This window comes from Lepisma saccharinum, chromosome 9 (assembly GCF_977018435.1).
Source record: "Lepisma saccharinum chromosome 9, izLepSacc3.1, whole genome shotgun sequence".
NCBI lineage: Eukaryota > Metazoa > Arthropoda > Insecta > Zygentoma > Lepismatidae > Lepisma > Lepisma saccharinum.
This window is the reverse complement of record NC_139237.1, coordinates 40,618,336-40,762,514: the sequence shown is the minus strand read 5'-3', so window position 1 is coordinate 40,762,514 and position 144,179 is coordinate 40,618,336. Positions and strand designations below refer to the sequence as shown.

At 37.9% G+C, this 144,179-nt stretch overlaps 3 protein-coding genes across 4 annotated transcripts; 2 read left to right on the top strand and 1 right to left on the bottom strand.

The window, feature by feature from the left end:
• Positions 1-36,337: 36,337 nt before the first annotated feature.
• LOC145992641 (uncharacterized) lies at positions 36,338-42,053 on the top strand. The gene is made up of 2 exons (XM_083129013.1): positions 36,338-36,461; positions 41,562-42,053. The coding sequence occupies exons 1-2, from the start codon at positions 36,426-36,428 to the stop codon at positions 42,006-42,008; spliced, it is 483 nt and encodes a 160-aa protein (XP_082985139.1). The 5' UTR covers positions 36,338-36,425; the 3' UTR covers positions 42,009-42,053.
• Positions 42,054-62,412: 20,359 nt separating this feature from the next.
• LOC145992639 (retinoid-inducible serine carboxypeptidase-like) lies at positions 62,413-125,323 on the bottom strand. Its single transcript, XM_083129010.1, has 9 exons — positions 125,194-125,323; positions 91,585-91,814; positions 87,752-87,982; positions 85,913-86,023; positions 81,516-81,723; positions 80,499-80,672; positions 66,090-66,167; positions 63,247-63,401; positions 62,413-62,545 (listed from the first exon to the last, which is right to left on the bottom strand). Exons 1-9 carry the CDS (start codon positions 125,249-125,251, stop codon positions 62,483-62,485), a joined length of 1,308 nt encoding a protein of 435 aa, XP_082985136.1. The 5' UTR covers positions 125,252-125,323; the 3' UTR covers positions 62,413-62,482.
• Positions 121,122-128,536, top strand: LOC145992640 (SOSS complex subunit B homolog). 2 transcript variants are annotated; one of them, XM_083129011.1, is made up of 2 exons: positions 121,122-121,187; positions 127,873-128,536. In XM_083129011.1, coding segments are annotated over exons 1-2 (549 nt in total). In that variant the 5' UTR covers positions 121,122-121,185; the 3' UTR covers positions 128,420-128,536. The 2 variants fall into 2 exon arrangements, with proteins under 2 accessions (XP_082985137.1, XP_082985138.1); XM_083129012.1 differs by having other exon boundaries at positions 121,153-121,278.
• The last annotated feature ends 15,643 nt before the right edge of the window (positions 128,537-144,179 follow it).

Here is a 144,179-nt window from a genome sequence, read left to right as displayed (position 1 = left end):
CGAAGCATATCTAATGATCCACGTACAAGTAAAAACCAATCCAGCCAGTATCTAAAAGGCTCATTAGCAAGACCAATGAACAAACCAAAAGATGTAAATAAAGAATAAGGAAAGGATGATGAAGAAATTTAAGTAGCATCAAGAATTTGTAAATAAGGAAGTAAATATACAGTATGTAATTATAAGAAGAAGAAGCCTTAGTAATTATAAGAAGATGCTTTAGTAATTACAAGAAGAAGAAGCCTTAGTAATTACAAGAAGAAGAAGCCTTAGTAATTATAAGAAGAAGATGCTTTAGAAATTACAAGAAGAAGAGGCCTTAGTAATTATAAGAAGATGCTTTAGTAATTATAAGAAGAAGAAGCCTTAGTATTTACAAGAAGAAGAAGCTCAAAGAAGAAGATTGGCTGCAATTAATAAGAAATAAAAATAGAAGAAAAAATATTGTATGAAAAGATTTTCAAAGTTATCTAGTATTTGTACATGTTATTCAAGAATATATTACGAATTGTACCCTCTGTAGTGGGTTAAATCTATTGTTTCTTTCCATATATTTGTAGTGTTAGTCACCCTAATCTGTACCCAGAGGTATCTCATTGTTTCTACCCTGTGCTAAGCTGGCAGATGCTCATGTGAGAGGACGTGGCACTTGCATCAGTGGTTGCAACTAATACATAAAGAGATAGTATCAATTCAGATACAACACAGTGGAGCTACTTACATAATATGAATGAGTAACATCACAGATGCCTTTTTGGCATACAATATGTCTTAAGAATTTTCTCTCAATGTACGAGGGTCACTATTTATATTTTGAGCCTTGGCAACACTGATTGAAGTTAGGCGCGATTTGACGTTTGCACGGAATCGTCTGGCATTATTGACCATAACGTACTTCAAATGTTTTGTCAATAGCTTCATTTGTGTTGTTTATGTTGTCTTGGAGATTGCGCGACAACAATAAAATGGAATTAACTTGTGACCATTTTCGTGCGATGATTTTTTTACGATTTTCGACGTGGATTATCAAGACAAGAGTGCATAGATCAACTTACTTCCACATTTGGCGATAAAGCCCCATCCTTTGCCACTGTGAAACGCTGGTATATAACAAATTTAATCGTGGCCGCCATTCGCTCACCGACGAGATTCGCGAAGGTCGTCCAAAATCAGTTGTTGTTCAAGAAAACATTGATGCTGTGCAAAACCTAATACTGCAAGATCGTCATGTGACATACTGTGAGATTGAGGCAACCATAGGCATTAGTTCCACCAGCATATATAAAATATTACATGATCATTTAGCTGTGAGAAAGGTATGTTCTTGTTGGATCCCACACAATTTGAAAAAAACTGAAAAAGACGCTCGCGTCAATTGGTGCAAACAAATGCTCAATAAATACAATCGTGGTGCTTCAAAAGACGTATATAAGATTGTAACAGGTGACGAATCATGGATATATGAATATGAGCCGGAACGTAAACAGCAGTCGACTGTATGGGTGTTTCAAGATGATCCCAATCCAACAAAAGTTGTTTGCGCTCGAAGCACATCAAAACAAATGGTCGCCTGTCATGTGGCAACTGTGCCTTTAGAGGAACGTAGAACGGTTAACTCTGAATGGTACACAACAATTTGTTTTCAAGAGGTCTTCGGTAAAATACGGAAAACAAACAAACGCTGTCAGATCATTCTTCATGAAGACAATGCCAGCTGTCACACATCTCGTCTAACAACCGATTTTATGAACAGTCAAAAAATCGAATTGATGGGTCATCTGCTGTACAGTCCTGATTTGGAAAAAACTAAATGCTGACCAAGGCAGTAATTTTATTTTATTAAAAACATAAACTAACGTAACGTTTCAACCTTCTAGCAAGGTCTTCTTCAGACTCTGTATCAAGTACAAAAGTAACCTGATACAACAAAAGGGCAATATATATACACAAACATTACTCCCTCCAGACTATTTAGAAAGTTGTTTGGAACTTTCTAGCAGATGACTTTCACTTTGCCAACTTTACTTTCACCTAAAAGGCTAAACACAATTACTCCCATATAGAATGTGGTTGGACTTTTTAATCTCATGCTCTTTTCCCTTCATTTTTCTTCCTTCTCCTCTCCTCTTTTTCTCTTGTCCTTTCCACTCTTTCCAACATCTTCTTCCATTCTTTGTTTAACTTCAGTCCCCCATTCCAGTTCATTGTGTCTTCTTCACCTTTCTTTTCTATTTCCTTGGCTTCCTTCCATTTTCTCACTAGCATTCTCTTCTCCCTTCCTATCTGCTTAGCCTCATCCCACTCTATGTCATGTCCTGTTTCTCTCGTGGGTTTAAATATTGCATTTCTCTCTCTCTTAAGTCGTACATCATCCCTATGTTGTTTCAACCTGTCTTTCAGCCTTTTTTTTCGTTTCTCCTATGTACACACTCTGACATTCTTTACATTTTACTTCGTAGATAATCCCTTCCTCTTCCTCTTCTCTGTTTTCCTTTTTCTTGTTAGCATTCCTCGCTATTCCTAAGATGCTTCTTCCTCCCTTTCTGTAAGTTTTAATTCCCGCTTTTCTAAGCACTTTGCATATCTTTTCTGTGGTCGTCCCCATACTCCTTATTCCAAACCTTCTCTCCTCTTTTTCTTTCTCTTCCAATTCTCCCCTGCCCGTTTTCTTACTTCTTCTGTTTATGTCCAGTCTATCCTGCTTCTCATAGCCATTCTTTTCCAGCTGTTTCCATAGGCTATTTATTTTGCCTTCTTTTTCACATTCTTTCATGCATATTTTCTTGATTCTGTCCTCCATATTCTTTATAAAATTTATTTTTGTCACCTCACTTACATCACTTCTTTTGTGGCAGAATACCCCTGCTGCACACTTCTTCTGATGCCAAGAGGTTTCAATTTCTTGTCCTCTTTTCCTTTTCATCAATATATCTAGATAGCTTAACTTGTCTTCTTCTTCTATTTCAAGTTCCAATAATATCCCTCTTTCTTCATCTTGAATTTCTTTGGCAAAAATGTCAAGCTGCCTCTTCGTTCCCTTCCATATGCCAAAACAGTCGTCCACATATCTGCAAAACAGAATCATTTTGTCACCTCCCTTTTCTATCACTTTCTTTTCCCATTCATTCATAACCAATTCAGCCAATGCTGGGCTTAGACTGGAACCTATATTTAGTCCTTCACTCATTAACATTATTTTATCTCCCATTATATTGTAACCGTTATTCCAAATGGTTTCCAGCGCCTTCACTACCCTTTGACTATCCCATTCTCCTATAATTTCTTGTCCCATTCTCTTTTTAATAATGTCCAAAAAGTGTCCCCTCTTGATGCTCGGGAACATACTTTTCACGTCTAAGCTAAACATTGTCGTCTTCATCTCATTTAACTTAAGTCCTTTTATGAGGTCTACTACTTGTTCACTGTTCTTTACTGCTCTGCTTTCTTGCTGTGTTACTAACAAGTCAATAACTTTCTTTAATTTATTTTCTAAGGGTTCCAAAATATTGTTTCTGCAGTTCATTACTGGTCTTAACTTTATCTCCTCTTTGTGTATCTTTGGAAAGCCTTTCAAACTTGGTAGTCTTCCTGTCTTCTTTATGCATTTCTTGAATCCACTCCTCCTACAGTCTTTTATGATTCTTTCTTTTATAGTTTGTTCTTCACCTGTTCCACAAATCTCCTCATATCCATTTTCTTTTAGGTCTTCAAACTTCCTCTCGTACCATTCTCTTTCCATCACCACAATTGCTCCTCCTTTATCTGCCTGCTCTATCACCACATCATTTCTTGTTTTGAATTTCTTCATCCCTTCCCTTTCTTTTTGACTCAAATTATCTACTTTTCCTTATATGCAAAGTGCTTAGGAAAGCGGGAATTAAAACTTACAGGAAGGGAGGGAGAAGCATCTTAGGAATAGCGAGGAATGCTAACAAGAAAAAGGAAAACAGAGAAGAGGAAGAGGAAGGGATTATCTACGAAGTAAAATGTAAAGAATGTCAGAGTGTGTACATAGGAGAAACGAAAAAAAGGCTGAAAGACAGGTTGAAACAACATAGGGATGATGTACGACTTAAGAGAGAGAGAAATGCAATATTTGAACACACGAGAGAAACAGGACATGACATAGAGTGGGATGAGGCTAAGCAGATAGGAAGGGAGAAGAGAATGCTAGTGAGAAAATGGAAGGAAGCCAAGGAAATAGAAAAGAAAGGTGAAGAAGACACAATGAACTGGAATGGGGGACTGAAGTTAAACAAAGAATGGAAGAAGATGTTGGAAAGAGTGGAAAGGACAAGAGAAAAAGAGGAGAGGAGAAGAGAAGAAAAATGAAGGGAAAAGAGCGTGAGATTAAAAAGTCCAACCACATTCTATATGGGAGTAATTGTGTTTAGCCTTTTAGGTGAAAGTAAAGTTGGCAAAGTGAAAGTCATCTGCTAGAAAGTTCCAAACAACTTTCTAAATAGTCTGGAGGGAGTAATGTTTGTGTATATATATTGCCCTTTTGTTGTATCAGGTTACTTTTGTACTTGATACAGAGTCTGAAGAAGACCTTGCTAGAAGGTTGAAACGTTACGTTAGTTTATGTTTTTAATAAAATAAAATTACTGCCTTGGTCAGCATTTAGTTTTTTCATAATCATGGAAACAAGGCTTAATGATGTTATAATTGGACATTTTCCAAGGCTGGTGAGGAAAATTAACAACTGGAAAGACTTGAAGAGGAAAGAAATACACAAAGACGAACAAGAGAAGTTTCTGAGAAAATATTTGGAGAGAGGCACAGCGCCTAAAGGATTAAAAATAAGTAAGAAGGGAGTGGTTTGCAACACCAGGAGATGGAGGATATTGGTTCAGAAAATGGAAAAAGAACTGATATGGAATGAAAGAAGGGCAAGAAGAAAGGAGATAAAGATAATAAAGGAGAACCTGACAAGAATTGAAAAAGCTATTGGAGATAGTCTCACCATTTTTACGAGAGAATATACATTTCATGAAATGAAAATCTGTGTTACGACCTTACTTATTTTGTAACTTTGCAATGCCGTGTTAAAAAGAAAAATTGATATAGTGTTACCTCAAGTCATTGTTAATGTCCGTGATACTACATGTTGTGACGCAAATATGAACGCGCCAATCAAGGCGTTGTTGAACTAATGTATTCACCTTTCTGTAACTATCTAATGAAGACAGCTCGCTTAAGACAACGGGCATTTATTATGATGTAAATATAGATTTGCAAATCAAAGATTATCCATGTTTGATGAACTAACCTAATTGTAATTAAATAATGGCGGAACATTTAAATTTGTATATTTCCAAAATGTAAGATTTTACCAACGTTAAAGAAATAATTGTTAACTCAAATGAATATGTAAACTTTCTTTGTAAATTATTAATTGCCAAACTATGTATTTTTCAAATATCTTTCTGTTGTAACTTGGAATATTGTAATAAGAAATTACCTGAAGGCAGGTGTTCGAGGCTGGAACTTCGGGTATAAATACGAAGCAGTTTGGTCCGTAAGGAGGTCTGTTCTGGTGTCAGTCTAGGTAGAAGTGAATAGGTGCAAGCCGCTCTTCTTTAAAGACCTAGCTAGACTGGCCAAATAGGAACGGTCTAATCTAGGAAGAAGTGAATAGGTGTATGCCGCTCTTCTGTAAAACCTAGGTTAGCCGAATGGGATATAAGTTCCAATTTAGGAAGAAGTGAATAGGTGCAAGCCGCTCTTCTGTAAAAACCTAAATTGGCAATCTCGGGTGATAACTCCAAGTCTAGGAAGAAGTGAATAGGTGTATGCCGCTCTTCTGTAAAACCTAGGTTTGGGCCACCCTAGTTTGACCTTTCTAGTAAGTTCGAAATTATCTATTAACAATTGACCTCCAAGTTCCAGTTACGAGTTACCTAACCACTGGCTGTAAATACTCAAGCAGTAAATAAACTTTTCATTAAAACTTCACGACGTTTGTTGGATTTGTTCTGCACCTACCCTGAAGATAGGTTTCAGTGTAGACCCTTAGAGACTCCATGCTCCCGACTATAGGAGTAAAGGGTGAGGAAAGTTGCTAGGAACGTAACAGATCCTTTTTGGCGCCCATCGTGATGGCCACGACAGTTTAGAACTTCAACCACCAACGTTGGATAGAGGCTCGACAATTGAAGAATCCAGCCAGACGACTATTACGGAAGAGGTCCTCGTTAGAAGCGAAGTTGCAGTAGCGCCGTAGAAGCTGAAGAATCCTGACCGCTGCAGTTGAAGAAGATGACCAACGACGAGTAGAAGATTACTATAAGAAGCAATAACTTAAAGACTTCATTAGTTTGGAAAATATTCTTCAAGAAAAAGGACTTACATTTTAAAAGTGTGAAAACTCAAATATCAGTATTTAGTCATGTCTAAAAGGTATTTAAGGGGGGAACAAAGAAAATTAAACATGGCGACCTTTAAGTGCTGCACTGATGACTCCAAGTCCGAAGAAGGAACTGTCAAATGTCAAGAATGCGAGTGTTTGTTCCACTTGAGTTGTTTGAATATGGATGCCACGAATGAAGATGTTGATAGAACTAGTTTTAAATGCCAAGGTTGTCAAAACAAATCTGAATCTGCGAACCAAATGATAGATGTATTGAAAACGTGGAGACAAGAAGATGAAGAAAAGAGACAGAAAGAAAGACAAGAAGATGAAGAGAAAAGACAGAAAGATGAAGAGAAGAGACAGAAAGAAAGACAAGAAGATGAAGAGAAGAGACAAAACGAAAGAGAAGAAGATAGTAAAAAGATGAGAGAATTAATAGAGGAAGTAAGATTAGAGTGTAAGATCAATAAGAATGAGTTACAAAAAACTGTAGAAGAATGCCAAATGGGAATGAGGGCGAAAATGGAAGAATTTAAACAAGTAATGAGTCAAGAAGTGAAAGATCAGATGGAAGCAACTCAGAAAGCCTTATTGGAAGAAATAGATGTAGAAAAAGTCAGAGGAAAACAAAAGAAACGGAATTAACAAGCTTATTTGAAAGTTTAAGGCTTGAAACTACCAAGAGCTTGATGGAAGAAAAACTGCAAAGAAGAAAGGAAATGGAAGACGAAATAAAGGAAGTACAATGGCAATTTCACAAAACTTCTAGTGAAATAGATTCTTTGGCCATGAAATTAGAACGTCTACCTTTGAGTGCTAAATCAGTAGACCAAAGTCAGAGGATTCACTCTACCAATTTGGCCACTCCTATCGCTAGTGTATCTAAGAGGAGGTATACTGAAAGAAGTAACCTCTCATCCTCGAGTGCTACGTCCGACGAAGGTTCGGAGTTGAATAGAAGCCGACGCTCAAAGAAAGTGAAGAAGTCACAAGAATTCTTCAATCACCTTTCGGAAGAAGAGACTAACAACAGAGTTAGGAAATCCAAGTGTCAGAATTTTAGACTGGCAGATATAAAAGCCTTAGAGAAGTTTTCTGGAGAAATAAATTCAGTCTCGGCCGAACGATACATCGAAAGTTTAAAGACCTATCTAGATATAATGCAAGTTTCAGAATTTTACAGGTTGAAAATTTTACCTTCCTTAATGACAGGAAAGGCCAAATCCTGGTTTATAGCAAATGAAAGGAAGTGGAAGAGTTTTGATCAGTTCTGTTATGCATTTCGAAAGCAGTATGCTTCTTTAGAGGCTAAACAACGAGAAATGCAGCTGTTAAGGAATAAGAAATTTCAAAGGTCCCTTGGATTAACGTTAGAAGAATACTGCTGGGAAGTCTATGGAAACTACTGCAATCTGGTGGAAGTAGTAAATCAGGGTGAAGTCTTGCATTTGATAATCAGCCAACTTCCGGTGAAAGTTCGACAACTAGTATTGACTCGAGATCCAAAAACCATGGAACAACTAGCAAATTATCTTAGTCGATATGAAGCTTCCGAACAACTGGAGATAAGTAGGGGAGATAACCCCAAGGTGGAAGACAGAAGGCCGTTTCAACCCAGAGTTAGGCAGACTAATATAGTCTCGCCTAGATTTTAGATTTAACAACGAAAGTGAAGGAGCGACCAGAACACCTCAGAATCCTAATAGGAACAATAATAGAAACCAGAGGGGTTACCAAGGGCGGAATTTCTATAGCAACGGCAATAGAAGTCAACCTTATAGACGACCATGGAACCAATCCCGTTTCCCCAACAACCACTTCAATAGAAATTCTAATACAAAGGAAATCTCCTGCCAAACTGAAGAAGTTCCGACTGAGTTAAATCCTGTCGCTCCAGCTTGGGAAGGTTCAATGCTCCCAAATCAAAATTTAAACCAACCCTCGTTGTAAATGAAGCTCTCTCATTTACAACGGAAGGGAAAACTGCATCGGAGAAAAATGAGAGTACCGACAATTTCCTCACCGAAGATATTTTAGAAGTATTGCATTTAGAATTAGAAGTCGAAAATGAAGAATGGAAAAAGATAGAAGAACCTGAACATAGGAGAATATTGTCGTCCAAGAAACCAGAAATTATCGCCCAAATTTTAGGATTAAAAATTAAGTGCACTATAGATACAGGGAGTGAATGCACTATAATGAAATATAAAATTTGGCTTAAGTTACGGGACAGGTTACCCGGACGTAAACTTCAGAAATGTCCCGGAGTGAAACTACGAGATTTTACTGGAAAGGAAAGTTCTAGAATAGTAGGATGTAGAAGAATTCACTTTGAAATTGGGGGATGTGTATTTGAAGATTTGGTCTATGTAAGTCGGAATTTAGATGCTGACTTATTAATGGGCTACCCATTTTTGGAGAAATATGAAGCAAATTTAGATACAAAAAACCAAAGACTGTATTTAATGAAAGAAGGACTGCTGGTGGAAGAAGAATTATGAGGAAGAAATACCTTGACGGGAAAAAATACGTCGGACTTTGAAAACAGTATTAGTCAAGTAATCATTGATGCCTGGATGGCCAATGAAGAAGAAATAAGACAGAGAGCCTATTCTCCTGAGATACTCAGCTTTGAAAGGAGAGAAGAATTGATGCAGTTATTATTGGAATACCAGGAGATTTTTTCCTGCAAACCGGGACTAGCAAAAAATGCTAAATGTACAATACCTCTGACGTCCCAGGAACCAGTATATTCTAGTCCGTATCCCATTCCGATGGCAAAAAGAGAGAAGTTGGAAGAAGAATTGGAACTATGGAAGGAGTGGGGTGTAATTCGGCAATGTCAGTCTCCATATCTAAACCCTCTGCTGGTGGTCAATAAACCTGATGGTTCGGTGAGACCGTGTATTGATTTCCGAAAGTTGAACAAGTTGATAATAACTCCAAGAAACACGGTACCAGTTTTACAGGAAGCCTTACAAAAATTCAGAGGAAAAAAGTATTTTAGTTGCCTAGACTTAGCTTCCGGATATCTTCAAATCCCTATAGACGATAGACATCAAGAATATACAGCCTTCTCATATAAAGGACGTTCCTGGTGTTTTACGAGAATGCCTTTTGGTTTATCGAACGCTGTGGCTGTATTTATGCATGCCATGCAATCTTTGTTTGAACCTCACACTGAAGAGTTCCTAACCACCTACATAGATGACCTGCTGATCTTTGATGACACTCTGGAAAATCATTTCCAGCACATAAAGTGGGTTTTATCCAAGCTAAAGGCCGAAGGATTTACAGTAAAACTGAAAAAATGCCAATGGGTGAAATCAGAGATTAAGTATCTTGGCCATATTATATCTGAAAGTTGGGTTCGAGTCGACCCTAAAAAGGATGAAGCTATCTTAAAATTTCCTAGACCTCGAAGTAAAAAGGATCTTCAACAGTTCTTAGGGTTATTAAACTGGAGAAGAAGGTTCGTAAAGGATCTGTCTCGAAAGACAGCAAACTGGGAGAAATTATTAGTAAAAAATGTCAAATGGGAATGGACTAACGAAAATGAAGCTAGTTTTCGAATTCTGAAGAAGGAGTTAGTCCAATTACCTGCCCTAGCGCAGCCTGATTTCACCAAGCCTTTCTGCCTGCTATGTGACGCGTCCCTGACTGGATTAGGAGCGGTGTTGTTCCAAGGGAAAGTAGAACAAACTCGGGACTTAGAAAACATCGCCATTATACAGTATGCCAGTCGGAAACTAAAGGGATATGAACGAAACTATACCGTACAAGAATTAGAATGTTTAGCAGTACTTTTCGGAGTAGATCATTTCAAAGTCTACTTGTATGGCACCAAGTTCTACGTTTATACGGACCATAAAAATTTGATATGGCTAGAGAATAGCCGTGACTGGAGTGCTAGGTTAACCCGTTGGGCCTTAAAACTTCAACAATTTAACTTCTCCATTTTTCATATTAGTGGAAAGCAAAATGGGATAGCCGACGTCCTAAGTAGATATCCTCAAGAAGAAAATTTCCTGGATAACGATCCTGAAAATGAAGTCACTTACTCAGTGGGATTGACGAGAACACCCAGTTTAGCAGGAGAAGAACTGCAAGAGTGGCGGAACGCCCAACTTCAAGATGAATGGTGCCGTAACATCTCTGGAGACGTTCTATTGCAACCTGATTCCGGTTACCTGCTACATGAAGGCTTGTTGTTTTACAAGGATCAGAAGGGACGAGGAACTTACCGATTACTAGTTCCAGACATTTTAGTTCCTAAGGTAATGGTCGCCGAGCACGACGAAGCGGGACATTTCGGGTTCACCAAAACGTATAAAAGACTAAGACTTGATTTCATCTGGCCGAAAATGAAAGAGAAGATTGCGCAATATGTGCGGGAATGTTTGGTATGCTCCCGAAACAAACCGGACAGGAAAGGAATCTGTAGGCAACAATTTAGCATTATGAATAAACTTCCCCATGAAGTATTGTCTATTGACATAGTGTGAAAGTTACCTAGATCCGGGACTTTTAACTTTATCCTCACCATGGTGGATGTAGGCAGTCGATACGCTATAGCTTACCCTTTAAGGACTGCTAAAACTGAAGAAGTAAAAAATAAACTTGAACAAGGATATATGGCTCATTATCCTAAACCCAAATATGTTTTATCAGACAGAGGGACTCAATTAACTTCCCATAAGTGGGCTAATTTCTTAAAGAAACATGGGATAATTCCGTGGTTCACCACTCCCTATCATCCTGCAAGTAATCCCGTAGAAAGGGTAAACCAAGAAATCGTAAGGTTGCTGAGGACTTTCTGCTCAAAACAACATGATTCTTGGCACAAATACGTAAATAAAGTATGCTGGCTGATTAATTATTCGGTATCCGAAGCTACAGGATACGCCCCAGCTGAACTATTTTATTACAAGCCAGTACCTTCTAATTTATTGAAGCATTTAGAATGGCCCGAAGGAGACGAAGGAAAGATCAAATGGGAAACCAAATTGTTCCTGGCCTCATATAAACCAAGAACTCAGAAAAAGAAAGGCGAGCAAAGCGGATATATTTTGAACACCGGAGATTTAGTGTTAAAAAGAAATCGTAAACTGAGTTCGGCACCAAACAAAGAAATCGCCAAATTTTTCGAATATTTCCTAGGTCCCTATGAAATAATAGAAATAGGGAATAATGTGGCTTTGCTAAGGGATCCCTGGACGAAGGAAGTTTTAGGAAAGGAGAATTTCCACAACCTTAAAAAAATTAATTGTTCAGCCGAACGTAGAAAGGAATTGCTGGAGAAGTGGAGCTCGAGCCGAGGAGGACTGGAACCTAGAAAAACAGAAATTTAATAATAGTGCAGAACCTGAATGAAAAGAAAGACCTTATAAACTGATCACAGGGAACCGAGGATGTTTCCATAGGCCGAGTAAGCGTTATTGCTTGGTAAGCCAAGGAAGGGCTACCAGGGGAAAAGGTTGATTCGCTTACTCTTCGAGGATAGAAGAGAAATTGCTGTAACAATTTAAAGGAAGAAATTGTTATTTTAAGAGGCTGAGTCCTCATAGCGTTAGCAAAGATGGCTTGAATTGTAAACGTTTATAAGAGAGGTCAAATAATAAGGAAGAGTGAGAAACTCTTGAATTAAAAAGGTTCTACTGAGAAAAAGAGAGATCAATAATTATTACATAAAGGTTTAGGTCTGGCTCGAAATTCTTTAAAAAGCGAGATTATGATAAACGGTCAAGCATTACGTATTAAGATTGTTAGAGAACTAACATGGCTGAACGACAGAGCTCTGCTATTCAGATACCCAAAGAGTTAAGCTTAGCCGAACTACAAATTGTGGAGGAGTTCGACAAGTCCTACAAACAGTGGTTTCAACACTCCAACGCTTGGACTTCTGACAATGAAAGATTAGAGGGATATTTAGAGGATCTTACCAAAAGTTTTACCTCAATATTGATCCAAACTAGGCGAAAGGAAAACGAACGACTACAGGATACCTTTAGGTAGATCGAAGCTGAGCAGAGGCAGCATAGGGCTGAACTAAGAGACATACTAAACAAATTTTCCTCTAGTATTGAGGCAGTCTGTAAGGAAGTTGGGAACGACAAAAACGTTAACAAACTAACCTGTGATGAGCTAGTGGACGACCTTCCTGTTGAAGCTTTGATAACCCTAGTGCGCAAGGAGTTAGTAAACGTCCCTGAACTAATTAATGACCATTTTTATGACGATCAACCTGCCCCGCTAGTTACTAGTCCCCTGAAGGAAGACAAGGTTACTAAAAAGGATGTCCCTGATTGGCAAGGATGGTTCCTGGAGCTAAGCCCGGAAGTGAAAATGAACAAGAAGATTTTCCTCCAACTCTTGACAAAGAAACTAAAGTTAAGTCGGAATGGTGCCAAGCGAGAAATGAAGAAATGGTTTAGTTGGAACGGGATGCGGTTTATTTTAAAGAAAACCTAATTAAAGAAAAAATGGTGATTACTGAAATAGCTTATAACTGAACATCACCTTTACAGGAAATAATTAATCAAGCAACAAATTCTTGTTTAACTAAATGTGTGTAACCTTGATATGTTGTATTTGTTTGTTAATTCTTTAAAAACTGTTGTGTTGAATTGAAAAAAAATATATATATATAATAAAAAAAGAAAGCCGTTTAAAAAGTTGTGATCAAATATTATCGTTTGAGAATTGTATGATATGTTGATTTAACAGTTTAAAATTTGAATATAAAATTGTATTTAAGACATGTACTTAATTGAAATCTAACCATATAATTTCTAGTGTTGTGTTATAAATGTTGATAAAGCATTAATATTTGGGAAACAATATGATTATTAGTTGTACTGAACTAATCATTTAATTTGAAATAATAAACGCAATTGGTGAATATATATATATAAAAAAATGTATAAGAAAGGCAAAGAGTTTAGAGAAAGAAAAATTTGTTTCACTTTCGTTTCTCAAATTTTCCTTTAAACTACAGAGGGGGGAACCTGTTACGACCTTACTTATTTTGTAACTTTGCAATGCCGTGTTAAAAAGAAAATTAATATAGTGTTACCTCAAGTCATTGTTAATGTCCGTGATACTACATGTTGTGACGCAAATATGAACGCGCCAATCAAGGCGTTGTTGAACTAATGTATTCACCTTTCTGTAACTATCTAATGAAGACAGCTCGCTTAAGACAACGGGCATTTATTATGATGTAAATATAGATTTGCCAATCAAAGATTATCCATGTTTGATGAACTAACCTAATTGTAATTAAATAATGGCGGAACATTTAAATTTGTATATTTCCAAAATGTAAGATTTTATCAACGTTAAAGAAATAATTGTTAACTCAAATGAATATGTAAACTTTCTTTGTAAATTATTAATTGCCAAACTATGTATTTTTCAAATATCTTTCTGTTGTAACTTGGAATATTGTAATAAGAAATTACCTGAAGGCAGGTGTTCGAGGCTGGAACTTCGGGTATAAATACGAAGCAGTTTGGTCCGTAAGGAGGTCTGTTCTGGTGTCAGTCTAGGTAGAAGTGAATAGGTGCAAGCCGCTCTTCTTTAAAGACCTAGCTAGACTGGCCAAATAGGAACGGTCTAATCTAGGAAGAAGTGAATAGGTGTATGCCGCTCTTCTGTAAAACCTAGGTTAGCCGAATGGGATATAAGTTCCAATTTAGGAAGAAGTGAATAGGTGCAAGCCGCTCTTCTGTAAAAACCTAAATTGGCAATCTCGGGTGATAACTCCAAGTCTAGGAAGAAGTGAATAGGTGTATGCCGCTCTTCTGTAAAACCTAGGTTTGGGCCACCCTAGTTTGACCTTTCTAGTAAGTTCGAAATTATCTATTAACAATTGACCTCCAAGTTCCAGTTACGAGTTACCTAACCACTGGCTGTAAATACTCAAGCAGTAAATAAACTTTTCATTAAAACTTCACGACGTTTGTTGGATTTGTTCTGCACCTACCCTGAAGATAGGTTTCAGTGTAGACCCTTAGAGACTCCACGCTCCCGACTATAGGAGTAAAGGGTGAGGAAAGTTGCTAGGAACGTAACAGATCCTTTTTGGCGCCCATCGTGATGGCCACGACAGTTTAGAACTTCAACCACCGACGTTGGATAGAGGCTCGACAATTGAAGAATCCAGCCAGACGACTATTACGGAAGAGGTCCTCGTTAGAAGCGAAGTTGCAGTAGCGCCGTAGAAGCTGAAGAATCCTGACCGCTGCAGTTGAAGAAGATGACCAACGACGAGTAGAAGATTACTATAAGAAGCAATAACTTAAAGACTTCATTAGTTTGGAAAATATTCTTCAAGAAAAAGGACTTACATTTTAAAAGTGTGAAAACTCAAATATCAGTATTTAGTCATGTCTAAAAGGTATTTAAGGGGGGAACAAAGAAAATTAAACATGGCGACCTTTAAGTGCTGCACTGATGACTCCAAGTCCGAAGAAGGAACTGTCAAATGTCAAGAATGCGAGTGTTTGTTCCACTTGAGTTGTTTGAATATGGATGCCACGAATGAAGATGTTGATAGAACTAGTTTTAAATGCCAAGGTTGTCAAAACAAATCTGAATCTGCGAACCAAATGATAGATGTATTGAAAACGTGGAGACAAGAAGATGAAGAAAAGAGACAGAAAGAAAGACAAGAAGATGAAGAGAAAAGACAGAAAGATGAAGAGAAGAGACAGAAAGAAAGACAAGAAGATGAAGAGAAGAGACAAAACGAAAGAGAAGAAGATAGTAAAAAGATGAGAGAATTAATAGAGGAAGTAAGATTAGAGTGTAAGATCAATAAGAATGAGTTACAAAAAACTGTAGAAGAATGCCAAATGGGAATGAGGGCGAAAATGGAAGAATTTAAACAAGTAATGAGTCAAGAAGTGAAAGATCAGATGGAAGCAACTCAGAAAGCCTTATTGGAAGAAATAGATGTAGAAAAAGTCAGAGGAAAACAAAAGAAACGGAATTAACAAGCTTATTTGAAAGTTTAAGGCTTGAAACTACCAAGAGCTTGATGGAAGAAAAACTGCAAAGAAGAAAGGAAATGGAAGACGAAATAAAGGAAGTACAATGGCAATTTCACAAAACTTCTAGTGAAATAGATTCTTTGGCCATGAAATTAGAACGTCTACCTTTGAGTGCTAAATCAGTAGACCAAAGTCAGAGGATTCACTCTACCAATTTGGCCACTCCTATCGCTAGTGTATCTAAGAGGAGGTATACTGAAAGAAGTAACCTCTCATCCTCGAGTGCTAGGTCCGACGAAGGTTCGGAGTTGAATAGAAGCCGACGCTCAAAGAAAGTGAAGAAGTCACAAGAATTCTTCAATCACCTTTCGGAAGAAGAGACTAACAACAGAGTTAGGAAATCCAAGTGTCAGAATTTTAGACTGGCAGATATAAAAGCCTTAGAGAAGTTTTCTGGAGAAATAAATTCAGTCTCGGCCGAACGATACATCGAAAGTTTAAAGACCTATCTAGATATAATGCAAGTTTCAGAATTTTACAGGTTGAAAATTTTACCTTCCTTAATGACAGGAAAGGCCAAATCCTGGTTTATAGCAAATGAAAGGAAGTGGAAGAGTTTTGATCAGTTCTGTTATGCATTTCGAAAGCAGTATGCTTCTTTAGAGGCTAAACAACGAGAAATGCAGCTGTTAAGGAATAAGAAATTTCAAAGGTCCCTTGGATTAACGTTAGAAGAATACTGCTGGGAAGTCTATGGAAACTACTGCAATCTGGTGGAAGTAGTAAATCAGGGTGAAGTCTTGCATTTGATAATCAGCCAACTTCCGGTGAAAGTTCGACAACTAGTATTGACTCGAGATCCAAAAACCATGGAACAACTAGCAAATTATCTTAGTCGATATGAAGCTTCCGAACAACTGGAGATAAGTAGGGGAGATAACCCCAAGGTGGAAGACAGAAGGCCGTTTCAACCCAGAGTTAGGCAGACTAATATAGTCTCGCCTAGATTTTAGATTTAACAACGAAAGTGAAGGAGCGACCAGAACACCTCAGAATCCTAATAGGAACAATAATAGAAACCAGAGGGGTTACCAAGGGCGGAATTTCTATAGCAACGGCAATAGAAGTCAACCTTATAGACGACCATGGAACCAATCCCGTTTCCCCAACAACCACTTCAATAGAAATTCTAATACAAAGGAAATCTCCTGCCAAACTGAAGAAGTTCCGACTGAGTTAAATCCTGTCGCTCCAGCTTGGGAAGGTTCAATGCTCCCAAATCAAAATTTAAACCAACCCTCGTTGTAAATGAAGCTCTCTCATTTACAACGGAAGGGAAAACTGCATCGGAGAAAAATGAGAGTACCGACAATTTCCTCACCGAAGATATTTTAGAAGTATTGCATTTAGAATTAGAAGTCGAAAATGAAGAATGGAAAAAGATAGAAGAACCTGAACATAGGGGAATATTGTCGTCCAAGAAACCAGAAATTATCGCCCAAATTTTAGGATTAAAAATTAAGTGCACTATAGATACAGGGAGTGAATGCACTATAATGAAATATAAAATTTGGCTTAAGTTACGGGACAGGTTACCCGGACGTAAACTTCAGAAATGTCCCGGAGTGAAACTACGAGATTTTACTGGAAAGGAAAGTTCTAGAATAGTAGGATGTAGAAGAATTCACTTTGAAATTGGGGGATGTGTATTTGAAGATTTGGTCTATGTAAGTCGGAATTTAGATGCTGACTTATTAATGGGCTACCCATTTTTGGAGAAATATGAAGCAAATTTAGATACAAAAAACCAAAGACTGTATTTAATGAAAGAAGGACTGCTGGTGGAAGAAGAATTATGAGGAAGAAATACCTTGACGGGAAAAAATACGTCGGACTTTGAAAACAGTATTAGTCAAGTAATCATTGATGCCTGGATGGCCAATGAAGAAGAAATAAGACAGAGAGCCTATTCTCCTGAGATACTCAGCTTTGAAAGGAGAGAAGAATTGATGCAGTTATTATTGGAATACCAGGAGATTTTTTCCTGCAAACCGGGACTAGCAAAAAATGCTAAATGTACAATACCTCTGACGTCCCAGGAACCAGTATATTCTAGTCCGTATCCCATTCCGATGGCAAAAAGAGAGAAGTTGGAAGAAGAATTGGAACTATGGAAGGAGTGGGGTGTAATTCGGCAATGTCAGTCTCCATATCTAAACCCTCTGCTGGTGGTCAATAAACCTGATGGTTCGGTGAGACCGTGTACTGATTTCCGAAAGTTGAACAAGTTGATAATAACTCCAAGAAACACGGTACCAGTTTTACAGGAAGCCTTACAAAAATTCAGAGGAAAAAAGTATTTTAGTTGCCTAGACTTAGCTTCCGGATATCTTCAAATCCCTATAGACAATAGACATCAAGAATATACAGCCTTCTCATATAAAGGACGTTCCTGGTGTTTTACGAGAATGCCTTTTGGTTTATCGAACGCTGTGGCTGTATTTATGCATGCCATGCAATCTTTGTTTGAACCTCACACTGAAGAGTTCCTAACCACCTACATAGATGACCTGCTGATCTTTGATGACACTCTGGAAAATCATTTCCAGCACATAAAGTGGGTTTTATCCAAGCTAAAGGCCGAAGGATTTACAGTAAAACTGAAAAATGCCAATGGGTGAAATCAGAGATTAAGTATCTTGGCAATATTATATCTGGAAGTTGGGTTCGAGTCGACCCTAAAAAGGATGAAGCTATCTTAAAATTTCCTAGACCTCGAAGTAAAAAGGATCTTCAACAGTTCTTAGGGTTATTAAACTGGAGAAGAAGGTTCGTAAAGGATCTGTCTCGAAAGACAGCAAACTGGGAGAAATTATTAGTAAAAAATGTCAAATGGGAATGGACTAACGAAAATGAAGCTAGTTTTCGAATTCTGAAGAAGGAGTTAGTCCAATTACCTGCCCTAGCGCAGCCTGATTTCACCAAGCCTTTCTGCCTGCTATGTGACGCGTCCCTGACTGGATTAGGAGCGGTGTTGTTCCAAGGGAAAGTAGAACAAACTCCGAACTTAGAAAACATCGCCATTATACAGTATGCCAGTCGGAAACTAAAGGGATATGAACGAAACTATACCGTACAAGAATTAGAATGTTTAGCAGTACTTTTCGGAGTAGATCATTTCAAAGTCTACTTGTATGGCACCAAGTTCTACGTTTATACGGACCATAAAAATTTGATATGGCTAGAGAATAGCCGTGACTGGAGTGCTAGGTTAACCCGTTGGGCCTTAAAACTTCAACAATTTAACTTCTCCATTTTTCATATTAGTGGAAAGCAAAATGGGATAGCCGACGTCCTAAGTAGATATCCTCAAGAAGAAAATTTCCTGGATAACGATCCTGAAAATGAAGTCACTTACTCAGTGGGATTGACGAGAACACCCAGTTTAGCAGGAGAAGAACTGCAAGAGTGGCGGAACGCCCAACTTCAAGATGAATGGTGCCGTAACATCTCTGGAGACGTTCTATTGCAACCTGATTCCGGTTACCTGCTACATGAAGGCTTGTTGTTTTACAAGGATCAGAAGGGACGAGGAACTTACCGATTACTAGTTCCAGACATTTTAGTTCCTAAGGTAATGGTCGCCGAGCACGACGAAGCGGGACATTTCGGGTTCACCAAAACGTATAAAAGACTAAGACTTGATTTCATCTGGCCGAAAATGAAAGAGAAGATTGCGCAATATGTGCGGGAATGTTTGGTATGCTCCCGAAACAAACCGGACAGGAAAGGAATCTGTAGGCAACAATTTAGCATTATGAATAAACTTCCCCATGAAGTATTGTCTATTGACATAGTGTGAAAGTTACCTAGATCCGGGACTTTTAACTTTATCCTCACCATGGTGGATGTAGGCAGTCGATACGCTATAGCTTACCCTTTAAGGACTGCTAAAACTGAAGAAGTAAAAAATAAACTTGAACAAGGATATATGGCTCATTATCCTAAACCCAAATATGTTTTATCAGACAGAGGGACTCAATTAACTTCCCATAAGTGGGCTAATTTCTTAAAGAAACATGGGATAATTCCGTGGTTCACCACTCCCTATCATCCTGCAAGTAATCCCGTAGAAAGGGTAAACCAAGAAATCGTAAGGTTGCTGAGGACTTTCTGCTCAAAACAACATGATTCTTGGCACAAATACGTAAATAAAGTATGCTGGCTGATTAATTATTCGGTATCCGAAGCTACAGGATACGCCCCAGCTGAACTATTTTATTACAAGCCAGTACCTTCTAATTTATTGAAGCATTTAGAATGGCCCGAAGGAGACGAAGGAAAGATCAAATGGGAAACCAAATTGTTCCTGGCCTCATATAAACCAAGAACTCAGAAAAAGAAAGGCGAGCAAAGCGGATATATTTTGAACACCGGAGATTTAGTGTTAAAAAGAAATCGTAAACTGAGTTCGGCACCAAACAAAGAAATCGCCAAATTTTTCGAATATTTCCTAGGTCCCTATGAAATAATAGAAATAGGGAATAATGTGGCTTTGCTAAGGGATCCCTGGACGAAGGAAGTTTTAGGAAAGGAGAATTTCCACAACCTTAAAAAAATTAATTGTTCAGCCGAACGTAGAAAGGAATTGCTGGAGAAGTGGAGCTCGAGCCGAGGAGGACTGGAACCTAGAAAAACAGAAATTTAATAATAGTGCAGAACCTGAATGAAAAGAAAGACCTTATAAACTGATCACAGGGAACCGAGGATGTTTCCATAGGCCGAGTAAGCGTTATTGCTTGGTAAGCCAAGGAAGGGCTACCAGGGGAAAAGGTTGATTCGCTTACTCTTCGAGGATAGAAGAGAAATTGCTGTAACAATTTAAAGGAAGAAATTGTTATTTTAAGAGGCTGAGTCCTCATAGCGTTAGCAAAGATGGCTTGAATTGTAAACGTTTATAAGAGAGGTCAAATAATAAGGAAGAGTGAGAAACTCTTGAATTAAAAAGGTTCTACTGAGAAAAAGAGAGATCAATAATTATTACATAAAGGTTTAGGTCTGGCTCGAAATTCTTTAAAAAGCGAGATTATGATAAACGGTCAAGCATTACGTATTAAGATTGTTAGAGAACTAACATGGCTGAACGACAGAGCTCTGCTATTCAGATACCCAAAGAGTTAAGCTTAGCCGAACTACAAATTGTGGAGGAGTTCGACAAGTCCTACAAACAGTGGTTTCAACACTCCAACGCTTGGACTTCTGACAATGAAAGATTAGAGGGATATTTAGAGGATCTTACCAAAAGTTTTACCTCAATATTGATCCAAACTAGGCGAAAGGAAAACGAACGACTACAGGATACCTTTAGGTAGATCGAAGCTGAGCAGAGGCAGCATAGGGCTGAACTAAGAGACATACTAAACAAATTTTCCTCTAGTATTGAGGCAGTCTGTAAGGAAGTTGGGAACGACAAAAACGTTAACAAACTAACCTGTGATGAGCTAGTGGACGACCTTCCTGTTGAAGCTTTGATAACCCTAGTGCGCAAGGAGTTAGTAAACGTCCCTGAACTAATTAATGACCATTTTTATGACGATCAACCTGCCCCGCTAGTTACTAGTCCCCTGAAGGAAGACAAGGTTACTAAAAAGGATGTCCCTGATTGGCAAGGATGGTTCCTGGAGCTAAGCCCGGAAGTGAAAATGAACAAGAAGATTTTCCTCCAACTCTTGACAAAGAAACTAAAGTTAAGTCGGAATGGTGCCAAGCGAGAAATGAAGAAATGGTTTAGTTGGAACGGGATGCGGTTTATTTTAAAGAAAACCTAATTAAAGAAAAAATGGTGATTACTGAAATAGCTTATAACTGAACATCACCTTTACAGGAAATAATTAATCAAGCAACAAATTCTTGTTTAACTAAATGTGTGTAACCTTGATATGTTGTATTTGTTTGTTAATTCTTTAAAAACTGTTGTGTTGAATTGAAAAAAAATATATATATATAATAAAAAAAGAAAGCCGTTTAAAAAGTTGTGATCAAATATTATCGTTTGAGAATTGTATGATATGTTGATTTAACAGTTTAAAATTTGAATATAAAATTGTATTTAAGACATGTACTTAATTGAAATCTAACCATATAATTTCTAGTGTTGTGTTATAAATGTTGATAAAGCATTAATATTTGGGAAACAATATGATTATTAGTTGTACTGAACTAATCATTTAATTTGAAATAATAAACGCAATTGGTGAATATATATATATAAAAAAATGTATAAGAAAGGCAAAGAGTTTAGAGAAAGAAAAATTTGTTTCACTTTCGTTTCTCAAATTTTCCTTTAAACTACAGAGGGGGGAACCTGTTACGACCTTACTTATTTTGTAACTTTGCAATGCCGTGTTAAAAAGAAAATTAATATAGTGTTACCTCAAGTCATTGTTAATGTCCGTGATACTACATGTTGTGACGCAAATATGAACGCGCCAATCAAGGCGTTGTTGAACTAATGTATTCACCTTTCTGTAACTATCTAATGAAGACAGCTCGCTTAAGACAACGGGCATTTATTATGATGTAAATATAGATTTGCCAATCAAAGATTATCCATGTTTGATGAACTAACCTAATTGTAATTAAATAATGGCGGAACATTTAAATTTGTATATTTCCAAAATGTAAGATTTTATCAACGTTAAAGAAATAATTGTTAACTCAAATGAATATGTAAACTTTCTTTGTAAATTATTAATTGCCAAACTATGTATTTTTCAAATATCTTTCTGTTGTAACTTGGAATATTGTAATAAGAAATTACCTGAAGGCAGGTGTTCGAGGCTGGAACTTCGGGTATAAATACGAAGCAGTTTGGTCCGTAAGGAGGTCTGTTCTGGTGTCAGTCTAGGTAGAAGTGAATAGGTGCAAGCCGCTCTTCTTTAAAGACCTAGCTAGACTGGCCAAATAGGAACGGTCTAATCTAGGAAGAAGTGAATAGGTGTATGCCGCTCTTCTGTAAAACCTAGGTTAGCCGAATGGGATATAAGTTCCAATTTAGGAAGAAGTGAATAGGTGCAAGCCGCTCTTCTGTAAAAACCTAAATTGGCAATCTCGGGTGATAACTCCAAGTCTAGGAAGAAGTGAATAGGTGTATGCCGCTCTTCTGTAAAACCTAGGTTTGGGCCACCCTAGTTTGACCTTTCTAGTAAGTTCGAAATTATCTATTAACAATTGACCTCCAAGTTCCAGTTACGAGTTACCTAACCACTGGCTGTAAATACTCAAGCAGTAAATAAACTTTTCATTAAAACTTCACGACGTTTGTTGGATTTGTTCTGCACCTACCCTGAAGATAGGTTTCAGTGTAGACCCTTAGAGACTCCACGCTCCCGACTATAGGAGTAAAGGGTGAGGAAAGTTGCTAGGAACGTAACAGATCCTTTTTGGCGCCCATCGTGATGGCCACGACAGTTTAGAACTTCAACCACCGACGTTGGATAGAGGCTCGACAATTGAAGAATCCAGCCAGACGACTATTACGGAAGAGGTCCTCGTTAGAAGCGAAGTTGCAGTAGCGCCGTAGAAGCTGAAGAATCCTGACCGCTGCAGTTGAAGAAGATGACCAACGACGAGTAGAAGATTACTATAAGAAGCAATAACTTAAAGACTTCATTAGTTTGGAAAATATTCTTCAAGAAAAAGGACTTACATTTTAAAAGTGTGAAAACTCAAATATCAGTATTTAGTCATGTCTAAAAGGTATTTAAGGGGGGAACAAAGAAAATTAAACATGGCGACCTTTAAGTGCTGCACTGATGACTCCAAGTCCGAAGAAGGAACTGTCAAATGTCAAGAATGCGAGTGTTTGTTCCACTTGAGTTGTTTGAATATGGATGCCACGAATGAAGATGTTGATAGAACTAGTTTTAAATGCCAAGGTTGTCAAAACAAATCTGAATCTGCGAACCAAATGATAGATGTATTGAAAACGTGGAGACAAGAAGATGAAGAAAAGAGACAGAAAGAAAGACAAGAAGATGAAGAGAAAAGACAGAAAGATGAAGAGAAGAGACAGAAAGAAAGACAAGAAGATGAAGAGAAGAGACAAAACGAAAGAGAAGAAGATAGTAAAAAGATGAGAGAATTAATAGAGGAAGTAAGATTAGAGTGTAAGATCAATAAGAATGAGTTACAAAAAACTGTAGAAGAATGCCAAATGGGAATGAGGGCGAAAATGGAAGAATTTAAACAAGTAATGAGTCAAGAAGTGAAAGATCAGATGGAAGCAACTCAGAAAGCCTTATTGGAAGAAATAGATGTAGAAAAAGTCAGAGGAAAACAAAAGAAACGGAATTAACAAGCTTATTTGAAAGTTTAAGGCTTGAAACTACCAAGAGCTTGATGGAAGAAAAACTGCAAAGAAGAAAGGAAATGGAAGACGAAATAAAGGAAGTACAATGGCAATTTCACAAAACTTCTAGTGAAATAGATTCTTTGGCCATGAAATTAGAACGTCTACCTTTGAGTGCTAAATCAGTAGACCAAAGTCAGAGGATTCACTCTACCAATTTGGCCACTCCTATCGCTAGTGTATCTAAGAGGAGGTATACTGAAAGAAGTAACCTCTCATCCTCGAGTGCTAGGTCCGACGAAGGTTCGGAGTTGAATAGAAGCCGACGCTCAAAGAAAGTGAAGAAGTCACAAGAATTCTTCAATCACCTTTCGGAAGAAGAGACTAACAACAGAGTTAGGAAATCCAAGTGTCAGAATTTTAGACTGGCAGATATAAAAGCCTTAGAGAAGTTTTCTGGAGAAATAAATTCAGTCTCGGCCGAACGATACATCGAAAGTTTAAAGACCTATCTAGATATAATGCAAGTTTCAGAATTTTACAGGTTGAAAATTTTACCTTCCTTAATGACAGGAAAGGCCAAATCCTGGTTTATAGCAAATGAAAGGAAGTGGAAGAGTTTTGATCAGTTCTGTTATGCATTTCGAAAGCAGTATGCTTCTTTAGAGGCTAAACAACGAGAAATGCAGCTGTTAAGGAATAAGAAATTTCAAAGGTCCCTTGGATTAACGTTAGAAGAATACTGCTGGGAAGTCTATGGAAACTACTGCAATCTGGTGGAAGTAGTAAATCAGGGTGAAGTCTTGCATTTGATAATCAGCCAACTTCCGGTGAAAGTTCGACAACTAGTATTGACTCGAGATCCAAAAACCATGGAACAACTAGCAAATTATCTTAGTCGATATGAAGCTTCCGAACAACTGGAGATAAGTAGGGGAGATAACCCCAAGGTGGAAGACAGAAGGCCGTTTCAACCCAGAGTTAGGCAGACTAATATAGTCTCGCCTAGATTTTAGATTTAACAACGAAAGTGAAGGAGCGACCAGAACACCTCAGAATCCTAATAGGAACAATAATAGAAACCAGAGGGGTTACCAAGGGCGGAATTTCTATAGCAACGGCAATAGAAGTCAACCTTATAGACGACCATGGAACCAATCCCGTTTCCCCAACAACCACTTCAATAGAAATTCTAATACAAAGGAAATCTCCTGCCAAACTGAAGAAGTTCCGACTGAGTTAAATCCTGTCGCTCCAGCTTGGGAAGGTTCAATGCTCCCAAATCAAAATTTAAACCAACCCTCGTTGTAAATGAAGCTCTCTCATTTACAACGGAAGGGAAAACTGCATCGGAGAAAAATGAGAGTACCGACAATTTCCTCACCGAAGATATTTTAGAAGTATTGCATTTAGAATTAGAAGTCGAAAATGAAGAATGGAAAAAGATAGAAGAACCTGAACATAGGGGAATATTGTCGTCCAAGAAACCAGAAATTATCGCCCAAATTTTAGGATTAAAAATTAAGTGCACTATAGATACAGGGAGTGAATGCACTATAATGAAATATAAAATTTGGCTTAAGTTACGGGACAGGTTACCCGGACGTAAACTTCAGAAATGTCCCGGAGTGAAACTACGAGATTTTACTGGAAAGGAAAGTTCTAGAATAGTAGGATGTAGAAGAATTCACTTTGAAATTGGGGGATGTGTATTTGAAGATTTGGTCTATGTAAGTCGGAATTTAGATGCTGACTTATTAATGGGCTACCCATTTTTGGAGAAATATGAAGCAAATTTAGATACAAAAAACCAAAGACTGTATTTAATGAAAGAAGGACTGCTGGTGGAAGAAGAATTATGAGGAAGAAATACCTTGACGGGAAAAAATACGTCGGACTTTGAAAACAGTATTAGTCAAGTAATCATTGATGCCTGGATGGCCAATGAAGAAGAAATAAGACAGAGAGCCTATTCTCCTGAGATACTCAGCTTTGAAAGGAGAGAAGAATTGATGCAGTTATTATTGGAATACCAGGAGATTTTTTCCTGCAAACCGGGACTAGCAAAAAATGCTAAATGTACAATACCTCTGACGTCCCAGGAACCAGTATATTCTAGTCCGTATCCCATTCCGATGGCAAAAAGAGAGAAGTTGGAAGAAGAATTGGAACTATGGAAGGAGTGGGGTGTAATTCGGCAATGTCAGTCTCCATATCTAAACCCTCTGCTGGTGGTCAATAAACCTGATGGTTCGGTGAGACCGTGTACTGATTTCCGAAAGTTGAACAAGTTGATAATAACTCCAAGAAACACGGTACCAGTTTTACAGGAAGCCTTACAAAAATTCAGAGGAAAAAAGTATTTTAGTTGCCTAGACTTAGCTTCCGGATATCTTCAAATCCCTATAGACAATAGACATCAAGAATATACAGCCTTCTCATATAAAGGACGTTCCTGGTGTTTTACGAGAATGCCTTTTGGTTTATCGAACGCTGTGGCTGTATTTATGCATGCCATGCAATCTTTGTTTGAACCTCACACTGAAGAGTTCCTAACCACCTACATAGATGACCTGCTGATCTTTGATGACACTCTGGAAAATCATTTCCAGCACATAAAGTGGGTTTTATCCAAGCTAAAGGCCGAAGGATTTACAGTAAAACTGAAAAATGCCAATGGGTGAAATCAGAGATTAAGTATCTTGGCAATATTATATCTGGAAGTTGGGTTCGAGTCGACCCTAAAAAGGATGAAGCTATCTTAAAATTTCCTAGACCTCGAAGTAAAAAGGATCTTCAACAGTTCTTAGGGTTATTAAACTGGAGAAGAAGGTTCGTAAAGGATCTGTCTCGAAAGACAGCAAACTGGGAGAAATTATTAGTAAAAAATGTCAAATGGGAATGGACTAACGAAAATGAAGCTAGTTTTCGAATTCTGAAGAAGGAGTTAGTCCAATTACCTGCCCTAGCGCAGCCTGATTTCACCAAGCCTTTCTGCCTGCTATGTGACGCGTCCCTGACTGGATTAGGAGCGGTGTTGTTCCAAGGGAAAGTAGAACAAACTCCGAACTTAGAAAACATCGCCATTATACAGTATGCCAGTCGGAAACTAAAGGGATATGAACGAAACTATACCGTACAAGAATTAGAATGTTTAGCAGTACTTTTCGGAGTAGATCATTTCAAAGTCTACTTGTATGGCACCAAGTTCTACGTTTATACGGACCATAAAAATTTGATATGGCTAGAGAATAGCCGTGACTGGAGTGCTAGGTTAACCCGTTGGGCCTTAAAACTTCAACAATTTAACTTCTCCATTTTTCATATTAGTGGAAAGCAAAATGGGATAGCCGACGTCCTAAGTAGATATCCTCAAGAAGAAAATTTCCTGGATAACGATCCTGAAAATGAAGTCACTTACTCAGTGGGATTGACGAGAACACCCAGTTTAGCAGGAGAAGAACTGCAAGAGTGGCGGAACGCCCAACTTCAAGATGAATGGTGCCGTAACATCTCTGGAGACGTTCTATTGCAACCTGATTCCGGTTACCTGCTACATGAAGGCTTGTTGTTTTACAAGGATCAGAAGGGACGAGGAACTTACCGATTACTAGTTCCAGACATTTTAGTTCCTAAGGTAATGGTCGCCGAGCACGACGAAGCGGGACATTTCGGGTTCACCAAAACGTATAAAAGACTAAGACTTGATTTCATCTGGCCGAAAATGAAAGAGAAGATTGCGCAATATGTGCGGGAATGTTTGGTATGCTCCCGAAACAAACCGGACAGGAAAGGAATCTGTAGGCAACAATTTAGCATTATGAATAAACTTCCCCATGAAGTATTGTCTATTGACATAGTGTGAAAGTTACCTAGATCCGGGACTTTTAACTTTATCCTCACCATGGTGGATGTAGGCAGTCGATACGCTATAGCTTACCCTTTAAGGACTGCTAAAACTGAAGAAGTAAAAAATAAACTTGAACAAGGATATATGGCTCATTATCCTAAACCCAAATATGTTTTATCAGACAGAGGGACTCAATTAACTTCCCATAAGTGGGCTAATTTCTTAAAGAAACATGGGATAATTCCGTGGTTCACCACTCCCTATCATCCTGCAAGTAATCCCGTAGAAAGGGTAAACCAAGAAATCGTAAGGTTGCTGAGGACTTTCTGCTCAAAACAACATGATTCTTGGCACAAATACGTAAATAAAGTATGCTGGCTGATTAATTATTCGGTATCCGAAGCTACAGGATACGCCCCAGCTGAACTATTTTATTACAAGCCAGTACCTTCTAATTTATTGAAGCATTTAGAATGGCCCGAAGGAGACGAAGGAAAGATCAAATGGGAAACCAAATTGTTCCTGGCCTCATATAAACCAAGAACTCAGAAAAAGAAAGGCGAGCAAAGCGGATATATTTTGAACACCGGAGATTTAGTGTTAAAAAGAAATCGTAAACTGAGTTCGGCACCAAACAAAGAAATCGCCAAATTTTTCGAATATTTCCTAGGTCCCTATGAAATAATAGAAATAGGGAATAATGTGGCTTTGCTAAGGGATCCCTGGACGAAGGAAGTTTTAGGAAAGGAGAATTTCCACAACCTTAAAAAAATTAATTGTTCAGCCGAACGTAGAAAGGAATTGCTGGAGAAGTGGAGCTCGAGCCGAGGAGGACTGGAACCTAGAAAAACAGAAATTTAATAATAGTGCAGAACCTGAATGAAAAGAAAGACCTTATAAACTGATCACAGGGAACCGAGGATGTTTCCATAGGCCGAGTAAGCGTTATTGCTTGGTAAGCCAAGGAAGGGCTACCAGGGGAAAAGGTTGATTCGCTTACTCTTCGAGGATAGAAGAGAAATTGCTGTAACAATTTAAAGGAAGAAATTGTTATTTTAAGAGGCTGAGTCCTCATAGCGTTAGCAAAGATGGCTTGAATTGTAAACGTTTATAAGAGAGGTCAAATAATAAGGAAGAGTGAGAAACTCTTGAATTAAAAAGGTTCTACTGAGAAAAAGAGAGATCAATAATTATTACATAAAGGTTTAGGTCTGGCTCGAAATTCTTTAAAAAGCGAGATTATGATAAACGGTCAAGCATTACGTATTAAGATTGTTAGAGAACTAACATGGCTGAACGACAGAGCTCTGCTATTCAGATACCCAAAGAGTTAAGCTTAGCCGAACTACAAATTGTGGAGGAGTTCGACAAGTCCTACAAACAGTGGTTTCAACACTCCAACGCTTGGACTTCTGACAATGAAAGATTAGAGGGATATTTAGAGGATCTTACCAAAAGTTTTACCTCAATATTGATCCAAACTAGGCGAAAGGAAAACGAACGACTACAGGATACCTTTAGGTAGATCGAAGCTGAGCAGAGGCAGCATAGGGCTGAACTAAGAGACATACTAAACAAATTTTCCTCTAGTATTGAGGCAGTCTGTAAGGAAGTTGGGAACGACAAAAACGTTAACAAACTAACCTGTGATGAGCTAGTGGACGACCTTCCTGTTGAAGCTTTGATAACCCTAGTGCGCAAGGAGTTAGTAAACGTCCCTGAACTAATTAATGACCATTTTTATGACGATCAACCTGCCCCGCTAGTTACTAGTCCCCTGAAGGAAGACAAGGTTACTAAAAAGGATGTCCCTGATTGGCAAGGATGGTTCCTGGAGCTAAGCCCGGAAGTGAAAATGAACAAGAAGATTTTCCTCCAACTCTTGACAAAGAAACTAAAGTTAAGTCGGAATGGTGCCAAGCGAGAAATGAAGAAATGGTTTAGTTGGAACGGGATGCGGTTTATTTTAAAGAAAACCTAATTAAAGAAAAAATGGTGATTACTGAAATAGCTTATAACTGAACATCACCTTTACAGGAAATAATTAATCAAGCAACAAATTCTTGTTTAACTAAATGTGTGTAACCTTGATATGTTGTATTTGTTTGTTAATTCTTTAAAAACTGTTGTGTTGAATTGAAAAAAAATATATATATATAATAAAAAAAGAAAGCCGTTTAAAAAGTTGTGATCAAATATTATCGTTTGAGAATTGTATGATATGTTGATTTAACAGTTTAAAATTTGAATATAAAATTGTATTTAAGACATGTACTTAATTGAAATCTAACCATATAATTTCTAGTGTTGTGTTATAAATGTTGATAAAGCATTAATATTTGGGAAACAATATGATTATTAGTTGTACTGAACTAATCATTTAATTTGAAATAATAAACGCAATTGGTGAATATATATATATAAAAAAATGTATAAGAAAGGCAAAGAGTTTAGAGAAAGAAAAATTTGTTTCACTTTCGTTTCTCAAATTTTCCTTTAAACTACAGAGGGGGGAACCTGTTACGACCTTACTTATTTTGTAACTTTGCAATGCCGTGTTAAAAAGAAAATTAATATAGTGTTACCTCAAGTCATTGTTAATGTCCGTGATACTACATGTTGTGACGCAAATATGAACGCGCCAATCAAGGCGTTGTTGAACTAATGTATTCACCTTTCTGTAACTATCTAATGAAGACAGCTCGCTTAAGACAACGGGCATTTATTATGATGTAAATATAGATTTGCCAATCAAAGATTATCCATGTTTGATGAACTAACCTAATTGTAATTAAATAATGGCGGAACATTTAAATTTGTATATTTCCAAAATGTAAGATTTTATCAACGTTAAAGAAATAATTGTTAACTCAAATGAATATGTAAACTTTCTTTGTAAATTATTAATTGCCAAACTATGTATTTTTCAAATATCTTTCTGTTGTAACTTGGAATATTGTAATAAGAAATTACCTGAAGGCAGGTGTTCGAGGCTGGAACTTCGGGTATAAATACGAAGCAGTTTGGTCCGTAAGGAGGTCTGTTCTGGTGTCAGTCTAGGTAGAAGTGAATAGGTGCAAGCCGCTCTTCTTTAAAGACCTAGACTGGCCAAATAGGAACGGTCTAATCTAGGAAGAAGTGAATAGGTGTATGCCGCTCTTCTGTAAAACCTAGGTTAGCCGAATGGGATATAAGTTCCAATTTAGGAAGAAGTGAATAGGTGCAAGCCGCTCTTCTGTAAAAACCTAAATTGGCAATCTCGGGTGATAACTCCAAGTCTAGGAAGAAGTGAATAGGTTTATGCCGCTCTTCTGTAAAACCTAGGTTTGGGCCACCCTAGTTTGACCTTTCTAGTAAGTTCGAAATTATCTATTAACAATTGACCTCCAAGTTCCAGTTACGAGTTACCTAACCACTGGCTGTAAATACTCAAGCAGTAAATAAACTTTTCATTAAAACTTCACGACGTTGGTTGGATTTGTTCTGCACCTACCCTGAAGATAGGTTTCAGTGTAGACCCTTAGAGACTCCATGCTCCCGACTATAGGAGTAAAGGGTGAGGAAAGTTGCTAGGAACGTAACATCTGGCAGGAGAAATTTAGAGAGAAAATGAAAATAAAATTGAAGAAGAATGGAGAGGGACTAGGATGGAAAGAAGAAAGAAGAGAAGAGGAAGAAGAAGAGGATACCAGAAGAAGGGTTGTGGTAATAGGGAATGTAGACCTAACAAAAGAAGAGGAAGCTTTTTTAAAACTAGGCAGAGGTTTCAAAGTTAAAGAAAGAAATGTAGATTATGAGGAAGTTATATATGACATTGAAGAAGCAGTGCTCCATATAAAAGAAGAACCAGAAAGAGACAAGATTAGAAGAAGAACAGCAGCCATACTGAAGAAAGAAATGGGAAAACAAGGAAAAGTAGTTAATTTGAGTCAAAAAGAAAGGGAAGGGATGAAGAAAATCAAAACAAGAAATGATGTGGTGAGAGAGCAGGCAGATAAAGGAGGAGCAATTGTGGTGATGGAAAGAGAATGGTACGAGAGGAAGTTTGAAGACCTAAAAGAAAATGGATATGAGGAGATTTGTGGAACAGGTGAAGAACAAACTATAAAAGAAAGAATCATAAAAGACTGTAGGAGGAGTGGATTCAAGAAATGCATAAAGGAGACAGGAAGACTACCAAGTTTGAAATTCTTTCCAAAGATACACAAAGAGGAGATAAAGTTAAGACCAGTAATGAACTGCAGAAACAATATTTTGGAACCCTTAGAAAATAAATTAAAGAAAGTTATTGACGTGTTAGTAACACAGCAAGAAAGCAGAGCAGTTAAGAACAGTGAACAAGTAGTAGACCTCATAAAAGGACTTAAGTTAAATGAGATGAAGACGACAGTGTTTAGCTTAGACGTGAAAAGTATGTTCCCGAGCATCAAGAGGGGACACTTTTTGGACATTATTAAAAAGAGAATGGGACAAGAAATTATAGGAGAATGGGATAGTCAAAGGGTAGTGAAGGCGCTGAAAACCATTTGGAATAACGGTTACAATATAATGGGAGATAAAATAATGTTAATGAGTGAAGGACTAAATATAGGTTCCAGTCTAAGCCCAGCATTGGCTGAATTGGTTATGAATGAATGGGAAAAGAAAGTGATAGAAAAGGGAGGTGACAAAATGATTCTGTTTTGCAGATATGTGGACGACTGTTTTGGCATATGGAAGGGAACGAAGAGGCAGCTTGACATTTTTGCCAAAGAAATTCAAGATGAAGAAAGAGGGATATTATTGGAACTTGAAATAGAAGAAGAAGATAAGTTAAGCTATCTAGGGGTATTCTGCCACAAAAGAAGTGATGTAAGTGAGGTGACAAAAATAAATTTTATAAAGAATATGGAGGACAGAATCAAGAAAATATGCATGAAAGAATGTGAAAAAGAAGGCAAAGTAAATAGCCTATGGAAACAGCTGGAAAAGAATGGCTATGAGAAGCAGGATAGACTGGACATAAACAGAAGAAGTAAGAAAACGGGCAGGGGAGAATTGGAAGAGAAAGAAAAAGAGGAGAGAAGGTTTGGAATAAGGAGTATGGGGACGACCACAGAAAAGATATGCAAAGTGCTTAGAAAAGCGGGAATTAAAACTTACAGGAAGGGAGGAAGAAGCATCTTAGGAATAGCGAGGAATGCTAACAAGAAAAAGGAAAACAGAGAAGAGGAAGAGGAAGGGATTATCTACGAAGTAAAATGTAAAGAATGTCAGAGTGTGTACATAGGAGAAACGAAAAAAAAGGCTGAAAGACAGGTTGAAACAACATAGGGATGATGTACGACTTAAGAGAGAGAGAAATGCAATATTTAAACCCACGAGAGAAACAGGACATGACATAGAGTGGGATGAGGCTAAGCAGATAGGAAGGGAGAAGAGAATGCTAGTGAGAAAATGGAAGGAAGCCAAGGAAATAGAAAAGAAAGGTGAAGAAGACACAATGAACTGGAATGGGGGACTGAAGTTAAACAAAGAATGGAAGAAGATGTTGGAAAGAGTGGAAAGGACAAGAGAAAAAGAGGAGAGGAGAAGGAAGAAAAATGAAGGGAAAAGAGCATGAGATTAAAAAGTCCAACCACATTCTATTTGGGAGTAATTGTGTTTAGCCTTTTAGGTGAAAGTAAAGTTGGCAAAGTGAAAGTCATCTGCTAGAAAGTTCCAAACAACTTTCTAAATAGTCTGGAGGGAGTAATGTTTGCGTATATATATATTGCCCTTTTGTTGTATCAGGTTACTTTTGTACTTGATACAGAGTCTGAAGAAGACCTTGCTAGAAGGTTGAAACGTTACGTTAGTTTATGTTTTTAATAAAATAAAATTACTGCCTTGGTCAGCATTTAGTTTTTTCATAATCATGGAAACAAGGCTTAATGGTGTTATAATCCTGATTTGGCACCCAATGACTTCTTCTTGTTCCCGAATGTCAAGAATAAATTGCATGGACAATGATTTTCGTCGGCAGAAGACGCCGTTGATGTGTTCAAAAACCATATTATGGAGGTGTCTCAAGAAGATTGGAGAAACTGCTTTGACAAATGGTTCGAACGAATGCAAAAGTGTATTGACCATAAAGGAGAATACTTCGAAAAACAATAAAGCAGTTTTCAATGCCAAATTCCTGTTTTTCATTGTTAGGCTCAAAATATAAATAGTGACCCTCGTATTCTCCAGTATTTGCAGTGTAAGTGTTTGGATTTGTAGCAACTATTCTGCTGTTAGCATTCTCTGAAAAGGAACCTTTTCCATTCTGATTTATGTAATAACTCTCTTGTGATAATGCACTTTGTTTTGAAAACAAAACCCAACAAATTATGCACATGGGATGGCAGTATGTTACCTTTTTATATTCTCTGAGTAATTTTATTATATTGCTTTCTGTTTAAAAATTACAGGATGGAAACTCCAACAATAATTTTGAACAAACTTGTACATTAAATACAAAGGAAGGATTCTGGCTTTTAAAAAATGTGGAATGTTTACATGCGCACACTAGCAAAAAATATCATCAGTCATGTGTCAAAAATAATGAAATGAAAATTCCTCCCCTTCGTGGCACAATAACTTCTGAGAGGGATAAAGTCTTCTATGTGATTTTTGTTGGATGGGTGTTTCAGTCGTCAAGTTCCATCATCATTAATATCTACGTAGATTGGAATTTGGTTATATTTGTTGTCAAATAGCTCCCAAGTTCTCCTCAAATGCCAGTCTAACATCAGAAATTGTCTTTACCTGACATTGAATCCAGAACTACTTGCATGAAAAATTATTAATATGGATACAATGACCTTTGAAAAATAGTCAAATCTTAATGATTTTTGTAGCCTACTTTTCATTTTCTCGAAATAAAGAGCAGATTTGAAATCAAAGCAGATGAAGATATGTTTGTAAAACTGGCTGTGGTTTGAATGCAATAAGTGTAATAGAATTTACTCCATGGTGCATCAGGGGTGTAAGAGGTGACCATTTTTCAATATACCCAATTGTCAACCTTAATTCCCAGACTGCATTTTGCAGACAAGGGAGCTCAGGCTGCAGTATAATCGTCCATGGGACTCATGTTGTTTTGTCCCTGTATGTTTGTGATGGTCCCTTCATCCATCTCGTCCTCATCTTTGCAATTATCCAAAACTAGCAGAAAAGCCACGTAAACTAAATAAATAATTGAATTCATGGTGCAACAACCCTTCAAGGGCCACATGGCTTTTCAATGGGTAAGGTGGTCAGCACATAGAGCCTAGAGTGTGCTGCTATTCCAGTTTCAAGTAGCTTCCCAAGTATCTCCACAATGCTGGGTAAACACAAATGTCTTTCCAACCTCTTGAGATTCTTATTAGTTCTTCAAGCTAAAATGAATACAGCATAGCATAGCATAAAATAAAAACATTTGTTTTGGTCATTCACATTTTTTACTCTTTTATTTTATGGAACTCGCAGATCAAATTGACTAGTGACGCATGTCACTTGGATATGAGCCTTCATAAAGAAATGCAACCTTTCATACCAAACTGACACAACAAGCTGCACATGTTTGTTTTCTCAATAGTGTGCATTATGTCATCTCGGTCTGTTGGTCATGCATACTACCAAAGTTGGATCCGAACCACTATGTGCCTCACTGAATATTGTTTTTGCCATTCTTGGTTACAAACATTGAGGTCAGCACAATGGACAAAGTTCTAATAGAGTCTGTAAAAAGAGTATATTTTGACTAAACCTGGAATTTGGAAAAATTGTCCCCTGGTGACAAGTCGGACTAAGAAGTGTATTGTTTAATGTTAATTACAAGTTTATTTTGAGAATTTTCTATTTAAGAAATCATTAAAAATTGTTATTTCTTTGACTGAAAATGTGCCGATTTTACATTATTGGCTAACATGTTCTATTAATGTGTATTACTTAGCGCAATGATTTGCGTCCTACATTTTGGGAAGACATGTCCTACTTTTCCCTTATAGTGATCTGGCAACCTTGGTCACGTCAGACAGAACAGTTAGTAGTTTAATTTTTCATGTATTGCGGGCGTATTCAAAAGTGAAGTTCAATTTTTTTTTTCAGTATTGTGCAGTACGTTGCAATGGAATACATAAAAATATAGCACTCACGTGTGGACTTAAAACACCGTCTCAATCAATCAACCATTCATTTTTTATGCCGGCACCCTTTGTGGAGTGCTATGATGCCAGGGGTCCCGGGTTTGAATCCCAGCCTGGGCATGGATGTTTCCATGTGTTAATTGATCATATCATCAGTCATCCCCATCTTTGCAAATTAGCCAAAAGTGGCACAAAAGCGAAGTAAAATAAAACAAATCAATCAATCATTCATTTTTTATCTTTCCCACAGTGGCTCTGCCTGTATGTCTTTGGTGTAATGCCAGGTATCACCATCAGTTAGAGGTTGGGTGAGCCTTACAGTCACTTATGCAGACACTTTCTGAAAGATTCCTCTCTCAGATCATCCACCCTGGAATCAAACTTGGATCTTTCGCAAGGCAATTGGAAGGCCAATTTGACCTTCACAGATCGTGCAATGGAAAATAACATTTTGAAACTCTATGAGCAACTTTTTTCAAAAGTTGTGATGAGTATCTGTTGGCTCATTCATTATAATGCATGACCTTTTTTTTACACCACATACAGTGAATGAATTTGTTAAAAGTGACATTAACTAGCTTTGCTGCTTATTGTCCAAAGATAAAAACATGCTTTTCTTGTTCCTTAGTACTGATTGCAGAAGATGACTTTCTATGACTTATATGGACAAATTGGAGAATTTCCAGGGCTACCAATTGATCTTCAATGAGCCTCGGTACTTTCTCACAGTTTCTCAGAAATGGAAGAAAGTATACAGAAGAAGCAGGAATGTAAAGTAAGCACAATTTTTCTGGTTTCGCATGTGATGGAAAAGATTGAAATAAGTTCACATTGTAAACTAACATTGCAACATTTGCGCACACATTAATCTGTACCATGCACAAAATTCGAACAATCTGGAAGAAATTTGCTATCGTTTTACTTGTAACTACTTTTGTCATTTGAAAAAAATATCTTTTTATTTATTTATTAAACACTACAGGCAAATGCCCAGTTACAGTGCTTTGAGGTATTGCTAAACAAGCTATATAATTTCCAAGTTTATTACCTTATGTAGATATTGCAAAAGCCTAAATTACATGATGTAATTATGTAAAACCATATATACATGTAGGCCTAAGTATTGACCAAATTGCCTTGCTATTTTGTCAAAACTTCTCTGTGAAAATAGGGACCAACCTACTTTATCTGGTTGTTGTAAAGCTGGAATTGCAGGTTAACCCTCCGTAACCAGTGCAATGGCACTGAGTGCTGCCTTTTTAAAAATTTTGAATTATATTTTTTACCAGCGCAGCAGTGGTCGGGATGGCACTAGGTAACGTATCTACACTATTCCCACGAAAACATAGTGGTGTTCGCATCTTTTCTCTGCCGTTGTTTCAGTTGTTTACACACCTCTGAAGTGACCGGTCTCCCTTAGGTGGCACTCAGTACCGTATCCGTGAATTCTTCCTACCTTAAATCATAGCACGCAGCCATAAATTTTTGCGGAAATATGAAGAATAAAAGGATGTTAGACGGTATGTTGTTCGGAAAGCAAGTCTTTCTAAGCCCATATAAGTTGTACGATTTCAATTCGTTTTGAATTATAAGTGTATTTGGCTGCATAATTTTGTTATACACCAGGAGTGGGCACAGGGATTTTTTCCTGGAAACGGTGAAAAGTTGAGACCCTATACTTCAGAGATCATTAAGGGAATAAAGGTCTTTTGATTTCAATTCATATTGTGATTAGTGTGATAGAAATATGGGAGTGTTTGTCTACACCATTTCATCACATTCTAGGAGTGACTAAGGAAATTGTATCTGGCAACAGTGGAAGATTCCCCAGAACTGTGTCCACTCCTGGAGGAGATTCTAGACTGAAGGATGCTATATTTTTAGGTACATTTAAAACTACCTTGCAAATTTTCAAGTTTAAAATGTTCACCTACTGCATTTACTGCAATTAATTTTTTATTTATACAAAATCAGAGCTCATAAGTTATTCAAATTTGTATGAGTGTTGAGAATGTTTTCATGCATTTGTTTCTTTTCCCAGTCATATCATTATTTTATTTCTAGGCATGGAGAGGAGGTTCACGCTGGCAGTGGCGTAGCAACATATCACGAGGCCCTGGGCGAGATTAGAATGCAAAGCCCCATCCATCCTTTAAATTTGAAATGTCAGTGTGAATCAATAGAATATCTTCAAGAATACATCAGCAAATTATCATTTTTTTTTCAGATTTAAGATCTAAACACATTCCTGACAAGGATGTATTTAGTGGAGTGCCCATTGGGTCTGGACCCCCCCCCTCCCCCGAAAGACTTTCAAAGTGCATTAAATTAAATAATGAAAATGTACTTGTTTAGTACTTGTACGAGTATCTATAATCGATACTTATTTATATCCTCTGAACTTACTGGAAGGTAAGGATTATAGTGGGATTATACAGCTTTGAAGGACAGTTGCATACTACTATTTATTAATTACTATTAATACTAATACTTATTAATACTAATAATACTTATTATTGCTACTACCTTATATGCATAAAATATTAACCAGGAACTTTGCTTTTCGTCAACTGGGTCTAACATCCTTTGTTATTCAATATATATTCAATTCTGTTTATCTATTTGACATTAATTTCCTAGCCAGGACAGTTGTCTTTATGCACATTTTGGCAATCTTGTATTCACGCAATCTAGATCATGAATAAATTCTGTTATATATCTGTTCTTAAACAGTCTTCTGATGCAATTGCAACAATGTAATTAATTTACATACTTTATTAATATTTTAATTTAATAAAGAGTAGAGTCTCGTTTATCCGACCTTTGCTTATCCGACATACCACCTGAAAAAAAATCATCTATCCGCAACAAGAACTGCAAGTTGCGAGTGTGAGCGTAGTCTATTTTTAGTTTCTCCCGACTCCACCGCGTGGATTTTAATTTTAATTTTAAAAGTTATTTTTTTCTGTATTGTTGTAAAACATGATTACTGTATTAGGTTCGTAATGTGTAAAATTATAACATTAGTTTGACGTTTAATAGCCTTTTTCTTAAGACTCCCAATTATCCGACATTTTCGCTTATCCGACGTTCTGCCGGCCCGTTTATGTCGAATAAGCGAGACTCGACTGTAATTGTAATTTAATTATGTTAATTTAAACATTATTATTATTATTATTATTATTTCTGAGACATTGGTTTGGACCCCCTCCGAAATATATTTCTAGATATGTGCCTGATTCATGAAACTTTGATCAGGAAATCCATAGGGTAAATCATCTTCGTACTCGTTACAGAGGGCAATCGCTTCATCTGAAGTTGAAGGAAGTAAAAATGAACTGCTAAAATTATCCATGCCCTTGAGTTGAAATCACAAAATGCCCACACCTTGCTCCATGGAAGTTGGAGGTGTTTTAGTGTTAACATATTTAAAATGTGGAGTGCAAGGTCAAGAGAAAGATGAATAAACAAGACTAGGCACTTTTTATACAAGAAAAGAATAAATGGAATATCAAGTTATCGTGAATTCTTGCGTAAATGTTTCACATGAGAAATACAACAATAATTTTTATTTTTATTCGGGCCCCCTTACGCTTAGGGCACCACCCTCCTGTATGATATGCCTCCTGATTTGACGTATTTATTAAAATTATAATAAACTAGAATTTAAAGCCAGATAAGAACAGAATGTTTTATTTTTCATGCCCATAAAAATTCTCCTTTTCCATCTATTTTTTCTCACTTTTATTTATTACATTTTTCATATCAAGCCCAATGGAACGCAAATCCCCTTCCTGCACGAGGCCCTGGATGGTTTCCCACTTCACCCACCGCTTGCTACGCCACTACATGCTGTCAATCTATCGTTTCCCTCAAAACTGGTGTAATTAATTTTATTATAAACAAAAGCAAAAATCACATGCTTATGCTGTTAAATAAAAGATACTGATTTCAGTTAATTAATGTTCCAGAATCATCAAAGTGAAAAGTATTGTGTAAAATGTATAAGGTTGGAACTTGTTTTTTGCATTTTACCATTTGATAACAAAAAATTACTGTTTCCATGAGAGAGTATTTCAAATTATTAAAAATAAAAGTAAGCTATCTCCTGTGCATTGCATCATGCTTTGATAGCACATAGTAAGTGTGGAAGCAGTGTTGCATTCAATCTCGATTCATGTGTGGCTTGAACTCAATAATCCTCTCTAAGGTTTGGTATTCTGTCTGCACAAGTTTGTGATTCTGTCTGTTTTTTTTAGTGAGAATTCACACTGAAGCGACAAGCAGCAGGTGACATGTTGCTTGGGATCTTGCCAATCAGCAGCAAAGTTTCACACTGTAGGGACATGACAGGCCACGCAAGCCTCCGTCGCATCACTTGTCACTTCAGTGTGAATCACCATTGAATTTTTAACCAAAAAATTGATTCATTGATTACAGTGATGAACAGACAAGTTTTAATGCATCTATCAGGGAAACAGCTGGCTTATCTACCGATGTGACCAGTGGATCAAGTTTTTAAGCCTTTTTACAGGAAATACAGTGTGTCCAGCTTAAAAGTATAATAAAAGAAGAATTAATAACATGTAATATTTAACCAACAGCACAATAAGCCATATGTAGTTTGAAAGATAATCTCAATTTTTTTCTTTTTTACCATGCTCGCAAAACATCAGCACTCGATAGTTTGCACATGCGCGAATTGAACAATCTCCAGAAGCAAGAAATCATAGTGTCAGCATAGGGTTATAAGCCCAGTCTTGTTCACAAAATGAACTGTCAGTGCAAGAACATACCTGGACATGTTGCAGTTGTATGCTGTACCTTAGCTTCCACCTGATGTAATATTCCAGCAAGATGGAGTACCTTGCCAATATGCGCAAATTGGTGCTTATTTATTGCAGCTGATTGCACAAGTAGCTACGCAATGGCCAACAATGAACTTGTTCATTTCACTCTTTCTTTTTTGTACGTTTCACTTCTGTCTTACAGAATTCTGCACTCTTCTCCCACCCTTTCGTCCACGGCCGAGTGCTCGTTGTCCATCATACGGTATGGAAAATGCAGCAAGCGTCAAGAATGTTCTAAATTGAAGCAAATAGAGGAATAACGTACTCAATCACAAAGACATAGAATTAAACAGTAACATGTTAAGAATTTGTATATAATGTTGGTAAGAAAGGACGACCTTTTACAGATTTACCACATGACATAACTTGCAATAAATTAAATTTTGTGGCTGATTTTTATGGTTTTAGGAACTTCTGCATCAGTGAGTGGTTTAATGTCTAATACATTATTAGTTACTACAGTACATGCATGGCACAAATAAGAGAGGGGCGCAAATGTGTGGTGATAAAAGAGAGTGACAATCGATGTATTTAAGACATCACAAGAAAAAGATTCTATCAAAATGCCTGTACCGTGAGTTTCCTGGATGCTGGATTGGGAGAGGTGTTCCTATCACTAGCCCCTCTAGATTCCCTGACATTACTTGATTTGATTTTTTATTGTGGGGTTTTGCAAAGTCTCAAGTGTACCACAAACGAGTTTGTAACCTATGCCATCACATTTGTGCAGCAATCCAGAATGTAATGCTGCACATATCGAGGTGTATTAGGTACGTAAAAAAAAACTTTGCGAGTTATTCTATAGGTAGAAGAAAACTGTACGGAAATATCTTAATAAACTTACAAGTTATTAATTTTTCTTTTATTATACTTTTAAGCCAGACACACTGTACCTTTTTTATACTCTAAATACACACACACAAGTGATATTTTCAGCCCTTGATTATCAATAAATTGACCCATCCCCAGTTGTCTTCAATTTGAGTGCAGCTAGGTTATTATTCACAGGTATGCTTTCTTTGCAGGCCCCAAGTGCCTCACCTTCATCGCCACTCATTAAAGCAGAGAGTACGTGGCAGCTAGATTTTAGCAAATCGTCTTCGCTCTCTCCACAAGAGCAACCCTTTGTCTTCGTGAGTTCCTCAATCAAGACTGAACCTCAAGATGTTCCTACTTTTGAAGATAGAGTTGTAAACACTTCAGTAGCCATTAAGTCCGAACTGAAGACTGAAGAGATTGAAGTAGATTTGCTAGATACTGTTAGCGACAGTTCTTTCCAGTTGCAGTTGGGCACTGATGTTGGGACGAGTAAATTACAACAGGAGGAAAGTGCATATTTAGGGACATATAACAATAATCTGCTGAGTGCATTTGAACATATTGGCAATGACAGTGTTGAAGTAAAATCTGTAGATGTGAAAATAACTGAACTGATGATTGAAGATGAGGGTCCAACTGATAAAGACGGGTAAGTGCATGAACTTGATTTTGATTAGAATGAAGAGGAATGTGACAATACTTGCAACTATATTTTTTCAAAATTCTATTGCCTTTAATTTCGTGACAATGTTTTTTGCATGTATTTATTACGTTTTTGCTTTTTAGTCTAAACATACTACTCATGGAATAAGGACTGAGCAGCACAAATATAATAAAAAAAATCATTGAAAGATGAAAAACATTTTTGAAGACAAAAAGCAGATAAAACAACCTCCTAAAAAGAACAGTATATTTCAGGGTGGCGACAGACCTGGAAAACCGGGAAAAGTCAGGGAATTTGAGGTGTCAAAAAAAGTCAGGGAATTTCTTCTTCATTGACTTTTTTTTTTCAATTTATTTAAATATATCGTTATGGAACTCTGCATGGGAACAGGAAATCTTGTTCATAAGTTTCGGCCTCAACTTTTAGGCCCCTTTTATGTGCAACACAACCACTGCGCCAGAAATCAGTGATGGCAAGGGGGGGGGGAGAGAGAGAAAGAAATTTCTCTCACCCTGGCTTCTCGGCGGGAATTTTAAATTCGAACACTCTTTGGAGGAGAATTGTTATAACTCGGGCACTATGGGAGCAATCTACTTCAGATAACTTTTGTTTTTCAGCTAAAACATCAGCGCATGCAGTCGTGTAGAATTCAGAACGCCGAACCGAGGAAGGGGGTTTAGGGGCACAACCCCCGAATTTCAATGGAAAAAACATAAAAATCTGGAGTTTGCCCCCTTTTTCCCCGCTGTTTTATGGAGAGGGTGTGATCTTTAGTATTCTTTTCAAAGAATGGACATTTATCAAGAGAACTTAACATGTTTCATGTTCTTGGGTGCGATACAACTTGAATAATAAGCCAAAATGTGATTTTTTTTTTTTACTAAAAATAGGTAATTTGCATTTTTGGAGGAAAATTGTTATAACTCTGGTACTATGGGAGCAATCTACAACGAATAAGTTTTGTTTTGCAGCTAAAACATCAGAGCATGCAACCGTGCACAATTCAAAACGATGGACCGAGAAAGAGGGGCTTGGGGGTGCGACCCCCGAATTTCAATGAAAAAAATAAAAATCTGGAGTTTGCCCCCTCTTCTCCCGCTATTTTGGGGAGAAGGCGCAAACCTTAGTATTCTCTTCAGAAAATGGACGTTTCCAAAGAGATTGAAACATGTTTCATGTTCCTGGATGCCATACAAGTTGAATAATGAGCCAAAATTTGAAACTCTGTTCGGAAATGTGGCATGGATATGTGGGGGAGAGGGGAAGAGGTTGGTCATCAATATGAATTTCCTAGGCTTGCTCAAGACCTGTGTCAGTGTTTCCACCCAAACATAAGAGTATGAAGGTCCAAAATGCACATTCATTTCATAATGAGCACCATGATACCATACGTTAACCTTTAAATATTACGTGGAAAATGCATTGAATTATCATTTTTTCTTGTCCGTATGGGAGTAGTAAGGGAACTTGTCAACAGATGGAGGGGATAAGAGCGAGTGGTGCCATCCGATAGTTGTCAGACGTCCTAGTAAGGCATTTTGTTGGGCAAACTATAGGAACATGGAAACAAATAGGTTCCATTGATACATACGATTTTTGTCGAATAGCCACCCTATAAAGTACCTCACTACAACATGCGACAGAAATTGCATGGACTGCAACATCCAACAAAAATCGCATGCATAAACAAGAAGAGCTTTAGACTGCAAATATACTCCTCTAATTGTGTTACTCTTCTGGCTCACTTCACCTTATTTAATGAAGCAGTGCTTACGAAGGTTTTGTTTCATCATCCTGACGTATTACTGGTTTCACACAAGTTAACATACGTTTACAATGACATTGCACTATTCTTAGATATCAAGAAGAATCCAACCAAATGGGGTATATATTGAATACTATCACGAAAAAGTGAAACATAAATCTGCATTGGTGAACGTTATAAAAATTGGCAAGTGCATGCTCCCAACCTCAAATTTACTGCAACACTAGTATTGCAATCAAATTAACGCCACTCTCTGTCTTGTCTGTTTAACCCTTCAAGCCGGGAGTTAAAAAACCATCAGCCGCTGTGACAGGCGGTAATTTTTAATCACCAAAACAGCAATTTTCGCATAATGTCACAAAATTCGCACACAATTTCATGTAATTGGAAGGAAAACCAACAGATAGCAGCACATTGCAGTCTATTCTTGAGTTACATGCATTTTCGTTCATGTGGAAAAACAACAGATGGCAGAATATGCATCATTTCTTCACTATTACACGGGACGTATCGTGTACGTCGAACCGGCTTGAAGGGTTAAACTCATGAGAGATGGTCATTATCTCTCACTGAGTAAGGTTAATGTCCAATATTATGAAATAAAATACTAAAAATAAATACGTAAATATTTTAATATCATATTTAGTCAAATCATTCAATCATCAAAGCAAATCACTTTCTTCAAGAATTGACTTTTCTCTGCCAGCTCTGCTAAATTTTCACTTTCCATCTACTGATTTAGTAGTAATGCACCCGCGTTCGGGTCGATAAATCAATTGATTGGAAAAGATCGATCAAAGATCAATTGATGACGTAGCGCTATTTTTTTGTCACAAAGTGGGCGGGGCTTATTTTGTAAGGATGATTGTGATTGGTTGTGACGTCATAAATGGGCGGGGCTTATTTTGTAAGGAGCGTTTTGATTGGTTGGAGGAGGGATTTCGGGTTTTTCCCGTGACGTCGGGAGTTTCCGGCGTCTGAAAACAGATGGCGTTGATGAGTCAGAAAGTCTGGGTTGGGAGGAGGAAAAGTAGGCGACGCGGTTGGTTTTCTGGTAATTGGAGTACGTGTTTCCGGTGTCTGAAAACAGATGGCGTTGATGAGTCAGAAAGTCTGGTTTGGGAGGAGGAAAAGTAGGCGACGCAGTGACGGTTGGTTTTCTGGTAATTGAAGTGCGTGTTTCCGGTGTCTGACAACAGATGGCGTTGATGAGTCAGAAATTCTGGGAATTTTGTTGTTTCCGTTGTTTGAAGAGAGATGGCGTTCATGAGTCATTGATCTTTGATCGATCTTTGCCAATCAATTGATTTATCGGACTCAACGGGGGTACATAACCGTGGGAGTCACGTGACTTTGTGACGTCACAAAATGGAAGTCACGTGACCAGATTATGTTATTAAATCATTATTAATTGAAATATTAGGATTATTATTATTATTATTATGAAGTGTTTTAATTTCTGAGACGCCATTTTGGTTTTGTTATGTTATTTTGGTGTGTGACGTCATATATAAATTGGAGTACGTGTTTCCAGTGTTTGAAAACAGATGGCGTTGATGAGTCTGAAATTCTCGGATTATTATTATTATTATTATTATTATTATTATTAATATTACGAAGTGTTTTAATTTCTGTGACGCCATTGTGTTTTTGTTATGTTATTTTGGTGTGTGACGTCATATATAAATTGGAGTACGTTTTTCCGGTGTTTGAAAACAGATGGCGTTGATGAGTCAGAAATTCTCGGAATTGGGTACATGTATCCGGTGTTTGATTAGAGATGGCGTTGATGAATCATTCTGGGAAATTCCCCAGTTTTCGTCCTGTAGTCAAAATGTAAGAATTAAAACGCTTTTCAGCGCTTTTGGAGTTCTTATTTCGTCGAATAAAATGTAGCATAATACTGATGGAGTCCGCTGTACATGGTGTTCTTAAAATGAGAGCAAATATGGGTAGTATGTATTGTAAATTGATTAAAATGTGTAAGTTTTTTCTGAATTTTGGAACTCTTATTTTTATTGTCAGCTCGTTGTTGTAGGTAAATTTGAAAAGTTGAAAAACCTGTCCGGAAAACTTTAAAGGGCTGTCCAGCCGGCCCTAATTGAACTAGAGTGAAAGGCAATTCTGATTCGGAATCTGTACGTCAAGACCTTTCCATAGAGTATATGGACGGCGGTCTACGGTAAAAATAACAAAAACCAAGATGGCGGCCCCCATTACCATAACGAGCTGAGATGACAATTAATTGTATAATATTGCATAGTAATCGTGGGTGATGTTTATTGTCAGCTCGTTGTTGTAGGTAAATTTGAAAAGTTGAAATAAAATGTCCGGAAAACTTTAAAGGGCTGTCCAGCCGGCCCTAATTGAACTAGAGTGAAAGGCAATTGTAGATTCGGAATCTGTACGTCAAGACCTTTCCATAGAGTATATGGACTGTGGTCTACGGTAAAAATAACAAAAACCAAGATGGCGGCCAAGATGGCGGCCCCCATTGCCATAACGAGCTGAGATGACAATTAATTGTATAATATTACATAGTAATCGTGGGTGATGTTTATAGTCAGCTCGTTGTTGTAGGTAAATTTGAAAAGTTGAAAAAACCTGTCCGGAAAAATTTAAAGGGCTGTCCAGCCGGCCCTAATTGAACTAGAGTGAAAGGCAATTGTGGATTCGGAATCTGTACGTCAAGACCTTTCCATAGAGTATATGGACGGTGGTCTACGGTAAAAATAACAAAAACCAAGATGGCGGCCACGATGGCGGCTCCCATTATCATAACGAGCTGAGATGACAATTAATTGAATAATATTACATAGTAATCGTGGGTAATGTTTATTGTCAGTTCGTTGTTGTAGGTAAATTTGAAAAGTTGAAAAAACCTGTCCGGATATACACATTGCTCGCATCCATTCCAGCAAAGCGTCCAAGCCCACGTGCCTCTCATATCGTCTTCCTGCCCTGGTACTCTATGCACAGTCACCTCCTCCGTGAAACCAACTCTTTTTACTCTATTTATTTTCTTTACATCTAGACGCTCTCTGTCCTTTTTCTCTTTTTGCAGGTCTTTCTCCATTATATGCTAGCAGACTTTTATTCTCCTTTTCTTTAACAGTATGATGATGTCATAACCTCTTCTTAATCACCAGGCACATTACCATTCCACCCACCCCATCCCCAACAAACACGACACACATATCACTCACTAATTCCAAGAATTGTAGCTATACACTCACACACCATCTGCTCTCATCCATTAACACCCGGGAAAACCTATCACCACACGGATAAAGACATCACACCAAAGCCGTTCGTAACAAACACCATTTGTTCTTGTCCATTAACAGTCTGCAACCCTTGGCTCCATTCCAAGGCCAAGGGTCAAGAAGTATATATTACACACTTATATATATTTATAGAACATACTTTTTTCCGCAAATTATATAACCGATATTATAATATGCACCCTTATTAGTGGAGAGCTCAGTGCATAAAACGGATTTTCAACATCAGTTCAATCCGGCACCCGATAGATCGGACACTTTATACCATGCCCTCGTATATTTCTGAACAGATCAGCCTCGGTGCATAAAACGGATTTCGAATACCAGTTGAACCCGTCATTCGTTAAGAGTCTGGATATGAGATCATGGCGTTTTTGTGTGAGGCACAACAGTTCCTTGAAGGTGTTTGCAGGAGTTCCTTGATGATTGTCGCAGGAGTTCCTTGTTCCGTGTCGACTCAACTTCTTCAACGAAGAACGAGGGATGCATCTTAAATGAATATAACGTAAAATGTGAAATGTCCTATGGATTGAACTAGTGTTTGAAATTCGTTTCTGCACCGGGGGTAATCGGTACAGATATATACGACGGCATGGTAAAAAATGTGGAATCCTCTTAAGGGCTGATCGATTGATTGAACTGATGTTTGTAATCCGTTTTATGCACCAAGGGTGATCGAAACAGAAATATACGGGGCTTGGTATAAGTTGTCCTATGTAGTGATTGAGTGACGGATTGAACTGATGTTTGAAACCTGTTTTATGCAGCGAGGATGAACCGTTTTATGCACCGAAGCTGATCGATACAGAAATATACGAGGGTATGGTATATAAAATCGCTGTATCTCCGCTACTAATTGAGCTAGGAGAATGGTTGATAGCTTGTTGGACTCGGAGTGAACTCCTCTTTCCGGTGAACTAGGTTTCATTGTTCTAGGACCGGTGGTTTCCTACTTTCTTTATTTTCAACTGTTTGAAATCCGTTTATGCACCGAGGGTAATCGGTACAGAAATATACGACGGCATGGTAGAAAATGTGGAATCCTCTTAGGGGCTGATCGATTGATTGAACTAATGTTTGTAATTCGTTTATGCACCGAGGGTGATCGATACAGAAATATACGAGGGCTGTGTAAAATGTTTTGAATTTTCAAGCTCTTATTTCGCCGAATAAAATACAGTATAATACTTAGGGAACCCGCTATACATGGTGTTCTTAAAATGAAAACAAATATTGGTAGTATGTATTATAAATTGAGTAAAATGTGTAAGTTTTTCTGAATTTTGAAACTCTTATTTCGTCGAATAAAATACAGCTTAATACTTATGGAGCCCACTGTACATGGTGTTCTTAAAATTAGAACAAATATGGGTAGTATGTATTGTAAATTGATTAAAATGTGTAAGTTTTTTCTGAATTTTGAAGCTCTTATTTCGTCGAATAAAATACAGCAAAATACTTATGGAGCCCGCTGTACATGGTGTTCTTAAAATGAGAACAAATATGGGTAGTATGTATTGTAAATTGATTAAAATGTGTAAGTTTTTCTGAATTTTGAAGCTCTTATTTCGTCGAATAAAATACAGCAAAATACTTATGGAGCCCGCTGTACATGGTGTTCTTAAAATGAAAACAAATATTGGTAGTATGTATTGTAAATAGAGTTAAATGTGTAAGTCGTGTCCAAGTAATAAATAGGGCGGTGTTTACATACAAAAGTAATGTTATTATTATTGCGTTGCACTATACTATGAATATTGTAGGGCGTAATCGTCTAGGAATTGTGCCTGTTTGAAATATGTTTAACTGAAAACATGATGTCGGAAAATAGAAGGTACAAATAGAAGGGATAAAAGATAATAGGATCTGGGAACGTTTCTTGTGTGGGGAAATGTTTGTTTGTTTGTTGTAGGTAAGAAATGTGATGTCTGTTGAAAATAAGGAGGATAAAAAGAGGAATAGTTGAAGATGGGGTTCGATAAAAGAGGAAAATAATATATTCAAAAATATGAATTATTTTGAGGAATCTCGAATCGGTTTGGTTTGGTTTGAGTTGCTGTTTTAAGTCCACTTTGTGCACAGTAAGGCTAATTGGGACTGGACCTACAGTTTAAAGTGGGATCCGAACCACTTGTGCCTCCACCGGGTATCGAACCCGGGACCCCTTGATTACAATGCAATGACGCTACCACTGCGCCATGGGGGAGGCCCTCGAATCGGTTATGTAACACTCAGAATAAAAAGAATTGGATGAATATTTACCATTACGATTATATAAATTTTGGGATAAAAGATAAAATGAATAAATGGGGGTGCAACAAGAAAAGATTATGTGAGGGGTGTTCACAAATGGGGGAATTGCTGGCAATATTATTATATAGTAGTGGAAGTAAGTATTAAGGAACATACTACATTTTCGGAAAGGAGTTAAAGTTCAGGGTATACCAAAAATATTGGAAACGGGTAAGGGTGTTATTGGTTGGATTTAAAATAATGTGTGGCGGCGGAGAGTTTTGAAAATGTTATGTGATATTGAGAGGTGTATGGATATTAAACACCGCTAAGTTTGAATGCGATGTGTTCAAAATTCTTCTAAATGTAATCCAAATGATATTCCTGTAGTTCCATATATGTTTCTTACAAATGGAGAGTAAATTCTTGTGCACACACGATTTAGTAAGAATTATGCAATTCAGTTAAGGATACAGCTATTTGATATATAAAAGGTGTCCTAATAGGGTTATAATAAATGTTTAAAGAGTCCCTGTTATATCCACACAATGCTACGAAAATTTCCATAATATGTTCCAAACAGGAAACATCTTTTGTACATTCCAATAACACCCAGAAAATGTTAAAAAAGAACAAGTTTTATTCATATCTAAATCGTGTCCAGATAAGATTCAAATGTAGTCTAAAATGTATTTTTTGTATCCACACTATAACCAAAGTACGTACAAAAATGTCTAACGGAAGTATATTGTCTACATAACGTCCACCCACTTGGTGTACAAAATATTCCAAATATGATCTCGAATTGCCCATAACATATCCAATTCTGGATATCCCCAGGGTCCTGTCCCAATTACCCTATATGTGCATAAAACTGAAATTAAGCAGCAATCGAGCCAAAAATAGAACACCCAGAAAATGTTAAAAAGGACAAGTTTTATTCATATCTAAATCGTGTCCAGATAAGATTCAAATGTAGTCTAAAATGTATTTTTTGTATCCACACTATAACCAAAGTACGTACAAAAATGTCTAACGGAAGTATATTGTCTAGATGACGTCCACTTGGTGTACCAAATATTCCAAATATGATCTCGAATTGCCCATAACACATCCAATTCTGGATATCCCCGGGGTCCTGTCCCAATTACCCTATATGTGCATAAACATGTTAAAGTATATCGCTACCCACATCTCACCCGCAATTGCAGATATTTTCAACACATCCCTGTACACTGGCACATTCCCAAGCATTTGGAAACTCGCTCACATACGCCCCCTGGCTAAAATCACCAACCCAGTAAGAGCTGAAGATTTTCGACCGATCAGTATTCTCCCAACTTTGTCAAAAGTATTTGAAAACATCGTTCACGAGCAAATTTTTAACTATGTGCAATCGAAAAAATTGTTAAACCCCTTCCAGTCCGGTTTCCGCCCACATCACAGCACCAGCACAGCGCTCATTAAAGTGGTGGATGATGTAAGGTCGGCGATGGATAAGAGATATTTGACAATGCTAGTTCTCCTCGATTACAGCAAAGCCTTCCAAACCGTAGACCACGATATCCTTCTGGCAAAATTGTCATCTTATTTCAACTTTTCCCAACCCGCTCTTGACTGGGCTCGCTCATATTTAGCAGCCAGACAGCAACGCACATTCGTTTCTGACAATAAGTCGTCGTGGCTGCCGACGAATTGCGGTGTACCCCAAGGTAGCGTTCTGTCTCCGCTGCTGTTCTCCATGTACGTAAATGATATATCTGGAAACTTTCAATCGACTAATTACCATCTGTACGCTGATGACGTCCAATGTTATTTGTCGTTCCCTAAAACAAGCATCAATATGGCCATCAAAGCCCTAAACGATGATATTATGAACGTCTGCAAGTGGTCTCAGGCAAACGGTCTGCGAGTAAATGCTGAGAAAACGAAATGTATTTTAATTGGCTCACGTCAGCTCATTTCCACAACAGAGAAGTCCTCCATCCCTGACATTCTTGTCGAAGGAAACCCCATTTCGTTGTCGCTTTCGGTCAAAGACCTGGGAGTCGTTATGGACGAAAACCTCACTTGGAGTGACCATGTGAAGGCCATATGTAAAAAATCCTACGCAGCATTACACTCGCTGTACCGCCTTAAAAATATTTTACCACAAGAAGTAAAAAAAACACTCGTGGAGTCCTTAGTTCTGTCTCATATAGACTACTGTGACTTGACATATATTGACCTCAACGGTGAACTAGCAAGACGTCTACAGCGAATACAAAATGCATGTGTGCGCTACATTTATAATATCAAATTTTTTGACCACCTGACCCCGGCTTTCAAGGACCTAGGCTGGTTCGACCTTTCCACTCGCCGCCGCTTTCACGCTCTTACAGCTCTCTACAAAATAGTAAACTCACGAGAGCCGTCCTACCTACTTTCTCGATTTCAACCCCTAAGTTCAGCACACACCTTTGCCACCCGTTCGAGAGACAACTCTCTGCTGGCCATCCCCTCCCACAAGACAACGTTTTATGGAAATTCCTTAACGGTCACTGCTACCAGAGCGTGGAACGACCTCCCCAACGACATAAGAAACTCTTCTTCTCTTCTCCAATTCAAATCAAAATTAACAAATCATCTTCTGGAGTCAACTTACCAGAACTGAAAACAGGGAAATAAAATAAAATTAAACCTTCGTGTAAACTGGTAGGACCAACACCCACCGACTTTTTCTGTAATTTGACTATGTTCGTCGCGTGTGTGTTTATGTTTTACGTGTATTTTTTTTTTACTTAGTGTGTATGTATTTTTGTCTTTATTTTTTATGTTTTTTGCGTCTTTCTCTTTTATTTTTTCTTGTGTTTTTCTTTTTTTTTGGTATCTCAATGTTCTTAGTTTTTTTATAGATTTCATTTCTTGGTATCTTAAATATTTAGTTCTTATATATTTATCATACAGTGAGCTATAAAAATCAATTTATAAAATGTAATGTAGAGATGGTTAAGTGGAAGAAAAGGCGTGTGCCTTAACTTCGCCATCCAAAACAAGGAATAAATAAATAAATAAATAAATAAATAAATAAATAAAACTGAAATTAAGCAGCAATCGAGCCAAAAATAGACCCCGGTTCCAATTACCCTAAATATGCATGAAGTGAAGGTGGACACATTGGTCAAGATATTCAGCTTCATTATTGAAAGGAAAAGAAATGCGTCAGTAGTCGGTGATTTTGTAGAAAACATACATAGAGCGCAATATGTACCTTCGCATTTGTCGTTAAGAATTTGGTTCGTCTATCCACTTTTTATCATTTGTGGCCCCGCAGTATGCTAAAACGCACCTGCGAGGGAAAAGTAAACTGTCCCTGCCCCAGTTTTGTCACTTTGCTCCCCTAGTTTGGATTTGTTCCATAAAACGTATGGAGCGCACTGTACACGGTGTTTTTAAAATGAAAACAAATATGGGTAGTATGTATTGTAAATTAAGTAAAATGTGTAAGTGTTTGTGAATTTTGAAGTTCTTATTTCGTCGAAGAAAATACAGCAAAATATTTATGAAGCCCGCTGTACATGGTGTTCTTAAAATGAAAACAAATATGGGTAATATGTATTGTAAATTGAGCAAAATGTGTAAGTTTTTCAGAATTTTGAAGTTCTTATTTCGTCGAATAAAATACAGCAAAATACTTATGGAGTCCACTGCACATGGTGTTCTTAAAATTAAAACAAATATTGGTAGTATGTATTGTAAATAGAGTAAAATGTGCAAGTCGTGTCCAAGTAATAAATAGGGCTGTGTTTACATACAAAAGTAATGTTATTATTATAACAGGGACTCTTTAAACATTTATTATAACCCTATTAGGACACCTTTTATATATCAAATAGCTGTATCCTTAACTGAATTGCATAATTCTTACTAAATCGTGTGTGCACAAGAATTTACTCTCCATTTGTAAGAAACATATATGGAACTACAGGAATATCATTTGGATTACATTTAGAAGAATTTTGAACACATCGCATTCAAACTTAGCGGTGTTTAATATCCATACACCTCTCAATATCACATAACATTTTCAAAACTCTCCGCCGCCACACATTATTTTAAATCCAACCAATAACACCCTTACCCGTTTCCAATATTTTTGGTATACCCTGAACTTTAACTCCTTTCCGAAAATGTAGTATGTTCCTTAATACTTACTTCCACTACTATATAATAATATTGCCAGCAATTCCCCCATTTGTGAACACCCCTCACATAATCTTTTCTTGTTGCACCCCCATTTATTCATTTTATCTTTTATCCCAAAATTTATATAATCGTAATGGTAAATATTCATCCAATTCTTTTTATTCTGAGTGTTACATAACCGATTCGAGGGCCTCCCCCATGGCGCAGTGGTAGCGTCATTGCATTGTAATCAAGGGGTCCCGGGTTCGATACCCGGTGGAGGCACAAGTGGTTCGGATCCCACTTTAAACTGTAGGTCCAGTCCCAATTAGCCTTACTGTGCACAAAGTGGACTTAAAACAGCAACTCAAACCAAACCAAACCGATTCGAGATTCCTCAAAATAATTCATATTTTTGAATATATTATTTTCCTCTTTTATCGAACCCCATCTTCAACTATTCCTCTTTTTATCCTCCATATTTTCAACAGACATCACATTTCTTACCTACAACAAACAAACAAACATTTCCCCACACAAGAAACGTTCCCAGATCCTATTATCTTTTATCCCTTCTATTTGTACCTTCTATTTTCCGACATCATGTTTTCAGTTAAACATATTTCAAACAGGCACAATTCCTAGACGATTACGCCCTACAATATTCATAGTATAGTGCAACGCAATAATAATAACATTACTTTTGTATGTAAACACCGCCCTATTTATTACTTGGACACGACTTACACATTTAACTCTATTTACAATACATACTACCAATATTTGTTTTCATTTTAAGAACACCATGTACAGCGGGCTCCATAAGTATTTTGCTGTATTTTATTCGACGAAATAAGAGCTTCAAAATTCAGAAAAACTTACACATTTTAATCAATTTACAATACATACTACCCATATTTGTTCTCATTTTAAGAACACCATGTACAGCGGGCTCCATAAGTATTTTGCTGTATTTTATTCGACGAAATAAGAGCTTCAAAATTCAGAAAAAACTTACACATTTTAATCAATTTACAATACATACTACCCATATTTGTTCTAATTTTAAGAACACCATGTACAGTGGGCTCCATAAGTATTAAGCTGTATTTTATTCGACGAAATAAGAGTTTCAAAATTCAGAAAAACTTACACATTTTACTCAATTTATAATACATACTACCAATATTTGTTTTCATTTTAAGAACACCATGTATAGCGGGTTCCCTAAGTATTATACTGTATTTTATTCGGCGAAATAAGAGCTTGAAAATTCAAAACATTTTACACAGCCCTCGTATATTTCTGTATCGATCACCCTCGGTGCATAAACGAATTACAAACATTAGTTCAATCAATCGATCAGCCCCTAAGAGGATTCCACATTTTCTACCATGCCGTCGTATATTTCTGTACCGATTACCCTCGGTGCATAAACGGATTTCAAACAGTTGAAAATAAAGAAAGTAGGAAACCACCGGTCCTAGATCAATGAAACCTAGTTCACCGGAAAGAGGAGTTCACTCCGAGTCCAACAAGCTATCAACCATTCTCCTAGCTCAATTAGTAGCGGAGATACAGCGATTTTATATACCATACCCTCGTATATTTCTGTATCGATCAGCTTCGGTGCATAAAACGGTTCATCCTCGCTGCATAAAACAGGTTTCAAACATCAGTTCAATCCGTCACTCAATCACTACATAGGACAACTTATACCAAGCCCCGTATATTTCTGTTTCGATCACCCTTGGTGCATAAAACGGATTACAAACATCAGTTCAATCAATCGATCAGCCCTTAAGAGGATTCCACATTTTTTACCATGCCGTCGTATATATCTGTACCGATTACCCCCGGTGCAGAAACGAATTTCAAACACTAGTTCAATCCATAGGACATTTCACATTTTACGTTATATTCATTTAAGATGCATCCCTCGTTCTTCGTTGAAGAAGTTGAGTCGACACGGAACAAGGAACTCCTGCGACAATCATCAAGGAACTCCTGCAAACACCTTCAAGGAACTGTTGTGCCTCACACAAAAACGCCATGATCTCATATCCAGACTCTTAACGAATGACGGGTTCAACTGGTATTCGAAATCCGTTTTATGCACCGAGGCTGATCTGTTCAGAAATATACGAGGGCATGGTATAAAGTGTCCGATCTATCGGGTGCCGGATTGAACTGATGTTGAAAATCCGTTTTATGCACTGAGCTCTCCACTAATAAGGGTGCATATTATAATATCGGTTATATAATTTGCGGAAAAAAGTATGTTCTATAAATATATATAAGTGTGTAATATATACTTCTTGACCCTTGGCCTTGGAATGGAGCCAAGGGTTGCAGACTGTTAATGGACAAGAACAAATGGTGTTTGTTACGAACGGCTTTGGTGTGATGTCTTTATCCGTGTGGTGATAGGTTTTCCCGGGTGTTAATGGATGAGAGCAGATGGTGTGTGAGTGTATAGCTATAATTCTTGGAATTAGTGAGTGATATGTGTGGCGTGTTTGTTGGGGATGGGGTGGGTGGAATGGTAATGTGGCGGCTAGAATTCAATAGGTTTTCATTTTGGCTATTTTACCTTTTTTCCTACCTCGTAGGTTAATTTTTTACAAGTCGATGTGGATGGATGAATGATGGACGGATGGAAAGGTGATGGGAGCATAGACAAACAGAATGAGTCACCAATGGCTGGTGGAGGTTTGAACATGGGATCTCTGATTCCGTAGCCCTTTACGCTTACCACTCCGCCACGAACACTGGAATAAATTAAATAAGTAATGCCATTGTTTAGAATGGATGTCGGGGAGAGTGGAAGCCTAGCTAGTAACAATGTACACTAATGCATTGTTGGCATTGATAGCAGATGTTAACGGTCTACTGATACCTCACACAACGGAGAAATAATCTTTACCTATATTTGCATTGTTTTAAAATATATATATAGCACTGACGAACGAAGGAACAAAGCTAATCTTGATGGTGTAGAGCAGGAATTTCCAAACTTTTTCGTTTCGCCGCGCCATTAGTGTTTCAAGATTTTTCACGGCGTCCAAATCAGAATGTAGGCCTATCTAATACTTGCTTTGATTGATTGATTGATTGAATTGATGTTTTAAGTCCATTTCATGCACAATAAGGCTAATCGGAACTGGACCTACAGTTTAAAGTGGGATCCGAACCACTATGTGCCTGCACCGGGTAACGAACCCGTGACCCCTTTATTACAAGGTGGTGACTCTAACACTACGCCACCGGGGAGGCCCTATCTAACACTTGTAACGCTCTGTTAGTGTGTATAGGTTGCTTTCCTTAAGTTAAAAAATAAACATATATTTCAAATTCCGAAACATTTTTTATGTAAAATGTTCTAAATAAGAACATGTATTTGGAACAATCATATCAGTGACTGAATTTCAGTGAAAATATTGGAACATCTTGCGGCGGCCCCGTACGCCTACCAGGGCGCCCCAGGGCACACTTTGGGAACCACTGGTCTAGAGATTACAATTTCTGTAAAACTGAGTCCGAGGTTTGAATCCTGAAGGAGACATTATTTTCTTTCACTATTACAATAACTGATCCCATTGTCGTCGTAATCAAAAATAGTTTAAAGTCCATTTTATGCTCAAATAGATTAATTGGAACTGGATTTATAATTTAAATTTGACTCCGACCCATTGTGCAATGAGTCTCCATCGGGACTTGAACCTGGCACTCTTTGGTTACAAGGCAACGTGGTAAACCACACCGAGGAGGTCCGCCGTGGTAAACGTGACGTTATAATAAATATGCAATATAAAGCAAAAACATGAATTTATTCTTAAGAATGTTAAAAAACAACAACAACAAGGAACAGAACATTTGAGTAACAGAAAAGCGGCACAACATTTAAAAAAATATAATATACGTAGAATAAAAAAAATAGGTGTGAAACTGAAAAAGAAAGGTAATAACAAGTTGATATTTACTACCTATTTTTTGTGCTTTTTGAAGTTGTCAAATTTTGTCATTTTTGGCGCCAATTTACCTGTCTATTTACCATGCTTTGTGGCTATTATAAACCCGCTCCCTACTGATAACACGAACTCAAGACAGAAATAAACAAGTGTGAAAACACCTACTTCAGTGTCTTTGTGCATACTTGCACAAACCATCAACGTTGTTTTGGGAGAATGCAGGGTGCAAGTTAAGAGGTGCACAATTTTCGAAATTGCCGCAAAAAAAGTGGCACGCATCTATTTTTCCTACTACATCTCGAGGCACTGGTGTACACATGGGGGAGCTGATGCGGCTATAACTCTCCCGAAATTTCTGTCTTTGAGCAACTTTCAAAAGGAAGCTTAAAAGTGGTTAATTATGAAATATGTTATACTGTCTCTCCCCCTCCCCTCTGAAAAAAACCCTGCACACGTTAGTGCTTAGAGGAGAGTTACAAATCACTCGCATAATTTAAAGTGCTGTTTGCGCTGGAATACTACTAAATGTGCTAGAATTTAAATTTGACAATAATTTCAATGTTAAAAGCGTCATTATTATTATTAATGTTTTTATAACGTCCTATTATTGTTGTAATTACGCCCCTGCCTAAATTCACAGCCAGAAATAAGATTGATTGATTGATTGAGTTGTTTTAAGTCCACTTTGTGCACAGTAAGGTTAATCGGGACTGGACCTACAGTTTCAAGTGGGATCCGAACCACTATGTGCCTCCACCTGGTATCGAACCCGGGACCCCTTTATTACAAGGGAACGACGGTACCACTGCGCCATCGGGAAGGCCCAGAAATTAGAATAAAACGCTATCTTCTTTCTTCAGGAAAGCAACATCTTGACAGGCGGCCCTAAGACCAGCACAAAGCTTGAATGGAGACAATACAACAAGCTTGTTCAACAAATGTTGGCGAGATGGTTGCGGACAACCAAAGGCGGCACTGCGTCCCAAATACTCTCTGAACTGCCCGTCATAAAATGTTCCTGCGAGACCTATTTCTAATCTGTGGTCGTCACTGTATGACTAGACCCCTTTGTGTCGAACCTGACAAATTGCAGGGAGCGGTCTTTCTTGCTTTAAGGGATTAAGGGAAGGAAATGGCATTCAAATGGCAGGGAAGACTTATCCCTGGGTTGAGTTATTGTACCCCTGCTGTTTCAGTGCACCGTTTCTGTAAGGCAATACGCAAATACGGTTAAATTTTCCCTTTCCCAGTAAACCTTTGTTTTCGATTCATTTTGTTCATTCTGCTAGATTTTGCTTCTATCCAGGGTGCCAAGTACCAGAACAGTCCAATGACCTCGCTGCCTTCGAGCAAGCAATAACTTTAGTGAGGAGGTAGGAGGGCTTGGGGAGGGAGGAGGGGCAGATGCAAGAGGACGAAGAAAATGTAGCAGTTTACTTACATGATGACTCGTGAAAGTATTTGTTATTGCCTGTTTGAAAGAATGAAAGGTATGAAATTAGTAATATTTTTCTTGTTCGCTTCGCTTTCAATATAAGCGTTTCTAATAAGTAACAAGTTATAATGGTTACCCCAAAAAACTGTGTATATGTGTGCGTGTGCGTGTATGTAATATGATTTGTTAATGATGACGTACTGGATACCAAATAATGAAAAAAGTAAAGTAATGTGCTCCCCTGTGCTTTTCGCTATGCATGAAAGCGTATAGGGATGTGTAGTTAGGGCTCCACACTTTCTTGATCACGGCCGAAGGTGGAGGTGATGTGTGATCAATCAGCACCACGTCCCTGGCCTCGTTTACCTGCCAGAGTTTCCTCCATGTACCCACTTTATACGTACGACGCTGGGTGGGCACCGGAGCCGCTCGAACAGGTGAAAAAAATCCCGGTATCCTTCCGAATGAATAGGAAAGATCCTACACAGAATAATTTATCAGTTTAGCACTTCCACAGAGGATATAGTTCCGATAAAAAAGAAGAGGTTGTCATTGAAACAAGCAGAAAGTAAAATACATTAAGGAAAACTGTAAAGTAATAGTTTAATAGTAATTACATAAATTGATTTGCTTACTGAAAATTGTTGAACTCTAATTTTTATTTGACCTCCCGTATTCACATATACGTATATTATATACACTTCTTAGTAGTTTATTATACCAATGCACTATATATGTAGCAATATTATAATGTAATATTATATATATATATATATATATCTCTGTGGTGTATGTATGTGTGTGTGTGTGTACATTACACACACAGAGTTTTTTACCTTTACTGTCTGGAAATATTTACATAGGAACAAATTTCAGATTTGGCCCCCCCGAACTGATCAACCTAGCTACGTTCCTGATCTTCACCCGCTTTGATGAGTAGCGCTTCCCCTACTTGGATGATGAATTCTTCCAGAGACATATTATGCTTTTCCCTGTTTACTTTCTTATAAATTACATACGCATTCACCACTAACCTAATGAACAAATGGAATGCAGAATTTCCGCTATGCGGTCTGGATCTAACGACGCCATTCTAAACAATGCAACTTACATCAACCCGACAACAAACAGTCGCAGGTGCGAGATAAAAAATAGGACATAAGTCACCTAGCGGTAGGAATTTCAACCAAGAGGCTTGAAGGAACACGCACATGAGACGAACTACGAACACAGCCTGTAGTTCAATCGGCAAAACGATTGCATACCGCAGGATGGGCTATGCCCATCTTTCGTCCACATTGACTTTAAGTGCACTGTGGGCTATGCCCGTCGTGAGACCCCAATGTGTTAACTGTTATTTGATCTGTGATATGTTGCAGGTGAAACAACATGTTACAAATCTAGGTTCTGTCGTAAATTAATAATAAATCCTTCTCAGCCCAGGCTCTTACATATGTTACCACCTTCGGTGTATTTTGCTTTTTGTGTTAGTGAAAACCTTTATGATCCATCCTCTTTTTTTTTTTTCAGGGGTGCAGTGAGTTTGAGTTAATTTTGGCTTTATTTTATCAACTTTGTTCTGACACAAGCCTAATTTATTCTGCAAAAACATAATTTTCATCTGCCAGCATTGGAGGTGGATAACTGATGCTCTCTAAAGTCTGATTTTTATTTCTTTAGTTGTTGAAATTTAGTTTTCATTCAAATTTAGTTTTAAGTGGGCTATCCGTTCATACTGTGGGCTAGAAATAAACAATACAAACTTTCTTTATCTACTAACATACTGAAATTTTTGTGCATTTCATTTCAATTTATTTCTCTTTAAATTAATAAACATTGTATGTGCTTTGATTGATTTGTTGTTTTAAGTTCACTTTATGCACAGAAAGGCTAATTGGGACTGCACCTACAGTTTAAAGTGTGTTCCAAACCACTATGTGCCTCCACTGGGTATTGAACCTGGGACCTTTTGATTACAAGGCGACGATTCTACCACTGCGCCATTGGAGAGGCGCTACATTCTATGTACTAGTGGAATAATTAACACATAATGCTCATTATAATTTTTTACAACAGCTTTAATCCTTTCTTCAAATTTTCTGAGCATAAAAGAAATTCAAGATAAAGAAATATTTTAAAAATACAAATATTGTGATAAGAGATGTAAAAATTTCTTACATCGCTTGCAGTCTTTATTGACTTTGCTTGGATCACAAGTATAAATACCTATGTATATGTTTGTTTGTTATTGCTTGTACACTTCTCCAAAAGTTATCTGATCACCCTGAAATATTTAAAAGTCCAGAAATTGTTAATGTGGTTCTGGAGCATCAACACATAGTAGCCAACTTCACCACAATTCCCTTTACCAGACTAGAAACACAGTGGTAAAAGGTATAGGCTATGTTCTTGCCTATACCTTGAAGTCAGAAACTGTATTCCAACATATGAGTAGAGAAGAAAATGGAAAAGTGAACTTTCTTTCTTGAGGTTGGAGACACTGCACTCTGTATTGGTCCACCTGAAAGATATCACTATTTGGAATAGTTTAGGTGAAATGTATATTTAACAATAACTTGCAAAATTTTGTGCAATGTCAAAAATTGATATTTCTCACAATCTGTAGTGAAAATGTGATCATAAAATGGAAAGTGCTTGCTTGTCCAATCATTCTTAATGCCTCAAGATACTTACTTTCAGTACAGTTATAATGCAGTTGGAGAATTAGCATACTTTTTTAAAAGAATTAGACAGCGTTGCTACAAATCTAAACTACTTTAGTTTTTACCTAAGTATGCCATTGAGATTTGTTGAATATGAAATGTTGAAAAAATGGATTTTCAGGTAATTGTAATTAATTCCATGTAGAATTGAATGAATGTTTTCATCTGCTCACGCTCATTGACTTTTTACTCTCGCTGAAATTTCAAGATGTACAATTTGAAAATGACATTTATTTCACAAACTCTTGTGGTTGATGGATATAACACATGAACTTTTCCTTTCCACAATCCAGGCAAGTTTTATAAGTTGTGTAAATAATTCGAAACTAATTTATCTTGTTTATCTAATTTATCTTTATATTTATCTAATTTATCTTGAACATAATACTATTCTATATATTCACATCAAGTAGTTCTTATTTTCTTTGGAAAGCAATAGGAAATTTCATCAATTGTTTGTGCTCTTCACTTTATATCTGAAATGATTGTAAGAATCCAACAGAAAGTATTTGCCCAATACTTGGTTGGTGTATTTTAGATCAAGACGTTCCTGAGGTTGGGGCGACAAAAGACTACTCTGAGTTTGTCCCGATATCCCTGGTGTCAGCTCTCGTAGACTGGAATATTAATTAATTAAACTTTATTTCTCTTATAACTACCAGAATGCTAAGTTTCTTGCTTTTTTGATGAAGTATGAGGTGAACAATGACCATTTTCAGAGAACAGAAGGGGGTCGACTGACAGGTTTGACCTTTCAGCCTCACTTCCTTTTTAGACAACGATTTTTAAGAAACCCTTTTAATTCACCAATGTTTATTAGTCTCAATTACAATACAATTTCATTAAATTAAACTTAATGCAAAGCTATGAAGCATTGTTCTTCAATTGTTTATGCGAGGCCTGTCTCTCTCTTCAGCATCTCGATTGCAAGTTGAGGGTTGTCGGTGGGTACCTGCAAACGAGAAGGAAAGTTGTCACAAATTTTGCACATTATATTTAAAGCCATGAAGCTTGCATCGGAGGTTTTGCAGGGTAATTGATGGGAAACCTGATTGTAAGAGACCTGCAGGAAGCCAAAGAAAAATTGGGTAGCAATATTAAGATTGGCATAGAAATTTCAGGAGTTGACTGGTATTGCTCAGTTTAGGGAGCAATGTAGACCTCATGTTACTGCGGCAATAAACAGAGTTTAAGAATGCCATAGACTTAGTTTGTAACTTCTTTATAAAGGAGGAAGAAATATGATTATCGTTGCTGGTTCTGTGCGACGACATACCTACTGTGATAAATTCATAACTGGATGATACATGCTTTCTTGTGTTGTTTCGAACTTGTGTGTATATAGCACACTGGGAAAACACGCACTGCAGAGAACAGATTTGATACTTGGGAAATGGTTAAATGTTCTTATTGTATGACAAAGTAACAGTAATGATGATGCGTTCCTTTTGAAGCGAAGGAACAGTGTTAATTTTGGAAGCAAAATTACTGCAACTGTAATATGTTCTCTCTTTGGTTACTTACCCAACCCTGATCATCCATAATATAAATATTGTTACCATTAACTCTATTAATGTTGTACGCTAGTTTTCAGTATCCATTAATCAATAGATGCATAAATATTCAGTTGATATGATAGTAAAGACAACATACCATATGCCCAGAGCGGTCTACCCAGTAGACCCTGAAACGCCCAGAGCTCTTGACGTATCCCTCCAGGTAGCCATCGACGTTGATTCCATCTCTGTCGGCACTCTTCCAAGCGCTTGCTCCAGACCACTGCAAGTTCTCTATCCACTGGAGGGTGCCTGTAAAGAGAACATTCGTTCATATATTCTAAAATAAAACATCCGCTGTTCTTGCCATCAGTTATTCAGAAAATGTGCTTTGTATTTGTTGTTATTTTACGCTGTCTTTCTAATTCTATAATGACGGATGAAAATCAGAATAAGGGATGATTAGATGAGTGAATACTCACAAAGTTGCACTCATGCCCAAGTGAGGACTCGAACCGAAAACCTTCCTCTAGTTGATCTCTCAATGAGCTCGATCATCGATGTGTATGAAAGTGACATAAAATAAACAGAAGTACGAAACTACATACATACAAATGATTTTTTTTACTAAAAACAACCAAAAAGATAAAATTAGTTCGAAAGTGACTATTTAATTTGAAGCCATGTCCAATTGATCGTCTAACCACTTATCCTTTAAACAGCCAATGGGTTATATATGACCCATAGAAAGTATAGGCGAAAACAGCCAATGGGTCAATATGACCCATGGTGCCGATTACAATATTCACATGCTTTTAGGACCTTCATACTTGTTGTCAACGCTGACAGATGTTGAGATAAGACTTTGAAATGTCATGTGGAAGAAAACCCACCCCTCCCCCTTTCTCTAATATGTAAATTAGCTATTTTTAGGCAAAATGCAGGATTGTACATATTGCATCATATTTCAGCCTTTATGAGAACTAGGGACTTAACAAGTTTCAATTTGTTGCAAAAGGTCTACTCTTTGAAAACAATGCAAAAGTTTTGCGCCCTTTTTCCAAAATAACGGGAGAAGAGGGGGCGAACGCCAGATTTTTTTTAAAAATTTGGGGACTTGGCCCCTCCCAACCCCGTTTTTCTCACTTGGGCTTTCTGAATTGTACACAGTCGCGTGCTCCGATGTTTTTGATTTTACACAAAAGTTATCCGAAGTAGATGGCTCAAATAGTCTCCGAGATATACTAATTTATTCTCTAATATGCAAAATAGCCATTTTTACCAAAATGCAGGATTGTACATATTGCGTCATATTTCAGTCTGTATGAGAACTAGAGACTTGAAAGAAGATTATCTTTGTTGCAAAGGTATATTCTTTGAAAACATTGAAAAGGTTTGCGCCATTTTCCCAAAATAACGGGAGAAGAGGGGGCGAACGCCAGATTTTTGTTTTTTTCATTGAAATTTGGGGACTTGGCCCCTCCCAACCCCGTTTTTCTCACTTGGACTTTCTGAATTGTACAAGGTCGCGTGCTCCGATGTCTTTGCTTTCAAACAAAAGTTATCCGAAGTAGATGGCTCAAATAGTCTCCGAGATATACTAATTTATTCTCTAATATGCAAAATAGCCATTTTTACCAAAATGCAGGATTGTACATATTGCGTCATATTTCAGTCTGTATGAGGACTAGAGACTTGAAAGAAGATTATCTTTGTTGCAAAGGTCTATTCTTTGAAAACATTGAAAAGGTTTGCGCCATTTTCCCAAAATAACGGGAGAAGAGGGGGCGAACGCCAGATTTTTGTTTTTTTTTCATTGAAATTTGGGGACTTGGCCCCTCCCAACCCCGTTTTTCTCACTTGAACTTTCTGAATTGTACAAGGTCGCGTGCTCCGATGTCTTTGCTTTCAAACAAAAGTTATCCGAAGTAGATGGCTCAAATAGTCTCCGAGATATACTAATTTATTCTCTAATATGCAAAATAGCCATTTTTACCAAAATGCAGGATTGTACATATTGCGTCATATTTCAGTCTGTATGAGGACTAGAGACTTGAAAGAAGATTATCTTTGTTGCAAAGGTCTATTTTTTTAAAACAATGCAAAGGTTTGCGTCATTTTCCCAAAATAACGGGAGAAGAGGGGCCGAACGCCAGATTTTTGTTTTTTTCATTGACATTTGGGGACTTGGCCCCTCCCAACCCTGTTTTTCTCACTAGGGCTTTCTGAATTGTACACGGTCGCGTGCTTCGATGTTTTTGCTTTCAAACAAAAGTTATCCGAAGTAGATTGCTCAAATAGTCTCAGAGATATAACGTTTTTCTGAAATAAGTGTAAAAATTTAAAAATCGAGCGCAGGCCCGCGCGAGAGAGGGGTTACTTTCGAAAACCGGCTCGGCTGTTTAAAGGTTATTCCACTGAGACACAAGCCAGTGCCCGCTACACCGAGAGTCATCTTCGGTGCCAGGTCAGAGGTGTGAGGCGGATGCTCACAAACAACTGGGCTTCAGTCAATTTATTTCACAACAATACAAAGCCTTTACACAGAAACCCTGTTCATAATCAATGACATTTATTCCGTATAAATCCTCTGATTACTGCTGAATTTCAGCAGGAACACGAGCGAACATCACTTGATATGCGAGCAAGCTTTCACTTTGCTCACAAAAGTATTAGGCCATAGAATATACCATCACTGTGTGATTCGACTGTGGCAAGTGTCGTGGTGCAAAAAGGTAATTGTTGACGTGAAATTTTGTGTTATATTTTAAACTTATAAATTGCATTAAAATTGAAGCTTTGGTCTAAAGGATGTGCATATACTGTCATTGCCCTTTACTTTTATTTGGTATTTTTTGGTGGCTGAATTTATAAACAAACTATACTCTTTTTAGCAGTGGAGAATTACTACGCTGCCCTTCATATATTTAATCACGTTGTGACAAGCTGTTTTATTTGTGAGTACAGTCTCGTATTTAACTGCATCAAGAAGAAACTTACCATAAGTGTCAACAATCAAATCAAGGTTGCCAGTGAACACAACAACGTTGATGTCAGTTTCCTCAAGGAGTTGTTCCACTAAAAGAAGAAAAGAAACAATATATTTATTGTTGTCTGTAATATTACATTTTATGGGCATAAATTGAATAGCTTGTTGAGGAAAACACAGCAGTGACAAGCAATTACGTTAATAAGTAGATAATAGAAAACTTGTAGATAAGTACAAATATCTATGTAAATATTGACTATGCACAGTTATTAGTATGATATTGTTTGTATTTAAAATGCATCATTTGTTACATCTGTTTACGCTTGTGCAATTAAGTGTATTGGTATTATGAAATGTTAATACATACTAATTTTAATTCCACATTTTTGAACCAATGTTTCTGAGAAAACCACGTGTCATTCTAGAGAAAGATATATCTATTTATTAAAATGTGAACTACATGATTGTAGTTTTGTTTGATCTATCTTGATTATTTTCAAATCACAATATTTATTGTATTGTTGAAGCTACAGTTCATATGCAATATTTTTTTTTTTTCACATGCTTCTCGGCCCTCGGTGGCAAGGCTGTAAGGAGCTACTCTAGCTGGCTTTTCCTCCACCTCCCCAGTTTCAGGTAGAAACAGCCGCCAGAAGGAAAAGGGAAGATTTCTGCCTCTACCTCCCTTACCTCCTCGACCCCCCGCTGCAATGGTTGAAAGGTCTTGTTTCAAGTACCCCAGTCTATCTCCCACAGGAACAGATAGGGATTGGTTTCCCCTCGATTCCTTTGTAAATCCTCTAAAGAACTCCGGGGAAAAATTTCTGCAGTACTTATGTTCTCTGTATTTACACCACAATGTTTTACACGTTGTATGTATAATATTTCACGTAGTTTTATTATTTATGAAAGTGGAACGTATTATGTGCAGACTAGAATGTTATGATCTCTCTTTTTCTTTCAAATATGGAATATATAATGACTAAATAACAAATATTTGCTCGCTCTCGCTCCCATTTTAATAGTATTTTATTTAAATATACTAATCTCTTGGCCTCCAATAAAAAAAAATGGGTAAGCTAAACAGTCATAAATACGGATGTATTTATTTGCGCAAGAGAACGTACATTCTTCTTGTTGTTGGTTTTGTTTATCTTACTTCGCTTTTCTGTCGGAAGGATGAGTGATGATGTGATGAAATTGATGAAGGGACCTCACAAAGAACAATCCAGGCCGGGATTCGAACCCGTGACGAGCACGCATTCTTGTTCCTATGTGTTGTTTTCTGCCTGCAGCAAATAATGAAATAATTTGGAATGAAAAATTTATCCCACAACTCAAAAAGCCAAATGAATATTATTGAAGAAACTACGAAAAAGTGGGCCTCCCCGATGGCGCAGTGGTAGCGTTGTTGCCTTGTAATCAAGGGGTCCCGGGTTCGATACTCGGTGGAGGCACATGGCACAGTGGTTCGGATCCCACTTTAAACTGTAGGTCCAGTCCCGATTAGCCTTAATGTGCATAAAGTGGACTTAAAACAACAATTCAATCAATCAACTACGAAAAAGTGTGTTTTCTTACCTGTTTATCTCCTTTAATATTGCATTTTTGCCACCTCCCATCACTTCTTTTTTTAAATTAGCTAATGAGCTTATGGAAGTCATGAGGGACAATCATAAACAGAGAACTCTGGACTCCTCATTTCACTGCAGATGCACTGGGAGGAAATTATTTGTATTTTTTAATTATTTTTTTTAACGTTGCTTTCTTCCATCACTTTACCTAACTTCCGTAATGACGATGAACGTTGATTAAATTAAACGGGTGATGGGTGGATACAAAGAAACACTCATTCACAGGGCAGGGCTTAGCCCGGATCCTTCAGTAACGATATCGTGAGATGGAGAAATTAGGGAAATCAAGCAATTCAATTTTTTAAAAAAACGTTAATCATATACAAAGATGGTGTTTCAAAAATTAAATTGAAAATTACCACTGAGGAAAAATGCAGTTTGCTTTACCGATACCCATGTATCCGTATGGTTAGCACTTTCCTCTCGTCTTTTTTGTAGGCCGACCTCCGTGGGGAAGTGCAAGTGGTCCTGGATCGGTACCCCGGTGGAAGCACATCGTGTTTCGGATCCCACTTTAAGCTATAGGTCCAGTCCCGATTAGCCTTTCTGTGCATAAAGTGGACTTAAAACACCAAATCAACCATCCGTGGGGAGTGGTTATCACAGCATGCTACAACACCAGGAGTTCCGGGATCGAACCCCGACCTGGGCATGGGTGTTATTTGTGTTTGTCCTTTCATTGATATTATCGTATCATCTTCGCGATCAACCAAATGTGACAAAAAAGCGACGCTAAGTAATAAAAATCAAATCATTGATTGATTGATTGATTTGGTTTATTTTACTTTGCTTCTCCACTACTTTTGTCTAATTGAGAAGATAATACGATAAAATTGATGAAGGGACTCGCACAAAGAACATATATGGCCAAGCCGAGATTCGAACCCAATATCTCTGGCTTAGTAGTTAATTCAAATAGTTTTTGGTTTTCGAAAGGGACTGTGAGTTACATGTACTTTCTTTTCAGTAGTCATTCCTCATTTTGCAATCTTGTTCTGTCTTTGACGTTATTTTTTTTAGGAATACTGGCCCCTAAAGGGGGGTGTATAACCCACATCAACCCCCCTCCCCTTGGGCACACCACTGATTGCTACCCGAAGTGTCGATGTCACCGCACGTCTCTGCAGTAAAATATGACAACAAACAGCTCCTTTCTGTGTAGGAATTCTGTTAGGGGAGAGAAGGGGAAATAAAAATGTCTCTCTCTTTCTAAGGGAAAGAGGTATGGTGAGTGGGACTTGAAAGAAAGTATAAAAAAATTAGGTACATTGAGAGGGGTAGCGCTGGACAGAGAGAAGGAGTTTTCCCTCTCTTATAATAATCTTCATTCCATTCTTTCTTTCATTTTGGAACAGAGAGAAAGAGACACACAGAGACTTGTTCTTTAAGTTTATCTCTATCTCTCTCTCTCTCTCTGTGTATTGACAGAGAGACAGAGAGAGAGGAACGACATATTTCCACTTTTCGGTAAATTTGTGACTTTTCTGTAACTTTAACTTGAGTAATTCATGAATTCTTTCCCGTCCAAAAAAAAAAATTCTCCTGCTCCTAAATTCCACCACCCCCAAATGAACCGTAACCGTAAGGGAGCTTTTGGACCGAAGCGACAAGCGACACATCTGATCTGGAAACTAACTTTCAGAAATAAATATTACTTTCGTACTGAAATGACACTATAAGCTGCACACATCGCTTGTCGCTTACATGTTGCTCAGACTACACAGTTTTTTCAATAGCATGCTTCGTGTCGTTTCTGCCTGGTGGTTGCACATTTGCAGTGAATGTTCTTTACAGACTGCAGGGACAGTGGCACTTGTTATTTCCATATGAATGCTGCTTGTTACATGTCACTTGTCACTTGTCGGTTTGGTGTGAAAGCTCCCTAAGATTGCTTTTCACATTCTCCAAATTGACTGGACATACGGAACGGAAAGCAATATAGTCCAGGCAAACTAAAGCAGTTTTCCATCAAACCTGGGCAAAATTGCTTCAGAAGCTTTTTAAACAATTTCTAGCTCAGGAATCATTGATGAATAACATATCCAAAATCGGACCACGGGAAAACCACCAAAAACGGATTTCAAAATGGCGGACTGGCTATTGTGAATTTCCTTACATTGTATGTTAATTTGTGAATAATTTTTAATATTTTGTATATTATTACTTAAAAATTATGTTTCCTTGTTGTGTCAAATTATATTTTGCCTTTTAAAAATGAAGATATCTGAATTGTGCACGATTTGTAAGAGAAAATTAGACAATGGACAAGATGTAGTTAAAATATGATCACCATGAATGACCAGCATTGAATGTAACGATAAATGCTGATAGATAAACAATAAGGGGGGAACCCCCGAATACAACCAAACCTCCACCCGTATGCATTCGAGGGCATACGCTTGTCCCAGTGCCTCTGCAATAAACTGGGACGTCTTTTGCTCGAATTGCGGTTCCCCCGTTATCGTTGTGCACTACTATTTTATTGATAATTGCAGATACATAAGACTGAAAATAAAAAGAAAACAATACAAGATTAAATAACATAGTTAATAAATTGAGTTACATTACATTACATTTGTAGACAGTACAATGCTATACATTTTTCCTCGTGAATAAGTATCTTCCGTTACATATTGTTTGTATTACAATTTTAGGTGATATGCTGTAATGTGTGGTGATCTAGCATGTACCGGATCCCGGGCTCCAGGATCTATGAGTGAGAAGTTTTTGGAGCTTGCACGCCCTATGCATTACATAATATTGTTTATTGATGCATCAGGAGCCAGCAACCGAGAGCGGGTGAGCTCTTGGTTTAAGACCATTTATTTTTACGTTTTGCAATTATTGTTGTCAAAGAATGCTCCACCCCAGAGGCTAGGTGTTCCGCTGTCGGTGTCCAGCCCCCATCTGTACAAGAGTTTGGGGTTTGGAGTTGGTAAAGAGTGATTATAGCGCGCGCGAGTTTCCTTAGAACGGGTATGTGTGGTTTCTTAATGCTTTGAGATAAAAATTATATATGAGATAATAATAGATATAAAAATTTAAAGAACATAATAAAAAGAAGAAGAAGAAAAATATTTTAACACTGGAGTTCCAGCGTAGTGAAAACATGGTGCTGAAAGTGTAGATATATGGTGATAAATATGAAACTGAAATATAAGACACTGGAGTACCAGTGCAGGGATAAAATGTGTAAAGTGCACTTTAGCATGGCAATTTAAAGATATGTGTTTTGTTTGCGTCTGATGAGGATATTTATATGAGTTAGAGGATTAATTTACATGTTTGATGTTCTGGATGCATCCACCCTTATAAGGTAGTCTTTATGTTTCTCACCAGGCATTCTGGACGAATTCTCCTACGTTCCTCAGCTTCCTGCCTTCCCAGTAAGACAGCGAAGAAACTTCTTCTAGAAGCATTTTCCGGAGCTTCCTCCACTTCTTACACTTCGTCTCCTTCTGCCTCTTGTTCGTCCAGCCGAGCCGGTGCGGGAGGCACATTACTGGTGTGTGAATTCCTTGCCGGTTGAATCCTGATATTCCTTACTTCTTCATTGTGCCTTGCCGGGATGGGCACTTCCGGTTGGGGATTTTGGAGCCGAGTATTAAATTTTCTTTGTTCTTCTAATGATACTGCGTTCGCCAGGGCTCTAAGCTTGTCCAACTGCTGAGGACATAATAGTGTTTTGATGTCAGTGGTTGGTAGTTCCCGTCTTAGTCGTTTGATATCTTCACCAGCTGCCTGGCAGAAGAAGACTTTGTGTTCTGGCGTATCTCTTATCACACCACATGCGCTGCATGCAGGTGTGGGTCTGCTGCCTATTCGGCAGAGATGCGTACCATATGGGCCATGGCCTGTCAGAAGATGTACGAGTCCTTTTGAATATTGATTGCTGGCTAGTTTATTGTATCTGATGTTTTGCACAAAGCTATATACTCTTCTTCCATTCTCAGCAGTTTCCCACTCCATTTGCCATTCATTTGTCAATCTTGCTCTTATATCGTGTAGGGTAGGGAGGAAGATTCCAACACATTTCGTCAATTCCTGTTCATCTCCTTTCCTGAACTGGTATTTGGCTGCTCGCCATCTCACTTCCTTATCTAGTGGTATGTTACCAGTTACGGCAAGGAGCGCCTCCGTGGAGGTCGTACCAAATGCTCCCGTCACTCTCAGGAGTATTCTCCTTTGTGAGGATCGAAGTACCCTAACATTCTTCTTATTTTTAAGTCCACCCACCCAGACCGAGGACGCATATGTGGTAATCTGTTCATATATGGACTTTATGTATGTATCCATGATACCTGGTGGTAGATTATAGTTTTGGGCTGCCAGTCTCGTTAACTTGCTCATGGTATTTTCGCCTTTTTGGGTAATTTTGCGAATGTGAGCCCCAAATCTCATCCCTTCCTCCAGTGTCACACCCAAGTATTCAAATTCTTTTGTCCTTTTCACTGTTGAGCCAGATATTTTAATGCTAGGATTCCTCTTATGACTTAGATGTCCTTTGGCAATAAGGTATTTCGTCTTAGATGACGAGAGTTCTAATTTTGCGCCTCTGCACCACTCTGCCAACGTTCTCAATGCTTGATTTGCTTTATTCTCGGTTTGAGCTCTCGAGTTGCCCGAACACACCACCGCTACATCATCGGCATAAGCAATAACTTGGTCAATGTTTTCGTCATTTTCTAGCGCTCGAAGACAGGGTTCAAGGTTTACATTCCATAGATGCGGGCCCAATACCGAGCCCTGTGGACAGCCCTTTGTAGTTATTTTTAATACCTTTACTCCATTTAAGTCGAGGTGAACTCGTCTGTCTTTGAAGTAATTTTCCAACAATCTGAGGAGTGTAACCGGGCAGTTTATTTTCCTGAGGGTGTAGAAGAGGTGGGGCCACCACAAATTGTCGAAAGCCCTGCTAATGTCCGCGAAAACGATTACGACGAGCTTCGTTTCTGATTTTTCCACAGCCTGTTTTAGCTTATTTATAGCGTCCTCCGTAGAACGACCCTTTGTGAAGCCATACTGGTTGTCATTTTTTCCTACCATGGCGAGGAATTCCTGCAGACGCTTGTTTATAAGTTTTTCAAAAAGCTTCCCCATAGTATTTAGCAGGCAGATGGGTCTGTACGATTTTAAGCTCGCAGCATCTTCTTTTCCTTCCTTCCTGATTACTACTAGGCGTCCTTCCTTCCATGCCCTGGGGAATTCCTTTCCTATAATACATTGGTTGAAGAGGGCTGTAATGAAAGGTAGTGTTTTTGGAAGCGTTTGCTTGATTACTCCAGCTGGTATGCCATCTGGGCCTGGCGCCTTTTTACTTTTCATTGATGTCAGCTCTCGGACAATTTCTTCAGATGTGAATGGGGCTATGGGAGTGTTGTTAGGATAGCGTCCACGTTCCCTCCTTATCGCGGCATTTTCCTCGTTGTCCGTTTGTTCTTCATCATCTGGGAGGAGTCCATGCAGCATCAGTTCCGCGGTTTCCCTTGCGTTATTGGTTAGGGTTCCATCAGATCTTTTTAGGGTTGTTGTCACCTCTCTCTGTTTAGTTTTGCTCGTGATAATTTTATACGGCAGACTCCATTTATCGTTATTAAGATATCTATTTACGAAATTATGCCACCTTTTCAATTTGAAGCTTTTCAACTCTTCTGCATATTTAGACTTTGCTCTTCTATAGTCTTCTAGATAAGTTGCTCTTATGTCAGGAATGTTTGGTTTTTGGTATAGTTTTCGAGATCTGCGCATGTTGTTCCTAAGCCTTGTCAATTTGTTTGACCATGGTTTAGGAGGTCTGTCCATATCGTGCCTAGGCGTGGATGCCTCTATGGCTGCTTGAAGCTGTTTCGTGAGCAATTCTGCCAAATCATTTGCGTTATTTGCAGATCTAGAGCATTCTGGCAGATCGATGTTGTTTAGCAGAGCAGTCTTGTCCGTTTTTGCCCAGTTGTAGGTAGGTGGTCTCATCATGTGGGTTTTTGGAGCACCTTCCAGGTTGACATAAAACTCAATGACGTTGTGGTCACTGGTTGTTACCATGTCCAGGACTTTCCATCCCTCTATGAGAGGGCTCATGCGGTTGTTGGATAGAGTTAGATCAATATTACTGCTCGCCCCCGCTCTACCCTGGTATGTTGGTGGGTTACCCGGTTGATTTTCTACATTTTCTGATAGAGCCGGCACATCGACGATTTGCATTTGCAAGCTATGCTGAAGATTCTCTCCATCATTGCAGCAGCCAGACATCACAATTACATAAAGCCCCTACACCTGTACTTGCAGAAAACGTTGTTTGTCGTCTGAAAATCTAACCGTGCAGACAGTGTTCCTGGGAGGTAAATTTGTGACAAGATGAAGTGACAGATTATGGACCGGACTCGGATTGAATTTTGTTTGAAGTCCACTTTATGCACAGAAAGGCTAATTGGGGCTGGACCTAAATTTTGAAGTGGGGTCCAAACCACTATGTGTTTCCACTGGGTATCAAATCCAGGACCCTGTGTGAGACTTGAATCAGACCTCGTGGCATTCCCTGCAAAGCAGGTGAGGACTGACACGAGGAAATGGATTTACAGAAATCCAGAAGGCAACATGGCTGTTTTCCATACACTTGTGTTCCACTTACAACTTAGTCATTTAATATACCTAAGTTTTGATGGGAAGTGAGCAACACAATGAAATGCGAGAAAGTAGATAAACTGGGGACCGTAATGTTATTAAAAAAGGAATAGAACTACTGGAATCCATATCTCCATTCCATTTTGACTCAAGTTTCTGCAACACTAGTACAGCAGTTAATTTTGATGAATTGCATTACATTGGTACGGATATCATCTTCAAAATAATTGAGAAAGATTGTGTTCAAATATTCTGCCAAAACATTAACAAAGTGAAAAATCATAGGATTTTCTGCTGCTGCTGCATTGTGGGCCCTGTCGATACTATATTCAAGTAGATGCAGCACCAGGGGCGGCGCGTGCCTTTTCAGTCAGGCAGGGCACATTTTTCTTTTGGGTGGGGAGGGGGGGCAGTTTACCTCTATATTCCTCTTTAAGGTTTTTGAGGGGAGTTCCTTGATATGGAGTAAGTAAATTGTTCGAACAATTTGGAATAAAATTAACATTCTGATCAAGATATCTCTCCAAAGAGCATTAAATACTCACTACGTAGGAATACGAAAAATCAGCAACATATGGAACAAATTACATGAATAAAAAAAACTCGAATATTGACGTCGGAACCCTATACGCTTGCAGTAACTAAACTTTGGGTAGATACTGGAATGATTAGAAAAATGTTACACTGCAGTTTCTCTTCCATTGTCAATGAATTGAAAGGCGTAGATATTAAAGTTTCTACATGATTCAATGTCATATTCACCAAGTATCCACTAATATCAATGACTAACTAGGAAGATGATGCACCGTTAAGTTCAGTTACAACATTTTACGTTGGCCATGTACCCCCAAAAAGTTCGGTGATACTTACGAAGATATTCTGCATGTCAAGTTGCTGGAACACAGACACAATTACACAAATAAATAAACACGTACAGTAACTATAAAATCGCGAAAAACTAATTATTTCATAAGCGACCAATACGCACAGACGGAACGCAACGCAAACTCACACACTAACTCAAATCCAAATCCGTATTACAATGGGAAGAAAGAATGATCTTTTTGAAAATACGAGGGACTAGTTTGTGCAATAAAAAGTGTTGTCAACTTTTCAGGTCGCCGGAACAAGCGCGAAGAAAAGCATTCGAGGGAGTTTTTTCTATCTTATTGCTGCAGGCTGGAAGAACGAATGAACTGCCTGCCAAGCGTTGGAAACGCTGAACGGTGAAGGAGGCAAACATGAATGGGCAGAGCACCTCGTTCACTGCCCAGAGACGGCTACGAATTTTGCGCTTTTCCATTGTGAGGGGACCGTCCCTTGCCTATGCTGTAAATGTTTGGATCAGTCAGTGACGTCACGTCTCCGGGGCAGAGCCGAAATTGGACTCTCTCCAACAGGACGGAGAAATATATTAACCTCGCACAGGGTGCATACCCTGTAAGTCTGGTTGCAGCAACGTAAGGGTTGAGGGAAAAAATAAAAAATAAAATATTTACGCGTATATACCGATCGTCTCTTCAGATGAACTTTTTATGTTAAAATTGTTGTGGGGCAGTGCCCTAGTTGCCCTTTATGTAGCATCGCCACTGTGCAGCACTCTTTCAGAGAATTACTACTTTTGCCACTGGAAGATATCATTTCTTATGAGCTTCGTGCATATCCTCGTGCATTATTCGAATGATAAAGTATGTTGAGAGCAGGCCAGAATTCTCAGTTAAGTCATGAAACAATGAAACACACAAGAATATTGCAATCCCTTGTATAGATATCACTCTGAAGGGCTATCGTATTTGATGGCTACAGAGGCTTTCCTACGAACAAGGGCTTAATCTTCGGGAGATTCTGCATTAAGACTAGTAGGAATGATAATTTCAGCGCTGGGAAGAAAGAACCCTCCCTAGCTAATGAAGAAAACAACCAAGCAATTATTTCCCTTATTGGTGAGACGTTGAAGAAGCACTGGTGAGCTATGTTCAACGCAGGTGAGGATGCTCATGTAGACATCGTTCATGCTGCAGTCTCATTACAAAATGCAAGTATTTGTACAACAGTAATAGAGGGAAGAGGCCGAATTGCTTCTGCACCATGCCAAGCACAATGGTTTCAAGTCGTACTATCGCAGTGACATAAGGCAGGGACGATCTCCCAATACTGTGTACAATATCCTCGGAATTCAATCATTGTTGGGTTGTGACATCCGCAAGGTGCTCATGTTTCTGTATGTTTTCACGGACTGTAATATCATACTAATATTTTTTCTGGTCTCCTCGATGGCATAGTGTTAACGTTCATCGCCTTGTATTCATTGGGCTCAGGAATTGATGTCTGGTGGAGGCACGTAGTGATTAGGATCCCACCTTAAACTGCATGTCCAGTCCTGATTAGCATATCTGTGTATGAAGTGGACCTAAAACAAAAACTCTAAACCACATCCGCAATGTGCTCAATTGGGAAATCCTCAGCACTAGAGAAATTGATGAAGGTAACTGATTGTGAGCTCCGTTCAGCTTCAAATTCATCTTATTTCCATTCCTACCAACATTCAGATATTGAAGCCGTTGGAAGAAAAGCAATGCTTCTGTTGTATGACTGTGAGTCGTTGGAATCCACAAACGAACTATGTCGTCGAATGTTAATCGAAATCATAATAAATCATAATAACAAACCAATAAATAGGAATGTTTATGAGGCCACCTACACTTGTAAGGAAAGACACACGAAATTGAACAGGGATGATGGGAATGTAGACGAAATCTGGGTTAAAATGTTTAAAAGATGGGATGTACATGAAAAGAAAAACAGAATTGGTTTCCATGTTAGACCAGAGGTTATCCGGGCAGCTCAGGAAACACTGTATGTGACGTAAACTCCGGTGGGGAGGTGGAGGGGGGATAAGTAGAAAAGAAACTTCGGCAATTTCCTGCATTCCAAGTAGAACCAGATACCATCATGGGCGACTGTGTGCGGGACGTTTTTACAGTTTTAGGTTTTGATTTTTTAACATCTTCAGGGATTCTTAACGGGAGTAATACTGGTTTTGAGAAGCTTTTTACCAAGGACCAGGCATGATTTTTTTAAAAAAATTATATCTTCCAAATGTACCTTTTAACGCAATCCTTGTTTTTTAAAAAAGTGACGCGGAATGTAGGATAATCTAGTGCCAAGAGAAACCTGATGAAAGGGGCTGTAGGAACCCCGAAACGTTGCTCAAACAACAAAATACTCGCTAAAACGCAAGTAAACAGTTATAGATGTTTTTTAGAAGAATTTTTTAGAAAGCATTATGCAATATGTTAATTGAAAACATTAGCTGCAAGTATATCATTTGTTACACCTGAGTGTTTGTCACCTACCGATTAGTCCACAAAGTACCATAAATTTCGCACACACTTTCAAATATGAATCTGGAAGTATAGAGAAGAGATGATCGAGATAAAAGGGTGGGGTTGGTATGTAAAGACTGCTATGCTGTACATCCACTAAATCTAGATTTCCTTCTTAAGATGATTTGCTGTTCCTGCACGTCGAACCTTGATGATACTCACGATGTGAATGCAAGCGCAATCGATTGTCCTCTTCAAGAGCTCGTGGCGAATGGTTCCAATAATAATATGATGACAATTACTAGAGTACACAGAATTCTTTTTTTGGAAGGAGTGTGGGGACTGGAATTGTAAAAATTGACATTACCTACGTTCTACTGATTTCGAATATTTGGAACTCTCCCTCAACATTTAAATCTAAGGATTATTTAAAGAGTGATTTTCATTTAGCACCTTCGTTTTTCCCAAGTTCTTTGCTGCTTCCATTTAAAAAATTTGATTTTTCTCAAAATTTCGGGAGGGACTGTGGCCCCATCCCTCCCCCATGTGTTAGCCAGTGTTTGCGGTCCATCCTTAGAGGTTGACTTTATAATTAAGAGAACTTAAAACAATTTTATTTTTAGTAATTGTTATTTTCTCAATTTCTAACCTCTATAAATAACTTAATATCAAAATTACATAAGAAATAGTACATTGTTTAAATTTAGTTTTAGTTTAAATATTATTAAATGTAAATAAAAGCATTACCTCTCTCTCTAAAATGCGTAAATTACTATATTTTTGCCTTTAGTAGAAAACAGCCAGTCCGCAATTTTGAAATCCGTTTTTGGGGGATTTCCCGTAGTCCGATTTTGTCTGATTTTGGATATGTTATTCAGCAATGATTTCTGAGCTAGAGTCGTTTTCACGTTCAGAAGAGACAACGGCGCTTATGGAGAAACCGCACAGTGTTGCCAATACAGCGCTAGCTCATGTCGCCGGGAAATGATCACCTTCCTTCACAATGAAGGTCTTACATATTTTGTATATATAATGATAATTATATGTAATTATTAACATTAATATTATACTGTGAACGTTACAGTTACCCTTTTTACTATGATCCATTGCGATCACTACACACGCGAGTGTAATGCACGAATATGACACTTCAGAAATCACTTAAAAAAGTAAAAATCACTGAGCGCTCACACAACTGAAAACAATTTTTCGAGAGAGGGAAAAAGTCTAAACAGACCAAAGCAGATCTCTCACTCAAGTAAGGGGACCCTGGCACATGGGTTAGATTCAAGTTGCAACCCAAACAAACAAATGAGTTATGGCCCACGTGAACTGATAAGACGTGAATGACTCAAGCAAGGCATGTCATATTTCTATCTTGAAGCCCCATATTTTGTCACGTGTTGGAAAGCCTTTCAAAGGTTAATATGGTGTCTATGAATTTATGTGTACGTTGGAAACTGAAAGGTGATCTTCATTTCAGTATTAATGTCGACAGTAATGTAAACGAAAACAACGTGTATTTGCGACAGCACTAATGTTGCTCACAACAGCAGCATTGGAAATAATTGTCAATTATTAAATTTAAGTAATTTCAATTCTACTATAACAAACTGCATGAAGTTCATATTTTTACTGAATGGAAATAAAATAACAACTGGAAAACTTGGTGGTGATTAGCCGGAATGCTGCGGTGAGTCAGCTCAAGATGGCCAGACAACGTCTCCTTACTTCGCGCGCGGTTCGGGTTAAGAAGAAACTCCAAATGCATGGAAGTAATATTTCTGGGAACCTTTGAGTGGTTATAAAAAATAATTTCATTATTTTCTCCACAACTTTGTCGCTGGAAGTTTTTACTTGGAATTACAGAACAAAAAATGGCCAGCGACGACATTTTCTACTGCACGAATATAAAAAATCTCCACATACTTTATTTGAATATTTTTTAATGCAAATATGCTTTAAAGTATTGATAAATTCTGAGTACCACCGTCACCTATGACAATTAAAAAACAGTTTCAATTTTTTTCATAATGAAAGCTTCAATTTTACGGCATGTTTCAACGTTAGGAATGAAAACAATGTAAAAATTGTGTTTTCACAGAAAATTTGCGTTTTTAATTTATCTAAAATTGTGTAAGCAAGTTACCAGTTTTTTGTGTTCACCATCGTATTCTCAACAAAATTTCCTGTAAAACTGCAGGTACCTATTTTACTTAAGCTAAATTTGTAAATCCAGAAATTTGACAACAGCGCGCTCGTATTTCCCATAAGAAAAGCATTGCCCATAAGAGCCCATTGTGTCTTCTGAACGTGAAAACGACTCTAGAAACTGCTTAAAAACCTTCTGAAGCAATTTTGCCCAGGTCAAAGTGTAAATTGCCTGGACTAATAAAATAATTCTGGTTTGCATACCTCTACGCATTGAGGTATTCTAATAGTTCTTTCGGCGAGAACAACTCTTAAAGAAATAAACCCAAGCCTATATACCTCCTGGGCCTCCCCGATGGCGCAGTGGTAGTGTCGTTGCCTTGTAATCAAGGGGTCCCGGGTTCGATACCCGGTGGAGGCACAAGTGGTTCGGATCCCACTTTAAACTGTAGGTCCAGTCCCGATTAGCCTTTCTGTGCATAAGTGGACTTAAAACAACAAATCAATCAATCAATCAACTATATACCTCCTACTCCCATTCCTTTCACTTCCGGGTACCCTGATAACCCACTCAACTTCTACTGCAATCTGGCCTGGCCCGAGGCCTGAACCGAAGAATGCGAGGCCAACTCACGGCAATGTTCTTACCATTCATCTTTGCCCAAACCGAAGTGTGTGAAAATGCTCTTACCAACGCTGGTGACCGGCTTCATGAAGTCGGCCGAGAGGGCGCTGAAGACAGCATTGCTCTGTCCACCCCACGTGACCCCCGCGGGGATTCCCAGCTGCTGCTTGATCTGTCCGTTCATGATGTCGTCGAGGGCGTCGCCCATCCTCTGCTGCACGTGGCGGTGGTACAGGCGCTCTGCAACGAAAGAAACGCCCATCTTATCTACTAGTGAAAGAAGAATCAAATGTACGAGTTCAAGATATCTATTAAAACACCTTTGATGAACTCTGTTTCAATGACAATTGAAAAAATGCGTTCCATTTGACTCGTGGAAACACATACTGGTTTGAATTCCACCTTAAAGTGTAGATCCAGTCCCGATTAGCCTTCTATGCATAAAATGGACTTAAAACTCAAACTCAATAAATGAATCTAATCAGTGTGCAAATTAACGGAGTGAAGAGGGGATTCCCCCACAACAATTTTTTTTTTATTCCCATTAGAAAGAAAAGAATCCCTTGCAGGGATGTTTTTATACCCCCAAAGAAATTGAAAGCATATACGTAGCATACAGTATACCATTTCTTAACTATGGAACAAATACCACTTGAAATCATTTGGGAAACAATTATTTAACTTTTAAAACAATTGCATCCTACTTCGCGTCTGAAGTTTTTATTGGCACAGACGGAAGGACATGACAAGCACATAGCGAACTCTTTTTCAAGTCTGCTGATGAGTATCAAAATAATCTTTATTTTATTGGTTACCGAGTGAACTTCAGTATCATGGTTTAGTTAAGATTGAGACCGATTCTGATGACGATTAGGATTATTGATATTTTTGCTTCTCGAAATATTGACTTGACTGTTTGTCGACTATGGTAAGATGCAATTGACCTACAAAGAAGTTTTCATCAAAATCGCTGCCAGCACCAGCCAAACTTTAACGAGGCACTGAAAATATCTCCGAGATCTACCGGTAGTTCGCAATCGACGGTTTGGCGATCCCTTGCCTAAACGATCTGCAGCCACTCACCAATAGGATCGGTGAAGTTCTTCAGCCCATAGTACTGCGTCTTGTACAGAATGTTGTAGAAGTCGACTCCGTGCGTCACATCCTCCACAATTCCCTCCGTGTAGCTCCACAGGTTGGTGGCCTGCGACCAGCTTCCACTGTCGACGGCGGATTTCGTCGACTCGGCGTATTCGTTGATGGAATTATAGCCGTTTGTGTCCACAATGCCCTGAATATAGACAAAATGAGACAATACATATTGAGATTCACGCAGAAGGCAGTGACAACATCCAAGAAAACTTAGTGGGGTGTCAGAAGCATGAGCGTCGTCACAAATCTTTGTATGGGCCTGGCAGGTAGTTTACATAAAGTTAAATAGTAGGAATAAAAAAAAATATCAAATGACAATTGTTTTTTCAAAATAAATTATAACAAACCATTATTTAATTCTTCATTTATATTATTATTATTATTATTATCATCATCATCATCTATGTACAGAGATTTCTACCAGATGAGTGATTAATTATGTAGCACACATCTTTCTTTTTTTCTTATTTTACATCTGCAGTTAGATCTATACACTGCAATTCATAGCTATTCATTGTTTATAACTTTTACACCAAATTATTTGAAAATATGGAAGAAATTCAAGTCGTAAAAGTTTACGTTGTGTGACTTCTCACATAAAAATATATATTTTGAAAATTTTGAAAATCCACGGAGTCATTTAATTCTTTACAATCAAAAACATGTAATTCTGGTCAGATTTTTAAATTTTTGCATTCAATGTTTTGATATATGGTTTACTTATTTCGTAAAGAATTTTAACAACTTTATTTTTGGTAGGGATTGTGAAAATAATAACCCTCATTATTTGAAATTAATGATATCAATTTTCAAAGAGGGCCAACTCACCCACCCTAACCCCACCCCCTAGCAACGCTCACTGTGCAGTGGGGCAAGAGTATTTCCTGGAGGCAATGGCATTTAATATGCTTTTAAATACTATATTTCAGGTGCAAAAGTCCATATTGGCCTAAAAGATTCATTCATGTAGGCCACATTGCACAGTGGTTCTTATCCCACTTTTAACTGTAGATCCAGTCCCGATTAGACTATCTGTGCATAAAGTGAACTTGAAAAACAACAATTCAATAACAATTAGTCATCTAGGTTCTCTTTGCTGAGAGAAGGGTTGTAAGGGGGCAGCTGATCGATTCAGGGGGCGTGATCCCCCCCCCCAAGGATGGATTCTACACACGAAATCTACCACATAAACTTCAAATCTACTGAACTGCAAGTGTGAGGAAAATGGCGAAAAAGATAATGTCATCACTTCGAAAAGTTATGCTAAATCTTCATGCAACTGAAATTAAAAATTAACAATTATAAAGTGTAGGGCTACTATGAAGCACGTCACTGCTAAGATATTGAGAAATATTGATAAAGAGAGGTTAATGGTCTGGATAAGAACATTTTCAAATAAATGTAAACCACCTTATTGCAAACTGTGCCGTCTAGGGGAATGAAGAACTGAAGGACAAAGAAAAATAAGGAGAAGAAGAATTCTAGTAATGATTGAATTGACAGACGAAGTTTCCTTTTTTTCTTTTCTTTTTTTTAAATTTACAGAGCAAAACAAAAGAGCATCTACAAAAAACAGTCGGGCAGCGATAAGAAGCGGTGTGCAATCAGAACGGCAGAACGTGACCAAATGCTGTCTCCTCGTTGGCTGCCATGTGGCTGGGGGGTTTCTGCGTTGTCACGTTCGCACAAACAGGTGGACAGGCTAATCTGCTGTTGGCAAGCTCTGGAAAATATAAAATGTCACGCGAAATTAAGCACGTACGTACATATCAGTATGCTAATATATGTTATTTCCGTCGTAAAGTGATAAATTAACGAATCTAGAAGTTTGAATCTGAAGTTTCTTGTAGGTTAACGTAACTTCCCGTGTGAATTTTACTTTCTGGCAAGCATCAAGCATGAAACATTTTCTCTTCCTGCTCTACAGTACACAGCAACCGAAAACCTTCACTGAAAGAACCTCTGTTGTGTTTTTATTATGGTACATTGCAAGCATCACCTACCGGCATCTTTTTACTTGTGTTGTATCGTATCACAATTATGTCTTGTGTTATGAACAACTGCGGCAAATCGTTCTCGTTTGATTTCATGCCGCCTCTCTTTGCCTTCTTTGTCACACCGCGGCGTTCGTCATTTTCGCAACTCGATACCGACCGCAGCTATGCCCGTCTATTGTTTTTGTATACGTAGTAACTCGCCCTTTGTTTTGTAACGACATGGAATTTATACTTCTGTGACATTGTTGAAGCTTCAGAACGTATGTATTTCTTGAAAATTAAGGCAAATTACGTACAACTTGTTTACGTTAACACATTTTCAAATTATATTTTGCGGAACCAACAAAAATTTATCTCTAAAACATAATTTCATAGAACTGAGTTACTGTATTACGGTGAAGAATTTATCAAGAACAATTCAATTGTGTGTGAATTGATTGAGTTGGTGTTTTAAAGGGCACATTATGCACACTACGGCTAATTTGGAATGGACCTACAGTTGGAAGTGGGATCCTGTGTACCAATTACTTTCTTTCTTCTTTCCGACATTGCAGTACAATTTCTCCAAACAACTCTTACAAACACACACACACGAATGCCTGGTCACGCACAAAAATATTCAATACAGAAATCGGACTGAATATTAAAAAAAAAAAACACTTCACTTAGCCAAAAGCTCTCCGCCTATTAACGTTGTTCCTTCAAATATGAACAGAGTCGGAATGAGAACAATGGAAGTGTCTCGTTGTTGACTGTTTAACCAGATGTTTAATCCTACACGTGTTTCTGTGTGCTCGCGAAAATCCTGAAGTACGTCAATCCGGCAACAGCACGTCGCTACCAGAGCAGGTGGTTCCACGCCGGTTGCTAGCGCGTCCCGACTGTAGTCAGTGGCGTCGCTAGGCTCTTTTGGGGGGGGGGCTGCCAATCCCTCGATAAGCCCCCCAACTTTTAGCTATTATTACATACAGTATTTCGAGAAAACATATTTGAACAATTGTTAATGCAGGAACATACCTATAGATACAAAAAATTACCTGAAGAACTTGACATACACCATTACATCCATAGTACATTTAATGAATGCCATTCCCAAAGACATGTTTCCGAACTTATGCAGAATGTTGCAAATTGCAGTGACAATTCCTGTGACATCAGCATCGTGTGAGAGGAGTTTTGCTGTTTGGAGAGAATCAAGACATTTTTGCGTAATAGTATGGGCCAAGACAGACTTTCCTCACTTGCAATACTGGCCATAGAAAAGGTAGAGTGTCATGAATTGTGTGTGGATTGTGTTATTGATAATTTTGCAAGAAATTCGAACCGCAGAGTACAGCTGATACATAAAGACATAGTTCACCAGCATTAGAAAAACAGGACAAGAATATCCATCTGTTTTCATAAAAATTAATGCAGTAAGTCTATGTTAGTTTTAATTCCTTATGCTTGTTATATATTATTGTCTTATTAATCACTTTGCTATTTTCACACATTAAAAATATTTACAATAGTAGTAAGTCATGTATCTGGTTGCAGCCCCCCAAAGCAGATGGCCTAGCGACGCCACTGACTGTAGTACTAGGGCATGTTTAAATTCTGATAGTGAAGGGAAAATAAAATTATAAATAATTGTTAAAATAAGAGTGAACTTGATATAATATGTGATTGAGCCGAAAAATATAATAAATATAAGGAACTCATACACGAAATAATTATATAAAAACAAGTTTATATTATACTCACAACAGAGAAAATAAAATTAGATGATATAAAGAAAGATCAGAGGTACAGATCTTTAATTACGTTGGAAACATGATAGACTGGAGAGGAGATATAGAACTAGGAATAAACAGGAAAGGATACCTATGTAGAAAATGAAGAAAGTGAAGGATTTGATATTGAGGGAAGTATTAGAAGGTCATGCATTATGTATCAGTAATATTGTATGGTTCAAAAAGATGAGTAATGAGGAAACAAGGTGTGAAAAGGATGTAGGTAGTAGAGATGAAGTTTGAAGCTGCACTAAATACATTTTGAAGACATTAGAGAAATGGTAGGAGAACATGATAGAATGTGGAGCCCAATATCGATGGTTTAGGAACCTGAAGAGGACTTACCAAAGAAGACGTGTGGAATGAAAATAGACAGGAAAAAATGTATAGGAGCACTACGGACTGTGAAAGGAGCAAAGAGGAAAGTGAGATTAAAGGAGTAGAGGTACGACGACTGGTTAGGAAAGAATTAGAGAAAAGAACGGAAAGGTTTGGTCACCACCCACCAGAAATGCCTGGAGGATGGAAATGGCAGAGATGGATGGCAAAATGTACTTACACTGTAGTGGAGGAAAGGCGCCCACGTCATGACAGAGTCGATGGGAGATATCCAGGAATCTCCAAGTCCCACACCTCGGAAGTCCATGCTGATCTCCCCACCCTGGATTGCCTGTAAGAAAATGTATATACATTTTTATGTAATGATTCCGAATAGCTAATTATTGAGAACATTTAGTGCTGATACAATAAATTATATGCTACAAAAATTACCAATAAAATACAATTTTGCGAAAATATTGTCTCTTTAGGTTAATCTCGACGACAAGGTTTTCTTATTCCTACGTGTTCAATCCTGAAGTCGTTTTGCTCAAGCTCTTCTATATTTCATCAGCCCGACCCTGTGGCCGAGTGGTTAGCACATCGTGCTGCGAAGCCAAGGGTCCCGGGTTCGAATCCCGGTCGGGCTTGGTTGTTTGTGAATGTCCATTCATCAATTTCATCATTTCATCACTCATCCCCATCTTCGCAAATTAGCCAAGAGGCACAAAACGCGAAGTAAAATAAACTAAATCAAAAACAAAAATAAAAATCTAATATTTCATCAGAAATTTTTAATCTCCCTCCCTCCCTATTATTTTCTTTATTTTTATATTCCTTCTCTTCTTCTTTATTCTTTTGTATTTAGAGAAGGGGCAGTAGAAGTTTTTATATTATGTCCTTTTTATTTTTCTTTGCATTTCTCCATTTGTTCCTGTTTTTGTTAATGTATTCATTTATTTCGAACCTTCGCAATTCACATTTTGAATGAGTTAATATATTCCATTTTGAGCCAGCAACTGTTTTTCTCTCTTATTCTCTTTCCAGTTACTGTTTCCATTCCTTCATTTCCTAGGATAAGATCTACCATCATCTTAACCAGACAGTCGATTTCTACAGGTTTTTTTACATCCTTTTAATCTTCAATATCCTCTACAATATTGATTCACTTCTGCCCTATCAGTATGTTTGTTCCTATGGGCTGATATGTTTTGTTTCATGCGATTTCCTCACATTTATGTTCACCCAATTACCTCTCTGGAGGGATTCGTCCATTCCGTTTATAATTTGTTAAGACTTGCTTCGTTTTTACTTATGATTTCTGTCATTTGCAAGTCGGAACATACTAATTTCAGCTCCATGAACTAAAACTTGGACATGCGATTTCTCTTTTACTTTTACTTCTTTCATCGTGTTCTCATTCTGAAAATCAGGCCTCCCCGATGGCGCATTGGTAGCGTCGTCGCCTTGTAATCAAGGGATCCCGGGTTCGATTCCCGGTGGAGGCACATAGTGGTTCGGATCCCACTTAAAACTGTAGGGCCAGTCCCGATTAGCCTTACTGTGCATAAAGTGGACTTAAAACACCAAATCAATCCAATCCAATCATTCTAAATATCAACATTTCATGTTCCGAAATTCTTATTTGATGTTGTCGATGATGGGTCGTGGTATATAATGATAAAGCAATTCTTATAAATGTCCACACCAAGGCCCAAACCAGTTATAATTACATGAATATTATTCTGGACACGAGGTGAAAAAAGTCTACCTACAAGTTATTAATATAGAAATTTTATATGTTATGCGAATGATAAAACCTCTCACTTCTTCACTTGTCCTATTGAGTGAATATATTTCATTTGAATTTTTACCACTACCTTCTATATTTGTTATATATTCAAATTAACTCAGACAAGAATGATTCAGAAGAAACTTTGCCGACATGAATTGAGAGCTTTTATTTAGTATAACAATAACTAACATTGCTTTTCTTCCATCGGTAACAAATTTACTGGTAGAGAATGAAGACACACTGAATCACGCACACAAAAACATCGAAACATTGTGAAGAAATTACCTGGTAGAGGTTCAAAGCATACTCGGCGGTCATCTTGCCTCCGTAGGACTCGCAGTAGACATAGAAAGGAACTGTTTGGAACTCCGGATGGCTGTCCATGAATTGGGCAGTGAAGGTGACAAGGTCAGTTGCTATTTCGGCATTGTTCGTTGTGAGGTAAGCTGAAGAATCCACATAACTGTAGCCAGTGCCGACCGGGTTGTCCACGAAAAGTACATTCACATGGTTTACCTGTAGATATGTAAGAAGACAAAATAAGATTAGTACAGAATGTATTAAGAACAAACAAGGATAAAAAATGAGAAGCATTGTATTTAAATAATGACAAGTGAAGGATTTTTCTCTCTCAAGCCCCATTCATTTCATTTTCAAAGTGTCTGGAAATGGGAATCGTACAGCCAGCGGCAAATATGATAGAAGGCAAAATGTCCATTTATTCTGATTTCAGAATAAATGTTATGAGTGAAAAAAAGTACGAATAAGCAGAAGAAAACATCTGCTCCATCACAAGTACAATTCCATTTCGTAAAACCACACAGAATGGAGAGGGACAAAGAAGAATAAAAATAGCAATGGTCAAATTGTCTATTGTTAGTTTTGCAGATGATTGTACATAGAAACCTATTTGCACAAGTACTTTCGTTACATTGTGATCTTTTTTTTTTTACTTTTGTAACTGCAACCGTGCTGACGGACTTCGATCTGTTTTAAACAGGAAGAGAACGGTCACAAGGGAATATTCATTACTTAACGGGGAATAGGTATTAATACCCATGGCCACACCTTATACCAGACCATGGAGGAACAACATTTTTTTACCCCTCTTGTGGTTTCATAGATAATTTTACTGTTAATAGTCAATAAACTCGATGTCATGGCAACACCGTACAGATGTTCATTGACCAGTGCCGTCTTCATTGACCTTCAAAGATTTTGAATATTCTCTGCGCCAAAGTATATAACGGCGTTCTTCGTTTCCCATAACGTAGTAGAAACGACAGACATAATAAATCTTTGAGTGTAGTACATACCAACAGAGACGGGTTAGTTCGGAGTTGCAAAGCCTCTTGCCACTGTTCCTCCATTGAACAGGATAGACGGAGGGTAGCGTGTGTTCTTCTTAGTGTTCTTCTCTTGTTCCCATGAGCATTGCAGGTGTCGTGAAGGATTCAAACCTCCTTTCGTGCTATTTTTGCTTATTCCATATCAACTTTCTTCTTTCCCCCATCCTCAAAGGCATGCCGTTGGACATTGCACTGACAATACACAAAGCAATGCAGACTGCTTTAGTTACAGTACTCGAAGTGATGGAGATATCGGGGGTTTGGCATTCGCCCAGCCATGGACGTCCTCAAGATTTTTTCCATGGAAGGGCAAGCAAGGTATTTTTTTCAGAGGGGCATATTTTTCCCCATAATAGTGATAATAGTGTTGTTTCAACGCACTTATAATAATTGACATAAATTACTGTGACAAATGAAATTTTGTGTGAAATACTGTATATACTTTTTTAGGTGGACATTCATTTTCCAGGGTGGCGTTGCCCCCTTGCCCCACCCCCTTCATAACGTCCCAGAGTTATCGACGTAGTTGCACAATGCTAAGATAAAGAGATTTCATATTAGGTCAAAAAGAGCTCCCTTCTAATAACGGTGCTCGGTCATGAGCTATGAGTTCGTATCCTGAGGTATTTTAATTATGCATAGTTAAGTGTGTGCAGACTTCCTGATGTATTGAGGTTACAAGAGTTACAACAGGTAAACAGGTAGCAATCTGCTTACAAGAATAGGAAGATAAAACTTGACGAATCAGCGTGGAGGAAGCTCCACTGACAGGGATTAGAGGAGCAGACAGGCTTGGCAGGGACACACTTTGGGGATTGGTTGGAGACAGTGAGGAGTACTTTGGAGAAGCTTGGAAGGAGTGTAATCAGCCTGACTTAGGTCGACTAGCGACGCAGCCTGGAGAAAGTACAGTTTTATTTTACACTTCGATATTTCATTTGGCATCTATCTTCTACTCTAGACAGGTATTTATCCTAACCACGCCATGCATGATTTAGGTTTGAGAGTTCTAAAGTCCACAGAGTGACTATTTGCCATTTCAGTTTGCTCTGGTTAGTGTATTTTTTTCAGGATTACCTTTCGCAGCTTAGCATCAGACTTGCCCTCATGGCAAGTGCTCTGACCATCTGAGGATGAATGATAATTAAGCTACATCACCCATTAATCAATTGGGGGTGGCAGGTTCGATCCCGTCATACCTAAGGGTAGGGTACGATACCTAAGGGTCAGTGGCGCGGAGTGACTTTTTCAAAAGTGTTACCGGCCATCAGACATTATCATCTCCACCCTACCGCCCCCCCCAAAAAAAACATGCCTTTCATCTGGATTTTTGTTCTCTTCTTTTTTTTGCAATCCGCTCAATGATTTATTTAGCCACAATCACTCCTAGAAAGAACTACCACTCATGAGAGAGTTACCGCGAAAATCCAGTGAATAATAGTCGAGCCTTGTCAACCAAACAGAGCTGTTTCTTTGCAAAGAGGTGGAAAGGGGAAGAAAACCACACATTCGGGACAGTTTGACGTTTCTGCGTTGAGCAGATGACAGATTTCCCCTCCTCCATCGGTGGGAGGAAGTCCAGATATACGTACTACTGTTGCCAACTTAGTTTTTAGGAGCAAGGTTGGTCCAAATCACGAATCGCATCAAGTAATTATCTTTTCGTCTATTATTAAACGGTCTCAGTTGTAGTTAAATCCAGATTTGGGTTTTCAGTCTAGCTCTTGTTGCTTCAGAGAAATAGTGTCCCCGTTTTAGGCGGGATTTAGCTCTTTTCTGGAAATCCAATGTGACAACACTTGCTGATCCGGTACGCCGCAGCGGCAACAGGGCCCCTAATCAGGCATATGAATAACCCCCTAACACGTTTTCCTCCAAGTCTTTCCCCGTCCCGCTGTTCCCTTACATTGGCGCCCTTTCCTCCTGTTGATTCTTGAGGGTAGCGGAACGGCCTGTCTCTTCGCTTTTGTCGACTGCAGAAAAAATGTCCTCTGCAATATACACTCAACTGCAACGCTGTCGGTTAACTTATTTAACAATGTTGTTATTTTATTGAGAAAAAAAACTTTTAAATTTCTTTACATTTTGCTGTTACCTGCGGTAACACCGGTTACATGCACGCCACGCCTCTGCTAAGGGTATGATACGGTACAGGCACCATACATTTGAATCAGCTTACATCGTCATCTCGACAAACTAACATCACCAAGCAACCAAAAAGAACCTTGCCGACCTCCGAGGCGGACTCGTTATCACAGCTCGCTACAACACCAGGGGTCCCGGGCTCGAATCCGGGCCCGGGGTGTGGGTGCATTTTGTGAGTGTCTCTTCATCAGTTTCATCATTATATTATTACTCATAATCTTCGTCGCGATTAACCAAACATGGCAGAAAAGCGTCGCTAAATAACAAAAATCAAATCAGAAAGAACCTTACAGGTTAGACAATAATACAGGTTCGATAGAATTACAGAATTGCGTCACAACAGAATTGACATCATAATATGAGGGAAGTATTGCTTTTTATACCAACATTTGAAACGTTGCATTACTGAATTAGAAATGTGCGACGGGACAGGCTTTTAAAAATTCGAGACGAGACGAGATTGATCATGTGTCCCTTTGACAAACGAATATTTTCGAGACGAGACAGCATTTCACAGCATTTCCACGAGACGAGACAGGCCAAAGTCTCGTCTCGTGGGCAACACTAAACAACACACTGCAAAAAATGTTAATGTGTCGTGATACAATGAACTCTACGACTTACCCACGTGGTGTCCCTGGGGTTTAGGTTCGTGTCAAGAGGTCCCAGTTCCTCGAAATTGCCGTAGCCCGTGGAGGAGGCACCGGGTCCCCCCTGAAGCCACATGACGAGGGGGCGGGAGGTGTAGTCGGCGGAGGCCGTCGTATGGTACAGCCAGTAGAACATGTGGGCTCCTGTGCGGACGTCCACGTAGCCCCAATCCTGGTCGCCATCAGCTCGGTTCAGCTTCAACCCTGGAATAAACATTGCACCAAGGTAATCAACAGCAGAGTAACGCGTTACCTTATCGACACATGCTTTAGTAACTTGTTACAAAAATATGAGGGTGATTGTAACGTACTTTGTTTCTTTATAATAACCAGGGGCGCAACAACCCTCACTCTCACCTGCTGAGGTGGGAGATCATTTAACCAGTTACGGACTGACTTGTGATCAGCACGACGAACCCCCAGCCGTTGCTGTAGGTTTTCATGACCGGGTTACGCTACCGATTCGTAGCTCCACAATTTCCTCACGATGGTGGGTGGCCACTGGTCCCATACACAGGTCGAAGTCTCAGGAGAAGAGTTGTTACGTTTCCCTCAGGAGACTCGAACCTGCACACGTCCCAAAGCATGACGCCTTACACAGCTCGGCCGCGGTGCGGGACTACATTATTGGCCTTACTTTGATAAATCCAGAATGGTTGATTTATTTTCCATGACAAACATGCTTTGTTGTGCTATTTTAAACCTGTACATGTAAAGTTATATGGGGAAATATGGACTGTAGAGCACAGATGTGTTGCTTAAGTGAACAATTGATTGCCCTTGTTTTATGACAAATCTACAGTAGGTTCAGCGTTACTTCTAAAAGCAAAGTAAGATATAAAGTTACAACGGAAACTTTTGACAACAAAGATAGGAACGGTAAATGTAAGACTTCGTTTTTTGTTCAGAAACTTACCCAGCTTTGACCAAGAACCAGGCGTTGTTTGCTAACCAATACATTATTACGCAAAGCAGAGGATGTATGTAGTCCCTCAATACCACCAGTATATAAGAACCGTGTAAATGCATTACGTAGATGCAAGAGAATGCCAAATGAAAGCAATTACGATGTTCCTTTCGGATTATGGATTATTACGTCACGGCAACTTGCCCAATCTCTTTACATGATGAAACTCTCCTACAAAAATGTTGCATTGAGCCTTCTCGTATCGAAACTCCCCATACAAATCGTTGGGATTCCACAAGAAATTGAGGCAATGTCGACAATACTTAGAGTTTGGTTTCGAGCCTTCTCTCTTTTCCACTAATTAGCTTAGAGATATGAAAAGTGTCCCTCAGCGAGAAGAAATGTCTAATCTTGCCTCCTGCTGAAATTCATTTCATTAGCTTTACATGTAAGCGTCCCAGATGCTGTTGCACGCTTAGCATGTCGGGACTACCTTAAACCGCCCTATCGATTAGCGCAATGGGAAAGCTGTAGATAAGGCTACTTTCAGCATCTCGAATGCACTTGTGAAAGCTGGCGAGCGCTGCGTGCGGTGCGAACTTTCTGCTTGCACACTGCACCTAAGGGCCAGTACAAACAGCCGCACACGGGATCCGACACGACGAGTCATTTTTGTTGCAAACCGTCACAGGGAAGGTTTAACATTGTTCTCTTATGCGTGGCCCCACACCATTACGGACGAAACACTTGATTCGAGTCACGTTGCGACGGTTTGCGACAAAACAACGAAGGTCTGGGGAATTTGGTATCGCGTGGAGCGGGTTGCGACATAGCTAACGATCTGCGCATGCACGAGTCCATTCACTTCAGTCACAGACCTCTAATTACAGAGGCAAATAGGGGCAAAAGAGTCCTATTTGAATAGCCTCTATGGCCACAGCAATGAACATCGCCGCCGTGCAAGGGCAGTGGGAATATTATATGGATTCAATTCAAGACATATATTGGATTGATTTGGTGTTTTAAGTCCACTTTATGCACAGTAAGGCTAATCGGGACTGGACCTACAGTTTAAAGTGGAATCCGAACCACTACGTGCCTCCACCTGGTATCGAACCCGGGAACCCTTGATTACAAGGCGACGACGCTACCTCTGCGCCATCGGGGAGGCCTTCAAAACATATAAATTGATACATTAATTATATATTAAAAATTGATTCTGATGCATCGTTATCCGATTCCCAAACTATAAAAGACAGACCTAGATCTATTGCTGCCAGGATTCGAACCCGGGACAACTGGCATCGTAGTACGCTATGATAACCACTCCGCCACGGAGATCAGCGCTTTCATGCATTTGTGTGTATATTTTGATACATTATTAGCAGTTCATGCACTTGAATGTATTGCTGGAGTAAACAAAGTTCTGAGCGCGCTGAAAACGAGGAATTTCATTGTAAATCCCCTACTATGAACAGAAAAACAACGGTTCAAAAACAACCTTACGGAGAATTGCTTTTTGAAACAACAGCAGTTATTCTTTCTTTTTTTACGTCGCTTTTCTACCTCTTGGGTAGAAGATTAATTTCATGAACTTATTGAAATGGGTGGTAGGACAAACACAATCATACACCGATGCATTGTTTAAGACTTGAAACTGGAACCTCTGATTTTGTAGCGCGTTTCGTTGACCACTCCGCCACGGTGACATAGAACAACACAGGGTGGCCCAAAAGAAGGTATACAGTACCGACTTTATTCATTAACAAGTAATGAACAATTTTTAGTCACACAAGTGTTTGTCGTACTGTGTGTCTCAGCCTTCAGGGAAATGTCCTCCATCAACATTGCAACATTCTTTTCATTTTCCTCAGTCATTGTAGTCTGTGGTATATACTGTATACCTACTTTTGGGCCACCCTGTATTATCGGTATTGAACACATTTATTTTTGCCAAAAATTAAGACAGATTACTTTATTGTAATATGCATTGCAACCTCACTTACACATATTAAGTTTACAATATGCTAGAATACATATTTCTTATTGCTTTTGTTATCGAAATGAACATTTGAAACAGAGAAAAACAGGGAATGTGCAACTACCCTTCCGCAACCTTCTGGTGCCGCTTACAGTGCCGAATTACAGTTCGATTCATGGTGGAAATGCATCGTGTGGTGATTCGAAATCCATTTCACACAGTAGGCCTATTGAAGGTTATCCTGTATATCAATATAATGACCTTTGATTTTGACTTCTAATCGATGATGTCACAAGCTGTTGGAAAGGTCAGCTCTATTTTGTAGTAAAGCATCTTGAAGCATCAAATTACTGAAGACTTATGGGTTTCACCATTTGATGTCTTTATTTCGACCAATAAGATTTCAGATAAAAGTTTGTAGCTAAACTTTATACATAACTCTCGGACGCTGCTTCAGAATGTAAACTATTTGGGGATTGATAAATGATTTTTTCATGGTGGTATTGTTTGGATTCTGTGTGAATAGCATGTTGAATTGTTTGTTTTTCTTGTTTGAGATTTAATTAAGGGTCATTCCACGTCAATTCATCCAGGCCATGTCACCCACCAACCCCGATTTTGATGAAATTCGGTATACTTATAGAACTTTTAATTCTGATTACAAAAATGACATTTTTTTAGATTGGTCAAGGGGTTCAGAAGTTACGCCCTTTTTAAAATATCCGTGTATGCCACTTGCGACTCTACTTTGAATGACGCGCATTAGGTTATAAATGATGGTATCTTCCCTCAGGTTTGCCGTAGAAACTTCAAGTTTCTTTTCTTTTGTTCAAAGTAGTGTAAGCTTTCATTTAGATAAGGTTTCAGATCAGTGTATTAATAAGCATGTATTTTATGTACAACGGTCAAATATTGAGTAACAGGTAATTAATCTAATTGCCCGTTATTGAGAATTAATTGCAATTGGTAATATTAATATCCGTCGCGAATACAGGTGTCTAGCGACTGCCTTAGCCAACACTAGCTTGCTCAACCACCGTTTTTAGCCCGAATTCGGATTTACATGCATTCTTATGGGAATAGCAAGAAAAATGCAACTTCTAAACCAATGGACCGAATTGGATGAGATTTTAACCAGCGGAAGACCACATCTTGAAAGTACTGATTCCAAGATTTGAGCCAAATCAGAACAGAACTACGGGAGTTATGAATTATTAAAGATTCATCGCTGGATTCAATGGGAGACGGAACCCTACTGAGTTGGCCTTGCTTTTCGTGACTGACACAATAGAAGAAGATTTAGCCTAATCTCTGCACAAGGGGCTACTATTAGAGGTTAAGGACCGGATTGAGCATTGACCAGGATAGGAGGACAACGGTCAAAGCACCAGAAACAATAAACAAGCACCTGATCATAGAGGGTAGAGCGTCACCACGTTCAAATCTGGAATAAAAGGGATGATTTGGAATAGAGAGACACAGTTTTGCCTACAATCGCCACCGGAGTGTGAGCCACGCGCGACCTAGCTGCGAGCTACAATCAGACCCGTGGTCTGGATTTGTTTTTCCTTGAGTGAGTGTTTTAGAACCATGGAGTAGAGCAGAGGAGAACCAGGGGGTCGTTTTCCCCCTCGCCGTCTACGCATCCGTGCACATACGTGTGGGTATGTGAGAATAACGCCAGACACGTCCACCCGTGTCAATCGTCCGAAACAACGTCCTAAGTAGTAAAAGTTAATAACATTTGATATCCATGTGAAACCGCGAATGGCTCATCTCGTATGTTGGTCTCATCGCCCAAGCCACGTATCTGTACTTACGAGTGACCGCGAAGAACTGACCTATTATTGCGCAAGTTGTCGTATGGAGTCGACAGTGTACGTGTACCGTCCTGGACGTCCCTGCGAAGTGAACGAGTGAAGCCAGGATCCGATGATGCCAGATGGAGCTGCCGACTGATCCACTTTCGCCAACCAGGATAACCGTGAAGTTATGAAGTGACGTCCGCACTCCAGAAGCACTGGAGTGCGGACGTCTTCCAGAACTGTAGGACCACTTTCACCCAACCCAGGTCAGAGGGAATGCAGCGAAGGTAAGATCCAACCATGTGCGTGTGTGAGAGAGATGACGCCTATCTACCGCGAATCTGAGTAAATCAAATCATTGCATAACTTAAATCAGTGCTATGGCATCCCTAGACATCGGTATTCCGGCGGAGTAATCAATGTTAAAGATGAGAGTTTATGTTAACAGCAAACAATAGTTCATTGAAATATATTTATACCTTCAGAAAAGATAGAAGGGGTTCGCACAAGGAACAATTATTCACTTTATACTTAAAATCCTAAACGATAAATTGTAAAAGGCAATGTAGCTAAGACATAGCAAGAGTATGGTCAAAGTAGTAATTAATCTAACCTTTGTAATTGTCATATTGTCGCCATATGCCATGGAATGAGAGTATGAATGTGAGATCGAGTGAAAGAGGGCAAGATGTACTGTGTATTTATCTGTGCTTTAATATATGTGTATATTCAAAAACACCGTAGTATTACGTAACGTCATTTCAGGTATTTAAAATCAAATCCTCCTAGGTTTATTCTCGGTAACTCCGACTGTTAGGCACTTATCCTGACCGTATTATAATTCATGTAATGTTTAATTCGCCCAGCAGGTGAGGCGAGCGATTATTCGTTGTTGCGTTGCTAAGCTCAGTTGAGTTAGTTCAGTTGAGTTAATTTGTTAGTTATTAAATTAGCCCGTAACATATGCATAGTTTCATGTATTTTTTTAGAAAAATAAATGCCGAACTTCAAGAGCAAATTTCTTGCGATGCCCCCTCTTCAATTTCCCCCTAATTTTGTATGTAGGTAGCTCAGAATGTGTACTAATACCTGATGGAAAAATTGGGATGGGTGGTTCAGAGACAGGGTGATAAAAAAATCATTTGCATAAAATGACATTAAAAGTAAATGTTATTAAACGTGCTTATGTATTTAGCACAAAGCCTCAAGTACAATAGGTTTTAAGGTATAATATTCAAAATTTCTGTTTGCTATGTGTGAAGGTAAGCATAGGCGGGGGCAAAGGGAAGCATTTGCCCCCTCCAAAATTCATAGATTAATTAAAATTTACAAATAATAATTGCAGTGGAACCCCGATTTCAAGTTCCTTGAGTTTACATTGTCCTGCATTTTACATTCAATCTTGGTGGTCCCAACATAGCAAATTGCTAAGAAAAAGCGATTGCAAACTACTACACAACAGAACCAGGAAGATTAAGTGTGCACTATTTTGAACTTAGGCTACAGGTTATTTACAGTGTTACTTTTTACCAGTGGCGTAGCGTTATAATACGCCCTTACGCCCGGCGTTCCCAGATTTAAAATTTCAAAAATGCGTAAATATAAAGTAAATCTTGACTAATTTCATATATGTCTGACCTTCATGGCATTATAATAGCTATCTTTCGCGATCCGCTTGCAACGCTCCACTAACACCACTCGTTCTAGCATTTTTTTCAATGCCTTTCCTGGCCGGACGCCGAGCAGGTTCGGCGTACAAGACCCTATATTCCTTGCTGCCTTTCTGGAGGGAAAGCTTGGATCTCTAAAGCACGCACCCAAATGCTCTCTCGTACGCCAGCGTATGGAGCAGATTGGTTCATGTGACCCTTCCTGCCTTCTGAAGCAGACGACAGCGGTAGAATTCCTACTCGGTTCTTCGCGCTCGTGCTATGTGTTGCTACAATACGCAACATTGACTGACGTAACTTTACCAAACTGAAATATAGCACTTCTTAATGGTCACTGCATTGTATAATTTATAGCACGAACAGCGATGTGCATTAAAAACTGAAAGATCAACACAGTTTTTATCAAATAAGTTGGTGAAGTCCTCGTGGTAGAAGTTCAGCCTGTGGCTGCTCTACCACTTAATAAAAAAAATAATAATAGTTTTGCGGGTTATTATTTTTTCGTTATTATGTAACTGATTAATATTGTGTCAATGGAAATGTTTAGCATTAATTTGAAAACTCTTAACATCGAATGGTCTCTGGACAAAATTATTTTAAAATGTTTATCAACATTCTCAAGACGTAATAAACAGTAGTCTGAATTACTAATCGGCACTGTTACGTTAGTAGAGTGTACGATAGTTGGATCATCCGCCCACCTCCGTGTCAGAGTGTTTTGCACAGCGCGCCAAGACGACAGAGGCCCCTGATTCGAATCCTGGGATGAGCACGGGTGTTCTTTGTGAGTGTCCCTTCATCAATATCATCACTCTCATTCATATTCGCGATTAACCAAAAATGGTAGAAAAGCGAAGTAAAATAAACCAAATCAATCAGTAGTTGGATCATCCACAACAATGACGTCTACTGTTGTTCAGAGGCTTGTGATTCAGGTAGGTTTTATAATGATTTGCGTCATGCCGAAAGGTATAAAACACCAGAGTTCAAAACATTTGTTGCATAGTGAGGCATCTCATTTTCTAGCTAAAAACTGCATGGATGATGATGCTTTATTGAAAACCCAGCTGACTTCAGGCAAATAAACAACACCTGTGGCGACTAATTCCATAAGTAAATTATTAAGCAAAAAAGGGCCGACCCTTCCTTCGAACTTGGCGTTCCCACCCGAAATGCCCATGCTACGCCACTGCTTTTTACTAGTAACAGAGTTACAGTTACTCATTTAAAAACTAACTCAATTACAGTTACTGGTACTTTGAAAGTAATTGTGAGTTACTTTACAATTACTGTGAAAGTAACTTACAGTTAATTATCATTGATTTGTGTAACAATTACTCAAAATCAATGATCATGAAGACTTGCGTGTTTTACTTATGTTTCTAGTACATAATATGTCTTCTTATATTTACATTACTACTGCAAATAAATGATGGAACACAGAGTCAGCTTTGCTTGAACATTTTTAATTAAGAAATCATTAGCATGCTAACCACGGTATTTTGAATATGGTGTCATTGATTTCACTTGCACCTATTTCTTTCTTCTCCATTCCAAGTTCAACAAGATCCAAAGATCCATTTCTTTGAGAATGACTTTTTCCTAGCTTGAGAACCACATTCCAAACGAACGCAGCAGTCCACCAAAACAATGAAGTTTTCACATACAATTAGAAATGAGTTGAAGTGTGGATGTTCTAAAGTTAGCATGCAACAAAGCATAGCTTCCTTGCCAGGCTGGCAATTCCAAGAAAATCCTTTTACGTAATCCAGAGAAGGTACATATATTTTTTTATAGTTAGGAGCAAAATTGTCAAACTTAGCTCTTCCGTACTGCAAATAGTAACTCTGTTATTTATTTTTAAAAGTCGCTAGTTACAGTTAGAATTCCTAAACAAAAAGTAACTGTTACTTGTAACCAGTTACTTCGAAACACTAGTTGTTTAACAGTCGATGCAAAAATAATAACTGCTGATGAAATAAGTTTTGTATAACTGTGTGGTTGACTGTTGTGAAGAACTAAACAGTTATGTAGTAGCTTGTGTGTGCTACTCAAACTTGTTTGTTAGATTGCTTTAAAAGTCCATGGGAAAATTGGAAATGCAGCAATTAAATTCTTGCATCCACTGGGTCCATCAACTTCCTACTACTGGCTACAAAGTATCTGTGTCCAGTGGACATTAACAACACATATGGAAAAACATATGCACTTAATTATAAGTCAAATACTTTAATGTGTTCGATATGGTCAAAATATTCTTCAAAATTGTGAAAGCACAATTGATAGTACATGAAATTTTGGCAATGCATAGAGTACTATAGTGTAAGGATTTTTAATATCTTCATGGGAGTAACTTGAGTTGACAGAATCACAAAGTTTTTCATCCCATAAAAATAGTGTCCCAGATTATTTTCTAAATACATTTGAAAAATCACAATTATTACTCTTTATTTGTTTGTTCCTCAAGTGTCAGGAGGTTCGCAATATATATTTAACTGGTAAATTTTAATTAATCTATAAATTTGGAAGGGGTGCCAATGCTTCCCTTTGCCCCCGCCTATGCTTACCTTCACACATAGCGAACAGAAAATTTTTAATATTATACCTTAAAACCTAATGTACTTGAGGCTTTGTGCTAAATACATAAGCACGTTTAATAACATTTACTTTTAATGTCATTTTATGCAAATGATTTTTTTATCACCCTGTCTCTGAACCACCCATCCCAATTTTTCCATCAGGTATTAGTACACATTCTGAGCTACCTACATATAAAATTAGGGGGAAATTGAAGGGGGGCATTGCAAGAAATTTGCTCTTGAAGTTCGGCATTTATTTTTCTAAAAAAATACATGAAACTATGCATAAAATACAAGCTTATTAATACACTGATCTGAAACCTTATCTAAATGAAAGCTTACACTACTTTGAACAAAAGAAAAGAAACTTGAAGTTTCTACGGCAAACCTGAGGGAAGATACCATCATTTATAACCTAATGCGTGTCATTCAAAGTAGAGTCGCAAGTGGCATACATGTATTGGTACTATTATAAACCCGAGAAAGTATGAACCCCCCTCAAGCAGATTTGCTTACACTTAAAACAAGCTCAACATGAGCATATGAGCTTTTTGCTCAAGTGTGGAACCCTGCATAATCCAAGATTTTTGTAAAAATGCCCTCGGGAATTTCTCGGGAAAGTATGACCCCCCTCAGATTGATGAGGCTATACTTATAAAAGGCACTTCTGTGAGATTGTTGTCCATAAATTTGTTAAAAATATGCTCTTCATGATATTGTATGATATAGGCGAGTTATTCAAGAAAAATAGGCAAGTTATTCAAGATCTAGAGAATGGCAAGAGATTTTTGAAAAATTATAGAGATCAAAAGTTGCATCTTGAAATGCCCATGAGAAATCACCAAGCCCCATGTCTCTAGCATTCATGGTTCCGAAGATATTAACAACTTTGTTAATATTGCACTTTTCAGAAAATTCTATTTATAGAACAGACATAAATCAGAGATTTGCAGCTTAAATATTGCATATAACAGGAAAATTATAGAGACATAAAATATAGAGAATTATGCCTAGAATATGTCTACAAAATTTCAAGTCTCCAGTATTGATAGTTTCTGAAAAATCTCAAATTTAAAGAAATTATCGATTTTTTAACAAAACTTCTAAACAGCCTCTAGATTTCAAATATGCAACCCCCATGCTTCTATCTTGAAAAATAGGCAAGTTATTCAAGATCTAGAGAACAACAAGATATTTTGAAAAATTTATAGAGATCAAAAAGTTGCATCTCTTCATGCCCAGGCCAAAGCAACAAACCCCATGTCTCTAGGGTTCATGGTTCCGAAGATATCAGAGAAACAAAATTATTGATTTTTTCCAAAATTTGAGTATGTTGCTCAGGGGGCCAAGCAGTTGTCATGCATATGGGAAAAACTTAGCTTCGGCTCATATTAATCCAAGCCGGGCAGTTCTCAACCGGCCTGAGAATCAATATATTGATTCTCAACTGACCCAGTTCTCAAGCTTCTGGAAATCAATATATTGATTTTGTTCTATTGCCTTCAGCAATTCTATTAGCAGCTCCTGCAGTCTTATTAGCAGTTTTATTGCCAGATCAATACTTGGAGGAGCAGTTCCTCAGATTCCCGCATGGAGCTATCAGCATCGGTTCAATACATTAGTTCCTCAAATTCCCGCTGGAGCTGTGAGCATCGGGTCAATACATTAATTCCTCAAATTCCCGCATGGAGCTATGAGCATCGGATCGCTGTGAGCATCGGATCAATATATTGACTTCCAGCAATTCTTATTAGCAGCTCCTGCAGTTTTATTGCCTTGATGGATTAGTTCCTGAGAGTCCCGTGGGCATGGCGCTGCGTGTTGATTGCATGTACACCTAGCAGAAAAATGGGAGGTACGCACAGGAGAAAATACTCCAGCTATGCAGAATCACCCCCATAAATATAATTATCCTAGGATCAAAATTAGTGACAGAATAGAGAAACAAAAATTATAATAGGGCTTGGATATAGCTACCAGCCATTATATTTTTATTTTGAACACAGCACTTAAAACTAAGCCAAGATGCACCCCCACCCACCCCCACCCCCACCCCTACCCACCCCCACCCCCACCCCCACACACCCACACCCATCCCCACCCACCCACATCCATACATATTTACTTCCCAGTCCAGTTCTATTGCATCATGTTGTGCAATATTAATTGATTAAATGCTTATGACATAATGTGATGATGTGGTGTTTTCTGATTGGTTTAAATAAGCAGTGTTTCTATTGGCTCTGTAAATCTATATAAGCCAGGGCACAGTGCAGATTCTTCACCATTGCTGGATCGGCAGTGGAACCCACAAGTGGGGGGCAGAACCTGAACAGGCTCCACCAAAGTATAGGAGAATTGAAGCATATAATTTGGCGGAATAACCCAAGTAAGGTCATAGAAACAATATACACTAATACAATAAAAGCCAAATTTTTGGCAGGGGGGGGAAGAGAAAAGCCCAAAGTGGTTCCTAAATACAAAATAATTAATATCTCAAGAACTAATTGACATAGAGCTATGCAGTTTTTTTGTCTGTACTGAACCCAACTGATATTTTTTATTAAGCATAGAATTTTGATTTGATTCCCAAGAAATTTTATATAATAAACCAACAACAAAAATACCAAGGCCAAAAATATTAACACACACACACACACACACATATATACACACACACACAAATCACACTGCTGAACCTAACTTATATTTTTTATTTAGTATAAAGTTTTGATTTGAATCCCAGGAAATTGTATATAATAAACAGCAACAAAAATGCCAAGTCAAAAATATTGTAATCAATGCAATAAGAATATATCCAGCCCCAATTGGGCCAAGCACCAAAAGATTTGTAACCCGGACAAATACAGAACTCCCACAAAAATTTGCCCCAAATGCAATAGAAAATACAGCATGGAATATTTCACATATACACATAAAGATACTTGTTCTGTACAGTCATCAACATTGCCCCCACAACCATCTACATCTGGTCTGAAAAGGAAGCATGAAGCACCTCTTAATGCCAGAGCAGCAAAGCAGCCACGCTATGAACCTATCCATAGCAGTTTTAATACCCAACTTAGGGATTATCGGTTTGTATCAGAGCCAAGATGCAGTATTAACAATTTTTTGAACAGTGTAAATCCCGATCTGCAGGCAATTCTAAATGCACAAAATGGCTCTTATAAGCTCTCCCTCAAATTGTATACTCAATATAAGAAACCAAATGGTACAAAATTTACACAGCCCCACATAACAGAAACTGTACCGGTATATTCAAATGCAAATTCAGACACAATAATAAGCAGTTTAATAGATCAATTGAACATTAAACACTCTGAATTTGCGGCAAAAGAGTCTGGATGGAGCCTATGCGGCTCTCCACACAGGCTCTATGTTAATATTTCTAAATTCACTCCATTACAAGGATCTACATATCTGCCATTACCTGATAATATTAAAAACAGAAGAGCCGTGGTTAATATTGAAAATACCGACCAGAAATGCTTTTTGTGGTGTATTTTAGCTGCTTTGTTTCTAGTTTCAAGGCATCCTGAGAGAATAACTTATTACAAACAACATGAACATCTTTTTGACGATGCAATGGAGGGTTTGGAATATCCAATGTCAGTTCAGAATATTGATAAATTTGAAAAAAAGGCCCGGGATATTAATGGCAAACAATTATCTATTAATGTATTTATTTGTTCCACTGGCAATTGCCCGATAGAACCTCTCAGAATCAGTACAATTGATGATGAATCTGCTATTCCGATTGATCTGCTCTTAATTGAAGGGGATGGCATATATCATTACACTCTGATACATAATCTTGAAGCTTTAGTGAGAACACAACTAGACAAATCCAATATAATATTCAAGTTGTGCAGAAGATGTTTATGTGTATTTGATGGCAGGAAAATGGTAAATGGGGTTCGGGAAGTGAATGCAGAAATTGCAAAAAACAAGTTAATTGAGCATCTGAAATATTGTGGGAACCATAAACCTGTTCATATGGTGATGCCCAATCCAAGTGAAAATTGCAAATTCAAAAAGTTTGAAGCCTTGTTGGAACACCCAGCATATATTGTCTGTGATTTTGAATCAATCCTCAAATCTCTTGCATCCTGCAATCCAGATCCTGAAGAATCTTCAATTACACCATACCAGCTACATGAACCTTCCAGCTTTTGTTATGTGGTTGTACAGGATGGTGTTGTTACTAAAGAATATTCATACATGGGGCCAGATGCCATCAAAATATTTGCACATAGAATAGAAAATGAGTGCCGTGACATTGCATCTAACATCTTATTAAAATCAAAGCCTATGTTGCCTTTAACAGAGAAACAGATTGAGGATTTCAACAATGCAGAAAAATGCCCGGTATGTGATTCTGAATTTTCAGATACAAATATCAGGGTGAAACACCATTCCCATACAGATGGTAAATTCTTAATGGCCCTGTGTAATAGCTGTAATATTAAGATCAAGAGACCAAGATTTGTCCCCATATTTTGCCATGGAGCATCCAATTATGATTTCCATCATTTGATCAGATATGAGGGGTTTGAGAAGCAGAATTTGAATATTTTAGCTGAAAATGATGAAAAATATATATCTATTAGCAAAACAATTAAAGTTAATAGTGTTCCTATTCACATAAGATTTCTTGATTCTTACAGATTTTTATCTGCTAGCCTGGATACACTGGCCACTCAATTATCTGATAATCAATTCAAAATCACACGTGCATTGTTTCCAAATCAGGACCTGAAATTAATTAGGCGGAAGGGTGTATATCCATATGATTATGTCACAGATTTTTCTAAATTTGATGAGTGTTCTCTGCCACCACAAAAAGAGTTTTACAGCAAAATCAGAGGTTCTGGAATCACAGATGAAGATTATCACCATGCCCAATTGATGTTTAACAATTTAAAATGCCGGACATTTGGTGATTATCACATGGCATATTTGAAACTTGATGTGACCCTCTCAGCAGATATAATGCAGGCATTCAGAAAATCTTGCATGCAAAATTATGGACTGGATCCAGTGTATTTTTTCAGTGCCCCGGGCCTAGCATGGGATGCAATGTTTTTAAACACCAAAAAGCAATTGGATCTGATCCCAGATCAAGATATGTACTTGTTTATGGAGCAAGGTATAAGAGGAGGGATGGTGCAATGTTCTCAGAGATATGCCAGAGCAAATAACAAATATATTCGTGATTATGATCCAGCACGGCCATCAAATTATATACTGTATGTAGATGCAAACAGCCTCTATGGTCACGCTATGATGCAAAAACTGCCATATGCAGGGCTTGAATGGGTCGAAGATTTTAATATTGAGGATCTTCAGGACTTTGATGACAGTGATTATGGCCTCTTCTTAGAGGTTGATCTGACAATTCCTGATGATTTGCACAACAAATTTTCTGATCTGCCCCCAATTCCTGAGGTTCAGTGCTCACCTGGCTCTAAACAGAAGAAGCTCATGATGACACTGGAGCCAAAACAAGGCTATGTCATATATTACAAGAACCTCCAGTTCCTGATGAAACATGGTGTTCAAGTGACCAAACTTAGAAAAGTTTTGAGGTTCAGGCACTCAAGATGGTTGAAATCATATATTGATACAAACACGGAGCTTCGAACATCTGCAAAGAGCCAATTTGATAAGGCCTTGTTTAAATTGATGGTCAATTCTGTATATGGCAAAACAATTGAAAATGTCAGAAAACATACCGATGTTAAAATAATTACTGACCCCAGCCTGAGCAAAAAATTGGTTGCAAAGCCTAATTTCAATTACAGAAGAATTTATGATGAAAATATGGCACTTTTCAACATGAAAAAAACAAAAATTAAGTTTGATAAACCTATTTATGTAGGGGCTGCAATATTGGAATTGGCCAAATTACATATGTTGGAATTGTATTATGATGTGTTGAAACCTTTTTATGGTGATAATATAAAATTGATGTACATGGACACGGATAGTTTTGTTCTTGATATTAAAACAGAAAATGTTTATCAAGATATGGCACAGCCTGAATTGTTTCAATACTTTGATACCAGTGAACATAAAGAGATTCAACAACACCACAACAAAAAAGTGCCCGGCAAGTTAAAAGATGAGACACTTGGTGATGTTATTGTGGAATTTGCTGGGTTAAGTGCCAAGATGTACAGTTTTGAAACATGTAGTGCTGTTGTCAAAAAGGCCAAGGGTATTGGCAGAGTGACTGTTGAAAAAGAGCTTGGCTTTGAGGATTACAAAAATTGCCTCAAATCATGTAGCACAAAAAGAACATCAGAATCCAGAATTCAGAGTGTGGATCACTTATTGACTTCAAATGTTGTAAGAAAAGTGGCTCTGGACCCACATGATGATAAGAGATGCATTTTATCATGTGGCATACATACTTTACCATGGGGTCATTGTGATTTGAAAAATGGCAATCAATGCCCAATCACAGAGCATGATTTGAAATAAATAAACATGCCTATGAACTTATTTGGGTTAAAAAAACAGGCTATTATGGAGCTGCCAACACCACAGCCCTCTTCTGATATGCTGTCTAAACTGAGTGGTTTCTTAATTATTCATCTGAACAGCATATTTACAGATGTTGATGATGAAACAGGCAAAATATTGTACATATTTAACAATAATTTAAATCATTACCAATTACCTGTAGGTGGGCAATTGCAATTTATTACAACTCCTGAGGGTGATGTTAAAATTTCAGTAGGAAGAAATATTTACAGAATTAAGCACTCAAACATGGTTTCTGGCACTGTTTATACTGTTTCTGCTGGTGACTGCTTATATATTGAGGTCCCTGGATCTTATGACAAGCTTATACCCTTTTTTATAGAATTAAGAATCAGATACTCTATAATAAATAACTACTAAACAAAATGCCTATTGATATTTTTGGCCATACAAGACATGAAGATCACAGTGATGAGATTTTGATGCTTGATGTCAGAGTCAAGAAATTAAGAAGCGATTTACAAGCTTTACAAACAACACTCAATGCCAGTCTTCAATTAGAAATTACAAATTTACAATCACAATGCATGGACCCTCTTCTTAAAATTGATTCTGAACTCAAATTGTTGCTTCAGAAATATACTGATTTGGCCACATTGGATAATTTTCAAAGTTTAGAAGAGGCTGTAGCAGCTCTTCAAGCCAAATTTAAGACCCAGGCTAACAACTCTGAGCAATTGAAACAACAATTGGAAGAGCAGATAAATAATGTCCAGGCACAGCTCCAAACAATTGTCAAAAGCATAAAATCACAAGAAGATTTTGATCTAGTGATTTCCACTCTAAAGGAACAGATTCAGTCACTCCAAATACTTAATCTGGACCCTCTGAACAATGCCATAGCCGAGGTTAAAGAAAAAATTGAGACACTTGAAAATTTTATGAACAATTTGCCATCTTCTGATGCTTTGAATGCAATAACTCGGAGTGTTGCAAATATTAAGCTGCAACTTGAAACATATGAAGATTTTGGAAAAATTCAAAGTTCCATAACCCATCTTGAAGGTACAATAGCAGCAGTGCAAAGTGATTTGGCAAATGTACTAGAATCCAGATTGCCTGGGATTGTAGATACCCTTGTTAGTGTCCAGCACCAAATCACAAAGCTTGAAAACCTCAACACTGAATCTGAGCTATCTCATTTTCATCACTTGATAGATGATATCCAAACAAAACTTGAAATTTTACAACAATCTACACCCTCTCAGGCAGATATAGCCCTGCTCCAAAATGCTATGCAAAATGTGGCCGATGCATCTGAATTAAACACTGTGAAATTGGCACTTGAATCTTTGCAAAATACAGTCTCAAATCTTCCTACATCACAGGAACTTAAAAATATTAAGAGAGCAGTGAATAGGATATTGAAATCAGAAGATATCAAGAATATCCAGGCAGAGATCAAACATCTCACTCAGACAGTGGCCACTCTTCCAACCAATCAACATATTAATGAATTGCATGCCCTGTTTGAGGATATCAGAAGACAGGTCCATGATCTTACAGCTCAAAATTCAAAATTGGCAATTGTTGAAAATTTACAGCAAATTGTAGCTAATATCAAGCAACAGCTAGGGACCATAGAATCCAATCAAGCAAATGCTCTGTCTGTTTTTGCCACCCAGCTACAAGAAATTGTGCAACAATACAAGAGACTTGCTGTGGACATAAAAATCAAGCCGGGCCATGATGATGTTGTTAGAACCATCAATGAGCACCTTGAATCTGTAACAAGCAGATTGCTCACAGCAGAAAAGGAAATAACAGGCATAATTGAAAATCCTAAACATACAGTAATTCTTGAATTGTACAGCATCCCCAACAAAGAATATGATTCTCCATTTACACCAGGTGGCAAAATATATATGCTCTCCCCTGCACAATTTTATTACCAATTTTTTGTTGGGGGCACATTGAGACCAATCAAGATCAAATATTGGCTTCAGCCACAGGCACACCACTACCCCACCTTATCAATAACAAATGCTGAAAACAAAGTGAAAATCACCAGTGTAGAATTGGAGGATTTTACAGACCCCAATACATTAGAAACAGCCTATGCTGAAGATGATGGCTCTTTGGAATTTAAAATACAAATTGGAGACAAATTATATTTAGAAAATCCTGCAGTCTCAGCTGCTGAACACCCCATAGTTGCAATATTCTTGTTTACATATTATGTCTAGAAAAATTATTGTTGATGAATTACACAGACAAGCCCGACATAATTTTAAGAGACTGCCAGTAGTCACAAAGGGCATAGATGATTTATGGCAGAGCGACTTGATTGAAATGGCAAGTGGACAGTTGAAAAACTTAGACAAAATCAACAAGGGCTACAAGTATCTACTCACTGTTATAGACACATTTTCAAAATTTGCCTGGGCTGTGCCACTCAAATCCAAGACTGGAACATGTGTTACAGAAGCTTTTAGAACAATCATCAATCAGAGTGGAAGATCACCGCGCTATTTGCAAACAGATAATGGCAAAGAATTTTATAATTCAGTGTTTCAACAATTTATTAAAAGCCAGTCAATACAACATTATTCGAGTTACAGTGACCTCAAGGCCTCAATTGTAGAGAGATTCAACAGAACCTTAAAAAATCTTATGTATAAACAATTTACACTGCAGGGTAATTATAAATGGATTAATATTCTTCCAGAACTTCTACATAAATATAACAACTCTGTCCATTCCACAATCAACATGAAACCCTCTGAAGTAACTTCATCTGATGAGCAAAAATTGATCAGTACTGTGTATTATCCTAAATATCAGCCAACAACGAGAAAGGCCAAATACAAGGTGGGGGATCAAGTAAGAATCAGCAAATATAAGCACTTATTCAAAAGAGGCTTTACAAGAAACTGGAGCACTGAATTATTTACAGTGGTTCAAGTTAAACCCGGGACCCTTAACACATATATAATAAAGGATCACCGAGGAGAAATTCTCAAAGGCAGGTTCTATGAACAAGAGCTCAGCAAAACTAAACAGCCTGACACATATCTCATAGAAAAAATCATCCGCAGAAAAGGCAACAAGTTACTTGTCAAATGGCTAGGACTCCCAGAACACAGCTGGATCAATGCAGACAAAGTGATAATATGAGCACCTGGGATGTTATAAAAAGGCTGCCAGAACCTGAACAACAGAATAAGAGAAATGGAAAATTGCTACCTGATAATATTAGGTGTCTTATTGTTGGGCCATCTGCTTGTGGTAAAACTACACTAATGGTTGATAATTTTTTATTAGCACCCAATTGGTTAGACTGGAAAAACAGGCACTTGTATATCTTCTCTAAGAGCTTGGAACAATTAAAATATCAGCAGCTGATGAAGCTATATGATGGATTGGATATTGCCACTTTTGAACCAGATGTTAAGCCACTTGATGAATGTCTCGATAATTCTGTTGTTGTGTTTGATGACATTATATTGGATAATCAAAACAAGGTTAGAAATTTCTTTACACAGGGCCGGCACAAAAACATTGATTGCTTCTACCTGGCACAGACTTTTTCAAAAATACCCAAGCAACTGATCCGGGACAACAGCAATTTTATATGTGTATTTCATCAAGACCATACCAACCTCAAACACATACATGATGAATATGTAGGTGGGGACCTGAGCTACAATGATTTTTCCAAGTTTTGCAGCAAGTGCTGGAGCCAGGACAGTTATGGGTTTGTCACAATTGATATGACAAGAACACCCAATAGTGGCAAATATAGAAATAAAATCAACAATTTTCTTGACATTGAAACATATAATAAACATGAAAAGGCCAATAATTGATGATCTTAAGTTAAGAGATTATCTTGTAAAAAGATTTAAGGGATGGAAATCAGAGAACCGTGGAATTTATGAAAAACACAAACAAACAGAACAGCCTGTAATTGATGCTATTAATAATTTAGGTAAGAATATCAAAACTGTTACAGAGCAAAATCAAAATTTGCTCACAGAGCTTGTACCTGTAGCTGCAAGGAACATATTAGATTATCCATTCACCCCACTTTCAAGTATTCATACACCTAGTCCTATTGCTCCTAGAAGAATTGAGGCTAGTCAGGATCCTATTGAATTGGGTCTTCTTGCTCAAAAATATTTAACCACACCTAAAGACAATAAAGATGAGGTTTTTGGCTTATATGCTGACACAGAGCTTGATGGCAGCATCATACATAGAATTGGCAATTTCAGAGTAACATTTATGGGAGATGATATAATTGTATATTCAGAATCTCGACTTGGAGAAAAAGGTGCTTTTGTTAAATATGCCGGAACACCTGGATTGTGGGAACTGATGACTAGGAAAAGGCCTGGCAGCTATACAGATCAAGATTATGAGGATTACAAAGAAATATTAATAAAATCAGATGCTCTATACCAGAACAATGATCCCACACAAAATAGGGTTAAGTCGAGCAGTGGGGCAAAATACAATAATTTAATCAAGCCCATATGGTCACAAATCAAGACTGGCAGTGGAATCAAACAATACAACACCCTGCCCAAAGAATTTGTGTGGGTTGATGATGTCAGGAAACTTGTAGATAGGTTATTGGTGATAGCTGGGGAGGAAAATGCTGGGAACCACAATTTTTACAATGAAAAGGTTGGAATTATGGACATGATAAGCACAAAATTGTCTAATTTTATAGTGAATGACACTAAGGGGATTGGATATCTTATAAAAATTATTAATACTCTACCACCTAAATTTTGGAATGTTTCTGAGGGTCGGGGCCTTGTTAATGACATTATAAACAAGCTGCCATTTGAACTACACATTCCAGGCTATCAGTATTGTGGTCCAGGCACAAAATTGGACCATAGATTAAACAGAGGTGATCCTGGTGTTAATCCTTTAGATGCTGCTTGTAGAGACCATGACATAGCATACAACACACATTCTGATCTTGACAAGAGACATGTTGCAGATAAGAAATTAGAAGAGGCTGCATTTGGTAGATTTGTAAGCAAAGATGCTTCTTTAAGTGAAAAAATAGCAGCATTGGGAACCACCATAGCTATGAACACCAAACAAAAATTGGAGTGGGGGTTGTGAATATGTATATAATAAACCTACAATGAAGGCCAAGGGTGTTATGTATCAAGTACCTTATGCAGGTCTTAAATCTCTTAAAACTATTGATAGTCTTTTGACCAAAAAGCAGCGCAAGAAAAAAAATTCTTGTCTTGCAAAGGGGCATGGTATGAAATTGTTGCTTAGCACCCCCCAATTAAAAAAATTACAGCAATCAAGAAAAAAATCACATGTGGGGGGATTCATATTTACCATCCCTGCCATCTTAGCTGCTCTCGGGGCTGTGGGGAGCTTGGCCGGGGGATCAGCCGCCATAGCAAAAACAGTAATAGATGCCAAGAAGAATAGGGCAGAATTAGATGAGCAGAGGCGCCATAACCTGGCCATTGAGAAACAAGGCAAAGGTGTTAAGAGAGCCATGAATAAGTTTAAAAAAAACAAGAGCCGCTTACAAACCAAGATATTGAAGCTTTAATCAAGCCACTGGGCATCAAACATTTTAGAGGTGTGTACATGTCTGATTCTTTGCCAGATCAACCACTCAACAAAGAGTGTGGCATTGTTAATTTGGATGAGTATAAAAATCAGGGCACTCACTGGATTTGTTATCTTAAATATTTAAAAAATGAGGCATTTGTATTTGATTCATTTGGAGGTGTTCCACCTGAAAATTTAATAAAATATCTAAATTCAGCTAATCTTTATTACAATAATACCCGTGTTCAAAACTTCAAAGATGTTAATTGTGGACATTTGTGTTTATCAGTTCTTAGATATATGTCTCAAATAAATAAACCATCAATTGAAGATTTTGAAAAAGCCTTGTGGTATCTAAAACATCATGGGGGTATTCCATCTCACCAGCCAAAATTCAATATTGAAACTCAAATTGCATGATGACATAGTGTATCCCAAAACAATAGCTCTCAGGGCATTTTATGGCATGTACCTAATTCCTAATATTACACACCACAACAACACAATTGCAGTAGGGGATGAAAAAATTGTTATTACTCCAGGGCAATATAATCTCTCCACTCTAAATGCTCAATTACCCAGAGGTATAGTATTAACTCAAAATTCTGTCACTCACAGAGTAGAAATTGTATCTGCTACAGAAACAGTGGATCTGGGTACTATAGGAGAGCTGTTGGGCTTTGAGAACAACACAAAACTTGAACCAGGCATCAAACACACTGCTATGAATATACCTAAATTCTTAGCCATAGAGACTCTGAATATTCACTGCAATGTGGCTGAGGGTATGATCACCAAATCAAATGGCATAGGCACTCACAAACAAACAGGCATCATTGCAACATTCAAACCTAATTCTGAATTTATGGAGCCCATCATCTACAATCCATCCCCAACATTATATTTTCCTGTGTGTCATTATAGAATAGATAATATTGAATTGATGGTCACTAATGAAAATGAAGAATTAGTTGATTTTGCTGGAGCCACAACAACTGCAATCATAGAGATTAACATTTAAATAAAAATACATACAAGAAAAAAATGGAAAATATTGAGAGTTATGAGCTACAATCATTCCCCCCAAACAGGAGGACATTTGCAAATTTAAATCAACCCAACACAGAGATTGAGGTTGATCCTGATGTAGGGGATGGATTTATACACCCTCACAGAGAAGATTTATACATCAAATTTGATGTTGTAAAGCTCGATGGAACAGATTATCCGGCAAATTCAAATATAAGATTGGTAGATAATTTTGTGCCACATCTATTCTCTGAAATTGAGATCAGAAAGCATGGCGTTGTTATAAACAGAATAGATTATCCCGGCATTACCTCCACAGCTTTGGCTACATTAAAATTATCCAAAACCGAGGCTTCTTACTACAAAATAGGTGGATTTGAGGCTGGTGATAAGATATTATCTAAGAACCACACTGTGCTGTTCCCCATGCGCTTATTGCCAGGATTCTTCTCAGATTACAAAGATATTATGTGGAAGGGTGGGTTAAGAATTACATTTAGAAGAGCTGCAAATGATAATAATGCTTTGATGAGGTACAGTGCAATAAACCCCACAGGGGAAGCTCTGCCTAATACCTTACCAGATGCAGGCAAATGCATTATTCAGACTATGGAGTTAAGAATCCCTGTTGTTGAGTATGAGGCCAGCTATGCTCTTAAATACAAAGCTGATATAATAAAAAATCCACAGGTTCCTCTACAATTTTATATTTATCAATGTGTACAGAAGCCCGCAACTGGTACTTATTATGAATTTGATGCTACAAATTCATTCTCCAGCATACAATATGACATGCCTGATTTTGTAGTGGTACTGTTTCAGACTGGAAGACACAACAATCAGGAAAAAAATTCAAGTAAATTTGATAACTGCAACATCAAGAACATATATCTTAAAATGGCAGAAATGAGGTCTTTCCTAGAGAAAATTACAATTTAGACATGTCCAAGGATGATTTCCTCAAATTATATGAGGCTTTTACGGCTTTCAAAAGGGTCACTACTGGCAATACGGATATGTACTACACACCAGATGAATTCAAGGCACAGAGACCCATGTTTGTAATTAACACTTCAAAAAGGAAACAAGTTGTGGTGAATGACAGAACAAATATTAAAATTATCTGTGAATTCCATGAGGCATTACCTGATGACACCATATGTAGTGTTATTCTCATAGGTGAAAAATCATATGTTTATGATGTAAGAAATGAGAGAGTCACGGAGCAATTCTAGAAGAATTGCATTGTTTTAATATTAGATAAACAAATTGAACCTGGGGTTCAATTAAACTTAAACTGGAAATAAATATGTGTGTGTATGTGTGTATGTATGTGTATCTTGGCCTAGTTTTAAGTGTGGCCAAAAAAAATATCAAAAAAAGCATATTTTTGACAGGATTATGGACAACAATCTCACAGAAGTGCCTTTTATAAGTATAGCCTCATCAATCTGAGGGGGGTCATACTTTCCCGAGAAATTCCCGAGGGCATTTTTACAAAAATCTTGGATTATGCAGGGTTCCACACTTGAGCAAAAAGCTCATATGCTCATGTTGAGCTTGTTTTAAGTGTAAGCAAATCTGCTTGAGGGGGGTTCATACTTTCTCGGGTTTATAATAGTACCAATACAACTACTCACGGAGATTTTAAAAAGGGCGTAACTTCTGAACTCCTTGACCAATCTTAAAAAAATGTAATTTTTGTAATCAGCATTAAAAGTTCTATAAGTATACCGAATTTCATCAAAATCGGGGATGGTGGGTGACATTTTCGCAAAATTCTGGATGATTTGACATGGAATGACCCTTAATTGAAGTTTGATTTGAGAATAATAGTTCTAGAGTTACAAAATTAAATCTCTCTATACATTTTACATTTGATATGTGAAAGAGAAAAGCGAAATGAAAACGCTTGTGATTTCCCAAGATGGCTCAGGATGTGAAGATTAATGAAGAAAATTTAATGCAAGCAATCCAGAGTGATATGAATGTGATTGTACCTGAAGAGTTAGCGGAAATGGAAGTTAGTGATAAGCCTTCTTTCAAAAGAGGTCGATCTAATGAAGAATGCACGGAACCTGAAGTGGAGAAAAACCCAAAAAATCCGAAAGTAAGTGCAAGTACAAAGGTTGGTGTTGCTAAATATAGAAATGAGGCATATGATATGTCTTTATATTATGAGGGACATCAAGGCCCATATATCGTGTTGGTGGACAGTACATTACCTGGATCACAGAGCTTGAATACGGTAAAATTAGGTTATAATTTGTGTAAGGAGAAGGTTGATGTTGAATTCGTTAAACAAAGTGGTTTGAAGCAGGCAAAATTGACATTTCGCACAGCATATGATGCAAATAAATTTGCTAAAAATGAATTCATCAAGGAAAAATACAATTTAGAAGCCAGAATTCCTAAAGGTCTATTAGTGAGAGAAGGATTAATATATGGTGTAACTACCGACATCCCAGTAGACGAGATAATCGAAGACATTAGAGCTGAAGTTCCAATAATAGATGTAATAAGGATGAAGAAAACTTTTTTCAATGAAGAGGGGGAAGTAAGGCAAGAACCTACTAAACTGATTAGTGTAACATTTCAATCTCAACAGTTACCAAAAGAAGTGAAGTTGTGGAGCCAAATATTTGAAGTGAAGCCAAAAGTAAGATCTGTGATTTTATGCAAGAAATGTTTCCGTTTCTCACACTCACAAACACAGTGTAAATCCTCTCCCGTGTGTTATAGATGCGGTCAAGCGGAACATGGAATCTGCAATGCCAGTCCTAAATGTATTAATTGCAAGGGAAACCACTTATCTACCGATAAGTCTTGTGTAAGATGGGAGCAAGAGAGAGAAATACAAAGGCTGATTGCTTAAAACAACATCTCCTATCAAGATGCAAGGAAACAAGTACTTTTTGGAATTGATCCACGAAATGAACAACGAACATATGCGACTTCTGTTAAAGACTTTCCTAAATTGCTAGAGATAAGAAAGGAATCAATAAACAAGGAAAGCCCTTGCACATCAGAAAGTCCTACTACAATCAGATTAAATTCTGTTACAGATTGGGAAAATAGAAGAAATGACACATATCTGAGTAACCTCTGTTGGAAGAAAGTGCCACCAGAATCTGACCGGTCTTATGAAAGTTTTAAAAAACAACACGGGGAAAATTTTAGACTGCATTAAACCTGTTTTGATAAAGGACAAAAATAAACACAAGGATCCACAAATTGCGTCAACATCATCATCAGCAGTGTCTAATTCAAGTGAACCTGTGAGCAAGACGTGTTCCTCTAAGGAACAGGATAGAAAATCAGATTCGATTGGACGCCGGACAACAGAGGAGAGTCCTATTCAGAAAGAATCGCTAGTAAATCTGCTACATCTAATAGCTGAACTTACCACAACAATTTCAGTGAGTGATGATTTATTATATATTAGGAAAATAATCTTAAAATGTAACGAAATTTCTGTACAAATTTTAAAACTAATTCAAGACTTACAAGATTTCGGGGACACCCCTTAATTTAAAACAACAATGTGTTACCAGCAAAGAAAATTCTTGCCATTAATAATACAATGGCATTTAAGATCCTTCTCTGCAAGGAAACTTCAATTAATTAAATTAATAGATGAGTGTCACCCGTTAATTATTTGCGTTAGTGAGGTATGGGGTTTAAAATCAGAAAATATTCATATTGCTCACTATCATAGTATATTAAATGATTATAATGTGGGAAATAAGGGTGTGGGAATTTTTGTTCATGAAGGTGTACCATTTCAACAAATTCAGTTTAATTCAACACATGATTTATTTTCCAAATATAATGTAGAAGTGGTCGGTATAAAAATTCAGTTAAACAACTTACTTTATAATATTATTAGCTTGTATATTCCATCTCATTATACTTCGCAACAAATACAGAGCTCTTCTCTAAATTCTCTTTTATCTGGCTTTCAACATCCCTTTATCATAACAGGAGATTTTAATTGTCATAATACATTGTGGGGTGATCACAGAATTGATACTTTGGGAAAGACAGTTGAAGATTGGATGGATTATAATAACTTGACAGTTATAAATGATGGATCTCCAACACATGTTCCACCAAATGGAAACAATATGTCCTCTATTGATCTAACTTTAATATCTGATAATCAGTGTTTTGATTTTGTGTGGGAAATAGACTTTGATTTACGAACTAGTGATCATTTTCCATGTTTCATTACGCTAACATTATCTCAAAAATTTCCAAAATTAATAAAACAAAAAACAATTCGTAAGTGGAGCGTAAAGAGGGCAGATTGGATGAAATATAATTCAGTTTTAGACTTAAAATTTTCAGCTAAAGAATATCAAAACCAATATACTGTACAATATGAAAAATTTGTGGATATAATAACTCAAGTTATGGATTATACCTGTCCCCGACTAAAACCGCAATATGATCGAAATTTTCATAAAATAGATTGGTGGAATGAAGAATGTTTTCAAGCAAAAAGGAAGCGAATACAAGCATTGAAACAATTTGTAAGTGCTCCTTCACCTGCAACTTTGATAAATTTGAAACGAACTACTGCAAAATCTAGAAAAGTATATATAAAGGCTAAGAGATTTTCATGGCAAAAATATTGCGAAGAAATAAACCCTAACACAAAATTAGACGTCATATGGCGCAAGTTCAGATCACTTAGAAAAGCACATGTAAGTCGGACTTTACCTTTGTCCACTGAATGGAAAACCGATTTTATTAATGAAGTCATTCCTACACCCTTTACATCAGCCTGTGAACCTCCTAATATATTCTACACGTTCTCATCTACATCAAAATACTCAAAGGGGTTCGCATCCTCTATCACTGTAAATGAAATTCATGAAATTCTTCAAGGGTCTAAAGATTCTGCTCCTGGCATTGATGGAATTACGTATTCTATGGTACGAAATCTTCCACAGAATGCACTAAGCATGTTATGTAAAAATTTCAATCAAATATTCCTATCGGGTAAAATTCCCGTTGCATGGACCTCTCAAATTATTATGCCAATTCTAAAACCAGGGAAAAACCCTTCGTTGGGTCAGTCATATCGCCCAATAGCTCTAAGTTCCTTACTGGCAAAAATTTTCGAGAAGCTTTTATTAAAAAGATTAGAGTGGTTTATGGAAGGTCAAAAGGTATTTTCTCCCAGACAAATGGGATTTAGTAAAGGTTATGGAACCCAGGATGCATTAGTAACATTATCTTCTCATATTTATAGCGTTATTAAAAGAAACCAATCAGTACTTTCAGCCTTTATTGATATTCAAAGTGCATATGACAACGTAGATATTACTGTTCTATTGAGACAACTACAATTACTAAAAGTGCCACATTGTATACTCATAATGACATGGAAATTGTTATCTAAAAGACAACTTTATTTTCATTTTGGTTCAGAAATGGTAGGTGCAATATATATTGGACAAGGACTACCACAGGGAAGTCTTCTTAGCACATTATTATTTAATGTTTATTTATCAGATATTAAAACAATAATAGATTCCCCATTTCAGTTTCTACAATATGCTGATGATGTATGTATATATTTAGACTCAAACAATCACTTAAAAGATTTTTCAATGTTTGAATATAAATTAATAGAATTTAACGAATGGTTAAAGTAGAAAAAAATATCAATATCTTTAGAAAAGTCCAAGATAGTAGTATTTAAGCATAAGGGTCTTCAAAATATTTTCAACATTATTCCTAGGAGATTACAAATTCCAATTGTTTCACAAGTAAAATATCTAGGTGTATACTTTGATGCTTCATTATCATGGCAGTATCAAATAAATATGATGAAAAATAGATCCGATAAAATATTTCATTTATTTAAAGCTATGGCGAATACCAAATGGGGAGCACATCCTACCAGCATGCTTATGTTTTATAAGAATTATTATCGAGCAGTATTAGATTATGGATTAATGGTCTTGTGTAATCTTCCAGTAACAAAACTTTCTCCACTAGAAGTCCAGCAACGAAAAATTCTAAAAAGATGTTTGGGATTAATGAACAGTACTCCTAATGTAGTGGTATATATGGAGTCAGTAGAATGTTCGGTTTCTGTGAGGATAGAGTTAATCGCTATAAAAATGTTATTTAAAATTCAACATTCACCATGGCATCCTTTCAATGATGTTTTATTAAATCTTTTAGAGCTGCATGTTTCAGGAATAACCAATGATAAATCAGCTACGCTTTGGGTACAACTATTTAGTAAATATCATCATGAATGTAGTCAAGTACTCATAGCAAGAACATTGCCAGTGTACTCGTTAGAATTTCCCACACAACCAATTCAAAAAATATATTTCCCGAAATATAATCATTCAGCTGAGTTTAGAATCTTGGGAAGACTTTTATCACATATATACAGATGGGTCTAAAACTGAAAGTGGAGTAGGAGCAGCTCTTTATGATACTGAAAGAAATATATCAAAAATGTTTAGGTTACCAGTGGAGGCATCCATATTTACAGCAGAAATATATGCGGTATAAGAAGCTTTGATTTATATTGGTACAGTTCCTGAACAGAAATTTCTAATACTGGTTGATTCGCAAAGTGTTTTACAAGCAATACAATCTAGTTATAAAAACTTACTTAAAATATCACCATATGTCATCAATTGTATTCGTGCAACTAATAGCTTAATAAGCAATGGAAAAGTAGTTCATTATGTGTGGGTAAAATCACACATTAATATTTACGGAAATGAACAAGCAGACAGATATGCAAAACAAGCTGCTCGATTGAATGAAACAATCCAGTTACCATTGCATTACACAGATCTTTTGCCGAGGGTTAAGAAGAAAATTTTTTGAAGAATGGAACTAATGGTGTAATAATTCATTACAAAGTGTTGGTGAAAGTTATCGTCCTTATGTTCATTACACTAGGAAAAAACCTTGGTTTTATAATTGTAAAGGTTCAAGAAATGCAATTGTTTTAATAAATAGACTAAGAAGTGGTCACGCGAGAACATATCATCATTTATTTAAAATACACATTTTGAAATCTCCGAATTGTGACTGTGGTGATTTAAGGGGTGATGCTCATCATATTATTTTGGAATGTCCAATTCACTCAGAGAAAAGAAAGACCTTATATAAAACTTTGTCAAAAATTAATGTTCCTTTTCCCATTAATATGACTTCAATGTTGTATGCTCCAGATGTTAGAATTGGATATGTTATACTTGCTTTTTTGAGAAAAGCTGATATAAAATTATAATATATTTTTGTTACTGAATGAGTTAATGTAGTTATATAAAATTGTATTTAAGAGCGTTTATGAACTTTGTGTGTAAAATTTATATTAAAAATGTATCTTATGTACTTATAATGTATGCTGGGCTTAAACAGCCACCTGTAAAGCTGTAAGTCCAATAAATCTTAGTTGAGTTGAGTTAAACTAATTGGAAGAGAGTCTGTTTTGTGCAGTGTAATGAATGTATATTTTCCTTATTTTTGCCTTTCCCTGTGATATTAGCCTAAGTTGTTTTGTTTTAGGATCTGCTCGCAAAGTTTATATTTTTATTTTAGTAAGTATTTAATGTAAAGTAAGTACACTACAAAATTCGAAAGTAAAGTCATGGAAAGTTAAACAAAAACCCTAACACCAGTTCAACTTTCATTTTATTGCATCTTAACTATTGATAATTAACTTCATTTTTCGAAGTACAATTTTAGTTATATATATAGTTACTGATGCAATATTGGTTCAAAGCAATGAAGAAATTTGTAATATACGTTAATAATTATTTTCAGTAAATTATAGTGTTCGAAAGGATTATGAGGATATCGAAGAAAACACATTTCAGTTATTTGGTAACACTTTCAACTGTTCATCCTCTAGTCATCTAGTCCTGCATAAAAGACTCACCTTTAGAAGTTTGGGAAAGCTTTAATTTTCTTGTAAATATTTATTTTTTGTACTGGGTTTTAAGTCCACTTTATGCACATAGGGACTGGGCCTACAGTTTAAAATGAAATCCGAACTACTGTGCAATGTGCCTCCTCCAGGTATCGAACCCGGGACCCAGTGGCGTAGTGCAGTTCTCTGGGTTCCCCTGCAAGTAAAATATTGGGGCACCCCTTAGTAACAAACAAAATTATGATACCAGAGTGGGACGGAAGTACAATATTTAGCTAGTCCCTTTTCCCCCACCCAATTGTACAATAAATTAACTTTTACCCCAATTACTCTGGTTTCAATTTTTTTGTTATCGACTTATGTATCGGTGTAGTACCACAGACCCTCTTGAAACTAAATCAGGATGGTGGTCATAATCTCTGATAAATAACTGGAAGAAGAATCTGGAAATATTTTCTCTTACTTCAACGCAGTGGCTCAGCCAGGAATCTTTTTGGAGGAGGGAGAAGGCTTCACGCAGCCAAACATTTTGTTCGTGATCCTTTGTATTTTTGCTTGAAATACTTTTTTTTAAAATGTTACATATAATACACAAATATATTTTTTAAAAAATACTGTTTTTGGGGAATTGTTTAAAGGAGAGTAAACACTTCTCTTTTGGATTTTGAGGTGGATGCGCCTTTAGCCCCAAAAGCCATTCATTGGCTGCGCCATGCTAAGATTCAACTTAAGAGCGGCCCACATTAGGCTTCTAATACTAATAGTGAGTAATGTACTCAAGCAAACTTATCACTTCAGTTATGGGGGTTGAACCGGACCTCTAGATTGTCGGTGGTGACCTAACATCACAAGGTTAATTGCTACGAAGAAATAGCAGCAGACTCCAGTCTTGAGAGATAGATAATAAAGCTGCGATGGGAATCTATTCACTGAAAATTTGTCACTCAATGAAATGCCGTTTGGATGAACTGAACTCCCTCACCAAAAAAAAGTTACAGCAAGCACGGTGTTTAATATTAGTGTTAGTGAACCTCAATATTATTTTTCATAACTTTAACGATTCCATTTCTTTTCGACAGTACACTGAACACATATTTCTTAAAAGTACTTTTTCATGAAAAAAGAACCGTTTTTTTTAATAGATCATCATAAGCATCTTCCTCCACCTACTGCATCGTCTTCAAGTTGATCCATACAAGGATTCTTCCTTCTGTCCTCAAACTCGAACAAGGAAATTCACAGCTAGGAATTTTCACTTCGAACACTGCAGATCATAAAATCATAACACATTGTAAAAGAAGAACTGGTTCGACAGACATGTTCACAAAATTCCACCATGTAAGAAAAAATGAACTTCACAAAATAATGGTGACAATGACATTTAACTCGCATACTGTATACCCTGCGTGGCAGAGTAGGACATAATGGCGCTTAGCGCAAGGGGATAATTGTCCCTGGCCTCTACCTCCTACTGAGTTTTTGGGCCCCTTTGAAATAAAACGTAACAGGTGTGGACAATGTGGGAATTTCATTTCAGCTCTTATTTCAATATGAAAAGGCTTGGGGGCCACCTTGAATATATTTAGTGGGAATTTACACTTTAAGTATCACGTGTAAAACTAATATTAGTGGTAAACGGTCATGAATTGCTAAGTTTGATTGTTTATTGTATAGCAATAAGGCGTCGACTGGTTGAGCAACTGAATCTTTCTTCTGGATTCATAACTGTACACAACTGGCACACTATTCTACGTTAACGGCAAACTACGTTCCTATAAAGGTGAGGGATATTTTCATATCGATGACCATCTGCAAGCAAGTAAGTTAATTCTGCATTTCGGAAGGTACCCATAATGACACGTTACCCGGACCACACTGGCTGAGACAATACGCCACTGCTTATTATAGCAGACGTCGTCACATGTTGCTGGGACACAGATTTCTGTTTCGTAAATCAATTTTTCTTATAAGCGACGCTATCTGTTGAATTTTTGCTAGGGACACATTGTGGGGCCCCTACACCTCGGGGTGGCGGGGGCGGCTGCTACGCCACTGCCGGGACCCATTGAATATTAGGCAACGGCTTTAACACTACGCCATTGGTGGGGGGCTCATCCTTATAAGCACGGGCGTCGCCAGTTTTTTTGTAGAGGGGATCAGGTCATAGATAAAACTTGATTAGTGCAAATAATAATGACAATAATAATTTTGTTATTTTAGTACAATAATAACTATTATAAGTTATTAAAAATATACCCATTTAAATCCAAATTTATTGTTGTTATTACATAAATGGAGTGACTTTGCTACTCCATCCACCTTATCAGTGAATATCTAACACAAGTGTTGTCCATTATTTTTATATTTTGTACAGTTAGTGTACTGAATATCATAGTTATTGTATTATCTTATTAACTTTTACACAAACTTTCAAAAAAAGGCTTTAACAGTTAGTGGTATATTTTACTCAAAGTTTATATTCTTTGACCTCTCACAAAGAAAACTATACATTTTGAGAGCTGTGAATCCATTTATTCTTTGGATTAAATGGTACAATATAAAAATATAACCTGAATCCTCTATTATACACTAAACTTTCTTTGATGTAAAGCAGTTTTACTGTGGTTATAACTGTATTTCAATTATTAACAATACAGATAACATTTAAATTAGATATTTGTAGGATTTCGGGGGGAGCTTCAGCCCCCTTAGCCTTCCCACTGGCTACGTACCTGATCATGTACCATTGACAAACAATTTGTGTTTCAGTGTTGCAGTTATTATAGACCACTCCCTTCCGAATATTTGATTTCTTCACACTGAGTGCAAATTACAATTTTGTTGCTCTTTTTACTGTATATTTATCTTTTGCTTTGATTGCTTGAATTATGTTAATATGCCACTTTTGGCTAATCGCGATTATGAGAATACGTGATGATATTATGAAAATGATGAAGACACACTCAGAAAGAACGCTTATGCCTAGGTCATGGCGCTCTGTGCTAACCATTCCGCCACGAAGATTGGCTATGTATATTTTGAAAATACCATAGTAAAATCGTGGTTTTGTTGGTCTTGTTGGGGTGAAGGGGACGATGATCCTTTCTGAAGACAACCAAATATCAACCTGTCTTCTCCGTGTAATACGCCATGGTCTGCATTTTGCAGCCTGAGGAGACTCCTCGTTTGGATTCACAGCCAGTATAATGCACTTTGGGGCTCGAGTTGTGGCCTACCCATATTTGTGATTGCTTCAGCAATTTTATTTTATCATCTTTCATCCTCATCTTCGCGATAACCCAAAAGAGAGTTAGAAAAGCGAAGTTCCAAATCAATCAATTAATTGTTGGCCTTGTATTTTTTACATTTTGAAGATGCTCTGGCACACAAGTGGCATCTTTGTTTGCACCCATCAGCAAAGAAAGTTTATGAATCCATAACATTCAAATTACACTGCAGAAATGTATGTTTCAGCTCAACATATGGGGCAGTAACTATATTTTTCAGAATATTAACCGTACCATCAGTAAAATAAATTCAAAAAATTATAAATGGTGGACAAATATTGGTAGGGTTAGCATACCTTCTGCAGATGCTCCAAATATTGCGAGCAGAATAACTGCCTCTCCGAAGGAAATCATGGCTTCTGTGTGGAACTCTTTGTAACTCGAGAGAGAGAATGAAGATCTAGACGAACAGAGCAAACACTGGGAAATTTTCCGACAATAGAAAAATGCTTAAGTAACTCTTGAAAAAAGCACTCGATTGTGTCTGGAGATGATTGATAAGTTTTCTTTCGAGACACAGTGATAATATTTGCAAACAAAAAGCGATTTGCAATCAGTGCACTCTAACTTAGGTTCTGCTTTGTATCATATATGTAAGTTTTTTATGATAATTCATCAGTACGAACAATTGGGATTCCCATACGGAGGAAGGACACTGAAGAATCTAATCTTTTCTATTAGGTCATTGAGTTTATCATTTCGCAACTTATCAAAGGTCTTTGTAGGAAGGCGGCTTATTGTTCCTATCCGCAGTATGCTTCAACTAAACTTTGAAATCCTTAAAAATGACATGACTGATAAGGATAACAGTATATCCCAGTATGTACTCTTCGAGTGCAAGGTTTTAATATTTTCTTAGAGGTCTTTCAACATATGGGCCAACCATTGTGGGTTTCATGGTTTCAGTTTCTGATAAGAAATATTCCTAACTCAATAGTTCATTACGCAATCAAATACACACGTATACATAAAGAAGATACACATTTTCTTACACGATAGTGAGTCATAACTTTACCGTTTTATCTAAAGAGCGTTGAAAGAAGTAAAACGCCCGACTCGCTATCGGAGTGCTTAAAAGTGCTGTCACGAAACCTAGGATCCTGGATTGGGATCAAGGAGAAATCTTGGAGGATTCGTTGTATTTGTTTCTTGATCTATTTCATCTAGGGATAGCTTCGAGGCAAGATGAGACGAGACTATAGTTTGTACACTTGACAGAATCTCGGTCTCGTCTCAAACTGCAAATGCTCACTCTGACAACACTCCTTCCACAACAATGATCTCTCTCTCTAAAGCTGTCGTTTACTTTACGTCATCTCAATAGAATGCGATCAGGTCACTCGTGGCACTCTCGAAGTCGGCTAGAGAGCACAACAGGCCAATATTTTAAATACTGTTAAAATGGCACTTCATTAAAGTTGAAAGTGAGCAAGACGCTTACCTGCGTTTTTCTGTTTGACGCCTATTTTCAATGCTAAGAACCCTCGAAAAACGGAATTGATTGATTTTCAAATTACGATGAACAAAATGATATTTGACTTCTCTGCAAAGAATGTGGTACTTATCAGCTTGGCCGAGAGAAATGACATGTTCACACTGGGCACGCTCACGCACGAGCAGCTCGAAAACTTGCACTCGTGGGCAGTTGCAGATTAACCTTCTCTTGTGTGTAAAGTGCTGGTGTTTTATATTTAGGTTCTGGGTTTTCATTGTGAGTGTCCCTTCCTAATTTCGTCACATATTCACTAATTGCCGCGATTAGGCAAGAATGACAAAAAAGCGAAGCTAAATACAAAGAATAAATATGTATCCTTCGCACCGGTCCGTTACTGAATTTGTACATGCACATGTCCTTTTCGAGGCAGCCATTTCAAGGCGAAACCACGCACTTGACGTTTTCGTGGGCACCGCCAGAAATATTTGTAGAAGAGGTCAGAACGATCTCTAATTCAGTACCTCTGACTTCAAATATTTGGGCTATCTGTCTTTCTTGAGGAATTTGGGGTCAGAAAATTCCTTTCTCGCAAAGTGCGCACCATTGCTCTTATTTCGAATTAAGTATTATTAGTATCATTATTAACATGCACATCCCTGGGAAGATACCTCTGTATTCGATACTCTGTACGCGATAAGTAAATGAATATTTAACATATCCGTTTTTCTTTACTTTTCATACATCGTAAAGTTAATCTACTGAAATAAGAACCTCGGTGGACCAGTCGGCAGGGCGCCTGACTGTCAAGCAGGAGAACCGGGTTCGATGTCCGTTGTAGGTGATCTCAGGTTGGTAAATTTTCAGAACCTGTCCCTCCATTGAGCGGCTCGAAACCCTGGGGGAATAAAGGCGACCAGAGATCGTGAATTTGTGAAGCCCTGCGCTCCACACCATCTTATGCCACTTCATGGCTTGTTGCGATATGCAGGGAGAAGACTTTACCCAATATACTGAAGTGTATACATGCAGTTCCTCCCGTACAAAATAGTACCGCGTGTGGCTTCGTTTTACTATATGCCAGACCGTAATTCTCTCAATCCAGTTGATTGACCAATAAACTGGATAGTTATACAATTCTGTAATGAACTTTTACACACCTTGTTCAAGAAAATATTTTTAAAATTATAGAGAAATTCAGTCATGAAATTTACATTTTTTTCCCTCTCACACAAAAGTTTCAGTTTTAGAATTTTGACAACTTATGGAACTCAACTTTCCAAACTAAATTATGTTTCATTTTCGTTATTCTGCTTTCTAATTTGAAGTGAACGATGTTAATTTCTAAGAGGCTGGGGGGACTTAATTCTTCTACTTGCCATCGATACGCCTGTGGACTTTTTCATTAACTTCAACTCGTATTTTGTTGACACTGCGTAGATGTCGGTATAGCTTGTATCTTTACAGAAGTCTGACTCGTTCTCAAGTTCTTGTCTCGATTATTAAACAATGGTCTTGACATGTCTTGTCTTTGTGTTTGCAGGAAGATCCTCGTGGTATCGGAAATGGAAATTGTCCGCATCAAGGATATAAAACCTCTGATGAAGAACATCAACGTGGTGTTCATCATCCTCGAAATGGGTCCCCAGAACTTCACGAAGGAGAATAAGGAATTCCATAACTGCAAAGTGGCCGACGAGACGGCTTCCATAGACTTCATCCTGTGGGGGACCGCCGGGAGCTTCCTGGCACCGGGCGACATCGTGAGGGTCACCGACGGCTACTCCTGTGTCTGGAAAGGCTCTCTGCAACTCTCCGCCGGCAGACGCGGCGGGATCCGCAAGATTGGAGACTTCTGCATGGTCTTCACGGAGTTTCCTAACATGAGCGTCTCGGCACCTCCTGCTAACCCCGCAGGAACGGTCGTCTGCGCCAAGGACCCCCAAGAAGCTTCCACTTCAAGCGAAACCTTGCCGCAGGAAGATTCTACGGCAAGACCGAAGCCTGCAAATGGCGTAGCTGCAAGACGGCGTCACATGGCTTTGAGTAAAATATATAAGAAGTGGTCGCAGAGTTTGTTCAGAGTTTAAATTTACATTTGTGGTTTATAAATTTATTCTTTGCCTATAGCTTACTTTCTGTCTTAAACTTAATGCTGATTTCAAGTCTTGACAATAATATGTATCGTCTCTATATTAGCATGATGCAACAAAAAAACGTTCCTACAACATGCATACATGTTGTAGATAAATTGTAAATTGCAATAACTAACAACTCGTTTATTAAACTTACTCGTTGGTAAACTACCTTTTTCTTAATAAATATAAGATGTTCACAAGGCTGAAAAAAAAAATAGAAATCCTGTATATGTAATATTTCACTGCAAAAAATTACCTTATATTTATACTCTCTCTCTCTCTCTCAAAGTTTGTTTTAAGCCCACTTTGTGTTCAGACAGGCTAATCGGGACATTTGACCTAAAGTTTAAGGTAGAATTCAAACTACTGCACAACTGGAATTGACTCCAGGATCCCTTTGTCGGAAAACGACAATATTTTCATGTTATTATACAAATATACATTGCCCTTGTATAACTTCGTCATGACCAGTAGCGTACGCAGGATTTCATCAAGGGGGGTGTTATTTCGAAAACTTTCTACAAATTCACATTACCATTGTTTATTATACTTTAATTAATTAATAATAATTAATTAATTAATTAGTTTAATTACTACTAATAATTACTACTAATGCAGCTGCTATTTATGAAAGAAATAGAACAAAATTACATTTCTTTTGTTTCTTTGTTACAAAATAATTGTCTAGTCAACGGTTATTTGTATATGATAAGTGAGACATTTTAAGTGTGAAGAAAATCCATAAAAACAAGCAAATATATTAAATTTATTGAAACAATCGAAATATGAAACTCATTCAAGGAGCCGCGCTGGTCTAGTCTGACAACTTCGTGGGATATCCGAGTTCGATTCCCGAGATTGGTTGGAATTTATCCAGCCTTGTCTCCGTACCCAGCCTCCTAGTAATGGGTACCTGAGAGCAACCCTGGGGGATGAAGGCTGCCGGATCATGGTGCTGATCACATCACCTGCAAAATAGTTCGAGATCGAGAATCTTTGGGGCCCACCACACCACTACGTGTGCCTTCATGGCACGGGGGAATTTACATTACCTTTACCTATGGAACTCGCCCAGGATGATGATGAAGCGCGAGAATACATGTTGCTAACTTACACTGAGTCTATGTTCTCGTTGAAAAGTAAGTTTATAGACATTCCAACACATTTATCACTTCTAGGTGATTCACAAAGCACTTCTTCAACATTATTTAATGATGTGGATGTAGACTCAGCATCACTTGAGAGTTCACAAGGGGATGTGAAATCAGTACCAGGAAGAACGTTTGCAATAAGGTCGGCACACTGCGACGAAGCAAGGAATTTTCACAATTCGCGCGAGAGTCACTGCAGGACTTTTTGCAAAAAAAATTGCAAAATTGAATTTTGCGGCTGCTTAGATTGTGTTTGGAATGTTGTGTTTTTCTTCATGCTGCATGGGAATAATAATTCAAATTATTATTATTATTACTGTCGCAGATCTTTGACTGTGATAAATTAGCCATTTTATTTTTTTCCTACAGCATTTTCCATAATATTTCAAAAGCTCAAGGAGGGGGTTTAAACCCGGTAACCCCCCCTTGCGTACGCCACTGGTCATGACATTAACCTTCTTCTCGTCACTTAAAGTCCCGTATTTCAATTATTTAATGTAACACTTAAACTACCAACTAGGATAGTTTTATATCCCAACGTAGCTCTAAATTCGAACTAGAATGGTGCCTAATCCCAGCAATGCTATTGCTGTAGGTGTTTCTTTAGAGATAAGAAATATTTATACCGGAGCTGTGATTGTTTTGTGGTTATATGATGCAATAGGAAGGGAGGCCAGGGGTGGGTAAATACCCAGGCTTTCAAATTAGTGGGGTCGGAACACCGGTAAATATTTCACTTCCGGCGGAGAACGTGCCCTTTGGGAGGCGCATACTACATTAATTCCCGAACCTAAAACGCCCCAGATCCCAAGTTTTTAAGCCCTCGTTTGTCTGTAATGGTGTCTTCAAAATGGCTGTCATGACCAAGATCCTATTCCCGTTCATTGCACTTATTTATCATTCATGACATCTTATTTCCACCTAATTTGCAGTTTATAACTGTATTATGATAATAAGAAATTAAAAAGACCAAATTAAAATGGCCAATATAGCCCCGAAAAGTCTAAAAATAACCCTTTCAGCTCTGTGATCATGTTTGAGATCAAACCTTATGTTTTGGAGGTTCCAGAACTCAACAGTGACATCAAAAGTAGTGTCAGACTAAGCCCACGAAATAATATTAGTTATTTTTTATATATAATCTGTATATATACAGGGTGTTTCAAAAGTCTGACACCAAAGGACAAACTGCGTTATTAGTGCAGATGGTGACAAATGGAAAGAGGGGAAAGTTGTCGGAAGTATTAGGTTTTAAATATAATGTGCTTGAATTTTCAACGTAGCATGCACCGTTGAGGCTGTACGCTGGTACGAGCCTCAATGAGAACTGACATTGCCTTGTTGCCACACGCTTCGTCCTTAAAGGGGGCATTTACGTTATCGCAACACCATAATGTACTCGGTAAATTGATAATGATGGCGCAAAATTAAAGGCAAAGTAAGAAAAGAGAGAAAGTGTGTGTGTGTGTGTGTGTACGCGTATATACAGAAATACAGACACACATACGCACAAGCACACAACTACAAAACCTGTAATTGTGGCTAATGTTTTATGAAATAGAGGTTGTTCATTAGAGTATAGTGATATGAACAAAGGATAAAATTTCGAAACGAAAGGGGTCTTAATTTTTTCCCTTCTGATCAGGGTAGATCCCACTAAATTATATTTGCTCTCAGACAACATCTTCTGTTGGCACATACCGGAAATGTCAACAATAATGACGATTAAGATAGTAAGGGTTCACGCAGACTTCGTCTTCGGTGCCCTAGGTTCGCCGTATCGAGTGAGTTGTGTGTCTCAATGCATAAGGAAAGACATTTGGCACCGTTCATCGAAAGGAAGGAAGCAGTGGACCAAAACCAGCAGAAAAAAATATTAAAAAATGTAATGATTCGTGTGCTACGGGTTGCTATCTTCTGTCATCACACTGCTTCTCCTCCAGACGCCTCTGGCACACAGCCAAAGGGCCAGTGGCCGCTATGTGCAGTGCACAAGGGTGTACCTAAGGAAGGGGCTAATGGGGCTGGAACCATCTCAAATGCATGAACGAAAACTAGAGAGAGAAAACATGAGAACAATTTGGGAGCATACGTAACCTTGGAAAGCATCAAGTTCAGTAATATTTCTTCAAGAAGAAATATTTGGTAGGGGAGAGCGGGGTCAATTGTAACATTTTTGACAAATGGTGTTTTCTCTCAAACTATCGACATTTGGAGCTTGGAAATTAGCATGCAAATACTTCAATATGTTATTATTGTTATTATGCAATTAGGATCCAACTAACTTTAATATGCTAAACATTATTAATATTTTAAATATGTGTGACAAATGTTACAATTGTTCCTTTCTCGAGGGCAAATGTAACACACTACAGGGGCAAATGTAACGCGTGAAGTGTGGCTAAAGTTTACAGAAATACAAAATATTTTTGTCACTAACGGCTAATCACGTTTTTACGAACATGCGTCTCTCATGAGAATTAGTTCCTCCTTGCATTCCCCATGGCGCAGTGGTAGCGTCGTCGCATTGTAATCAAAGGTCCCGGATTCGATACCCGGTGGAGGTTCATAGTGGTTCGCATCGATGATCCCACTTTAAAAAAAACTGTAGGTCCAGTCCCGATTAGCCTTACTGTGCATAAAGTGGACTTAAAACATCAAATCAATCAATCAATCAATCTTAGGGGCTGTTGTTATCTCCGTTTCATCGATTTTGTATGTCTTGAGGTTCGAAATATGTTGCTCTAAAACCTTTGATAAATTTTCAAAAACTGATCAACATTGTCCTTATAAAAAATTCACAGCACGCGTAAGGGATGTTGACTATGGAGTGTTTATTGCTAAACTGGGATTTCTGTTTATAAGTGCGGTAAACCAGTCTGCAACAGCCATTTGACTGTCTTTCCAGGACTCAGGAAATTTACACTCATTTGGTTTTGCTCTTTTGCACGTTGGTAAGCTGTCCGACTAATTTTGGAGTAAGCCCATAAAATATCTTTCCACATGACTTTATATACTCAGTTAACTGGGTCTTCACGTATGTAGGGAGCACCTTATTGTACAGTAAAACCTCGTTAATACGGACCACGATAAGCCGGACTTCGCTTAATAGGGACAGGCAAAAGCCCGAAAAAAAAAAAGAGCAAAATGCAAGGGTTTAAATGTGCCTAGAAGTCAACAAGAGAACTTCCCAAAGAAAAGGCAGTCAACCACTGATGAAATTCTGTTTCCCGCAGACTTTGTACTGTACTGTAATGTATTTAGGCCTATGCCCTTTAAATACACCATAATAAACGTGCTTTGTTGCTATAAACGGAGTTTTCATGCACTTTCTACTGTTCTTCTAGGTTATTTCAGTTAATCCGGACTTTCGTTAAACCGGTCAACTTATCCCCCCATTATTCCGGATTAACGAGGTTTTACTGTATTATAACCTACTTTGTGAAGAACCTCGTTCGATTGTTCTTTTTCTGTGTCTCACCAATCTGAAACAGAAATACGTTTGTACAATGTCTCATATTACAATACAAGCGAATATTTTGAATAGGAAATACACAACGGGGCAATTCTAACAGTGTTACAACAAACGACGGCGCCAGGATGGCCTAGGACATCAAACATGCATGCAAGGGCGTCCGTATGATGTTTCTCTGCTAGGTGGGGGGAGGGTACAGAGTAAAATTTCATATCTTTATGAAAAAAATGAGTTGGTGTTGGTGCCAAGTTCAGGCTTGAGCCCACTATTTAAATAGAAACTGGATTCACCTTGCACGCTTTCCATAAACATCTAAAAAATATATTAAACAGTTCTATGTCTTTTTGTACTTTTTCACGTTGCACAGATGTTAGTGTTCAATTTGTATGCGTTGGGTGAAAGAAAATAGCCATGAAACCTGAAGCTCTACTATTTGTAAATAAGACAACACATACAAAAAATACGATATCTTGTAGTCAGTTTCTTGTAGTTATCATACTGCTTTCCTTACATGATAGAATTGTGCATAAATAGCAACGACAAAGACAACCATCTCGATACAACTTGCATTAAATAATTTCCCGTGTTCAACCCGGTGATATACAGAAATCAACTAAACGTTTGTTGCAGTGCGATTTTGAGAATAGAGGAAGGAAAAGTAGGTGAAAAATAAAACCTTTTTTTATCAACAATGCTAAAAAAAACATGAAACAACTCACACTGATCTGTAGGCAATTACCGAAAACGCCAACGGAAGAAACAAAAGTTCAAATAATTCTTAACAACAATGGTGATGAAAGAATGACATCAGCCGCTTGTATTTGTATAGATCGCAGCCACTACAGGAAAGTACATGTGATTTCTCCTCCAGGACTAGTGGATTGCCTGTTAGCTATGTACAAATATAGATATATCACATCAATACCCAGGGGGTGCTCGTTCGGCGGCGCAGATCGTATGCGCAGTTGTCCGTGGATGCATGACGTCATCATCGAAACACACGGCACGGAAAAGGCTGGTTCCTTATGCAAATATTGAGAAATTTGACAACGAATATCTTCTAAAATATAGTAACAAGGGAAAAGTTACAACTTTTACTGTTAAGATTCATCCTTTCTAATCAATTTATCACAAAGTTGATTCAAATGTGTAAAATGGTTTTCAAGAAATCGTTTTACGAAGGAACCCCTGTTTTGTTCTCTCCAGGCTTCCAATGCAAGGGAGTTTTAACTTAAGCGCGTTGGATTTCTTTTTGCTCTATGTTTTGAAATAAGATTATTTTGTTCTTGTCAACTGAAATCATGCCTAAATGCTATGGAAAGCTGTGAAAACTATTATCAGAAAACTAACTGAAGAAATCTAAAATAGCACAGCTTGATTGATATAAAAAAATGCGAGATTGCCCATTTTTGTGAAAAAGGCATTGTGCGAGATCTAAAAGCAGAACTTTATAATATTGTATGTAAATGTAAGGGTGTAATAAACGTGACTGCTTCCCAGGCACGTATCCAAGGGGGGCTTAGGGGGCTCAAGCCCCCCCGAAAGTTTTCGGTTTACACTAGATAAAATGAGATTTTTTGTTTCTTGTCGTGTCAAATAAAATAATGTGACGTTAAATTAAGGAGAGAAATAATTATCGAGGAAAGACGGAGAATATTCTATAACCCTGTTATTGGTAACAGCTTGTATCCAAGATGGGAATCAGGGGGCTCAAGCCCCCCTTCAGAAAATTTTCAGTTTACGCTAGATAAAATTAGGTTTTTGGCTTCTTGAATAATATGGTGATAATTTGAGAGAGATAATTATCTAGGCAAGACGGAGAATGTTCTATAAGCCTGTTATTGTTAATAGCGCGTATCCAAGGTAGGGATCAGATGGTTCGAGCCCCCCCCCGCTCCCCAAGGAAATTTTTCAGTTTACACTGATAAAATTAGGTTTTTGAGTTCTTTAATAATGTGACGATAATTTAAGGAAAGGAATAATTATCGAGACGGAGAATGTTCTATAACCCTGTTATTGTTAATAGTGCGTATCCAAGGTGGGCATCAGGTGTCTCGAGCCCCCCCCAGGAAATTTTTCAGTTTACACTAGATAAAATTAGGTTTTTGTCTTCTTGAATAATGTGACGATAATTTTAGGAGAGAAATACTTATCAAGGCAAGACGGAGAATGTTCTATAACCCTGTTGTTGATAATATTGCACGTAAACTTTTCTTACGCTTTCGGTGTTGTCGTAGTGAACTTGAACACTATGTAGAAGAGACTTGTCAGCATTTGGAAGGTGCACAACAAAGGTATCGCCGCAGGTAGGGCGATTCGGATTCATTGTAATTTTTTAATCTCTGGAAAGCACGAGAGGGAACGTTCTTTAAAAAGAGAAGGAGTCGAACTACTGGCAATATTTACGAATCGTTTTATCTGCGAAACGTTCTAGAATATAATGAGGATATTAATACGCGGCTTCAATTTCCCGGTTGATCTGTACAACAGAATAGGTGGAGACTTCAGAGGTAAGTGTGACAATTCATACAGTCGATTAGTGATCAGTCAGTATCGATTGGTTTCTTTATATGATCTAGTGATTCGAAAATGAAATGGACTAAATACCGTAAAGTAACGAAGTCTACCACTAGTTCCAAAGCTAAAGACATTGACGACAGCGAAACTTCGAGTAGTGCTACGAGTAGTTCGGGTCGAAAGACGAAGCGATAGAAAGTCTCTTTCTAAAGTGAATATTTCGGCAGTATCGGGCTGGGCATTGGAGCGATTTATTAAAAAAGAAATAAGCTGCACAGATCAACTGAAAATCAAAGTTTTGAGTGATGATTTGGTTGTGCCAGGACCAAATTTTGTGTATGCAGCCCGAGAATTTCATGGCATAAAAAAATACTTTTGTTTAAGGCTACTGGGTTCGACACACACTCAACAGACAATTTTGGACACTTGCGAGTGCTTAGGCCTGAATATGAACAATTTGGTGAGTTTCGGCTTTTATAAGAGCTGCAAACATGGGAGGACAAGACACATTACTTGTGTTCAGGCTTGAATGAGAGAGAAATATTCGTGAACTGTCTGATTCCAGTTCCCAGCACACAGTTTGAATCTCGCGTTGTCGAGTGGATTGTGCATTCCGTGCATGTGTAACACCTTCGTAAAAACACGTCTGGTACATAGATGTTTTGATGCCTGATGAGAAGAAATGGACAAACATACATACTGAGTGGTTCCGGCACACAATATTAATGCATGGAAACAGAGGAGTTGAGTGGTAGAAAATGTCCCGATTTCACGTTCTGATTAAAATGACAGCCTTAAACAGTGGCGACGATTTAGGAGATAGTTGCTCCCCATTCTTTTGCCTCCACACTATCACACTATGGCCTCTTAATGCTTGTCTCCTTCTCCACCCCCCCACATTTTGGAACCCAATTGCCACCACTGGCCTTAAACATACAATTGTGATAACCCTTTAAAAAATGGTGTTCAGCCCCCTCCCCCCCCTAAAGGAATTCTTGGATACGTGCCTGCTGCTTCCCGTAAAATATCACTGCACTCTCCACGTTTCTCTTCTGTCTTTTCTTTGGCGCCGTCAATAGCTTCAACACGTTGTTCTTTTTTTTATATATTTGTCACATATTTGTTTTAATTAGTATTCTGCTCGTTCTGCCACCTGAACGCAGCAGCTAGGGCTCAAAAGGCAGTGTAGTTACACCGGAAGAAGGCTCGGAAATAGCAGGCTTCAGAAGTTAACTCATCCAAATTAAATTAAACAGGTATGTGATCTCTCTAAATTTAAATCATAGTTCACAAATAATTTGATTAAAAGTTTTAAAAGCATCTGTTTTATTTAATAGCGTATTAATTGTGCATTCTTCTCCAGCATAGCCATAGGCAGTGACCACACTATGGGGAGGGGTGCAGGAACACCCCCCAATTCTCGTTCGACAATTTCTCTCTCTCTCTTATCTGCCCCCAGTAAAACGACAAAAATAAATAAATGAATGAATGCTCTTTTAGCCAAAATGTGCATTTTTGTGTCGTATGTAACGGAATAATAAAAATGATTGCCCCCGGGAAAATATGATTTACCCCTCCATCTTTACTCAGTCGGTAACGCGTCTGACTACCATGCTAAAGGTCCCGGGTTCGATCCCCGGCGGGTTCAAATCCGGGAACTTTTCAAACGATGGAAGCGGCCCCGGCGCCCACCCGGCGTCGAATAACATGAGTACCTGGGGGAAACCCTGGGGGGTAAAGGCGGTCAGGGGCGTGATGCTGATCACATCACCCCCACTCACGACCGGATCAAGAAAGTGTGGGGCGTTACCCCCACACCGCCTATACGCCTTTATGGCGTTGTGCTAAGCACAGGGGAGCACTTTACCTTTTTACCTCCATCTTTACTATTGCGCTGTCACTAGCTACAACATATTTTGATTTCTATTGTTCCCACATATTTATTTTAATTTTAGTGTTGTGAATCATATTCCACTGTGTTACCTCACGTAGCCACTCCCCCCCCCCAACACACACGTACGATTTCAGTTGTAAGTTTTAGACTAAGCTTGTCTATCTCTGTATTCTTGAGCCATTTAAAAAAAATATTTCGCCCCTTCTTCTGGACTATTTCATAGCAATGTTTTCCCACTGGAAGCCCCTTCGCAGATCGAGATCCGAGGCTATTCGCGATTAAAATTACCACCTGAGCGCTAGTGTCGCTTCCAATATGGCTGCTCTAAGTAGGATAGATCTTTGTTTACATTCAGCAGTAGTACAAAAGAGCAGCGTGTTGTCATGACTGGTATGGTAGAAAACGTTTAAATTACGCATTATTTTTAAATATTGCGAATGCGATGTGAATTCCAGGTACTCTAACAAACGTGAAGCTGTACTGAGAACGAAGCATTTAATTATGATAGGCAAAAATAACACGGAAAATGCAGACGAAGTATGTATACGCACTGGTTGTCCAAAGCAGTGCTGTATCATCTGCACGTCATGTTGTATCTGGGGTTCTCGGAAATTATTTGAAAATAAAGAAATTGAAATTAGCCTGTACTTGAAAAGCTGGGACAGGAGAAAATTGCGAACATATCGTTGCAGTTCTTTCTCGAAAGAGAAAGACTGCTTTAATAATAATATTCACGATTTCATGACCAGGCTATACTCACTGAAAAAGGACATCGTACTGAATGAAACAGTAACATTAGCATATCCACTTTTTTTCTGGTTACATTTGACATTAATTCATTCTCAAACTATTTTCATCTTCCCTCTTAATCGACTTGCACCTGTTCCAAATTTCACACATACGTAACACCGGCAATACATGGACGCATTGGTTAAGACGCTTCATGATTTTTCGAAAAAAAAAAGCTTTATTTGTAAAGTACAATTTAAAACTTTACTTTCATGGAAATATATATTTATCTCTCGATAAATAAAGTAAGCAGACTCGTGCATTCTTCTTAATTTCCTTGCCGAATTACAGTGTTATATCCCCCATACCAATCTTCTGTCAATTACGTTTTCCCTGATTTATTAACAAATTTCATTTTGTTGATTCCACGGGGTGGAAACACATGAAAACTTTTAATTTGTTCTGACCCATAAAACTATTTAGAGCAAAAAAAAACAACAAAAAAAAAAAACCTGAACAGTAGACCTTACTTTCTCGCATATTCACCATGCTTTAAACGACTTCAACACAACGTATCCTAGTTAGAGTACTTCCTGAAAATCCCGGCAGATGGCATATCGGTTAATTTTAATCGCGAATAGCCTTCCCAAGCCAGCGTCCCCTCCAAATACTCTCTTGGCCTCATGAAAGAAAAATATATGTATTTCTACGAAATATTAATTTGACTTGGCAGTTTCTCTTTTCGAACAGGAATAAGTTTTAAATTTTAATAGCTTATAAATTTACACTAGCAATTTTGAGTAAAGGTTTTGCGTAACCCTAAAAGTACATTTAGAGACTGCAAGGTCAACTCCCGATATTTCAGATATATTAATAATTTTCATCACAACGTCTCGCATATTAAAACATAGATGCCATTTTCTGTTTATTTCCTTGTAATGCTGACCTCCGTGGCGAAGTGGTTAACACAACGTTTTACGATGCCAAGTGCCCCCAGGTTCGAATCCCCGCCCGGGCATGGGTCTACTTTCCTTTCTTCAATTTCATCATATCATCACGCATCCTCATCTTTGCGATTAGCCATATGTGACAGATAAGCGAAGTAAAATAAACTAAGTCTATTAATCAATTATTTTTTTAAACTCTTTAATTCTTCTTTAGCATGCCACGTTTTTGTTAAAATTATATTTCGATTTGTAAAATGACGAAATTATAAAGGAGAACACGCAACTTTCTTTGTAGCGCATCGGTCAGAAAGTTTCAGGAATATGGATTTTCAAAATACATTTTTCCACATGTGCTTTGCCCCCTTTTAAAAGTAGCGCGTTTTCAATTATGTTACTAATTATTAAAAGGATGCCTCAATACCATCTTGGAGGATGACAATTATTATTTTCCCCCTCCTAAAAGTAATAATATACTTTCGCTCTCTGAATCTCCCATATAAATGCTAGGGGTCGTCTGCTTCAGCCGAGCTCACTGCTTCTCCGGCGACGTCACGCGTTCGTACAAGATCGGCAATCTTCGGATGGCTTTACCTAATCTCTATATTCCTTGATCAATACCTTGTCTTAATAGAATAACTACAGCGCCTTGAATAACGTAATAGTGTGGAAAACGACCCAAGAAACTGGTTCCCCAGACGGATGAGAAACATAGATGGCAGTGCGATCAATGTCGGTGCTAATTTTCTTATGAAAGTAATACGGCTTTGTTAGTTTTTAGAATATATTATGCAGATTTGTTTGTCTTGAAAGGCGGTACGTGAATTGATGAAAACAGTTATATTTGTGGAGTGATTTGCAGTCACGCAATGACATTAATTTGGAAAGAAAAGTAAAATAAAATTAATAAATAAATAGCATGCGTAACACAAGAAGAAACATCGCAACGTTATTCCGGACGTCAGGTGTTGGATTGTGTACTAGAGTTTTATTTTTCTATGTTATTAGAATATAAATAGTATCCTGAGAGATATTTCATACCGAGGCGACAAACTACAAGTGTCGCTTGGAAGCGAGCAGTCCGTAATCAATGCAGCCTTTCGAACCGTAGGGACACAAGCTCTGACTGCACAGTTTCCTCAAGCAGATTTTACACCAAAGCGACACGCGACAAACGATACGAGGATTTCACACCAAAGCGACACGGGTCCTTCGGTCCAAGGCAACTTTCACACCGAAGCGATACATGTTGCTTGGAAACGAGCCAATCAAGAGCAACATTTCACATCGTAGCGGCATGACGGGAAGCACAGGCCAGCGTTCGGTTGGTGAAATCCTCAAGCGACAAGTGTCGCGTGCCCCTTGTCGCTTTGGTGCAAAATCTCCCTAAAGCAAGACACTCATTGCATCGCGCATCAACAAACCACGGCAACATGTTCCAAGCTATTGAGGAAATGGCCCAGTTTGAGCGACGCACAAGCGACAAAGCGACACGTGTGGCTTATCGTGTCGCCTAGATCTGTTGTTGTAATGTGCGGTTTTTCGTGTCGCCTATCTGTTGTTCGCACAATTAGCAGCGAACGCTTTCTAATAGACTGAAGGCACCATGTCGCTTGTCACTTAGTTGGGAACTCCCCCTGTAGAGCGTCGCTTCGGTCTGAGCACCCTTCCTTGAAGGAGCTTTCCGACCGAAGAAACAAGTAGCATGCGAATACGCCATATGAACGTGTCGTTTGCTGTTTGGACCCTCATGTGCAAGAATGCTATTTTACAGTCTGGAAGTGTGTGTCACTAGTGTGACAGTATGAACATCCCGTGTCGCTTGTCCCATTGGTTTGAAAGTTTCCTTACACTCATGTTGATGGCACTAAGAACGTTTTGTGGGGTTCCCCTTGTCGTTTCATGGAATCATCATTATCATCATCGCCGCGATTAGTTTAAAGCGGAAGAAAAGAGACAGTAAATATCAAAAATACCAATGCTTCAGTGTGTATATCTTTAAAAGAAATGATGATGATGATGATGATAATAATAATGAAGTTAATTCATACACAAAAATTTAGTTGCCAAGAGCATTCCACGCGTATTTTTCTCCCGTATTATTAACGAAAGTATGACGATAACAGGACGTGGTCGACTGTCTAGAATGTTCGTTAATATCTTCCCGACCACTGTACCAAATATCATAGCAATTATCACATTCATAGAAATGCTTCATGTAAAAGAATCAGACGTTGCAACGAAAACTCCATTTACTTCCATTATAAGCAGACGAATACCAAGCACCAGGTTCAACACCAGCGCCTCTAGCGGATAATTTTCGAGTGGAACCAGACAGAGCGCCCAGAACTGTGCCGTTTTCCACACTACGTTATTCAAGGCGCTGTAGCATAACGTAATATAACACTTTATTAGGTTAAAAATTAGTTTTGGACAGTGGGTGTGGAAGAAAATTAAGGGGTGAGCAAGCACCCCTTTGCAGCCACCTGGCGGCGCTCCTGGTTACAACTGCCCCAAATAAAAGTGTTACGTTTGCCCCAAATTAATGCCGTATTGTTTGCTGGCTTCCAGCTACTAACCACGACACCATAACTTTATCATAACAAATACAGTAAAACCTCGTTAATCCGAATCCCGATAAACCGGACTTCGCTTAATCCGGACAGGCAATGGAAAAAAAGCAGAATGCAAGGTTTTATATGTGGCTAGAAGTCAAGAAGAGAACTTCCCAAAGGAAAGGCAGTCAACCACTGATGAAATTCTGTACTGTATAATGTACTTAGGCCTATGCCCTTTAAATACACCATAACAAACGTGTTTTGTTGCTATAAAGGGAGTTTCACTGCACTTTCTACTGTTCTTCAGATTATTTCAGTTAACCCGGACTTTCGTTAAACCGGTCAACTTAACCCCCCATTGGTCCGGATTATCGACGTTTTACTGAACATCAAATATTGTGAATTGCAGTGACATATAAAAACTTGGATCAGACGACATCGAGAAACCACTATAAAAAATAAAGTAGTGCTTTAGGTTTTTTACTGACATGTTGACATTTTGAAAAAATCCCAGAAGTATCCGCAATAATCACAGCATAGGTAACAACTTTACATGAATCACTCACAACTGACTTCTCCTTTCCGCAGTTAGAGTAGTTTACGAAAATGCCTCACGAGGACAGCACAACAGCGAGTGTTGCATTTGCCCCGTGTTACAAATACAATTGACCCCTCTCTCCCCTTCCCATTCATTCCAGTTATACATTCTTGTGAAAATCGATTTTCTTATTCACCAACATCAGCACACCTGAATTGTGTGTACTCTAGATCCTGTACGTCGCCAGAAATTTCTGTAATGTATTGGGGGAGAGTATGACGGTCCTGTGAATCCGCACAATATAATTGTATGTTTATTAAAATTATTAATTTCATATTATACAAGTCACTTTCAAATAACAGTTAAAAATGTATAATAACTACTTTGTAGAGAGAGATTATTTTCGTAACATCTTTGTCTGTTATGCATTTGAAGCTTCGGAACGAGTCACAACTCTAGAAGCAGCCAATTAACCAAACGAGCCACTGACGTCATCTCAACCCAGAACCTATCGCTAAGCGCCTTGTTCAAGTTCTTCACGCCCACTAGGCTCGCCAGACAGACTCGCGCAGTCCGCCAGAGATGTTCCGAAAGTAATTCGACTCTACTACGTCAATTATGCTTTATGTTATTTATTGCGCTATACGCTGTATAAATTAGGTATTTTTTGGAATTCTAACGTTGCTATAGCAACGAGAATCAATAGTCACTATGTAGCAATAGATGTAATCGAATTGAAAATTGATAATAGTGACATATGTGACATATTGCTCAGTTATTTCACTAATATATAGACCCATAGAAGTTGTATTTTCACCTTCGCGTTATAATTCGAAATATTTGTGAACGAAATGGAATCATGCAAATGATTGACTAGTGAACGTCACAGCATAATTGGTGGTCCAGTATTGTGGAACGTTATCAGCACGATCTTGAGTGATGTGTTTTGTGTTTGATGTGTCTTGTGTGTCTAGTTCTTCTACGTTGTTGACTAATGTCAGATAATATTGTGCATTTGTAACTTTGTTTTACTTATGTTCATAAACACATGAATGATATGTAAATGAAAACTCCTCCTCAGTGTTTTGTAGTTTTCATGTTCTCGAAGGAGTGGAATGTTGTGACGGACCTGTGAATACGCACAATATAATTATATGTTTATTGAAATTATTAATTTCATGTTATACAAGTTACTTTCAAATAACCGTTACAAAAATGTATAATAACTATTTTGTACAACGTCAATTATGCTTTATGTTATTTATTGCGCTATATGCTGTATGAATTAGGTAATTTGTGGAATTTTAACGTTGCTATAGCAATGAGAATCAATAGTCACTATGTAGCAATAGATGTAATCGAATTGAAAATTGATAATAGTGAACTGCATATTGCTCAGTTATTTCACTAATATATAGACCCATAGAAGTTGTATCTTCGCCTTCGCGTTATAATTCGAAATATTTGTGAACGAAATGATGTAATCGTGCAAATGATTGGCTAGTGAACGTCACAAGAGTTAGCCCATTGATAAAGCTCGAAAGTTAAAATAATAATAATAATATTATTATCGTGGTTATGATTATTTTTATACATTACAAACTATCAAAAACTAATCAAAATAAACATTTTTTATTAAAAAATTGTTATTATAATTAATAATAATAATATTTATTTATTTATTTATTGAGAAAATTTCAGATACAGCACAGGTGGCCATTTTACACTGAAATTGTCAACAATGAGAAAGCAATAATTATAATAAGCATAAAAAAAGAAATAATTAAGAGTAATAAAACAACATAAAAGTGAATAGCAAATGAACAAAAAAATAAGTAAGAGATGGCACTATGTGATATTAATTACAAGTATTTCTTCTGATAGAAGACCGAAAGGCAAACTCGGA

What these genes read in the sequence shown, in the direction of transcription:
- LOC145992641 (XM_083129013.1), top strand. Translation starts at nt 36,426, where the DNA reads ATGGAAGAAAGTATACAGAAGAAGCAGGAATGTAAA. An exon ending in AGAAGAAGCAGGAATGTAAA is followed by an intron (nt 36,462 to 41,561) that starts GTAAGCACAATT and finishes CTTTCTTTGCAG; the next exon opens with GCCCCAAGTGCCTCACCTTC.
- LOC145992639 (XM_083129010.1), bottom strand. Translation starts at nt 125,251, where the DNA reads ATGATTTCCTTCGGAGAGGCAGTTATTCTGCTCGCAATATTTGGAGCA. An exon ending in ATTTGGAGCATCTGCAGAAG is followed by an intron (nt 91,815 to 125,193) that starts GTATGCTAACCC and finishes TGTTTATTCCAG; the next exon opens with GGTTGAAGCTGAACCGAGCT. An exon ending in ACCCCAGGGACACCACGTGG is followed by an intron (nt 87,983 to 91,584) that starts GTAAGTCGTAGA and finishes ACATATCTACAG; the next exon opens with GTAAACCATGTGAATGTACT.